The sequence below is a fragment of the Pinus tabuliformis genome, chromosome 7, assembly GCF_031772625.1.
Source record: "Pinus tabuliformis cultivar Carrire ecotype Pingquan chromosome 7, CPIR1, whole genome shotgun sequence".
Lineage (NCBI taxonomy): Eukaryota > Viridiplantae > Streptophyta > Pinopsida > Pinales > Pinaceae > Pinus > Pinus tabuliformis.
In genome coordinates this window covers 1754381429-1754525607 of record NC_142293.1, presented here as the reverse complement: position 1 = coordinate 1754525607, position 144179 = coordinate 1754381429, and the positions used below count along the sequence as shown (strand labels likewise).

The following is a 144179-nucleotide window of genomic DNA, read 5'->3' as shown; positions in this document are numbered from 1 at the left end:
ATGATGTATTGCTTGATCTGAGCTAAGGAGAGATCTCATCGGTTGATGGAGAACAAGATCTAAGGAGAGATCGGGATCAAATGGTTTGAAATGAACTATCTTTATATAGTTGATTATGCGTATTTCTAGATCCGCATGACTGACGCAATATTATGTTCTGGGTATAACTGATGTCTGGTACAGCTGCAAGTTATGAATAATTATTTTTAGATCTGTACGCAGGTTGTCTTCGGTAAAACCGCGTGTATACGCGGGTTGCCTTCATTGAAGTAGCGTATATCTTTTGGAGCTTGATTTTTTGGGTTGCAGCTGGGTCTGACGGTTATTGTAGAGTTCTGTAGTCTGCTCTGTGTTCTGGTAACTGGGTTTGACAGGGTTTCAGTGGTTCAGTGATTCAAAGATTGTTGATGTGAGTATTGGTTGTTTTGTAATCTGCTATGAAGGTTGAATGAATTGTGGTCTTCAGATTGTAATATTGTGCTTCAGGAATATCCAGTCTGAAAATGTATGAAAAGTGGTACCTGAAGGAAAGAAGATTGTAGGCCTGCACCTACGTACTAGTATCTTAGCTAGTACAAGAGCAAAGGGGGTTGAAGCTCCCTTCCAAGGAAGTTTGGAGAACGAGAGAAGGTTGAAGCCTTCTGCAGGTTGTAGCCTGCGTACTGGTATAAGGCTGCACCAGTACAAAAGATTGTAAACTGAAGTTCTTATTAAAGAAAGATAGAGACGACTTGCAGCAGGTGGTTTTCACCCACATTGGGTTTCCACCTTATATCATGGTGTTCATGTGTGTGGCTTTTGTGTGATGATCTGTTCTGTTATACTGTTTACTCTTAATATGGTGAATAATGACCTGATGCACTTAACTGAAGATAAACTAACTGAATTATAAGTTTTCTGGTTATACGTTGTTTTCTTTAGACACAGTAGCGTGTACACGTTGGTTCACTTAACTGAAGTAGCGTATATGTTTCTGAGAATTGAAAAAGTTTTATTGATCTGATAATACTGATTCACCCCCCCTCTTAGTATTATTTCCAACAGCACATACCTATCAAATATCATTTTCTACTGGAACAAGTACTTGAACAAAAAGTCAAATTGGAGTATGTTCCCTCCAAGGAATAGGTTGCTGATATATTCACTAAACCATTGCCCAGAGAGACATTTGAATACCTTAGATAGAAGCTGGGGGTAGTTGATGCACCATCTTGCTGTTCACACTTATCTGTTTCAGAGAACAGTGGTTGTACGCGAGTTTCATGAAGCGTATCCACGTACATACGCTAGTTTCTGTGGATACACTCACGTATATGTTGGTTTGAAGAATATCAGTAGGCTCGACTCAGAATGAAAAGAGTCTGATATGAGTCTGACAGTGATCATATGGCACAGCTTCAGGGGGAGCATATACTTCTAATAATGCATTATTGTCATTATCTTAGAAGATCTTGGTACAATTTCACAATTGTTTTTTATTCAGGTGGAACAGGTGCAAAGGAAGATCATGGTTGTTGGTCTGGATGGTGATTGACAAATGCTGTTGTTGATAGTCGTTGATGACTATCATAGTCTTATCTTAGATATTTGGTCTCTATGTCATGTATTTCTTTTATGATCAAGGTCATGTAACGACCTATCTTGTTTCCCCACTATGCCTGGGATGGATGATGTAATATCATGTGTAAACTTTTGTTGTATCCCCACTTGGTTGGGTGCATGAGTCAAACTTGGTATTTCCCCACTTGGTTGGGAGATGGGTATATGTATGAGTCTTTGGTGATAGGAAGGTCATTTATGATGTATAGAGTCATGTTCTTCTTGTCGAAAATCATTTTGTAGACCTTGCTTACAGTCAGGGGGAGCACACTTCAGCAGAGCAGAGATTTCAGCATGTACTCAGGGGGAGCATAATTCTTTGCCCTTGATGAAAAAGGGGGAGAGTGACTTGGGGTTGCCAGCAAGTCCAAAGGGGGAGATTGTTGGCATTATGACACAGGCTTGGCACTATGGCACAGGTATTGTCCTTGATGGCAACTCACTCAGCAAATCACTCAGATGACAGTTCAGGCTCACAGGCTCTTAGAATAAAGGAAAAGGAGGTATATGCAGGTTCTCATTGATCAAGCAGCGTATACACGCGGATTCACAGACCAAAATATGCATATGCATATACACGCACTTTCACGTACAGAAAAGCGTGTACAGTTTGGTTTTTGGTCCTTGGTATTTGGACCATGGTATCTTGTCCAAAGTGTTGAACCTACGTATTTGTTCTAAGTGATTTTGGACCATGGTATTGAGTATGGCCTAAGACTATTAAAGGGGAGGGAGATCATTAGGCAAAGGCACTCAAGGATTGAATATCTTATGAAGAATAAGATCTAGAATACTGGTCACTAGGTTATGGTGCATAGCTGGATCTGAATCAAGGAGGAACCTGAGCGCTAGAAGAAGGATAAGTTCTATTGATGGTTCAAGAACTTAAGGCTTGAAGAGAAGTATCTTTGTGTGATTTTGGCCTTTTATATTTGGCGCATGTCTTGATCTATAAATCTGATGATATGGGTATAACTGATGTCTCAATAGTTGAAAAGGATAAATTATCTTTTACAAATCTGTACGCATTTTCAACATAGCAAAGGTGCGTATACACGCTGGTTCGGTAATTCAAAATGGTGTATATGCAGGTTTGCCTTAATATAGAAATGTATGCACCCAGGTTCTACTTATTGAAGTAGCATACGTCTCATAAGATATGTTTTAGCTACTTCTATTTATTGTTGCAATGTTCTGGATTCAGGATTGGTTTCTGGTTACTATTACTGTATTCTGGTTACAACATTCAAAGAAGTGAGTGGTTGATTCAGTTTTTGGTTAGTGAAAAGGAGATTGGTTGATGCAGATATATTTGATGTTTGATTGGTGTTATTGATGGATCCAGTCTGAAAATTTATGAAATTTGGTCCCTAGAAGAAAAGAGAAGGTTGTAGACTTCTGTAGGTCAGCACCTACGTACTAGTACATTAGCTAGTACAAGATCTAAGGGGGTAGTAGCTCCCTTCCAGGAGAATCTGGAGAACAAGAGAAGGTGGTAGCCTTCTGCAGGTAGAAACCTGCGTACTAGTATAATACTGCACCAGTACAAGATCATTCTAAGCTATGAAGGATATGATTAGGTAAAACATGCAAAACTACAATCTCCCATAATTCAATATGAAATTCTTAGAATCCACAATGATGAATGTGTGGCTAATTATTTCTTACGTATAGATGAGATTTTTAATCGCATGAAAAACTTGGGTGAAGAAATAAAAGAAGTCACTTTAGTTGAAAAGGTTCTAAGATCTTTGTCTTCTAAGTTTGAATCAAAAGTTTCTACCATAGAAGAAAAGCAGAATCTTCAGAGTATTACCATGTCACAGCTGCATGGAATCCTAACTACTTTCGAAATGAGAAAAGGGGGTCCATCAGACATGAGAGAAGCCGCATTCAAAGCTTCAGGAAAAGGAGAATACAATGAGTCAAGACATACGTCAGAAGGAGAGGAAGAATCAAACTTTGTCAAGAACCTTCAACGAGGTTCTGGAAGATTCAGAGGTAAGCTACCTTTCAAATGCTTTGCTTGTGGGAGAGTCGGTCACTATGCAGCCAAATGTCCTCATAAAGATAAGCTTGATAAAGGTAAGGAACTAGTTAAATGGAATAGAAAACAGAACATAAGTAAGAAGAGCTATTATACACATGAAGACAGCGATGGACTTTCAAATAGTGATGAAGATGAACATGGTAATGATTATAAAATTTTGATGGCTTTTGAAGATGATGATTTCTTGGATGCTATAGATGAAGATGATCTCTATGAAGAAATTTCTAAACTTAAAATTTGTTTAGAAGAAAAGTGTATGATTATAGATACTCTGACACTCCAACTTGCTGAAAGGGAAAAACACAATGAAAAGTTAGAATGTGAAATTGTGGGACTTAGAAAAGATATTGAGAAAACAAAAGCTCTTAATCTTAGATTTTCTAAAGGATCTGAAACTTTAGATGAGATTATCAAAGTGCAGCGTTCTTCTCTAATCAATACAGGTCTTGGATATACTAAAGAAGCATCTCAAGCACAAAAGCCATCCACCTCCAAAAGTTATCTTGATGCAGCAAAGAGAAGTGAACAGGTCGACAATCGTCAGCAAAGGCATAAAGTGGATCACCAGGTAAATCGGGGTCAATCTAGTTCAAGGATGAACAGAAGATACAACCAACCACAGGTAAATCATTCTCAATTTGCCTCAAGAATGAATGTCAATGGAAACTACAATCACCTGGTCGGTAGATTTGATAATCGCAAGAATTTCTTTAATGACCAATGTTTCTCATGTCATAACTTTGGACACAAAGCTGCTCAATGTGTTGCCTACAAGACCATCATGACTAGAGAAGCACGAAATCAAAGGAGTGTGACTGGGATCATGAAGAGGACCTACAATAACTTTTCTGCGCTTGAAAATGAAATAGAATGCTCTATTTGTAACAACTTCGGTCATGAAGATTCTGAATGCAAGAGTAAATTTCGGCAAACATCTCAGAAGGAGCAAGCTTCATTGGGTCCCAAAACATGGAGAAAGAAGGAACCACAACCAGAAAGATGTGGTATAACCTTATATGCGGAAGGATAGGAAAATCAGTGGTACATCGATAGTGGATGCTCGAAACATATGACAGGTGATAAAGAAAAACTTCAGTCATATAGTGCCTTAGAAAAGGAGAGGAAGGTCTCATTTGGAAATGACACACCTACACTCATAAAAGGTAAAGGCTCTGTTCTTCTAAAAGAAAAGGTCAAAGCTAGAAATGTTATGTATGTTGATGGCTTAAAGCATAATCTATTGAGTGTAGGTCAAATGTGTGATCAAGGAAATGAGGTAGTATTTCAATCAAATGGATGTATTGTTCGTGAGCTTGATACAGGAGAAACAGTGATCAAAGGCATGAGAACTCCAAATAATCTATACATACTCGAGGGAGGACAGCAATAATGTTATCTAAGCAAAAATTATGAACATTGGCTATGGCACAGAAGATTGGGGCATCTAAGCTTCCCTCAGATAAGGAAAGCATGCAAATATCAGGTTGTTCACGATCTTCCTGACATCAACATTCCAGACAATACAATATGCAAATCATGTCAGTTTGGTAAACAAACCAGAACACACTTCCCTGAGAAGGAAGGATCAGCTAATAAGCTACTTGAACTTGTCCATATTGATTTTTGTGGTCCATCAAGGAAAAAGTCACCTCGTGGAGAAGAATACTTTATATTGTTCATTGACGACTTTTCCAGGATGTGTTGGATAGGACTTCTGAAGCATAAAGACGAAGCTTTTGAAAAGTTCAAAGCTTTCAAAGCCTTGGTTGAAAACAAATTAGATCGCAAAATCAAATGCCTCAGGTACGATCGAGGAGGGGAATTTACCTCGGATGAATTTTTTTACTTTTGTGAAGAACATGGAATAAGAAGGGAATTCTCTACTGCAAGGACTCCTCAGCAAAATGGAGTGGTAGAAAGGATGAACAAAATGGTTCAACAAATGGCTTGTGCTATGCTTGATGAGTCTAGAACTCCTGCAACCTTCTGGGGTGAAGCTGCATTTGCTGTCGTTACTATTCTCAACAAAACAAATGTTCGGGTAAACAGCACTCAAACTCCTCATGAACTTTGGTATGGTAAGACTCCTACGGTAAAATACTTCAAATTTTTTGGAAGCAAATGTTACATCAAAAGGACTGATGAAAAGCTTGGCAAGTTTTAACCTAGAGCAAATGAAGGCATTCTCCTTGGTTACTCTTCCCAAATTAAAAGATATAAGTGTTACAATAAAAGACTTGGAAAAATTGTTGAAAGTATTGATGTGGTGGTTGATGAAGCGGGCTACAATCCAAAGCAAATAAAAACCGAAGATTATGAAGATGAAGAGGACTATCCTTCAACATCAGATCAGACTATTGCTGAAGAAAAAAATTATGAGGCACCAGAAGAACAGATAAGAGTAGAAGAAAAGACTCCATCCAGGTATGTCTAGAAGAACCATCCAGAGACTCAAATTTTGGGGCAAAAAAGAGGCAGGTGTACAAACAAGAAGAACTATTACAGAAGCTTCAAGCTATCTAGCATTGCTTTCCTCCATTGAACCACGAAATATAAGTGAAGCATGCAAAGATGAATGTTGGGTCAAGGCCATGAATGAAGAAATTGAGCAGAATGAAAAGAATGACACTTGGGAATTGGTTCCTAGAACTAATGATAAGAATGTCATGGGGACCAAATGGATATTCAAAAACAAGCTGAAGGAAAATGGAGATGTTATTAGAAACAAGGCCAAACTTGTTTGTAAAGGGTATGCTCAACAAGAAGGTATAGACTTTGAAGAAACTTTTGCACCGGTTGCCAGACTTGAAGCCATAAGAATGTTCCTTGCTCTTTCTAGCTTTCAGAAGTTCAAAGTATATCAAATGGATGTGAAATCTACCTTTCTAAATGGAGACTTAGAAGAAGAAGTATATATTGAGCAACCAGATGGATTTATCCTTGGAAATGATCCAAAACTTGTATGCAGACTCAGAAAAGCTCTCTATGGTCTTAAACAGGCTCCAAGGGCTTGGTATTATCGTCTGGACAAATACCTCCATCAACAAGGTTTTTCAAAAGGATCAACAGATAGCAATCTATATATAAAAATTGACAATGATAAATTGCTAATACTTGTTGTGTATGTTGATGATATCATCTTTGGTAGCAATGAAGAAGCCATGAGTCAAAACTTTGCTTTGGTGATGCAGAAAGAATTTGAAATGTCCCTGCTTGGTGAGCTCACATACTTTCTTGGGTTACAAGTCCAACAAAACAAAGACGGTATCTTTCTATCACAAACCAAGTACCTCAAGCAGATCTTGAAGAAATATGGCATGGAGGATTCAAAACCAGTATGTACCCCTATGGTAACAAGATGCAGCCTCAGCACAAATGATGAATCAGCAGCAGTACATCAACCAACCTATAGATCCATGATTGGTAGTCTACTCTATCTGACAAGTACCTGACCCGACATCATGCATGCGGTGGGGATAGTTGGAAGATCCCAGGCAAATCCAAAAGAAGCACACCTTCAGGCAGTTAAAAGGATTTTCAAATATCTTCAAGGAACACAAAACTATGGCTTATGGTATCCCAGAGATACAGATCTCACACTTCATGCATATATAGATGTAGATTGGGCAGGAAGTGTGGATGAGAGAAAAAGCACTAGTGGTGGTGCATTCTTTATGGATCCCAGATTAGTATCTTGGTTCAGCAAGAAACAAATTTCAATTGCTTTATCTACAGCTAAAGTAGAATATGTGGTTGCTGCATCTCGTTGCACACAACTCCTTTGGATGATGTAAACATTGCAAGATATTCAAATCACTTGTACTCCACCTATCTCCATTTTATGTGATAATGCAAGTGCAATCAGTATCTCAAAGAATCTAGTCATGCATTCAAATACCAAGCACATACCTATCAAATATCATTTCTCCAGGAACAAGTACTTGAACAAAAGGTCAAATTGGAGTATGTTCCCTCCAAGGAACAGATTTCTGATATATTCACCAAACCACTGCCCAGAGAGACATTTGAATACCTCAAACAGAAGCTGGGGGTAGTGGATGCATCATCTTGTTGTTGACACTTATCTGTTTCAGAGAACAGTGGTTGTACGCGAGTTTCATGAAGCGTTTCCGTGTACATACGCCGGTTTCTATGGATACAGTCACGTATATGTTGGTTTGAAGAATATCAGTAGGTCAGAATCAAGATGAAAAGAGTCTAATATGGGTCTGACAGTGATCATCTAGCACAAGTTCTGGGGGAGCATATACTTCTAATAATGCATTGTTGGCATTATTTTAGAAGATCTTGGTACAATTTCATAGTTTTTTTTTATTTAGGTGGAACAGGTGCAGAGGAAGATCATGGTTGTTGGTCTGGATGGTGATTGACAGATGCTGTTGATGATAGTTGCTGATGACTATCATAGTCTTGTCTTAGATATTTGGTCTCTATGTCATGTATTTATTTTATTATCAAGGTCATGTAACGACCTATATTGTTTTCCCACTATGCCTGGGATGGATGATGTAATGTTCTTGTCTTATCATGTGTAAACTCTTGGTATATCCCCACTTGGTTGGGAGATGGATGTATGTATGAGTCTGTGGTGATAGGAAGGTCATTTATGATGTATAGAGTCATGTTCTTCTTGTAGAACATCTTTTTACAGACACTGCCTACAGTCAGGGGGAGCATGGACAGCACAACAGAGCAGAGATTTCAGCATGTACTCAGGGGGAGCATAACCCTTTGCCCTTGATGACAAAGGGGGAGAGTGATTTGGGGTTGCCATCAAGTCCAAAGGGGGAGATTGTTGGCATTATGACATGGGCTTGGCACTATGGCACAGGTATTGTCCTTGATGGCAACTCACTCGAAAAATCACTCAGATGATAGTTCAGGCTCACAGGCTCTCAGAATAAAAGAAAATGAGGTATACGCACGTTCCCGTTGCCCAAGCCGCGTATACACGTGTATTCACAAACCAAAAGGCGCGTATGCGTATACACGCACTTTCATGCACAGAAAAGCACGTACAGTTTGGAAAACTTGATTTTTGGTCCTTGGTATTTGGACCTATGGTTTTGGACCATGGTATCTCGTCCAAAGTGTTGAACCCAGGTATTTGGACCCAGGTATTGGTTCTAAGTGGTTTTGGACCATGGTATTGAGTATGGCCTAAGACTATAAAAGGGGAAGGAGATCATTAGGCAAAGGCACTCAAGGATTGAATATCTAATGAAGAGCAAGATCTAGAATACTGGTGATTGGGTTATGGTGCATAGCTGGATCTGAATCAAGGAGGAACCTGAGCACTCGAAGAAGGATAAGGTCTATTGATGGGTCAAGATATTAAGGCTTGAAGAGAAGTATCTTTTTGTGATTTTGATCTGTTGTATTTGGCGCATAAGTTGATCTATAATATTGATGATCTGGGTACAACTGATGTCTGAATAGTTGAAAAGGGTAAATTATCTTTTATAGATCTGTACGCAAGTTCAGCATAGAAAAGGTGCGTATACACGCCGGTTCGGTAATTCAAACCCGTGTATACACAGGTTTGCCTTAATATAACAGCGTATGCACGTAGGTTCTACATATTGAAGTAGCGTACTTCTCATAAAATATGTTTTAGCTACTTCTATTTACTGGGTTCTGGTTGGGTTCTGGTACTAATACTGTATTCTGGTTACAACATTCAGAGAAGTGATTGTTTGATTCAGTTTTCGGTTGATGCAAAGGAGATTGGTTGATGTAGATATATTTGATGTTTGATTGATGCTATTGATGGATCCAGTCTAAAAATTTATGAAACGTGGTCCCTGGAAGAAAAGAGAAGGTTGTAGCCTGCTGTAGGTCAGCACCTACGTACTAGTACATCAGCTAGTACAAGAGCTAAGGGGGTTGTAGCTTCCTTCTAGGAAAAGCTGGAGAACGAGAGAAGGTTGTAGACTTCTGCAGGTAGAAACCTATGTACTGGTATAAGACTACACCAGTACAGAAATATTGTAAAAAGAAGTTTCTTATTAAAGGAAGATAAAGATGAATTGCAGCAGGTGATTTTCACCCACATTGGGTTTCCACCTTATATCTTGTGTTCATATGTGTGATTGCCTGTATTGTTTACTGCACTTGATTACTGTTTTATGGTTTTGATACACAGATTAAGATCAGCTAACTAAATTAGAAGTCTGCAAGATATACACGGTTTTCTCTAAACATAGATGCATATATACACATGTTTAATTAATAGAAGTAGCGTACATCAATTTGTTTATGGAAATGAAAAATTGTTAAATTGCTAATACTGATTCACCCCCCCTCTCAGTATTACTTCCAACAATACTGAGACGGGGGGGGGACGAGGTATTACTTCCAACAATACTGAGATGGGGGGGACGAGGTATTACTTCCAACAATACTGAGATGGGGGGGGGGGGACGGGGGGGTGAATCAGTATTAGCAATTTAACAATTTTTCATTTCCATAAAAAAATTGATATATTCTACTTCTGTTAATTAAACCTGCGTATATACGCAATTATGTGTAGAGAAAACCGCATATATCTTGTAGACTTCTAATTTAGTTAGTTGATCTTAATCTGTGTATCATAACCATAAAATAGTAATCAAGTACAGTAAACAGTACAGTCAATCACACACATGAACACAAGATATAAGGTGGAAACCCAATGATGGTGAAAACCACCTACTGCAATTCGTCTCTATCTTATTTTAATAAGAAACTTCTTTTTACAATATTTCTGTATTGGTGCAATCTTATACCAGTACACAGGTTTCTACCTGCAGAAGGCTACCACCTTCTCTCATTCTCCAGCGTCTCCTAGAAGGGAGCTACTACCCCCTTAGATCTTGTACTAGCTAATGTACTAGTACGTAGGTGTTTTCTTCCCGGGACCACGTTTCATAAATTTTCAAACTAGATCCATCAATAAAATTAATCAAACATCAAATATATCTGCATCAACCAATCTCCTTTGCACTAACCAAAAACTGAATCAACCACTCACTTCTCTGAATGTTGTAACCAGAATACAGTAACAGTAACCAGAAACCAATCCTGAACCCAGAACATTATAGTAATAAACAGAAGTAGCTAAAACATATCTTATGAGACGTACGCTACTTCAATAAGTAGAACCTGTGTGCATACGTTGCTATATTAAGGAAAACCTGCATATATTCTGTTTTGAATTACCGAACCAGCGTGTATACATGCCTTTGCTATGTTGAACCTGCGTACAAATCTATAAAAGATAATTTATCCTTTTCAACTATTCAGACATTAGTTATACCCAGATCATCAGATTTACAGATCAAGACATGCGCCAAATATAAAAGATCAAAATCACACAAAGATACTTCTCTTCAAGCCTTAAGATCTTGACCCATCAATAGAACTTATCCTTCTTCTAGCGCTCAAGTTCCTCCTTGATTCAGATCCAGCTATGCACCATAACCCAATGACCAGTATTCTAGATCTTGTTCTTCATAAGATATTCAATCCTTGAGTGCCTTTGCCTAATGATCTCCTTCCCCTTTTATAGTCTTAGGCCATAATCAATAACATGGTCCAAAACCACTTAGAACCAATACCTGGGTTCAACACTTTGGACAAGATACCATGGTCCAAAACCATAGGTCCAAATACCAAGGACCAAAAACCAAACTGTACGCGCTTTTCTGTGCATGAAAGTGTGTGTATACGCATATGCGTCTTTTGGTCTGTGAATCCGCATGTATACGTGGCTTGATTAATGGGAACCTGCATATACCTCCTTTTCCTTTATTCTAAGAACTTGTGAGCCTGAACTATCATCTGAGTGATTTTCCGAGTGAGTTTCCATCAAGGACAATACCTGTGCCATAGTGCCAAGCCTGTGTCATAATGCCAACAATCTCCCCCTTTGGACTTGATGGCAACCCCAAGTCACTCTCCCCCTTTGTCATCAAGGGCAAAGGATTATGCTCCCCCTGAGCACATGCTGAAATCTTTGCTCTGCTGAAGTGTGGTCCCCCTGACTGTAAGCAAGGTCTGCAAAAAGATTTTCTACAAGAAGAACATGACTCTATATATCATAAATGACCTTCCTATCACCAAAGACTCGTACATATATCCATCTCCCAACCAAGTGGGGATATACCAAGTTTTACTCATGCACCCAACCATGTGGGGATACACCAAAAGTTTACACATGATATTACATCATCCATCCCAGACATAGTGGGGAAACAAGATAGGTCGTTACATGACCTTGATAATAAAAGAAATACATGACATAGAGACCAAATATCTAAGACAAGACTATGATAGTCATCAGTAACTATCATCAGCAGCATCTGTCAATCACCATCTAGACTAGCAACCATGATCTTCCTCTGCACCTGTTCCACCTGAATCAAAAACAACTGTGAAATTGTACCAAGATCTTCTAAGATAATGCCAACAATGCATTATTAGAAGTATATGCTCCCCCTGAACCTGTGCTAGATGATCACTATCAGACTCATATCAAACTCTTTTCATTCTAAGTCTAGCCTAAAAATATTCTTCAAACCAACATATACACGACTGTATCCACAGAAACTGGCGTATGTATGTGGATACGCTTCATGAAACTCGCATACAACCACTATTCTCTAAAACAGATAAGTGTCAACAGCAAGATGATGCATCAACTACCCCCAACTTCTGTCTGAGGTATTCAAATGTCTCTCTGGGCAGTGGTTTGGTGAATATATCAGCAACCTATTCCTTGGAGGGAACATACTTCAATTTGACCTTTTTTTCAAGTACTTGTTCCCAGAGAAAATGATATTTGATAGGTATGTGCTTGGTCTTTGAATGCATGACTGGATTCTTTGAGATACTGATTGCACTTGTATTATCACATAAAATGGAGATAGGTGGAGTACAAGTGATTTGAATGTCTTGCAATGTTTGCATCATCCAAAGGAGTTGTGTGCAGCAAGAGCAACGGCCACATATTCTGCTTCAGTTGTAGATAAAGCAATTGAACTTCATTTCTTCCTGAACCAAGATACTAATCTGGGACCCATAAAGAATGCACCACCACTAGTGATTTTTCTGTCATCCACACTTCCTGCCCAATCTGCATCTGTATATGCATGAAGTGTGAGATCTATATCTCTAGGATACCATAAGCCATAGTTTTGTGTTCCTTGAAGATATTTGAAAATCCTTTTAATTGCCTGAAGGTGTGCTTCTTTTGGATTTTCCTGGAATCTTACAACTATCCCCACTGCATGCATGATGTCTGGTCGGGTACCTGTCAGATAGAGCAAACTACCAATCATGGATCTATAGGTTGGTTGATGTACTGCTGTTGATTCATCATTTGTGCTAAGGCTGCATCCTGTTACCATAGGGGTACATACTGGTTTTGAATCCTCCATGCCATATTTCTTCAAGATCTACTTGAGGTACTTGGTTTATGATAGAAAGATATCGTCTTTGTTTTGTTGGACTTGTAACTCAAGAAAGTATGTGAGCTCACCAAGCAGAGACATTTCAAATTCTTTCTGCATCACGAAAGCAAAGTTTTGACTCATGGCTTCTTCATTGCTACCAAAGATGATATCATCAACATACACAACAACTATTAGCAATTTCTCATTGTCAATTTTTATATATAGATTGTTATCTGCTGATCCTTTTGAAAAACCTTGTTGACGTAGGTATTTGTCTGGATGATAATACCAAGCCCTTGGAGCCTGTTTAAGATCATATAGTGCTTTTCTGAGTCTGCATACAATTTTTGGATCATTTCCAAGGATAAATCCATCTGGTTGCTCAATATACACTTCTTCTTCTAAGTCCCCATTTAGAAAGGCAGATTTCACATCCATTTGATATACTTTGAACTTCTGAAAGCTATAAAGAGCAAGGAACATTCTTATGGCTTCAAGTCTGGCAACCGGTTCAAAAGTTTCTTCAAAGTCTATACCTTCTTGTTGAGCATACCCTTTACAAACAAGTCTGGCCTTGTTTCTAATAACATCTCCATTTTCATTCAGCTTGTTTTTGAACATCCATTTGGTCCCTATGACATTCTTATCATTGGGTCTAGGAACCAATTCACAAGTGTTATTCTTTTCAATCTGCTCAAGTTCTTCATTCATGGCATTGACCCAGCATTCATCTTTGCATGCTTCACTTATATTTCGTGGTTCGACAGAGGAGAGAAATGCTAGATAGCTTGAAGCTTCTGTAATAGTTCTTCTTGTTTGTACACCTGCCTCTTTCTGCCCCAAAATTTGAGTCTCTAGATGGTTCTTTGGAAATACCTAGATGGAGTCTTTTCTTCTACTCTTATCTATTCTTCTGGTGCCTCATAAGTTTCTTCTTCAGCATTAGTGTGATCTGATGTTGAACGATAGTCTTCTTCACCTTCATAATCTTCGGTTTTTATCTGCTTTGGATTATCGCCTGCTTCATCAACCACCACATCAATACTTTCAATAATTTTTCCAAGTCTTTTATTGTAACACTTATATCCTTTACTTCGGGAAGAGTAACCAAGGAGAATGCCTTCATCTGCTCTAGGTTCAAACTTGTCAAGCTTTTCATCAATCCTTTTGATGTCACATTTGCTTCCAAAAACTTTGAAGTATTTTACCAAAGGAGTCTTACCATACAAAGTTCATGAGGAGTTTGAGTGCTGTTTACCTGGACGTTTGTTTCGTTGAGAATGGTAACGGAAGCAAATGCAGCTTCACCCCAGAAAGTTGCAGGAGTTCCAGACTCATCAAGCATAGCACGAGCCATTTGTTGAATCGTTATGTTCATCCTTTCTACCACTCCGTTTTTCTGAGGAGTCCTTGCAGTAGAGAATTCCCTTCTTATTCCATGTTCTTCACAAAAGTCGAAAAATTCATCCGAGGTAAATTCCCCTCCTCAATCAGACCTGAGGCATTTGATTTTGCGATCTGATTCATTTTCAACCAATGCTTTGAAAGCTTTGAACTTTTCGAAAGCTTCGTCTTTATGCTTCAGAAGTCCTATCCAACACATCCTGGAAAAGTCATCAATGAACAATATAAAGTATTCTTCTCCACGAGGTGACTTTTTCCTTGATGGACCACATAAATCAGTATGGACAAGTTCAAGTGGCTTACTAGCTGATCCTTCCTTCTCAGGGAAGTGTGTTCTGGTTTGTTTACCAAACTGACATGATTTGCATATTGTATTGTCTGGAATTTTGATGTTAGGAAGATCGCAAACAGCCTGATATTTGCATGCTTTCCTTATCTGAGGGAAGCTTAGATGCCCCAATCTTTTGTGCCATAGCTAGTGTTCATCATTTTTGCTTAGATAGCATTATTGTTGTCCTCCCTTGAGTATGTATAGATTATTTGGAGTTCTTATGCCTTTGATCACTGTTTCTCTTGTATCAAGCTCACAAACAATACATCCATTTGATCGAAATACTACCTCATTTCCTTGATCACACATTTGACTAACACTCAATAGATTATGCTTTAAGCCATCAACATACATAACATTTCTAGCTTTGACCTTTTCTTTTAAAAGAACAGAGCCTTTACCTTTTATGAGTGTAGGGGTGTCATTTCCAAATGAGACCTTTCTCTCCTTTTCTAAGGCACTATATGACTGAAGTTTTTCTTTATCACCTGTCATATGTTTCGAGCATCCACTGTCGATGTACCACTGATTTTCCTATCCTTCCACATATAAGGCTATACCACATCTTTCTGGTTGCGGTTCCTTCTTTCTCCATGTTTTGGGACCCAATGAAGCTTGCTCCTTCTAAGATGTTTGTTGAAACTTACTCTTGCATTCAGAATCTTCATGACCGAAGTTGTTACAAATAGAGCATTCTATTTCATTTTCAAGCGCAGAAAATTTATTATAGGTCCTCTTCATGATCCTAGTCACACTCCTTTGATTTCGTGGTTCTCTAGTCATGATGGTCTTGTAGGCAACACATTGAGCAGCTTTGTGTCCAAAGTTATGACATGAGAAACATTGGCCATTAAAGAAATTCTTGCGATTATCAAATCTACCGACTAGGTGATTGTAGTTTCCATTAACATTCATTCTTGAGGCAAATTAAGAATGATTTACCTATGGTTGGTTGTAGCTTCTGTTCATCCTTGAAGTAGATTGACCCTGATTTACCTGGTGATCTGCTTTAAGCCTTTGCTGATGATTGTCGACCTGTTCACTTCTCCTTGCTGCATCAAGATAACTTTTGGAGGTGGATGGCTTCTGTGCTTGAGATGCTTCTTCAGTATATCCAAGACCTGTCTTGATTAGAGGAGAACGTTGCACTTTGATAATCCCATCTTAAGTTTCAAATCCTTTAGCAAATCTAAGATTAAGAGCTTTTGTTTTCTCAATATCTTTTCTAAGTCCCATAATTTCACATTCTAACTTTTCATTGTGTTTTTCCCTTTCAGCAAGTTGGAATGTCAGAGTATCTATAATCATACTCTTTTCTTCTAAAAAAAATTCAAGTTTAGAAATTTCTTCATAGAGATCATCTTCATCTATAGCATCCAGGAAATCATCATCTTCAAAAGCCATCAAAAGTCTATAATCATTTCCATGTTCATCTTCATCACTATTTGAAAGTCCATCGTTGTCTTCATGTGTATAATAGCTCTTCTTACTTACGTTCTATTTTCTGTTCCATTTAACTGGTTCCTTACCTTTATCAAGCTTATCTTTATGAGGACATTTGGCTGCATAGTGACGACTCTCCCACAAGCAAAGCATTTGAAAGGTAGCTTACCTTTGAATCTTCTAGAGCCCCGTTGAAGGTTCTTGACAAAGTTTGATTCTTCCTCTCCTTCTGACGTATGTCCTGACTCATTGTATTCTCCTTTTGAAGTTTTGAATGCGGCTTCTCTAATGTCTGATGGACCCCCTTTTCTCATTTCGAAAGCAGTTAGGATTCCGTGCAGTTGTGACATGGTAATACTCTGAAGATTCTGCTTTTCTTCTATGGCAAAAACTTTTGATTCAAACTTAGAAGACAAAGATCTTAAAACCTTTTCAACTAAAGTAACTTCTTTTATCTCTTCACCCAAGTTTTTCATGCGATTAACAATCTCATCTATACGTAAGAAATAATTAGCCACACTTTCATCATTGTGCATTTTGAGAGTTTCATATCGAATTCTAAGATATTGTAGTTTTGCACATTTTACCCGATCGTCTCCTTCATAGCTTAGAATGATCTTGTCCCATATTTCTTTGGCGGTTCTGAGATGCATAACCTTGACGAATTCTGATTGAGATAGACTCCCCAATATATTATTGACAACTTTTGCATTTGTTTCATACTGCTTTTTACCAGCCATATCTATAGGAGTTGTTGATGGGAATGTGTATCCTCCTTCTACGATATCCCAAACTTCTGTACCAAGATATTGAAGATAGGATGTGGTTCTTACCTTCCAATAGACGAAGTTGCTCCCATCAAAGATTGGTTGCCTGATGGATGCCTCTTTTTGTACTTGCTCATGATGATAGATCTTCCTTCAAGCGATCAAGCTTCTTTCAAAGGACCTAATCTGATTCCAATTGTTGGAAATAATACTGAGAGGGGGGGTGAATCAGTATTAGCAATTTAACAATTTTTCATTTCCATAACCAAATTGATATACGCTACTTCTGTTAATTAAACCTGCGTATATACGCAACTGTGTTTAGAGAAAACCGTGTATATCTTGCAAACTTCTAATTTAGTTAGATGATCTTAATCTGTGTATTAGAACCATAAAATAGTAATCAAGTGCAGTAAACAGTACAGGCAATCACACACACGAACACAAGATATAAGGTGGAAACCCAATGTGGGTGAAAACCACCTGCTGCAATTCGTCTCTATCTTCTTTTAATAATAAACTTCCTTTTACAATATTTCTTTACTGGTGCAGTCTTATACTAGTACGCAGGCTTCTACCTGCAGAAGGCTACCATCTTCTCTCATTCTCCAACTTCTCCTGGAAGGGAGCGACTACCCCCTTAGATCTTGTACCAGCTGATGTACTAGTACGTAGGTGCTAACCTACAGAAGGCTACAACCTTCTCTTTTCTTCCAGGGACCACGTTTCATAAATTTTCAGACTGGATCCATCAATAACATCAATCAAACATCAAATATATCTGCATCAACCAATCTCCTTTGCACCAACCAAAAACTGAATCAACCACTCACTTCTCTGAATGTTGTAACCAGAATACAGTAACAGTAACCAGAAACCAATCCTGAACCCAGAACATTGTAGCAATAAACAGAAGTAGCTAAAACATATCTTATGAGACATACGCTACTTCAATAAGTAGAACCTGCATGCATACGTTGCTATATTAAGGCAAACCTACTTATATGCCATTTTGAATTACCGAACCAGTGTGTATATGCACCTTTTCTATGTTGAACCTACGTACAGATCTGTAAAAGATAATTTATCCTTTTCAACTATTCAGACATCAGTTATACCTAGATCATCATATTTATAAATCAAAACATGTGCCAAATATAAAAGATCAAAATCACACAAAGATACTTCTCTTCAAGCCTTAAGATCTTGACCCATCAATAGAACTTATCCTTCTTCTAGCGCTCAAGTTCCTCCTTGATTCAGATCTAGCTATGCACCATAACCTAATGACCAGTATTCTAGATCTTGTTCTTCATAAGATATTCAATCCTTGAGTGCCTTTGCCTAATGATCTCCTTCCCCTTTTATAGTCTTAGGCCATACTCAATACCATGGTCCAAAACAACTTAGAACCAATACCTGGGTCCAAATAGCTGGGTTCAACACTTTGGACAAGATACCATGGTCTAAAACCATAGGTCCAAATACCAAGGACCAAAAACCAAACTGTACGCGCTTTTCTGTGCATGAAAGTGTGTGTATACGCATACGCATCTTTTGGTCTGTGAATCTGCGTGTATACATGGCTTGATCAACGGGAACCTACGTATACCTCCTTTTCCTTTATTCTAAGAGCCTGTGAGCCTGAACTGTCATCTGAGTGATTTGCCGAGTGATGCCATCAAGGACAATACCTGTGCCATAGTGCCAAGCCTATGTCATAATGCCAACAATACACACTTTTATCATAGGGAAAAGTATCATATAGGAAATAAAACATTGTTTTTTAGATTTTGGACCAAGTCTAGAAAGGAAGGGTTTCCCTTGGCCATAACCAGAGCATCAGATCTACCAAGAGTGGTAAATGGTGCTATAATAGATGCCCCCTAACATATGAGGTCAGAAGGGGTACATGATGGCCGAAATGTATTAAGTGTATAGAAGGAATCATGGCGAGATCGAGGATTTCACTGAAATTCAGCCTGCCAAGCCAGTGAAAGAGATTAGAAAGAAATTGTTGTCTGAGGTGGGCATATCCGTGCCAAGAGATGGTAAAGCATGTCCACATGTCAAGTAAAAAATCAGATCCAATATGCATACAAGTATACACGAACTAAAAATACATAATGGATCATACGATCATATCCAAATAAGTACATGTCTGAATATCACGTATAAAGAACTGATCAATGATGTTGAAGTACAAAGCTGATCATTGAAGTCATAAAGATGATCCAAAAAGTACCAAGTCAAATGGTGGAATAAATGGTACTACATTTCAACTCAGGTGCCAACATATAGGATGTCATTGTAAGGAACTGCAACATATAAGGTGGATGGTGTCAACTAGCAGAAACAAGAGCAACTAACAAGTGAACCAAGAAATGTTGATGCAAACCCGAGGTCTTCACCAACCATCATGGTACATTTCTACACAATGGGAATAAATGATCTAAAGTGACCATGTGAGAAATCGTTTGATTACCAGTCATTGATGTATACCGTTAACAAACGCGAGACTACTCACTGATAATGATGATGAGAGCCAAGGTACCCAGTACAAACTCACAAGTGCAAATAAATGAGCTGTAGTCGAACACTTTGAAGAACCTATCAATCAGGAGACAATGATGTTTTGCCACTGCCAATAGTGAAGGAATCTCCCACTGATGACTACAAGCCCTAAGGTACTGCAAAATGGACTCTAGATCTATTTCCCAGAGCAATGAACTGAAGTCAGTGAGAAAAGATCCACTAGAAGGAAGGCATTAAGGCATCATTCATCAATCTAATGCGAGTGTAACTCGTAGGCCAATAATGTAGAAGGAATCAAACGAATAAAGATGTAGTAACCCAACTAAAGCACATTTTCAGTGTACACAAGATGTGGTTAGCGCACGATAGAAACCCCCTAAACCAACCAATAATGAAAGTTGACATAGAGGCGAGGAATCCACCAATATGATCAAATGGAAACCAAGGCACTACACGAATCCTAGTGTGTGATAATGAAAGCTGATGTTAAACACAAGGGAAACCACTTAGTCAAAGACCCATAACATTGATCAATGTTGAGCGTAAGGTGACCTATCAATAATGAAAATAGGGCCAGGGTGCGGCTCTAGATCTGCTTCTCAAAGCAATTTGTTGTAGTCGATAAGAGCAAGACCCACGAGTAAGAAGTCAATGGAAACCTTCTCAAACCAGCATGAGCAAAGGACCAAATAGTTGATGTGATAACGAACATGACTCTAACAACTATAGATGGCCAACTGAAAAATAGGTCAAGAGACACCGCAGAGAGGCTGACTCAGGTTTTGAACAAAACCATGACTCAACTGTGACTACATGGAAGCATATGATAACTTTGTATAAGTTTGTTATGCAGGAGGCATATGAAAACTCTCCATATGATTGCAAGAGATAACCAATCGGAGGAGTACTGACTCAATAACAAGGTTAAGGCTCTCCTAAGTCAAACTAAAGCCCATCCCAATGGAGGAAAGACTTATTTGAGTGCTTTATTCAAGGGCAACACAACTGACTCTAACTGCCATCAAATATGGAAATAATGTCTTGTTCCTGCTCTTTTTTGGGATATATATTTATTTTGTATTTTTCATATTTATGAAGCCTGAAAAAGAATAAAAGAATGCTATAGTACAGTGGAAAGAATGAGTGTCAAAAAAGCAAATGCTCTAGTTCCTAGAAGGGGAACATTCCTATGCTCAATGCAAGTTGGAAAACTGGTCAATGACACTCAAAGGAATGTTCTTTCCATGGGTAAAAGGGTGTGTCAAGTTGCAGAGGCTAAGTGATTTCAAGGTTGATTTTGTAGAAGACATGGTCAAAAAGTGGCTTAAACACGAGTCCAAGTGAAGCCGACTCAAGGCCAAAAGGTGCAAATAGTCAATATGCAATGCAGCAGTACAACTCAACACAAAGGAGCCTCTAGGGTATAAAGCCAAAAAATAGCGAAGCAGAAAGAGAATGAGTCTCCAACGCACAAGTCATGGCGAGACTAAAGAGGACTCCCGAGCCTACTCAATATAGCAGCATGGGCAACAAATGTTAGTGAGGATCTAACTAAGATTCCCATGTAAAGGTTGGCTCTACCATCATGTCATGATTTTAAAATTTGGCGAGTGAAAATGGTTTGTGAATTCAGACATGCTGGGATCGACCCTAAGGCAAAAATATCGCAGTATGGATGCTAGTATGCAAAATGCAACGGAAAGTGATATTCCCTAACCTATATGCATGTAAGAAAGCGATACCTGCCATGATGGGTCTGCAGTCATGGTACCGAAGCAATTTCTCAAAAAAGTCTCCAAAATATCCTGTGAAAACAACCCATTCCCAATACTCCAAGCCAAAAGGTCAAAAATTCCATGAAATAAAAATCAACTTTAGAAAAAATAATTTTCATTTTTCAACTTATATAAGGACTTTTGGACTCACATTTTTTCCATTTGTGTTATGAGCAAGGAGTTGTGGAGAAAAACTCATACAAACTTCCTCCGTCAAATTCAACTGTTCAAATTGATTCAAATCTTCCAGGTAACCCTCTAATCATACTCTTTATCATTTTTTATGCTTTCTAGATGTTTTTTCATGATTTTGACCGTAAGAAATTATTTTAAAATTTTCAGCTCTGCGTACACACGGGTTGGATACAAGCAACTCAAGTATACAAAGGCCCTATACACGACTATGTAAAAAACAAACCCGTGTGTGCACGAGTAAAAAATTTCAATCATTGATATAATTATATGAAACATATTTTTTGGCAGGATGACAATTACCTGGTGTGAAAGAGAGCACAATGCCATTGATAACCAAGTGATGGAGGATCAAAACACGTTAGATTATTTGAGAGGATGTGGTTTGTTAAAATTCTTCAAAATGTCAAACCTGAAGGCAAATACTCGATTGCTTGAGTTGTTGATTCACTACTGGAGTGCAGAATATGACGCATTCGTGATTGATCAGATGCCCCTAAGGATCGAGGTAGAAGACATTTATTTCATTACAGGTCTTTCCCAAAGGGGGGAGAGAGTGCACTCAAGTGGCAGGACAAGAGGTAGTCCCAATGTAGAAGACTACGTCTACATATACTATCCTGGTAACCCCAAAAAGGTTGGAAGTCAGATTCCAATCAAGTATGTAGAGAGTTTATCATTGAAAATCCTACTATTTACCATATCCAGGGTAAATGGTTCTACTGCTTTACATCAGGCTTCATGTGTTTCCATGAGCCTACACCTCTGCTAACCAACATGAAGAAACAACTCACTTCCATTCAGAAGGGTCAAACGAAGAATTTCAGATACGTAACTATCTTATGTTCATTCTTTTTAGAGAGAGTACCTGGGCTTCGTCCCAAGGTATTATCTACCATTAGTAGCCTGAGAGATCCATGGATGGGTAGGTGGGTTGACAGGATGAAACGCCTAGGGGCGGTGAGGTCCCTAGGACGACTTTTGATGATGAGTTTTTCTTTTGGTGGGATCAACAAGTCACTGCAGTCGGGTGGGATCAACAAGTCATTGTAGTCGAAGACTCCTTGTATGTCGGCATGGATTTCCGAGGAGATCTGGATCTAGTATTGCCACGAGACATAGAATGGGGTGCCATTGGTATAAATGATTTTTTAATTTTTGAAATTTAAGATTTTTTGAATTTTCAATATAAATGAATTAAAAATCTTTTTGTTGAGACAAGACACTTACAAAATTTATTGATCTTGTTTTAGATGTGGGACTAGTGAGACCTGATGGACTTCCTCGACATAGGGGTCGTGGAAGAGATGTCGAAGGGGCTGCAACTGAGACTGAGAGATTCCTCCATGCAGTCCAAAGAAACTTAGTGAGATTGACTCACCAAGTACCCATGGTGGCCATAGAGGACTTACCAGAGAAGATGCAATGACGCATGGTAGGAGTACCATGGGACTGGGTGCAACTATTTCGACGTCTGGCTAATGTCATCGTTTTATTTCTAGTTGTTCATCTTGAGCAAGATCGTTAGATAGATGATCAGATCCTTTTGTGATTTAGACATGATGATGGACATAAGTCCAAATTTTGTAGGGCATTTTGTCCCAATTTTTGTATATTATTTTGGACACAAACACTCTATCTATATATAGACGATTTTATGATGATCATATATACAGATGATACTTCAATTATTTTTGATGTTTTAATGTGATGAATGATTTATATGCCAATTCAATGCTTCATTTGCAATAGAATCTGCTAAGGAATTTTCTGATCGTGGAATGTGAACAAATGTGATGTAAACAAATGATCTTTGCAACAAGTGCACTCTTAGAAATTGGTGATACAAATAGGGATCTTGTACCTGATAGATGTTATTCAGTTGAGATACCACCAGTTGTGAATCCAAATAAACTACTAACGAATTAATATCAAGAGATATCGCTTCAAACAATAAATTAATAATAGTAGTATATTGGAAATATTATTTGAAGCAGGATCGATACATACTCCTCTCGAAACCATCAACTGGCCAGATGGATAATAAATCACCCAAGCCATGGAAGCAAGGTTCTAGGTGTGTCTACTAGCACCATCGATGAACCCTAGATATATCAAATCGTCCATCAATACTTGCCAAATCAGATCAAAAATATCAACATCACTAAAACTGATAGATAGATATGTACAATCATACAATATATACAAACAAGTAAATGCTCAATCGAAGCCTAAGCAAAGTACTTCTTAAGGTAGAGCCCATTTCTGGGCTTCGCCAACTTGTTTCCTTCAAAATCAATCAATTCATAGGAAACCTTTTTCAAAACTCGCTTGACAATGAAGGGACCGTACCACATAGACTTAAACTTCCCTACCCCCAAGGCATCTTTGTCTTGATCATAGACCAAGACAAGGTCACCTTTAGAAAAATTTCTAGGATGGACAACTTTATCGTATTGAGTTTTTACCCTCTTTTTATGGGCTTCGTTTATTGTGGCAGCATCTCGACGTTGCTCATCAAGATGCTCCAAATGAACGAGGCGATCTTTGAGACTAGATGTCTCTGGAAGAAATTAAATAACCAATTTAAGGAAAGGAATTTCACATTCTACAGGAAAAATAGATTTCAACCCGTAAACTAGTTGAAAGGGAGCAAAAATAGTGGTAGTCTTAATTGATGTTCGGTATGCCCAAAGCGCCAGATATAACATGATGTGCCAATTGGATCTAGCTTTGTTAATCATTCTTTGTAGGATGACTTTAAGGGATTTGTTTACGGCTTTGACCTGTCCATTGGCATGAGGATAATACGAAGATGAATGCTCCTACCAGAAACCCAACTTGAGAGCCAATTCAGACATTAGTTGATTTTGGAAATGACTGCCATGGTCAGTGACAATCTCTTTAGGAATACCGAACCGGGAAATAACTTGATTGAAGAGAAACAAAGCTGTTGTTTCACTGTTATTCTTGAAAGTAGGCATGGCCTTAGCCCACTTAGTAAAGTAGTCCATGGCCACAATGATATACTTGTGATTTCCTACTGAAGGTGGATTACAAATAGTAAAATCAATGCCCCACTTTGTGAAAGGACCAACGATGATCACAGGGAAAAGTAGAGCTGGATGTGCACGCATTTTCTGAGTATAGACCTAACAAGGATGGGATCTCTTGAATGTTTCAATACAATATTTGAATATCGAAGGCCAAAAGTAGCCTGCTCCCAAATTTTTTTGGGCTATACCAAGCCCAGATAGATAACCACCACAAGCTCCACTTTGACAATCATTAAGCACTAACTCAGCCTCTTCCAAGGTTAAACAACATCTAAGGATTGAATCAACCCTGCGATGATATAAGGTGTCACCTATAATAACATAATTCTTAGTGAGGTGACACAATTTTCTACTCTCATCTTTGGAAAAAGGAGGTGGAAAATTTGAAGTTTGGAGATATATAATGATATCTCCATACCAAGGATATTGAGAGGAAATAAGAAATAAATGTTCATCAGGAAAAATTTCTTCGTGAATAATTTCTTCCTCACAAGGCAGCTCTGATATCAACTCTGCAAATACTAAATATTTCTTAGATTTAGCCGACATGAATTCGAGATAGAATTCTTGTAGAATGACAATCCATCTATTATATCTTCCCCCAATCACTCGCCTATTGAGAACAAACTGAAATGGATTGACGACTGCTAAGACGAATGTTTTTCGAAGCAGAATATAATGTCGAAGCCGCTGGACAGCATGAACAACTGCTAAAGCTAATTTCTCGATTGGAGAATAGTGCAGTTCAGGACCTACCAAGCCTCGGCTCAGATAGTAGATTACATGCTCACATAAGGCATCATCTTCCTGAACCAGAACCATACCAATGGTTGATTCTGCTACAACGAGATACAAGAGGAAATCTCTGCTATAATCAGGTGGACTCAACAAAGGAGTAGAGGTTAATGCTTTTTTCAAAGCATCAAAAGATCGTTGCATGAAATCATCCCATAAAAATGGGACCCCTTTCTTAAGCAATCGCATAAATCCTTTTGTGATCTCAGCATAATTGGCTATAAATCTCCTCAAGAAATTTGTTTTTCCTTGGAGACTCTCAAGTTGACGTATGGAAGACAAGGGAGCCAACTAAAGTACTACGTCAACCTTGAAGGGATCTACATGTTGGCTTATATGGGCCTGACCCAAGTTCCGAAGAGTTATTTAGCCAAACAAATCCCACAGCTACCGGCCCTTTCAGCAAAAGCCCACGAAGCGCGGACTGAGGTCTCACCTGAGGTAGCAGGGGAGGGTGCTGGAACTAGGTTTCCGCACCCTTGAGATGTCTTGATGTGGTGTGGAAAGTTCACACACCATTCTGTGGCTTCGCGCCACTCATCCTTGCATAGATCCGGATCCAGGAAAATCCTTACTACTTATTAATGCAATGTTTATAGATTAGATCTACTTTTTATGGTCCTTAAGCAAACATTTAACAGAATAACCAGTTCGCGCACCCAGAAAAGATACAAATTCACATAGACTCATAACATAGCATACATGCATAGATCAAACAATTATATCAACCATAAATTAGCCAGATCCACAATAATTCAGATTTAAAACGGAATTTCATAATCAACTTATCTTTATTCACTTTCTTCACCAATACATCCAGATCCACCCTGCGCACTCAGCTGCAGGGGTCTGCGCACAAAGCTGCGGACTCTACTATGCTTATGTGCACACAGCTGCAGAGCCTCTATCTATCTACCAGCCCCCTTGGCTCGAACTTACAGACGCTTCAAGACTTCGTTCTTCAAAAATCCATTACATTCTAGATCCAAAAGTACATAGCAAACAACTAACTTCTATCCATAGAGCCTCGCTCTATTTATATATTCCCATGGTTCGTGGACCATGGGAAAGCCAACTTACTTCCTATTATTTTACATTATTTTTGGGTGGACAATCCTTTGACTAGACTCATTTACAATTCGCGCTCTGTGCACTTCACGGAGTCCTTACCCTACCTTTCCCAAAATTGCGGGCTTTGAGCCCTAGCACTGTTACGCGGGCCCTTTTCTACTCAACAGTCCCCCAACACAATCATCTTGACTCGTCCCAAGTCACTCGGCTGGTGCGATAATCTTCACGCAGAGGTCGTTCAACAATTTTTTCTCGTCACTTGTGCTTGCAACACACTTGGCTGCTAGCTTCTATACCTGTTCTACACGAGCAGCTGTGTATCCGTATCACTTGGAGTTACCTGTCTAGGATCACATATTGCCTGCATGTGTGTTATCTTTCCTTCTATGGCTGTGGAGACTGTGAATGCTTCATCAATCCAAGGCTGGATGCGTTCCTTAAGCATTGCCTCCTTTTGCCACGCGACGTCAACTTGTGCCTTGAGAGCCTAGGCCTCCTTCATTTTAGCCAACCGCTGCATGATAGCGACCATCTGCACAGTCCCTCGGACTGTGTCATAAGCCTGCTACAACTCTCGTGCCTCGGTTTCTACCTATTGTATGGTTGGGTCTTCTTGGAGGGCGGTGAGCGTAAAGAGGGACTGATCTAACAATCTCGAGCAATCTCGTACAACGCACTTTATCATTTCCAATCCTGCTTGAATTTCACCGCGGCGCTGCTCCTAGATTTCTGGCGGTGTGGCCAGCTGTGCCTTCAGTCTTAGTTCTGCAATTTGTAGATTTAATTCCCATTGAGCCTTCGCGGCCTCCTCCTGGGCTGTACGGAATCTTGTGGCTATGCAAAGAATCTTGTTAGTGGTTGGAAGTTTGTCTAGGATAGCTAACTCCAGGACCTTGCTGCAAGCGGCCATCATGGCTTGTTCCACTTCCTGGGTGTGTGAGATCAAATCATCTCATTGGAGACTGACCTGCTCCAAATTTTCCTTGTGCTCCATCACTGTTTGGAGGGCGCGGCCTTCCCGAGCACGAAGCTCAATGGTTACCCCATCCTGTAGTTGGTATAAGGTTTCTCTAGGAAGAGCGACCAGATTCAATCCCCAACTTTGCACATCCCCCTCTACTTCGGCCAAGATAGTGCCTACTGACAACACTAAGGTGTTCATTGTATTGGTACGCACCATCAGGTCGGCTGCGGTTGTGCCCTTAGTTAATTGTAGGCTTGCCCCGCCCAAGGATCGCACCTGTAGCGCCTGCAACTGCACTCGGATCTCCCCCAACACAGTTATCTGCTCGGTGATTAGTTCCATCAATGCATCGGTAGGGACATTACTCGGTGGTTTGTTGCTGTCAAGAAACTCCTTCTCCAGAGCTTTAGTTGTCTTTGACTTTTTGCGTGTGTGCGGTGATTCTGTGTTGCGCGGTTGCTTGATGGGGTTTGATTCGGTAAGATGGTTTGTGCGTTCCTGTACCTCCTTCTCCTATTGCATGTTGTGGTTCGAGGCCATTTCTTGATCTGTCATAGTTCCTTCAGTTAGCCCTTCCTTGGGTACTTCCTTCTGCGAAGCTGCTTGTTGTCCCTGACGGGCCTTTTCTACCAAGTTAGTGAGTCGTTGCTGGAGGTCCTTTTTACGCTGCTGCGTTGCCATTTTTTCTCGTACAGCCTTGGCGGGGGCGCGCCATTCTGTGGCCCATGTTGCTAACACCACATAAATAGAATCATTTGTTGCCATGAAAGGAAGCGTGACCCATGCTCGCTTCAGATCCTTCCACGCCCGGATATATAAGTTATGCATGTCCGCTTTGAACTCGGTCATGCTTTGGAAAGTGTTGTAGATTGTTGGAGACATGCGTGGTCTACAAGCGATCTATGTCCAGATAGTACCCTCCATGAAGGTCCAAAAAACCCTGATGTCAGAAGCCCTCGTTGCGTCCTTTGTATCCCATAGCAAAGTATACCGCACTGCTTCCGGTAGGTTGTCTTCAATGCTGGGAAATTGGCTACCCTGCGGCAGTTCTCCTGCAACCAGAAGGATTGATAGTAGCAACCATGCATAATAAAATGTCTTACCTTTGTCCTGTGCTTCCTGACAATTTTTCAAAAATTCGTCGCATAAGAACTGTGCCCAGTTAAACTGAACCCCTGTCGCGCACTGTTCCACAAGCGCAATGACAGGAGCTGGCACCTCATCTGCACAACATTTCCTCATTAGTTTATCGGCTAGTAACTGGGTAGCAATTCGCACCCCTCGGTCTTTGATGCTTGCTATTGCATACCCCCGCTTCTGCTTCTCCAACTTATATTTAGCCTTCATTGTTTCGGCGCGACCTGCATCACTACTTGTCCTGGCTATGTTTGTGGGGTCATTCCCTTTTACCGGCAAGTGGGTAATCCGATGTACTAAATCAGTTGTGATCGGAATTAGCTCCTCCAACCAGAGAAACCCATCATGTACCAGACATAGTAACTGTCGGATAACACAGATGGTGAGGATTGTGCAGTGATAGTTAGGTATCCACCTTAGACTGAGTAACCCCGCCTTTTCCACACCTAGTAACCACTTCCACGGCAGTAATTTGTCTTCAGCCAATTCGGAGAACTTTTCGCTGTCTGCAAGGTCCCAGTCTTCGAACTTGATACTCGGGACTCAGCCTAGTGGCAACCCATCAAACCTTAACTCATTTGGAAGAAGTAGGGTTTGGAGCGTATTCTTTGCAACGTCCATGTCCTTAGGTAGCTTAACCATGCCAATCCATGGGGGAATATGTGGGGGTCGTGGTAGAATTTGGAAAGCATCCTCTTCATCCTCATCTTGTGCGTCAATCTGATCAATCAAAGCTTACAAAGCTTCATCGTCCTCCTCAGGTTCAGTGGTGATTGCTTTGCCCTTTTCAGCTCCTGATAGCTTATTGAACCTCAACGATATCCTGACTGGCCCCATCAGCTGCTTATTTTTCCGAGACCGCAGTGTGCATGGGGATTTTGGGACTCCGGGGACCATGACAGCTTCATCTAGCACCTCCTGGGTTGAGAATAGTTCTTCCGCGAATCGTGCTCGAGTTCTCGCCATGGTACTCATGGAAACCTTAGTATCCGAGTGTTTGCTAGTCGTTACAGGTTCCAATCTCAAATATCTCGGTGTTGTCCAGAGGTTATTAGATGAACATGTAAATTTGAATGAATCTCGTCCCTGCACTTCCAGCTTATTAACACTGTTTAGGCAGCAGATCTTTTCGTATCTAGCTCAAAACTTTCATCCTAATGGACGGCCGCCCTCTCCTCCCTAACCTAACTTGACATTCTTGTCAGGAATAGTGATGTTAACGGTCAATTATTGAGTTTTCCACATGGCAACGCCATCACCCAGGCGCCATTGCGATGTAGTGGTCCACATGACTCTGTAGAGAACCTTTTTGCCGCATCGGCCTCCCGTAGACTCATTTATTGTCTCGCACCCTCTTTCAAATGCTTGGGGTGTTGGGACTGTGCTTCCTACAGCTAGTCAGGTGGTCGCACCCCTGGTGCGATTTCGGAACTTCCCTGCTAGCTCGGGCTGCGAGCACCTTCCGAGTGTCTTTGTAGCTGTTATCTCTTCATGCGTCGCTATGTGGGGTGTATCCTTCCGTAGGTGTGGGCGCAGCCATGATAGCAGGGTCGTGGCACTTTCATGTTCTGTGAGATACCTAACCTGGCATGATTTCCTTATGCGCAGACTCACGCAGCCTTCGTGGGCGTCGCTACCTTTCATTTTGCTGCTTCCTTCCCCAACTAGCGTGCTTTTCTTCCGGAGCCATGCCCATAGGTTCTCGATTTCGCGAGGCCTGCTGCTACCCCGCTTAGTTTGGGCTCCTATCCATTTACTTCTTGACACTGTCATCTGTGCCTCCCTTCTGGTATAGGCCCATTGAACCTGTGGTATCCGCAATTTCTTGGTGGGTCATTTTCTCGAGTGAACGCTGAGCGAACTTCCCCCTGTTCCCCTGCTGACTTTGTCACGGGCTGCTGGCGAACGGGATTGCCCCCTAACCCTTGCACATACCTGCTTCTGATATCTGTGCCACTTTCACCGAATCTTTGGGCATGGGCTCCATTTGTGGACAATCGTTGCGCATGGTGTCTCTGCAGGGTCATCCTGCGACCTTTGTCTCAGAATTTTCGTTTCACACTAGTCAACCGCCTACATGGCATCCTCATCCGTTGGCCTGTCCCTTGCTTCCATGGTTGCACGGCGTAGTGATCTAACCATCATATTACAATTTAGTGTCGTTACCTCATGCAATCAGTTCTGCCACCACTCAATCTCTTCATCTGAATCCAATGTGCAAGAACTGTCACGGTCCCATGAGATTCATCCGTCTGCGGTCGGATTCACTCGATCCTAATCTTGTGCAGTGATCTGGTAAATACAATCCAGTTCATCGTCACTATCCTCGTTGCGAACTAGCTCAGTATAACGTGCTCCTTCGGTTGGGTCTAGCGGAACCACCACGCGGAGATATTTTTTCTCGAATATCATTTTTCGTTTCTTTAGGTTGATGACTCCATTCATATCCGTTGCCCAGTCTATCCCTAATAATGTAGGATATGGGTTACTGTCATCCACAATCTCTATGACCTCAAAATCGGTTAGTGTGCTTACACCATCGATGTCTACTATAACTCCCTGCAGTCTTCCCATAGGCAAGATCTTCTGTTGGTTCGCCATCCGCAGCTGGATAGGGGACCATTGTAGTGCGAGCCTGCCCATGCACTCCCAGGTTTGTTTAGGTAGGACATTTGCGTCTGACCCCAAGTCCAGAACAACCTGGTCCATCTCATAGTCCCCAATCTAGGCAGTCAACTGCATTTCCCACCCTGTTCGCAACGCATGCTTGCCCAACTTCCGTACCATTCGAGGTTCATCCGATCCTGCACACCTAGTTATTAACTCTTGCAATCCCTTCACTGCTTTGGTATCCCGGAGTAGCTTCATGCATGTCTCTAAGAAGGTAGTTAGCATAGAAGTATCCCTCTTCGACTCTGTTTGATCCGTGCTACCCGAAGTGGAAGCTTCCGCGAAGTTCTTCTTGGCCTCCATAAATGTTTCCTTCACGTGCTCCAAGTCAAACTCTGGTTGTTTCGCGGGAGCCTTGTGAACCCATGCATCCTCCTCTGGTCACTTCCCTTTATCTTCTCCCATAGTTGCACCACTTCTAAGCATCATATTCACGTTAGGGTCTTCCGCATGCGGTTCAACCTTCATCATTTGGACGTTCTGAGTGGGGGTAGCCGGAAGCACTCCTTTTTCCCGCATCTGAGCAATTAGTGTGGGGCAATCGACTGCTTCATGGTCGAATTGGTAACAGTATGGGCAACAGGTTCTGGTCGGGTTCATACAATCACGTGCGTAGTGCCCTGGTCCTCCACAATTATAGCAGATCAATTGTCCTCGTCAGCGTCCGGGTGCCATTCCCCCCAGCCCTACCCGCATCCTTAGAATCCACCCCGCGTTATTATTGTGGTAGGATCTTGCCCACACGCCTCCATATGCATCCTATAAGCAAGTGTTCGATCCATCAACATCTCGTAACTTCAGCAGTTTCTTTCATCGTGGCCCACCGTCCTACAAAAGTTGCAAAATAACCACTTAGGGGGGTTGTCTCAGATTTTGTAATAGATGACAGTTGTCCGTGGCATGCTTTCCTCCTTCTTGGCATATCGCGCACCAGAGTGCGGGTGCTGCGGTTGGCCCTGCTTGTACCTCTGGTCGCAATGGTATTGGTCCCCTCGCCACCACATAGTTGGCAAAGACTAGACAGTGTTCCTTGTCGTGGCCCTGGCTCTTACATCTGATACACCATACTTCTTCATGCCCTTTTGACCGTGGAGCTTGTCCTTGTTTCAAACTTCGCATCTCTAAGCATAGATTTTGCAATTGCGTGTGGATTTGCTGGACTCCCAACCCTGGATCCTGTATTGGGGTTTCGTGCAATCTCATCGCAGTTTCTAATGCTTCGGCTTGGGTTGAGATCTTTTGTTGTGATAGCGTCGTCCTTAGATGTGGTGTCAAGGATGCCACAAACCACGTGCAGTGCTGCGCATCCATCAATGTCATGTTAGCCTTGCGGATTGTTCTTTTTAACCTTTGATCTTGATCCCACGGGGTTTCACCCGGTAGCATCGCTATCTCTTTGAACCTAATGACCGACTGTGTCTCTAATTTTGGCCGACCAAATTCTTTGTTCAATGCATCCTGGATCGCCATTATTCCCACGTTCGGATGATCGCTTGAGTAATTTATATACCATGACAACGCAGCACGCTCACCAGGGTATCCTTTTTGATGTTATCGTCCGTTATGCCTTGGGCTTCCTATACAGCCCTTACCACAAACCAAAACTGACCCAGTTCCTCATTTCCTGCACTCTTAAATACCAGCAACTTAAGTGCGCTTGCCATCCCAACCTTCGATGGTGGCGGAGGTGGAGGTGGAGTGGGTGAAGATGGATTTGATGTTGGTGAAGTAGGTGATGGCGTAGACAGAGGTGGTATCAGTGGAAAGCGCTGCTTAGTCTACCAGGCTGCGCTTCTTGGGGAGAACCTCACGAGCTCCTCCTCGCTTTCCCTTGAAATAGAAATTAGTGGACTATTCTCTAATCCTTTGGTTCCTCAATAGCCTCTTCCACTCCGCGTTACACCAGACATCAATAAATGTGCATAATCTGTTTTTCACACAACAACGTCTTAATCCAAGTATTCAATGATTTGATGTACCTACCCTGCAGTTCTTGGAGAAAGCACCTTTCTGCTTCATTATAACTCACGTTTGTGTCTATTGCAAACTCAGTGATAAACCCTCCTATTACCCGATCCAACCAGTGATCTACTGCACGTGCAATTTTATCTTCGGATGCTTCTAGCATGCGCACCAATTCTGGAGTCCACACAATAGGTTGATCTAGTCTGCACCTTCCCACACTATCAGCTAACCTCGCGATCCACTCGTACAACTCTATTGGGAATTTTACGAAGAAGATTTCGTGGATATCTGTGTATATGTAACGATCCAACCACCCTTCCTCCGATATCCGCGGGTTTCTGTTTTCCTAAACCACGAACTTGTGAAGCTTCTGATCCAGCCAATCTTCAAGCTCTTTCTTTGTAGGATTCTAGTGTTTCAACATCAGACATCCCTTAGGTAGATCCTGGTCCCAGCAATGGAACCATTTGTTGGCTTATATGGGCTTGACCCAGGTTCAGAAGAGTTATTTAGCCAAACAAATCCCACAGCTACCAGCCCTTTTGACAACAGCCCGCGGAGTGCGAACTGAGGTCTCACCTGAGGTAGCAGGGGAGGGTGCTGGAACCAGGTTTCCGCACCCTTGGGATGTCTTGATGTGGTGTGGAAGGTTTGCACATCGTTCTGTGGCTTCGCGCCACTCGGCCTCACGTAGATCCGGATCCAGGAAAATCCTTACTACTTATTAATGCGTTGTTTATAGATTAGATCTACTTTTTATGGTCTTTAAGCAAACATTTAACAGAAATAACTAGTTCGCGCACCCAGAAAAGATACAGATTCACATAGACTCATAACATAAGCATATGCGCATAGATCAAACAGTTATATCAACCATAAATTAGCCAGATCCGCAATAATTCAGATTTAACACAGAATTTCATAATCAACTTATCTTTATTCACTTCCTTCACCAATACATCCAGATCCACCCTACGCACTCAGCTATAGGGGTCCGCACACATAGTTGTAGAATCTACTAGGCCTCTGCACACACAGCTGCAGAGCCTCTATCTATTTACCAACCCCCTTGACTCGAACTTACAGACGCTTCAAGACTTCGTTCTTCAAAAACCCATTACATTCCAAATCCAAAAGTACATACCAAACAACTAACTTCTATCCATAGAGCCTCGCTCTATTTATACATTCCCATGGTCTGCGGACCATGGGAAAGCCGACTTACTTCCTATTATTTTACATTATTTTTGGGCGAACAACCCTTTAACTAGACTCATTTACAATTCGCGCTCCGTGCACTTTGTGAAGTCCTTACCCTACCTTTCCCAAAATTGCGGGTTTTGAGCCCTAGCACTATTACACGGGCCCTCTGCTACCCAACACTACACCCCTTCTATTGACACGATGAATCCCAACAAGCGACTGAATGTGATTACAAAAACACACTTATTCGAATTCAACCATATTTTATAGAAACAACACCACTCAAAAATCAACCGAAGATGTTTAGGACGATCAATTCTCTTTCGAGAACGAGCAACTAAATCATCCAAATATGCTTCGATAATGTGCTTGATGTCGTGAAAAGCGTAAGACATGGCCCGCTGAAAAGTAGCTCCAGCATTTTTGAAGCCAAAAGGCATCTTTTTGTACGCAAACGTACCCCAGGGACAAATAATAGTTGTATTGTGCTGATCTTCTGGATGAATAGTAATTTGATTATAACCAGAGAATCCATCCATAAACGAAAAAATCCCATTACCCGCACATTCATCAATAATTTGATCAATAAAGGGTGTGGGGTAATTGTCCTTAGGACAAGCCTTATTTAGGTCCCTAAAGTCAATGCATACTCGAATCGTTCCTTGTTTTTTGTCTACGAGGACTCGATTAGAGACCCACTTAGTTAAAGGAAAGGGGTATATGAAACCTGCCTTAAGCAGCTTCTCGACTTCAACTTTGATAGCTGCTACTTTTCTAGGATTGACTGGTCGAAGTTTTTGACGAATAGGTTTGGCATTTTTGTACGTCTTGATCTCATGCTGGACTATAGATGGATCTATTCCAAGAATGTCCTCATAAGACCAAGCGAACACATCACGAAACTCTTTGAAGAGATCGGTATAAGTTTGAATTTCTTCAGGGGAACAGTCAGCTCCAATGAAGACATTTTCAATAATGTTGGGATTCCTAGAGATGTTCACTGGTACAGTTTGTGAGATAACAGACATGTTACCTTCGACAGAAAATTATGTTGGGGCCAAAGGGTTTAAAACTGCATGAACATCACTAGTAAAAGGACTGGACAAACTTGACTCAACTTCCCACAAATGAGGGAAGAAATACAAACGATGATGCAAATCATCCCAAGGTCTATCAATACCCATCATTGCTTATTCAGATGGCAAGACAGTATCTAAGCAATCCTCAGCAAAAGTCGAATTGAGGGTCGAGGCCGGAGCCACATCTCCATCCAACTCCTCTGGTGAAAAAGGAGTAGGATCGGAGTCTGCAGAGTTAACAATAGAATGATAAGCAATTTCTACTATAGACATAGGACATGCCATTCCACCTACCTGCCCTTCATCTAATGTGGTGGTAGATGAGGGTAAAGGCCAAGGGTCCGAAAAATAATGAGTTCTAAAAAGCTCTCTTTGAAAAGGTCCCTTGGAGGATGAAATAACATTAATTCTAGCTATAGGAGAAGGAAGAGCAAAATTACCCATTAAGGAAGAGTACATTTCAACTCCTAAATTCTCTATAGGATGTTTGGGATTGTCCACTAATGGAATAATAGACTCAGAAGATGCGAGGGAGTCACCCGGAGAATAATCCATTTGATCAACCTTTACAATTCTCCCTTCATGAGGAAGTCAAAGGATGTGAAATAACGACGATACAATGGAATCCATCTCATAAATCCAATTCCTTCCTAAAAGGAGGTTGTAATCCAAATTCACATTGACTATTTCTACTTCAATATTTACCACCTTTCCCCCAACACAGATAGGAAAGGCTAGAATAATATTGTGCAACCTATGTGGATTACCATCAAATGTTGTCAACAAAGTTGGTGAAGGAACAACTTGAGGCGATCCAATAGCCTTCCAACATGACATGGATATTACACATGTGGAACCTCCCTCATCAATCACAGTTCGAAATATATTGGTCTTTCGATATGTAGAATTTATCTGGAAAGCCATATGATGTGGGAGTCTTTTCTTGGTGTTTGACATATCAAATGTAAGCATAAGATAATTTTTTGGATCAACTGCTCCGATCGCAGTGAGTAATGCACTCCTTTGCGCAAGGCATGACTGGAGTACCTCTAACACTGACATAGCACAAGGACTTTGAGCCAGATCTTCTACAATCAAGTAGTTCTGGGCTGCCATAGCATTAGGTTTAATGGTCAAGTGTTTTCGGAGCCTTTCGGTATCTAAGGTATATACTCAACAGAGGGCCTCTCAATATGGAGTGGCTCTATAGCATCAGAAGAAAACTTGGCCTTAGATGACTTTGATTCACCATAATCACGCGATCGCATAGCAACTTTGATATGTGAACTCATCATGTAGACATTTGACGTATTATCCCCTTCTTGGTTGCCCCCTGTGGGGGTACCAGTACTAGAGTTCGCGCCAGCAAGTGATTGCTGCCCTTAGGGAAAAGGGTTAGTGAGGACAGCCTGGGAGCTAGAAGACCCTTGTTGAACTAATAAGCATTGAGCATCTTGGATCTTAAGGCAAAGATGAGTCGGATGATCTCCATTGCACAACTTGCATGGAAATTTTACTTTTTCTTAGACTCTTTCCTACCCCCTCCAGCATCATTGCTAGATTTGTTTGTGTTACCCTTCCCATATTGGTTCTTTTTCTTACCTCTTCCTTTCTTCTTCCCATCAGATTTTTGGTTTCCTTTGAGGTTAGAAGTTTGGACGACATTTATAGACGTAGGTTGAGAAGGGGTAGGTACCAACGATGATGCCTGCATAGGGGAAGCAGTTTGTAAAGAAAACTATTGCAATTGATTTAGCAGGTTAGTCGTGTTAGCATCGATCGATATGACTAGCCCGTCGGCATGGGGACCTGGCTTTGGCTTGGCTATATCAACCTTGGACCTAGGAGCATCAGGCATAATTTTTTGAAGAACCCCAGATTGAGAATATATAAGTTCTAACGGATGGGCCCTAAAATAGCATGTTCTTTAGTGAACACATCAAAGAGAAACACATTCTTAGAGATCTCGGGTTGTAAAGATTTAAGAAACCATTCAAGAAGGAATTATTGTGGAATATCGACTTTAATGAGCCTCTTCCTTCTCCTCCATTCCTGGATGTGATCTGAAATGTGGGTTGCCTTATCATGGTGAAAATTAGCCAAAATCTCAGTTCCAGCATCATAGCGGATAGGCAACTAAAAATTGTTCAAAAATATTGTAGCCAAAATCATTTATCAGGGAGTTTGACGAGCACCATAAGTGGAAAGTGGTTACATGGTCACCCGGATCTTCACCAGTCTTCCCTTCAAATTTAGGTATATCTGAGGGAAGTTTGGTTGGGACCGAGGCTAAACCAAGTTATATATAATTGCATCATTAGTCAATTTAGAAAGATCTAGCAAGTTTAACATTGCCAAGAAAAGTAGTTGCGGAGGACCCTGAGGATTCCACTAGTTGTGGGCAGAATTCCCAACGTTCTGAAAAGAATGCCCTGGATTTGTGAAGGCACCAAGTTACCTAAAGTAACTCGTAGACCCAACTGAACCATAAGGAGCTCCTTATGGTCCAGAAAAAATTGGAGTTTGACCAACTCCTGCCGAAAAATTTTCGTATCCCGTAAAATTGCCCCCTAGAGAGGTGTTAAAAGGAGCAAAAAACCCTTGGTAAGGGTTCCATGCATTAGCATAGGGAGAAAAGTTCTGGAATGAACTGAAAGAAGAATACGACATATTCCCCTATTGGCTGAAATAATATTGATTCCCGTCTCCATGCCCACTAACCGTAGGGTTTGTTCAACCTTGAAAAGGATTATAACTTTGACCCATAGAGGGAAAAGGTATTGATCCCAAAGATGGGTTGGAATGTGGTATATGACCACCCCGAAATGAGAAACCTTGAAAAGAAGCTGATCCACTTGCCATGAAAGCCACGAATGTGGAGGCAGTCGATGGAATACTTAACAGAACTGAAGGAATCGCACTAGTCGACATTCCAAAAGGGAAAAAAGCCAATACCAGAGGCAAAAGCTTGGGTGCTCTCACTCAAAGATGGAATGGAAGTAGAGCCAAATATAGAAGTGCTAGGAGTAACAGAAGGTATGGAAATCGTTCCTCCTCCTTGTACAGATATAGGAGTTTGCATACTAGTAGCACTCATGGTGGACGCCATGCTTCCAGCAGTGGTCATCGAAGGAAAAGATCGATATAAACCTGGGCTCGAAGGCCTGTTGGTCGGAGTCCCAACATACAATAAAACATTTGGGTGATCAGGAGGAAGAGGAGAATTAGGAGTCAAAAGAGACTCTTGAAGCTCTTTGACCTCAATAACGTCTTCCGATTGGAAGAGGACTCTAGAAGAATTGGAGTGTTCCTCTCCAACTCTGTACTTATACCAAGTCTATCTTGTAAATCAATAAATCCAATCAGAGGATTAATCTTCGATGCATCTACTGCCACTAATTAAAAATCACTAGCAGAATTTCTCCTACGCCTTCGAGGAGAAGGCTCGGGACTCGTAGGTGAAAGCCCACGAAGTCTCCTAGACCAACGAACTGGTTGATCAACCACTTTGAATTATTTTTGAGAAATCTAATTAAAGACTCAAAAAATTTGTAAAGTTAGGCCAACTAGGAGCAAAGAGCACTCATTAAAAATCCTTAAAGATACAGTCAATCAAACTACTTCCAAGTATTTCCGCTCCGGGTGATTAGGTTCGGACACCAAAATACAAGAAAGCAAAAATCAAGGGCCTTCCGAAAATAGTTAGGGGTAATGACACCCCAGGCCTACTAGCGAAGGTATCAGAAGTAGTTATGCTGAACTCTAGACAACAACCTTTGTTGGTGCAAGCACCCAAGCTTCGCAAGGGTACCCTCCATAAGCACTGAAGAATGTGATGCAACGTCTGCCTTAGGTGCCACAGGATTCCCTTCCGCAACCACCTATGAGATCCCTAGGAAAGGCAACTATGGGCACCAATTCATATCAAAAGTCGAGCGGAACAGTCATGAGGCGGGATCCAACAAGTAGGAGAGGGGGTATCTCTCTTCCTTGTCTTCACTCTCCCTCGTGCTTAACTCCCAGTCACGAAGCTTTCCCAGTCTTTCTAACGATATTGAATTTTGCTCGTTATTCAACTTCTATGTTTGATAATTAGAGCAGCCTTGGAGAGTTAACTCTCCACTCACCTATTCCAAGGCCCTAATGAATTGAAACTTGTTGGTGTCTATTAATGACAAAAATAAAAATTTCTAGTTCATTTTATTAAATCACTTGATTTTAGAGGGTTGTTCTTTAAGTCAAGGGTATAACAAGAGTGAAACTAATGATGTTTATGATGCAAAAGAAACCAATAGAAACTTAACTATATGCATGCAGTTATTTTCTTTCGATGAAGAGGGATTTTTACTTGGGTTCTACGAAAAACTTATATAAGCCAAAATATATTTTTTCTTTTCTTTTCAGAAACATTCCACGCACACTCAAAATCTAAAAATACCAAGAATGCTTACGATGCAAACTAACCTAATGCAAATTTAAATGATGATGCAAGATCCTACAAACACTCATACTATAAGCAAATGTGGTTATTTATAGGGTCAATAAGCCAACCTTGATAATGAAGAGGAAAAAAATTTTAAAAACAAATTTCCCTCAAAAAGCAAGCAAAACAAATTGAAAAAGATCACAATTGCTCAACAAACAAAACAAAAGAAACCAAAAGCCAAAATCTTGGAAAAAAGAAAAGCAAAAGCAATGTTTTTGCGTTTTTCTTTTAAGGAAACTAAAGAAACTTTTGAGGTCACAAAAAGAACTACTAAATTCCAAATATCAAGAAACACACACAAGGAGTCTTATACCTTGCAAGTTATAAAACTCATTAATAAATGAAACTTGAAACAAGAAGGACTACAAACTTGCACAAATTGATCCGAACAACAATAAAAGACTTCAGCAAACCAACAAAATGTCAAGAAAGAAAAACTTTCAAAATTGCCAAAGAGACACTCAAAAAGCACGAAAAGCAACAAGGCCAATCAAAAGGAAAGCAAAGCACGACAACTTGAAATCTGGGTTATAAACGAAATCAAATCCAATTTATTGTTCTGGAAAACCAGAACATCCAAGAACTTCAAACTGAAGCCTTGAACCCAAGACACAAACCAAAATCTTACTCAACAAGCAATCCTAGGTCAACTAGACTTTTCACCAAGAAGGAGATTTGAAAAAGAGAACTTGCAAGAGAACATAGTTCTTCAAACAATGGATGACAAGAAAACAACAGAATTCACCAGGAAAACAAACCTAACTAGGCAAAAAGATTTGAAAAAACAATTCAAAAATTTGTATATGCGACTATGTAAAGACATAGAGGCGTGCACACGCGTTTCAAACACAGGAAACTCGTGTATACATGAGTCTATTTGAGGAAACTAGCGTGTATACGCGACTGTACTCCAAGAAAAAAGCATATAAAAGACTCAATCAAGAAAAATAAAAATCAAGGTCTGATCCAGAAGATCAGACTTGATGCCTAGGAAGCTAATAAGTCAAATAACACTGTAAAAGCAAGCAATCAAGAAAACAAACCCTGATCGAGAACAAACAACCCAAACTAGGAATAACAAGAATGTTATCCCCAGCGGAGTCACCAATTTTGTTGCGGGTGGGAACACCCTAGGGTCTTGGGTTGAAAACCCCAACAGAGCAGAGGGCAAACAACAACAAGAAATGCTTAGACAACCAATCTAAATGCTTATTCTATTGAACTGGGAAGAAGTGTTCTTACCTAGAAGTCCTACATTTAGGTAGATCCCGCAGGGTGCAAACCCTCTACTTCTCTCGATGCCTTTGAAACCTGTATATTATCCAAGAAAAGCATATATAACAGTAGAAAGGGAAAGCATATTCATGATATATACATTAGATGATATAAATAAATGAAAGATTACGCATTAATAAAAGATTTATAAACAAATCACAATATGGATCAATGCATAAACATGATTAATATCAAGAACATAACATCATTTATTTATTGATGTAAGCTACAAGAAAGATGGAAAACTACAACCTGAGTCTTCCTCCAGCTCCAAGCGGAACCGTCCTCCAGATCCGTCCTTTCCCGACCTCAGCAATCTTCCTCCATCATCATACACAAGGATATCACAAGAGGGATGAAGGATATCTCAAAAGAGGAAACAAGGGTTTCCTAAAGCTTTGGGGAGTGCAAGAGGCACAGGGATTTTGTCAGACTCGATCAGGGATCAATCAACTATAATATCAATATCTCATCTCTTCTCCCTTAAGGCCTTCCCATGGAGGTTTATATATATATATATATATATATAGATATATATTTATTTTATTTATTTATTTATTATTATTATTATTATTTTTATTTATTTTATTTTATTTTACATATACATATATATATATATATATATTTATTTTTATTTTTCTTTTTTTTCTTGGGCCACGGGCTATAGGAGGTGAGTAACAGGTAAAACCCGTAAACTCTGCCCGAAATTAAGGAAATATCTTTATTTATTTATTATTATTATTTATTTATTATTATTATTATTATTATATAAAGATATATATATATATATATATATATATATATATATATATATATTTATTTATTTATTTATTTATTTTCAGTTGGGCCACGGGCTATAGGAGGTGAGTAATAGGTAAAACCCGTAAACTCCGCCCGAAATTAAGGAAATTTATTATTTTTAAGTGTTTTAACACATATACGCGGGTTGGGTATATACTAACCCGCGTGTACACGCTTTTATCACATGGCAAAGTAGCGTATAGGAAATAAAACATTGTTTTTTAGATTTTGGACCAAATCTGGAAAGGAAGGGTTTCCCTAGGCCATAACCAGAGCATTAGATCTACCAAGAGTGGTAAATGGTGTTATAACACCTTAGGTTCCAAGCCCATAATTCTCTATTGTGGTGCTCCAACCTCTAAATCCCAAACCCTAGGGCTTGGAGTACCTCCCAAGCTATCAAAGATCAACACTGACATGAATTTTGGAGGGCTCATGTAAGTCAAACCATTGCCACAGACTTGACATCATATGATCCTTACCCATAATTATTTTAGACCCAAGAATCTCTCCCAAAACCAAACCAAGACCCAAAACGAACAAGAGCTTATACACCTCAACGGAAAAGAGACAAACATAGTCTAGATAGATACAACAAATCAAATTATGAAAATTTACAAGGAGAGAATGGGGGGGTGATACTAACAATCCAATGGTTGTGAGAATGTTTCAAATCTAATGTTGACCTCCAACTTCGAGCCTAGGAGCCTCCAGGTGGATTTCCTCGCTACACATAAATGTCTTCCCACTTCTCATATTGTTTGGCTTCCACTATGAATTGAACACAACCAACTTGTCATTCGACTATCAGATTAGAAAATCTCCCACCACACCTAAATTCAAGCTACTCAATACCAACTTGAGCAACCAAGTCATTTTTCTTCCACCTAAGAAACCCACCCCCTTCCACTTCTCAATGTTAAACATAGCACATACCTCACAGAGTGCAAGCTATGAGCCAAACTAAACCAGAATGCATCCACACTAGAACCGAGGAAGGATCTACTAGCAAGTAGGTTAACACCTCAACCTCACACTTGTAGTAGCCCTTCACCTTCACCACTAAAACGCAAGCCAAAAAAAATGAACAAATACCCATATTTATTACCCTTTGGGTGGCTACATGCAACATCATTCCCAGGACATGTCACATCGATTTCATTAATCACGTTTAGTTGGAAGAGGTGGTGGGCACACTCCCCCATGCCCCTCCTCGTATTGTACGCTCACCCCCATCAAGGAGTAAATCATATCATATCATTTTCTCATACAATTTATATATTTACTATGCTTATGGATATCTTTATGTACCAAAACTTTTGGATATTTTATTGGCAAGCCATATTTAGTTGTTACAATTAGTATCAATGCAAGTTTGATCCTAGCCTTTGGCCATTAGAACTTTGGTTACAAGTTTTTTCATTACCTTTAGCAATATCATTGTATGCCATTAACCACTCATAGTTTTCCATAGTTTCTTTATTTACCTAGTCTTTGACCATAATTAGGCATTTGGCCATTTATTAGAACTCTGTTGTGAATTTGAAAAACATAACCAAAAGAAAATTGAGGAGGAAATTTAAGTATACTCTAACATAGATCCATTGTATAGTCACCCCCCATAACCATTGTATTAGCTCATACTTTCTCATACATGTTGTACACTGCTATAATTTTGATAGTAGTACCATCCACTACCACTTGTAGCTATCACCATTGCTACCCTATAATTGTATCTTTCCATTGCCTCTCATCCTTCATACAACCATTTGATATGAACTATCAATACTAACCACCTTCAAATCATTCATACATCATTGTTCAATCTATCATACAACCAACTGCCATTCATAATCATACAAATTAAATTCACTGACCACTGCATCCATTCATTGTAGAACCAACTACCATACACAATCATACAAATTAATTATTTTACAATGCCATTTTCCATACCTTTTAATTGACCATATCATTGTTCTATAGTCACATTTTTCTCATCATCACTTAATTGAAGTGTATAGAACACTTATTAACACTTGGTATATAATTTAAGAAAAAAATATTCAATATTATTAAAGTACATAAAAGAAAGTTCAATTAAAAGGTTAAATAATGAATGAGGATCTCAAATCAAATTATGTTGGGTAAAAGTTAAAATGGTTAATAATGAACCCTTTTGTACAAGCAAGAATATGGTATTATAAAAATAATACCTAAACTCATAAAGTACCCCAATACCTAATTGAAGTGAAATTTTACAATTTTTTTTGACAAAAGTAAAATGGAGATTAGCAACAAAAGATTTTCTAAAACTAAAAAAAAAAAATCGTACTATTTAGATTCAATGGAACACTTGCATGAAAGGATATTATTATATATGTTGTTCCAATTAAGGATATTTATTTTGTTATTATTGAATATGCTAACCAATTACATGTTCTTTAAATATGATCGAAATAATAGATTTAAAGGATGAAAAACAATGTGACATAAACAATTTGCATTTGAGAATTAGAGACTCTACTTTTGTCTTTTGATTCATTATTAAAACATTATTTTGTGGTGATAGTGATAGTTCTATGATCACCCTAGATGGAAGCACTAGGGACTTTAATCTTAAACACAATAAGTGTAGAAATTCCTGCAAGTTATCTACAAATCTATCTCTGAGATCTATGTAGAAAATCTGACTGTAGATTAACTCGATAATGCAATATACCAAAGCAAAATATAATAATCTACTTCTACTATCAAACTTGCAGAAGCTTAATAGATTTGAGCAAAATCAAGCAGAACACATATAACCAGAAGAAGAATCAATACACATGAAACACAGAAGAATACTCTGGGGAAATCCTCAGCTCAAAACCCCGCTATCTGTATTATCATACGAGGTGGAAATATATCAAAATTACATAAAGCCTTAGCTCTCATAGCTAGCCAGCTCTCAGTACAATCCTCGTGAATGCTCACAAGCAAACAAGGCTTCTCCTAAACCTTCTCCTCTGCCCTCCAAGCCTCCTATTTCCTTGCACTGTTTCTCTTGGGTGATCCTACTGTTACCAAGTGTAACACTGATCACTCACATTGATCTCACACCCTGTAAAACTGCACAATCCTCAAGGAACTTTATTCCTTCTACATGGATGAGTTTCCTTTATAGGAAAACTCATGCAACTGATAGTACAATGTCCTTGTCTTTAATCTCAACTAGGCCTTTGTCTGAACTGACATGCATGAGTTATTTATGAGAGAATCTTTAGTTATCTGGAGTACACTAGTTTGATGCATGCATGCATTAACTTACTGAACTCACAATTAGTTCCTCAAACCATTTGCAACTAATTTAACTGGACATAACTCAGTTAACTGAGATAACTAATTACAACTTAAATATTGTACAAATTTCCACCTGTAGATCACCTGATAATGCAATAGACTAAAGCAAAATACTTGATCTACTTCTACAACCAATTTAGCAGAAGCTTAATCGAACATGAGCAACATCAATAAGAACACATATAACTAATAAGAAGGAATCAATCACACATAACACAGAAGATATAACCTGGGGAAAGCCTCAGCCTAAAACCCCAACTCTGTATTATCATACAAGTGGAAATATAGCCAGTATTACAAAAAGAATCAGCTCAAAAGCTATCCTGCTCTCTCTGCAATACCTCTGCTACTCATAGGCAGTCAAAGTCCTCTCTCAAACCTGTGGTCTATCCTCCAAGCCTCCTATTTCTTTGTGCAATTTTGATTGGGGTCCAGTGCAGCCACTTGTGTGAATTGGCCTCTTCACACACTCACTAACCTATGATCCAACTACACAGTCCTAAAGGAGATAAATTCTCATCATGGATGAGCTTCCTTTATAGGAAAAATATCCATCCAACTGATAGTACACTGTCCCTTCTCTGATCTCAATTGGGTCTCTGTCTGAACTGACATGCATGAGTTATTCATGAGAGAATCTTCAATTATCTAAAGTGCAGCAGTTATATGCAAGCATGCATTAACTAACTGAACTCACATTAATTTAAACAAACTGTTTAAATCAATCTAACTGGACTTGACTCTGTTAACTGAGCCAATTAATTACAACTCAAATTAGCACTCATCCTTATCTCTTTAACTGATGGATAAATTCCTCAATTAATAGAGAAACTATTGCATGTCCTCACATAGACTTCATGTTTGATTTTTCACAACTAATTAACTCATGGAGAATTAATTTATTTATTTTCAAACAGCTATTAAGTTCAAATTCGAATTTTACTTCCTATTTTTAGTCCAGGGACTGACTAAAATAGGAATCCATCCCGAACTGCTAAAAATAGCAATTCTATTTTTAACACTTCCATTTTTCATTCCCTGTTTCTCAATCCAGCACTGGTACCCAAACTGCTATTTATAGCAGTGATATTTTTAGCACTTCTATTTTTAGCATTTCTTGTTGCTATTTTCAACACTCCCTCTCAACAAGAAAGGCATTCAACTCAAACCCGATCCTGTACCTTTGGAATGTTCTGCATGCAACACTTCTCCCAAGTGTGGTTGCTCCAACAACTCTAGAAACAAAAACAAAAAAAAACTCCCAAATGACCTCTCTGTTGGGCTAGAAACATACTCTGATGCTGAAGCTCTATCTGCTGCTAACAAGTGCTCCCTCTCTGACCTCTGAGCTGCTGCAACATCTCCATGCATCTCACACCATTGCACACCTCTCTGTGCCATCCTGCACTAGTGCAACACACTTGTGCCTCTCGCATTATTGCAACCTACTAGCTCTGCGTTGTCTTGGGATTCCTGCAATGTAGCTCTCTTTGCCGCTCCATCCACATCTATCTCTACCTAATCAGTCAGTCCTGCTACTCCTCATCGGGGCTCCTGTAGTAAAGTCAAATCAAAGAGGTTGGGTACCTCAAGGATCCTGCCCCTCCTCCTTGGGACGATCACTCCACATCGCCCACCTCCTACCTGGAGGTATGGTTGCATGTGATCCCTCAGCCCACCTAGCTCGAAGTTTCCCCCTACTAGAGGTCTCTGCATGAGTAGATGTCTCTACTCGATCTCCACTCAGCTTCCCCTGTTATGGCTGCTCCACAACCTCCTGAAGCTGCTGCACCAATCGTGGCTCCTCCATAATCGCCTGAGACTTCTTCTGGCGTTGCATGTTGAGAGGTAATATACTCTCCCTCTCAACCACCAAGTCTCCATCAGCTGCCTTGTTGCTTGAGGCTTTGCATGCATCTTGAACCTCAAGAGCATACAGGTTCTTGACCCGTGAACCGATCTGCTTCACCTATCTAGTGATGATGTGTCTAAGGAAAAACTTTCCCTTACTGAAGACTACATCATAGCCTCTGTCTTCTAGCATCGCAATCGACACCAAGTTTCTCTTCAGTCCTGGTACATACTTGACATCGGTCAAGGTAAGGCAAGCTCCATGCTCCCTCTAAAAAATAACCGTGCCTACACCTGAGACACTATACTTTCATCATTACCCATCACTATGAGTATTTGGCGATCTTTCTCCTCCAAAGTACTGAACAAACTCTTATCGCCGATCATGTGGAAAGAAGCTCCACTGTCAAGAAACCAACCACTTCCCACCATGGATGAAACCATGCATGCGAAGAGTGTGAAATCCAACTTGAATTGTGAAGCAAGTGCCTCACCTTCAGATCCTTCCCCGGATCCCTTCTTGGATTTCTTCTGTGGACAATTTGTAGCAAAATAGTCCACCTCATGACAATGAAAGAATCACACTTTCGATTTGTCAAACTTCTTCCCACCATGGGAAGAACTGGATTCAGAAAGAGAAACCTTCTCCTTCCCCTTCTTCACCTTACTCGCTAAGGCACAATTTTCTTCATCCTCCATGGATGAAGAACCATCTTTGGTGCTTCTTCTTATCTCCTCCTGCATCAAATCCGCCCAAAGTCGTTCCCAATATGGTAGTTTCTCTCTTCCATTAACCGAGTCCTGGTAGCTATGCAAGCTCTTAGGAAGACCGAGGAGTGCAAGACTCACCATGTCATCATCAGCTGTCACAATCCCTACACTTCCAAGCTCATCCCTGCATGTGGTGAGCTTATTCAGATACATAGAGATTGTGTCACCCTTTTCACACTTGATCTTTCGAAGTTTGTCCTTCAGTGTCAGCTTCCTCTGATCACTGCTATTCTGATATAGATCTTTCAATGTTTTCCACATTAAAAATGGTGTCTCCTTCCCATGGAGACTCGAGACTATGTGATCTCGAACTCCCTCCAGAATGATTCTCCTTGCTCTAGCCACACATTTCTTCCATTCCGCTAACTCAGCAGCACCGGTTGGCTTGAGGAATTCTTGATCAATGAAGTCCTTTAGATCGTTATCCTCTAGTACTACTTCCATGTGATCCTTCCAGGCTATATAATTCGAACTGCCATCAAGGGCATATTCGAGTCTCAAACCAGAGAACGCCATAGGTGAAATAGAGATGTGATAAGAACTCGATTTTTATATTCAGGAATCACAAACTTCAACTTCTCCCTTCTTGTATATTGTTCTTCCTTGATCACCTGTGCTTCGATACCATGTACAAATTCCCACCTGTAGATCACCTGATAATGCAATAGACTAAAGCAAAATATTTGATCTACTTCTACAACCAATTTAGTGGAAGCTTAATCGAACATGAGCAACATCAATAAGAACACATATAACTGATAAGAAGGAATCAATCACACATAACACAGAAGATATAACCTGGGGAAAGCCTTAGCCTAAAACCCCAACTTTGTATTATCATACAAGTGGAAATATAGTCAGTATTACAAAAGGAATCAGCTCAAAAGCTATCCTGCTCTCTCTGCAATACCTTTGCTGCTCATAGACAGTCAAAGGCCTCTCTCAAACCTCTGGTCTGTCCTCCATGCCTCCTATTTCTTTGTGCAATTTTGATTGGGGTCCAGTGCAGCCACTTGTGTGAATTGACCTCTTCACACACTCACTAACCTTTGATCCAACTACGCAGTCCTGAAGGAGATAAATCCTCATCATGGATGAGATTCCTTTATAGGAAAGATATTCATCCAACTGATAGTACACTGTCCCTTCTCTAATATCAATTGGGTCTCTGTCTGAACTGACATGCATGAGTTATTCATGAGAGAATCTTCAATTATCTGAAGTGCAGCAGTTATATGCAAGCATGCATTAACTAACTGAACTCACATTAATTTAAACAAACTATTCAAATCAATCTAACTGGACTTGACTCTGTTAACTGAGCCAACTAATTACAACTCAAATTAGAACTCATCCTTATCTCTTTAACTGATAGATAAATTCCTCAATTAATAGAGAAATCGTTGCATGTCCTCACATAGACTTCATGTTTGATTTTTCACAACTAATTAACTCATGGAGAATTAATTAATTTATTTTCAAACAACTGTTAAGTTCAAATTCGAATTTTACTTCCTTTTTAGTCCAGGGACTGACTAAAATAGGAATCCATCATGAACTGCTAAAAATAGCAATTCTATTTTTAGCACTTCCATTTTTCATTCTCTGTTGCTCAATCCAACACTGGTATCCAAACTGCTATTTGTAAAAGTGCTATTTTTAGCATTTCTTGTTGCTATTTTCAACAAATATAACTCAATCTTATCTCCTCAATTAAGGGATAATCTCCTCAATCAAAGGTATAATTGTTGCATGTATTCACAAAGACTTCATGTTTGAATTTCTTCAACTAATTAACTCAAAATGAATTAATTAATTATTTTTCAAACAACTGGTGAGACTAAATTCAAATTTTAATTCTCGATTTTAATTCAAGGATAAATTAAAATTGGAATATATCCTGAAATGCTATTTATAGCAATGCTATTTTTAGCATTTCTTGTTGCTATTTTCAACAATAAGAAGTTTTTAACATTTTCTATAAGAAGAAAAGGATAATATTATAGAGAATTGCATTGAAGCCAAATTTAGTAACACCATAAGGCCTTAACGATATTTCAAAGGTAATTCTTTAAGAAAATCAAAATTCAGTGCAAAAAAAGTTGACAAAATTATCATAGATAAAAACAAATAAATTTATTATTTCAAGGACCACACTAAAAAATTAATTACACAAACTAAGAAGCTTTGGAAGAATAAGAAGTCATTGGAAAACAAAGTACAACAACTTATTGATAAGGAACGATAAAAAATTTTAAATGTGAAAATATAAGTCACAAGTACAGATCCATCTAGTATCACAACTTAAGAAAATGCCAAACTAGTTGAAACAAATATATCCTCGGATGTCAAAGTATAAATGATAGAAATTTTGAGTGTACTTATAATGAAAGCTCAACAATGAATAATGCAACACAATGCATGAAGACACACAACTCCAAAAACAAACAAAGAAACACTATAAGGACACGTTATTGATATCTTCACTGCAAGAGCAAGTACATTAACTAGTTAGTGTATTAACATCACTAAGAAGAGGAACAATTAGCTTATCTTTCAAACAATACTAATACAAGTATCAATAAATCACACGATAACACTTAATCTTGTGAGGCCTATAAGTGCAATGTTCATTAGAGGATTCAATTAGGATGGTCAAACATGTTACAGTTCAACAATTTTGTGCAATGATTAGAAGTTTCATACCATCTCATATTATCAACCACGACAACATCAAAAAATAATTTAAAAAATCACATAAAGATACTTCAAACAAAAGTAAAAGACATAACACCTTTTTATCAATATGTTCTGAGGACAAGCATTTGTAAAAGGAAGACAATGTTATGAACTTAAATATAAATAATAACTCATAATTAAATAAAAACTTATAATTAATGAAGAGACATACAAAAAGAAATGTTTGAACTAAGAGACATGACTTTTAATGCAAGATCACTCTGGCCTAGCTATATACATGGGGTTCTCATTTGTAAATCATATCATATCATATCATTTTCAAATACAATTTATATATTCACTATCTTTATGAATATTTTTATATATCAAATATTTTGAATATTTTATTGGTAAATCATATTTAATTGTCACATAATCCCACAACTTAGTTCAATAAAGACACATGAATAGACATATTCACAAATCATTATAGATTGAAGGTAAAGATCACATCAAAGCATTATCTTTTTCAATCTCTCTTAAATTGTCTTGACACTTGTACACTTCAAAAAGGAAAAATAAACAAGATAAACTTTGTCTAGAAATCTTCGACAAAATCACATAATCAGTCTTTTGTCCGAAGATTTCTAGACAATGTTATGGATCACAGAAGTCTAAATTCCTTAAAGATAAACTTTATATTTCATTAGACTTGATTTGTTTATTTATTTATTATGTGCTTCATGGTTTTCGAAGATAATGCTACATCCACAAAATATTTGTACCAGAGAAATCTACCAAAAATGATCACTTTCTACCGACTCAACCACAAAGCCCGACCTTGAAAATGTCAAGAGAATTGAACCCATAGCCTCTCAATAACAAAGGTGCTTTAACAATGGGAGCTCAACCAACTAAACTAACTCTAGAAGCTATATTTAATTCAACTTTTATTTACAACCTATCTATAAAGATGATAATTGTTTTTGTAAATTAATACTTATGTTTTAAGTTTCAAAGTACAATAATTTATTCATTCTCAATGAAGAATTATGAGCTAAGGTTTTATCCATAAGGTTTTATCCATAATATTATGATAGTGGTGGATGATATATATATATATATATATATATATATATATATATATATATATATATATATATATATATATAGATATATATATATATATATTTATATATATATATATATATATATATATATATATATATTTTTCACAAGGTATAAATTTGGATAAACAGATTTGGTAATCCATTCATGGTGAGCATACATTGAAATATATAACATAAAAATATGCATTATACCTAAGAGATGCATATTGAATATTTACAAGATATCTAAATAAAAACATTACAATCTGAGAAAAACTTATAAGATATAACAAATATTTTATAATTACAAATATTATTCCAAAATACAACTCAATAAACCTATCCAAATTACCCACCCATGTATATACAAACTACAAAGAAAAAAACTTACAAAGGTGAACACAATCATCCCTGCAACTCCTTTGCAGCCTTAAAAAAGGATATTGCAACGTATTTTCAGTAGGGTGAAGTCCTTCTAGTGGATGATTTCAATGCTAGGACTGCAAGTGAACAAGCTAGCATTTTTTGTTGTAAAGAAGATTGCAATCTTATCTGGCTTATAAAAGAGAGTAATCATCAGAGGACAAGAATTTCAAAAGACAACAAAGATTGCAATATTTTTGGGGAGGAAATGCTTACTCTATGAAGGACATTTGATTTAGTCATTTGCAATGGTTTAGCTAGATGGGAAAAGTCTAGCAATTTTAACGATACTACATACAATGGAACAAGTGTAGTAGATTATGTAATTTGCTCGCATGGTCTGTGTGATCAAATGGATGAATTTTTAATAGGGGAACAATTTTGTGATTTAAAATATGATCTTAAACCAATTAACTTAAGTTTCTCTTAGATTGGAAAGAAGCAACTTGGGACAAAAACTTAGTGTATTCAACAAACTCCTTCAAAGGACAGGGTTCTTTTGGCTCCAAAAAACTATAATACCTTCAAAATAACGCTAGAGAGGGTTTTTGAAAAGGATAAAATGCCATTCATGGTATTTAGAGCCATGAACTAACACATTTAATTCAAAGTGCACTTGCAAAGTGCAAAAAAGCAAAAAATAGTAAGTTTGAAACAAATTACTTTCCCATTAATGATTGGTTTGATGAGGAATGCAAAAAGGCAAGGAGAACATTGAAAAAAACTGATTTCATGGTCTCAAGGAGGGTAGAACTAATCTTCCTAGGGAAAACAACCCCAAGTTATTTGAGAAAGAGCTCCAACCAAGAAAAAAGCAAAATGAAAATAATATTACAACCTCTCAATGGTTTGATTATGGAAGGTAGCTTTATGGGTAGGATCCCAAGTTTGACGCTCCCCCTTGGTCAACACTACTACTAAACTTTTCATTATGCAAGCGGTTGAGACGGACATCAAGAAGTTGGGCGTTGGAAAAACAAAAGACTTAGTTAGACTTCAAGCAAAGTATCTAAAGTGAGGTTTGAAAATTCTTGTACCTCACATCACAAAATTTTTCAATAACATCATGCAACATGGGTTCCCCACAAATTGGACAACTAGTCTAGCAATACCTCTTTTCAAGAGTGGTGACATCAATAATCCTTCCAATTATAAGACCATAATGATAAACCCCTTGTTTGCAAAGCTATTTGGGGACATGTTAGAAAATAAAGTTAGCAAGTGGGCGGAAGAAAGAAATAAACATGCTAAAGGGAAAGCAAGTTTCAGACCTATACATTCCACGATTGATCATAATATAACTTTAAGGCTCATCCTTGAAAAAGTTTGGGAAGAAAAGGAGAAAGTCTTTTGTTGCTTTGTTGATTTCAAGAAATCTTTTGACACGGTTCTTAGGGATAAAATTTGGCACAAAATGGAGGAAGTTGGGGTTCATAGGCATCTTAGAGCAGTTGTTCATAAGCTGTATGAAGAGGTGAAAGTCAAAATTAGAACTTCATATGACATCTCTGAAAGTTTTAGGAGTGATATTGGGGTCAAGCATGGGTGCCCCTTGTCCCCTACCCTTTTTGGTTTATATATTGGCAAACTTGAAGATTGGATAAACTCACAAGGTGGTGATAGTGTCAACTTGGGCAAGTTTATTATAAGGTTTCTTTTGTTTGCATATGACCTTGTTTTGATTGCTAAGTTTGCTCTTGGCTTGCAAGAACACTTACTTTCCCTTGAGCATTTTTGTAGAAGGGTGGGATGCAAGTCAATATTAGTAAGATGAAAGTGGTGCTTTTCTTTAACAAAAGAAAACATAATCAACATAAGTTTTACTTTGAAGGCAACACTCTTGACGAAGTTGCAGATTACAAATACCTCAAAATTGACTTCAATAGAAATCTAAGTTGGGAAGGCTACATAAAGAAAAGAACTTTGGGAGGTTGGAAAACATTCTATGCTTTTCAAAAAGGTGCGGAGACACAAAGTTATGGGATTGGAAGACCGCTCAAACTCTTTTTTGGCTTTTAGTGGTTCCGATGGTTCTTTATGGATGTGAACTGTGAGCTGACAACACATCTAAGTTACAATGGAAACAAATTGAAAAAATCCAGAAACGCTTGATTACAAACAAGTTCAAAATCAAAAGTTCAGTTTCCTATGATATCTTGCTAAGTGAAGTGGGGGCTACTCTTATTGAAGCAATTGTTATGGTGTGACTCATAAGATATTTAAAAAAAATGAGCACATGGAAGAAGACAGATGACCTAAAGTTGCCTTCAATGACATATTGTGCAAAAGAGAAAAGACTTGGATGCATCAATAATTCAAAACAAATGGTTTAGTAAACGGGTATTCACTTGAACATGTGCCCCACAACTAATAAAGAGATAAAGACTTTTGATATGGATAAGTTCCATAAACATACTTGGGATAAAGAGCTAGGGAGGAAGAGAAAGTACTATATTGAAGAGTTTAATCCCACTCATAATCATCATCAAAAAACGTGCATAGGGGTCAATATGTCATGGGAAGCCAAAATTCTTATTTCTTAGTTAAGAACTAACTCTCAACTTTTTTGTCAAATAGGTGTTGGAAAAGACCATAAAAAGTTTGGAGAGAAAGAGTGTATATATATTTGCACTGTGTGAAAAGTGGAAACAAAAAAACATTTCATTTTGGAATGTAAAACCTTCAAAAATAACAAAGACACTTACGTAAATATCGTGATAGCTATCTCTAAATAATTTATTGAACCACAAAATTAAAATGACTGAAGAAGTGAGAGCTCCTATTATCACTATGATAAGAAAATGATTGAATGCAAAAATCAAATGGCATACCGAATCTTTACCCGTTAAAATTCCTCCCTCTTCTTCTCCTCGGAATTAAAATTTGTGAATTTTTTTTGTCCTCGGACACGTCAGAAAAGTTTGACTATTAAGATATGCCACATCGGAGATTGCGAATTTAAGTACACGACCACGAAGGCGCTGACTGCCATTCCACAGGGTACGGCAAGAGATAGCGGAAGGAATTCTTGTTCTTCCTATTCCTCGTAGTTTTGGCCTGCACATACTCTACTCTTCAGGGCAGGTTTTGATTTTGGACAATGGCGATCCCAACGGTGCCGTTTTCGCTGATGTCGCTGGTGCGGTTAGCAGGCATTCTGGCAGTCGTGCTGGTGCTCACTTGGGTTCTGCACTTCCGCGGAGGGATGGCGCTCATCTCAGAGGACAAAAACCTCATTTTTAATGTAAACTCATACTCCCTTTTTTTTTGACACCCTTTTCTTCATTGTCTTCTGTGAGTTGGGCTAAATCTAATTTTACCACGATGTAGACAAGTGGAAATGTATTCATTGTGAGTTGGGCTAAATCTAATTTTACCACGATGTAGACAAGTGGAAATGTATTTATTATTAATGAATTGCTGATCATTTTCTTCAAATTTTCTCTAAATTTTCAACCCGTTGTCAGTCTGAGGGATATGCCACTGTAAAGATAGCCTGCACATTATATACAGCTACAACCCAAAGACGATCCATGAGGCATACTGTTCGAAATTGTGGAAGACGATCCATGAGGCATACTGTTTGAAATTGTGGATGATGTTAGCAGTAAACCTAATGTGGATGCTGTCACATCAATCTGTGGACGTGCACCTCAAAGTCAGCTTTTGGATTGGCTAAGTTTTCAGCCGATGGGTAATGCCTTAAAACCCAATTGGTATATTACATTATATTTGTTGGGCAATGCCTTACAAACCCAATTGGCTATTATGCTATTATATATTATATTGGTTAACCATATATTTTTTATTTTTTATTTTTATAAGGAAATTATCCTCTCACTCAGTTGATAGAGTCAGGTTCCTTACAATATTATTCATAGGCACGTAGTCATTATAACAATATTTTTCATCATCATGTGAAAATTGAACCTTGGTGGGCAGATAACAATCATTCTGCCCAACCACCCAAAACAATCCCAATTAACCAAATTCTCTTAACTTATATACCGATTTTTCTTAACTTATATATATATATATATAAAAGTGGTTTCTATAAGATCTCAGGCATTGTTTTCATACCATGGATTCCAGTCACGGTTGAGGATGGCACCTTATCAGTTCACCATTGCACTTAACCTTATGTAGGCTAACTAATCCATGAGGTGTAGACCAATTGGTTTGTGTGGGGTTTAGTCCCTACTAGGTCATAGGTTCAAATTTCATGGGGAGGGGTTGAAGATGGGAGCCACCTTTGGGGAATTAAACTATCACAAAAGGCATCCAAACTCGACCAAGCTTTGCACAATCCTGGTGATAGCATCCCACTGGAGGGCAGATGTTCTTCCATCCGACATTTGCGGTGGCCCTGGCTCAGCCTAGTTTGGAAAAAAGTAAAATTAAAAAACACTTTATATAGGCTAATTATCTATTTAATCTACATTTATGGTGAATGATAAAGAATTGCAAACCATTCTTAAAACCTAAAGAGCCAATGCAGAGGTTGTATCTAAAATGCAATCTATGAAGCAGTGAGATTTTGGCACTTGTTTTTCCATACTTCTATAGGTAACAGTAGACTACTGTCCAGTGATCATCTCCTGCTATTGTCTGGATCAAAGTCACAGCAACCAGCAAACCCAAAATGGAGAGTCAACTCAGGGACTTGGCAAATTTGGCAACAACAAAGGCTACGACAAAGCAGGGAACATACACTCAAAAAATTGAGAAACTTAAACTACGTAAACTTATTGATCAAAATCCAGTCTGACTGATTTTTACCAGGAGTTCTGACTTGGATTGCCAGCTTGGAGAGCAAAGTCAACTTGGGAGTACTCACAGAATTACAAAGAGTCCTGTTTCTATGGTTAGGATGTCACAAGCACAAGTTACATGCCTGTAGAAAACCCTCCAGCTTTTTTGAGGTGTCCGAATCTTCTGTCACGCTTGACATATGAGATACCTCATGTTTGAATGCATATTATATGTTTTATGCCAACAAACTGAAAGATACCTCATCTCATCAATGAGATGGACCTCCTGCCATACATTTTGATATTTTCTGCATTTGCAAGGTTTTGAGATTGTGAAAGATATCAATGAGTGCAAACCTTAGATTTCTTCGGTGTTACTCTACAAACCTTCAATTTGCTAGGCAACGCTAGTTATTGCATTAGATCCGTATGCTACTTCTTTTGGGCTTCGCTCTAAGATAAAACAAGTAAAACAACGTGACTCAAAGGCTAGCTACATCTGATTTGAGCAGAGTTCACGTCTTGTTCCATGCACATTCATGGTAGGTTTGAGGTGCACTGTTTTTGGGCAGCAACATTGTGGCGAGGTGTAACAATAATCGATATGTAGGCAATGTTAGAAGACACATGCATGTACCAACCTTGGTTTTATTCCATTTTTAACCGCTGTCATTAATTTAGATCAACACATCTTTTTTTTTCCTTTATCAAATTCCAATTTTATCATTAAGTAGAGTCTTGTTTGATTTTGGTTAGGGCATTTTGAATGTGGAAATTTTCCAAGAATAGCAGGGGTGCAAATCCATAGATGAGAGAGATGCATGCATGCACACTAGCACTCTCTTCTAGTTGGTTCACTTTCCTAGGAGTCGTTCTCTCATGTAGATTAAGGCACACTTGTCTAGGACAGATTTGAGCCACATGGATGGGTTATTGTTGCATACCCTTAGCCTTTCATACTCTATAAAAGAAATGCCTAGTCTAACGAGGCAGAGGAGTTGCCCAGAAAGTTATGGAAATTCCGGTTATATTTAGAGAAAATTGGGCAAGGATTTTTGTAAATCCAAGTTATAGTTATTAAGCTGCAAAATTTTAGGTGTCCTAGACGTTTTTGATCACTGTTGATAATATCGGCGATATATCGGCGATATTCGGAAATATCGCGATATTTTCGGCAAAACGATATATCGCCGAGAAAATATCGCGATATTTTCTGTTTTGAAAATATCGGCAAATATCGGCAAATATCGGAAAATATCGGCAAAATATCGCGATATTTTGAAAATATCGGCAAAATATCGGCTATATTTAAAAATTTGAAAAAATTATTTTTTATGCTTGCCGATATTTGCCGATATTTTGCCGATATTTTTGCCGATATTGCCGATAAGATATTTTCTGGACCCTCGCCGATATTTTCCCGATACCGATATTATCAACACTGTTTTTGATGGTGCTGAATCCATTTCCACCATCAAAAACACGATTCAAACACTGCCTCTACAAGATCTTTTGAAATTTTTTTGCCCGGATTCCGACCACTTTTGGCCGTCCGGGCAATTCCTCCGCCTCGTTAGACGAGGCCTAAAAGAAAAGTAGGGTGCAGTAGTTATTCATTCAATGTGTGAGCATAATTGAGTTTTAAACTAGTGTAGTGTAATTCTTCTTTCAATTTTCAACAGAAGATAGATGTAGTATTGAGATTTCAGTTCTGTGTATTTGTAGTTTATATTTCCAGTAGTATGTGTTTGTAGATAAACGTATTCAGAAGTCGTTGTTTTGGTTGGAGTTTTTAATTTTTTAGCTACCTAATTTTCAGTTTTGAGTGCAGAATCTGCTTATCATGGTCCGGAAATTAACAAAGGTTTCTTTATTCTAGGCAGGGCACACTTCTCTAGAGGAAGTTGGGTTATGGTTGGACATAGTGAACATAAGTGCCTTACTTTGACAACCTGCATGCATTATAAACCCTAGAACTCTCCTATTCTATAAAGAAGAAAATCGAGATACGGCAATCCCTTCGACATATGTCTTAGAGACTTGGCTGGGCACGCTTCTATAGAGGAGGTTGGGTCAAGGTTTGACGTAGTGAACCTAGGTGCTTTACTTAGACAATATGCATGTATTGTAAACCCTAGTCTCATCTATATTATAAATAAAAGATAGGGCAAACCATTTAAGATATGTCTTCGAGATTTGGTGAGCTAGTTGCTATGCAATTTTTTGGTTTCTATAATATTATCTCGTTGAAAATAATTTTCAGTATGGTGTGTTTGTAGATCTAGTTTTCCTGACTTATTATTTTGATAGGTTCTTTGAGTTTAAGTAAACTAAGGCTTGTAGAAGTGCAGAGGTGCTTATCATGAAGTCAAAATTTCATGCAAGAGGCTTTTGAAGAATAAGCTTACAAGGATGCACACGAGTGAGACAGATATAGTGGCTAGATACTTAATGAAGATCATTGAATTGAGAGATTAACTTGCTGTTATGGTGATGAAGGTTGAGAACGAGGAGTTGGTGGCCATAATGCTAAATGTGTTCTCTTCATTCTGGAATCTTTTCTTTGGGGTGTCTATATTCGTTAGAAGCTGCCCACCTTTGAGAAGCCTTGGAATGATCTCATCCAAGAGAAGACAAGGCTAGAGGTAATTGCATCTAGAGTGGGGAGATCTAGAAACTGTCCCTCATTATGAAGGTGAGGGGAGGAGGTAAGAAAGGAGGGCTTGAGAGTTGTCAAAAAGGGGAAGAGGAAGATTCAGGTTTTTCCAACTAGGGGAAGAAAAGACTTGAATAATGTGAAATATTTCAAGTGCCACAAGATGGGCTACTATACACATCAGTGCCCCTCGAAGAATAAGGGAAAGGAAAAGAAACAACAGTGGTAGCAATTTGCAAGGAGTGTAGAAGCTTTTATTGTAGTGGATGAGTTAGCATCCAAGCTTGAGACAAACTTCTCCATGGTTTCATTCTTTTCCACCAACATTGTCTCTAGTGTAGGGCGGTATGTGGAAAGTGGAACATCCATACACATGACTTCAATAAGAAGTCTTTCAATAGACGTCTTGTTGAACGTTGGCACACAAGTGGGATTGGACGATGATGCTACAAATCTAGTGATAGGAATGGGATCCATCTCTTTCCACATGCAACCAAGTGATGTTCTTGAACTAGATGATGTCTTGCATGTTTTTAGTTTAACAAGGAATCTTCGTTCAATTTAAACCGTGATTGATATTAGGTGTGTGACTGAGTTTGATGATCAACAAGTTATTATTAAGGGGCACGACTAGGATCCTAGTCAAGTTTTGAAAGGTATACAAGACGGTGGCCTTTACAAGTTGTTTAATGATCCTATCAAACATGGAGCTTTAGTGCATGATAGTGAAAAATTGTGTGAACTTTGAACTTCGGCAAAAGAGATTTGGTTCCCTACACTATGGAACACTACCTTTCTTGAAGGATATGGTATAGGGATTTTTGGACTTTAAGATTGAGAAGATAGGAGTGCGCACTCAATGAGCATGCCAAACTACACTCCCAAGCTGTGAGAATAGATTAGGAGGGATTCTTGGTCTGATCCATTCAAATGTATGTGGACCAATAACTTCAACTTCATTGATAGGTAACATTTACGATGTTTCTTTTGTTGATGATTCCTTTATAAAAACATGGGTTTACTTTATGAACACCAAGGATGAACCTCTAATGGAGACTCAAACAAGTAAGAAGATTAAGGTGCCATGGTCTGACAATTGAGGAGAACACACCTCCAAGAAATTTGATGTATTTTACAGGGAAACTAGGATTTAGGGGGATTTGATAGTACTTTACAATCCTTAAATATTGGGATTGCAGAGAGGGAACATAGGTTCACCATAGAGATACTGAAGGCCATGATTCCTTATCTAGATTTGTTGATGTGCCTTTTGGGCAGGATCATGCAATGCAACTGCGTACATTGCAAACAAGTGTGCTGAGGTTTCACAATGGAGGAGAGCACACCTCCAAGGAATTCAATGTATTTTGCAGGGAAGCAAGGATCCAAAGGGATTTGATAGTACTTTTACACTCCTCAAATAATGGTATCACAGAGAGGGAAAACAGGTTTAACATAGAGATAATGAAGACTATGATTCATGATCTAGATTTGTTGATGTGTCTTTTGGGCAGAAGCATGCAATGCAACTGTCTACATTCTAAACAAGTCTCCTCATAAGGTTTTGAAGGACAATACACTAGAAGAAGCTTTTACGAGTGACAAACCTCAAGTATTACACTTTTGTGTGTTTAGTTGTCTTGTGTATATTCATTTTCCCGAGGAGAAGAGATTTAAACTTGAACCTTCTATAATGAAGGGTATTTTTGATGGTTATAGTGATTCCTTCAAGTATTATTGAATCTGTTTTCCATCATGCTGAAAGACATTGTGAGTTGAGAAGTGGAATTTGATGAGGTAAATCTTGGGAGCCTTCTATAGAGGTTGAGGAGTGAGGAAAGCTTCCTGTCTAAACTGCTGATCTGAAGATTTCAGGAAAATCAGATTCAGATCAGCAAGGTTCTAGTTAAGGAATAGAGAATACTATATCTTCTAGTTCACCGAGGAAGCCGAGGTGGTTTATCCAGACTTTGCAAGAGGCATAGGAGCACCGAAGACTTCCTTTTGGGTGAGTCACCTATTGAAGAAATTTCCTAATTATGTTCCATTGATGTCTTCTATCATTGATACAAAGCTTTTTAGTTATGAGGAGGAAATTGCAGAGAAAGTATGGTAGGATGCTGTGACATAGGAGTATAAATCCATTCTGATGAATGGTGTTTGGGAATTTGTTTCAATACTCGATGGGAAATTTGTGATAGATTCTAGGTGGTTGTAGAAGGTAAAACATATGATTAATGATAACATACAGAAGTATGTGACCGTATTCATAACAAAAGGATTTTCCTAGAAAGAGGAAGCTGACTATGAGGAGACTTGCTCCAATTACTAGGTATACTTTCATTAAAGCCATTATGTCTCTTGCATCAATGTTTGGTTGGTGTTTATACTAAATGGATGTTAAGACTGCTTTTTGAATGGTCTTTTTGAGGAGGAAGTATACATTAATTAACTAAAGGGTTTTGAGGTGCATGGGTGAGATACCCATGTGAGCAAAATAAAGAAGGCCCTTTATGGAATAAGTAGGTGCAACATGCATGAACTTGAGGATTGATGGGTACTTTCTAAGTTTGGGCTTTGCCAAGATTGCAACAAATCCAAATCTTTATTATTTGTCTGATAAATTTAATCTACTTGTCTTGGTATTGTATGTAGATGATTTGATTGTTATAATCAGTTCTAAGGAGCTCATTTCATGGTGCAAGAAGAAGCTAGCTAGTGAATTTGATATGGACGACATTGACTTTATGCGTTACTCTTTGGGTCTAGAGTGTTGGTGGTGTATAGGTGAGGTCTTCCTTGAACATGTTAAATATAGAATGAATATTTTAGGGAGATTTCAGATGTTGGATTGTAAACCGTTGGCCACTCCTACGGTTTCAAATTAGAATTTATATGCTGATTTAGATTTATTTTTGGTAGATCCTTTTGTGTATAGGCAATTGATTGGTCCCCTTATGTACTTGGTGAATACCCAACTTGATATATGTTTTGCAATGAATACAATGATCCAGTTCATGGTTGAAGCCAAGTTGATTCATTGGATTGTTGCAAAGTATGTACTCTGATACTTGAATGGTACAATTTATTATGGATAAAGGTATATGGGAGATGGTGAGTTGATGCTGTATGGTTTTGTTCATTCTAATTGGCTAGGGGATGCTACCTCTAGGAAGAGCATCTCAGGTTTTTGTTTAAGCTTGGGGTCAAACATGGTATCCTAGTTTAGTAGGAAATAGGCAACAATGGCATTGAGTTCAATAGTGACAAAGTATATGGTAGCCAACATCGCTAGTTTTGAAGCCATATGGCTTTGCAAGATGATAATAGAGTTGATCATATGGCTTCACAAGATGATAGGAGATTTGTTCAATAAGATGTTGGAGCCCACTATGGTATATTATGACAATTAGCGCTGTATTAGACTTGTTACCCACCCAAGTGGGTAACCACTAGGAGAAAAATTTTCATCTATTTGTTTAGCTTCCCAACCAGCAACCCTAATGATTGATATATATCTATGACTCATATCTCTCCACATATGCCCCAATTAGTGCTTTCTGTCATGTAGCTTACTTCTTGAAGGAAGTTGGGTCATCTATTATAAGGTACACTAACCATTTTTGTAATCATGTGCTTTCATTTAATGTTAAGGGCAGTATGAATCACAAGTTGAGGTGGATGACTGACAACTGTTGATTGTATTATTCCCACACTTCACCTTGGTGGTTATCCCTTGCCTCTAGTCTAGTGTGACCTTCCTTGAGGCTTCCTTTCCATTTTAGAGGAGGGGCACAAATAGGAGGCACTGATTGATGTAGCATGCCCATGGTCGTCCATGCTTATCATGTTCCATCTATCCCTTTATCCACTCCGTTTTTTGGATTAATACTCATTTGTCACTGGTATTGGAACCCTTTACCCTCATCCTTGAGTAAGGGCATGGAAACTTTTCCCTTAAGAGGTTGATGCGACCGAAAGAATGTTAAAAGTGTATTTATCCACAAAAGAAAGAAAAGTAAAATGCAAAAGATGGTTGGGACAATTGACAGTGTGTGGAAAAAAGTTTAGCTGCAATTCTAGCCACCTCATTAGCCCTCGCCCAATATTTGGCATATCATGATCTATTTAAATGAAAGGAACTAATGATTGTCCCAACCTTAATGAGCAAGAAACCGCTACATCTTAAAGGTTTATTGGAATACATCAAGCAAGTTGGTAACTCGAGCTATGCAAGAAAGAAAAAAAAGAGTCATTGAAGTAAAAGGTGCACCAAAGGGAAGGTAAAAATAGGCTGAGGAAAGGAGTAACTCAGGTCCCACAATTGCTCCTTCTTCACATCATTGCACCCTTGGACCTCCCTTCGTTGGTATCAAGACAATGGCATCTTCCATGATGTTCATCCCCTCCATGTCCACTATGCTCACATGCACCTATTGATTGATGGGTCAATGTAGGAATTGTTCCTCCCTTAAGGTTGGAAATACCTAATAGGGCCTTGGGATATCCCTCCCACACTTAAATGTGTGACCTGTTTACAAATCATCATCTAGAAAGATGTTTTTAGGCAATGCTTATGCGGAGTACTTTTGTGCCTTTAGCATTAGGTATGGTCCATTATGATACTTTATGGTTTCTTTACTCTAATGATGATGATATCACTTGATTTTGAGGGTATGTCTTAGATGTTTCTTCCTAAGTACATTTGATGTCCCTTGAGGATGGCTTGACACTTCTCCAACACCTTGATGAGGATGCCTAGCCTAGCATGAGAGCACTTATGGACTTTGAAGCCACAATGTTGACCACATTCAGATGAGCATTGACTATTGAGGAGGCTCAACATTGATGTATGACACCTTCCACACCTCTAGAAGTTGAAACGTTGCACAAAGAAGCCAAGACATTGCTAGGATTGACTATGTACCATAGAGGACCTAGGACGCCCCCATGCTGGCTTTACACCTTCTTAATGGGCGTTGCCTTATTCTAGGACCCTATTGAGAATAATGATGACTTGTGATCCTTTTAGAGGGATAGTACACTCTTGGATGATGACATCACGTCCTAGGGTTGCAACGTAATTATTGCATACCCTAGGGTGATGATGTGTGGTTGAGGAGTTGTGACTTGAGGGTGCACCTTGTCATGTTGACAAGATGACTTAGGATGAGGAGCACTCTTGGACCCCTTCTAGCACATTGCTTGATTGAGATACTCTCCTTTAGAAGATGACGTCATGCTTGGAGAGCCTTTTCTCTCACACAGGTGGAGTAAAAGAAGGTGTTTGCTTATATTTTATCATTTTGAGAGCTATCTTCTAGGTCATCTTTTGACCTATTGAACTTGTGAACACTTAAAGTCATGTTTTTAGGGCTTTTACAGTAAATTAATTGAAATTCAACTTGGTTACCCTCTTATAAATAAAGGGGAGTCAGATTCCTTGGCTCATTTTCACACACACTCATATCTTTCCCTTGCAAAGAATGCATACTAGGTTTCTCTCTTTCTCTTGGACGTAATGGAATCTGGATCACTATGGTAACGAATTGTCTTGGGGAGGATATTTATTGCATGGAGAGATGTTGTTTGATTGATGAAGTGATGCTTGGATGAATGGTTTAAGTTTATTGTTATTTTCTTCCATTTTGCTATAATTGTTGGATTAAGGTTTCATTGATCCTTCTTAATAAATCACTATATCTTTTATGAACTTTAATTCTTTCATATGCAGAATTTGTCATCAAGTATCCATCACTGAAACTACATTGCATTCCCTGTTTTTAAATCTCCTCTTAGTGAAAGTTGCTAGGGTTTGGTGGAGAACTAGTTTTGTCTCCCTCCCTCTCCATCCAAGGTTTTCTACCTTTGATTTTGTCCATTTGACTACATATACCTAATTGATTGAAGGCACTAGCCTATGTGTGTAGATCATAATAATTTTTTTTCTCTTTCTTATTTTATGGTAAACTAGTGTTACGGTTTGGAAAAATATGCATTTAGTTTCTTATATTAACCTATATGTTATTGTCCTAAAATTATGGCTTGAATATATTAATTTTAAAAGGGCAAAAATTATCAGTGTTGATAATATCGGTATCGGGAAAATATCGGCGAGGGTCCAGAAAATATCTTATCGGCAATATCGGCAAAAATATCGGCAAAATATCGGCAAATATCGGCAAGCATAAAAAATAATTTTTTCAAATTTTTAAATATAGCCGATATTTTGCCGATATTTTCAAAATATCGCGATATTTTGCCGATATTTTCCGATATTTGCCGATATTTGCCGATATTTTCAAAACAGAAAATATCGCGATATTTTCTCGGCGATATATCGTTTTGCCGAAAATATCGCGATATTTCCGAATATCGCCGATATATCGCCGATATTATCAACAGTGAAAATTATTATTTCATGCTTTTTCACCCATTATTCTAGGGTTGATGTCTAGGGTTTCCTAGCGGTTTTTTGCATTTTCAACCTGTTACCCACCACTTTGGGGTGATATCCCTAGGAGAATTTTTTCCTCCAAGATGGTCCTCAGCCGACAGCCAACAACCCCTTGCAGTCACCAAATAGCTCGATGTTCCATTTTCTTTGCCACTCGAGGTAGCCTTGTGGTCCCTCACCCATCTATTATGATCGTATGTTTGAAGGTGGGCCTCTCGATCGCAAAGGTATGCATCTTCATTGGTTTAGTTGAGTAATTTTGTTTACTTATATGGACACTTTTGGGCATGGACTGGTGGGGGGATTCGACGAAAAGAGTGGGCTAGGTTTGTATTCATGTTTCCTTTGCCTGATTTCGTAGTTAGCCTTGTATCCTAGTCCCGTGGGATCTCCTTTACTGGCCATTAGCTTTAGAGATGGAACTACATGGGAAATCCCGAGTATGGTTGCGTGGTCCCACTTCCCGACACCATATACATCACTCCCCTTCGCTCATTTTAACCTCATTCATCAGTTTTCCCATTTGGTCCACATATGGTTAGCCTCCCCTTCCCCTTGTCCACACTTTGGGTTGGGCCTAGAACGATACCCGGAGGTTGATGCAACTAAAAAGAAAGGAAAAAGGATAATTTGTCCACTTAGAACAAGAACTGTACCACAAAATGCAAAAGATGGCCGGGACATACAAATATAGCACGTGGGAAAAAGCCAAACATGAGCTCTACCCCTCATTCATGGCCATCACCCTAGTTCCTATGGGCCCTAGATGAGCCCCCTCGACATGAAGGAACCCATGATTGTCCCAACCCTTGGTGGGCAATGAGCTGCCCCACCTTGAGGGGGTTATCTACTGCTATATTCCACACATCATGCTCTCATCCCTTGGAGCCCTGCATAGTTATGAAGAAAAGTCAATCAAAGGAAAATGGCATATGAAGAAGGGTGGAAAAACAAAGGACGGGGTAACACATGTACCATGATTTCCCCCTCCTACACTCATATACCCAAGTGTTGGCTTCCCTCATCATAGCTAACCTTGTACCATGACATGTGGCTTGGACCCTGCCCTTGATCCCTACTCTGTTCCATCACTACATCACATGCCACCTACCCATTGATGGATGTACCATGGACATGTCATCCCCTTTAAAGGCTGAAACCACCTAATAGGGTCCTTGGTTAACCCCCTTATTGAGCTTGGAGACACTTGTACATGCCAAAGCCCACTATGGAAGGGCATGCCACCATGAATTGCCCACTTGATTCCATGATTTGTAAGCTCTTTTATTTGACTACTCTAACGATTTGTTGTATTGGAGGGAAAGGGGATGCATTGGATCTTATGCAGGATTGCAAGTGGGTCTCCATTTTGAGGTTTGGTCTCCCTATACGGGGTCGAAGCCCTCCAGAGGGCCACATTGGCACTTGTAGGGTGAGCATTGAGAGTCGTGGGCCTCCACCATAGTAGAGAGTACTTCATGGATTCCCAACACCATTCAGTGATTGCTTGTGTTCCACCTTTTTGGATGAGGATGATCACTGGCATGGAAAATTTTAGGGGCTAGTATTCGCAGGTGGGCTAATTTTCCATGATTTTTCCACAAAAAAGATTAGCCAGTTTCCATTTTTAATAAAAAAGATTCACCCAAATTTTACAATATAAAATTATTTTACCTTAAAAATCGCCAACATTATATAGAGACTATATATAAAATCATTATAAATTTAAATAATTTTACAAATATATCAATAAACATTTTATAGTTTGCATATTAGGGACTAGTGAGATTCACTAATGTTTTTAAACTTCAAGATAAATTTCCATCCTTAAAATTTTCCTTGGGATGATGCACCTGGACCACCATGCCCAGCTGGCTCCACACATGTACCACACACTTGGCAGAGGTTCCAGGATTCAGATGAGGATGTGTCTCACTGCAGGAGACATAAGGAGGGTTATGTCATCATCCTTTCCCTTATAGATGGTTTACAAACATTATCAATCCACTTGGAGAGCTATGAGGATGTCATTGTGGCCCCGCACCCACTTGGGAGCACCACATGTGACTTGTTTGGAAAACATGGTGCCAACGCTTTGTCCACTATGTTTGGAGCCTTTTCACTCAACTTGGCACATTTGGACTCCATTAGGCCTCCTCAATGGCTCAACGACTCATCATATTCATCATTTTGCCCTCTTGAGAGGCTATTCTTTGTATTATTGAGCTATCTTGGTGGGCTTGTCACCAAGTCATGTCATTATTATGTATTATTTTATTATTTGGTGCTAAATTAGGCCAATTAGGCGAATCGAATCCCCTTTAGAGTTGTATAAATATGAGAGAGACTTATTCTAACCTCTCATTATCACTTGGATTGGATTTGTATCTCTTGAGAGATTTTCACACTTTTTGCTGGGTTGAACTTTTTGGAGTTTCTTGATGCAATATGATGTTTGGATTTTCGTTCTTGTCATGGGAGCTTCTTTCTAATGCAAAATTGATGAGTGGATATACACTCTCTCTCATGTAAGTTGAAATTTTTGATGCTATTCTTTTTATCTTACTTGTCAAATGCATGTATCTTGTTATCATTATTCTTGTATGGGTTAATGTAATGTGAAATTCTTCTGGGACCTTGAATAAGTGATTAAATGCATGCGTTGAGATTTGAGGGATTGGGTGAATGTTCCTAGAGGCACCTCTTAGGTTGAAAACCTCGAAACTTTATCTCCTTCACAAATTTGAAGTATAAATCCCTATTGACCTAGTTGCTTCCCTTGGAGAGGCTAGCGAAGATCAATTAGGGCTCCTTAGCTCATGAAAATTCTCAATCTATGTGTATCTTGACTCCATTAAGCCCAAGCAATAAGGCACTGATCCTCGTATCCCTTTGGTGGTCAAATTTACCTCTCTTTTCTTCACTTTTCCAAATTCTAGGCCTAACCCTAGAGGGTCACCTAGGGCATCCAACGAATTTTATTGTAGCCATTCAAACCCCTCGATTTTTGGTCCACTACTGCGCTGGGCTTTCCTCTAGGGGTCCTCCAAGTTTCAAGCAAATCCGACGGTGGAATCCTGAGATATAGCAAGCCCTAGCCATAAGACCAATTCTTGCCCTAGGTTGATGTGGGTTAGTGTCCTCACTTGGATCATTGCATTCAAATCTCAAAAGAAAACTTGTCCTTTGATCCTATTCTTTCCCCTAATTAGGTCAAGTCCCTCCTTGGTTGATCAACTCCATACCCTTGACCTAGTCTGGGTCCACTTGGGTTCTTTGTGGTCCCACAACTCTACAACTCAAATTCGACAAGGATCACATAAAATCCATTTCTCCTTAAGGATCCTTAAGTGTAGGGAGTCCTTTGTCAAGGCATATCCTTTAAACCTAGGCTCAAGCATCCTCTTGGCCCTTCCTAAAGAGTCCATCACCTTGCTTTTTAGGCAAGCAAGCCATATAATTGAGTCTCTCTTGTGAACAGGCTTTAAGAATCACCCTGTTGTTGCACAAAGTGTCTAGGCACCGCGACAATGCTCAGAGTAAGCACTGTCACTCTAATCCTTACTCACTCCGTTTAGACTCTCTCCTAGACAAGTCAATGGGGGTAGTCCCTAGGGTGAATGAATGAGGGTAGCCTGTGGAACACAGACTCTAGGAGACTTAAAGATGGACAACTTGACGAATGTAGAACAAGTCTTGGTTAACTGAGATGAATAGATCAAACAATTAATACGAAAAATACACAACCACAAGATAGAAATGATTTCCAGACCAGTGCCTTATGTTCAATTAACCAAAGACTAAATAAAAACAAGTTACCCAAAGCAATTTATAATGTGGCGAAAGTGACGATCATGAATGATTAAAAGTAGACGCCCAAAACTTTATCATGCAAGATTTTCTGGCAATTAAATCCTGTGAAGAATTATGAAATTTAAATGCGAAGAAATGATTCCAGATTTTAAATGATTTTCATTTATAACCCAGATCTAGAATTATTTATCATTCTCCAATAGTCAATGATTTTAAAACATTAATCGCACCTGACAATAGAGAAATCACTACCACGAAAGGGCACCAAGGAACTTTAGATTAATAACTTAATTATTCATTAGACAATTAATTTAATTTGGTAAATGAAGAAATTAAATTTTTAATGTGACTAAAAATCAAAAGGCCTTAGTCAAATTAAATTTTTTTTATGGGCCGTAGGCCACATAAAAAAATTAAAATTTTTTAAATATGAAAGCTGAAGTTCTGCTTTTGATTTAATTCCTTAGCCATTCTAAAGTCACAAAAATGATTTTTTTTTTTTAACTTTTTAGATTTTTAAATGTTTTTAAAATTTTATTTTATTTTTTTAGATTTTTTAATTTTTTTAAACAAAATCAAAATAATGAAAAAAAAAATCAAAACATAAAAACCAAAGTCATAAAAAACAAATAAAAGGAAAAGGAGAACCACCAAAACAAAAAATCAAAGTTAAAATAAAAAATGAATCTAGAAGTTAACAAAAGGTAAAAAAATCAAATTAAAACAAAATAAAAAAGAAACTAACTAAACCCTAACGCATACACTAGAATAAAACAAATGAAACAAAAGAAAAAATTTGAATTGTTTGAGTGTGTTATGCAGGTCGAAGAGGAATAGCGGCGGCAGGAGAGCAACTCGACGACAACGTTTGGCAGAGGAGCATGCGGATGGAGATGCAGGCTTCGATGGGTGAGGGAGGAAAGAGTCGTGGGTAGTAGGAGGGATGAGGAAGGTCGCAGATGGGAGATGCAACAGGACGAGGAGCGATGAGGAGGGAGAATGCTGCGGGCAAGGGTTTTTGCAGGCAGACAGGAGGAAAAGAGAGCCGCGGAGAGGGGTTTGGACGCGAGTTATGGCAGCGGATTTCAAGAGGAAAAGGGCTTCAAGGGATGGAGCGATGACAACGAGGGAGAGTCTGGGCAGCAAGGTTTTTTGCAGGTGCAACAAAGATGGTAGAGGAACTAGAATGGGTGAGGAAAGCTGGGAAAAAAGGGCTGTGCAGGTGATGAGGCAGCATGAAGAATAGAGGGAGTGATGGCAAATGGAGGGGCAATGAAACCTGCAGATCGATGGAGGAAGGAGGGTCACAGAGAGGGAAAGATGAGGGTTTTGAGGCTGCAACTATGCAGGGATGAGCTGCAACAATGGAGAAATAAGGGTTTTCTAATTTTTTTTCAAAATTTTGCAGCGAATCAAAGAACCTAGTCAGCAGATCAGAAAACTCAGTCAACAGATAAATGGTAGCCAGAAAACCCTTTAGAACATTTCCAGAAATTCTGATTAAAATGTTGAATCTTTTTGCTTCAGATTTCCTTGAAACCATTATAAAAATTTCTAGATCTAAAATTTTCAAACCCATGGACTGCAAAAAATTTGAATAATATCCCTGGAAAATTATGTCGATAATCCCTAAAGATCCAGATTTTACCCTCCAGGGCCTAGATCTGGACTCTACACAAATTTCTTCCTCAGATTTGTAGCTGCACAACAACAAAAAAACACCCAAATGATATATACAATGATAAAAACTAAACCCCAGAAAAACCCATGTTAGAAAAATAATTACAAAATTTATAAACTGCAAGCTCTAATCAACCAGATCTACCATTATGCTGCACATAAATTAAAATATTTTTAAATTTTAAAGGTGCTAACTCGAAACCCTTGTTGGAAATAACACTGACAGGGGGGGTGAATCAGTATTATCAAACAATTTTCAAAATATCTTCCAGATTTATACTTTAAGTTATTCTTCAGATATTGATCATTAGTTTGTATGTCAGTACCATATAATAATGAGCAAGAACAGGAAAAACAGATAATCACACCAAAGAACACCAGATATAAGGTGGAAACCCAATGTGGGTGAAAACCACCTGTTGCAATATGTCTCTATCTTCTTTCAATTAGAAACTTCTTTTACAATGATTTTGTACTGGTGCAGTCCTTTACCAGTACGCAGGTTGCAACCTGCAGAGAGCTACAACCCTCTCTCGTTTTCCAGTCTCTCCTGGAAGGGAGCTACAACCCCCTACTTCTTTTCTTCCAAGGACCACTTTTCATAAATTTTCAAACTGGATCCATGAACATCAAATAATCATCAAGTACATGTGAATAACTCAATCAACTTTTTCAATCAACCAATGAATCAACCAATAACTTCTCAGAATGCAGTAACCAGATCAGCAATACCAGTAATCTAAACCCAGAACTCTTTAGCAATAGATAAAAGACAGCCAACAAATGTTTCAAGAAAGGTCCGCAACTTCACCAATAGAGGCCTGCGAATATCCGCAACTCTTCTGTGTCTAAACTGCGCAAATCCGCACCTGGTCCTTCTTCTGCTCTGCGTACCTCCGCACCTACTCCTTTTGCTGCCCTGCGTACCTCTGCTCAGATCCGCACCTGCACTGTCTGCCTGACAGCGTACCTCCGCACCTGGTCCTTCTGTTCCCCTGCGTACCTCCGCACTATGCCTTCTTCTGCGCTGCGTACCTCGCACCTGCGCCTTCTGCTGCGCTACGGATCCCCGCACCTGCGCCTTCTGTTGCGCTGCGGATCCCCGCACCTGCGCCTTCTGCTGCGCTGCGGACCCCCGCACCTGCGCTGTGGATCGCCTGCGGACCTCTGAATAGAGCCAAATTAACAGTCCTCCAATGTGCCACAGACAGTTAGATCCACAGATCTGATCATGCGCCCGAGAGATCACGACCTATCAATAGATTTGCCTTAAAATTCACCTTGATTTAGATCTAGCTTTTAAAACCGATCACCCAAAATTTCAGATCTTAAGATATTCAATTTTCACAAGTGTCTAGCCAAGTGATCTCCTTTCCTTTTTATAGGCAAGCCCTTATTCACATCATGGGACAAAACCATCGAAACCAATATAAGGGATCCAAACCGGGGTTCAATACTTTAGATCCTATACCACGGACCAAAACCATAGGATCATGATCGATGGGCTAATTACCAAGGGCCAAACATAAGAAACCCCACGTGTGCGCGCTTCTCTGCATTGGAGTGAGTGAACTGGGGTCCACACCTTCTGAACGGAGCACCTGCAGATATGTCCGCACTTCTTGGTCGGTGTACCTGCGGGTCCGCAACTTCTCTTAGGATCACCTGCGGGTGGTGGGCTCCAGTATTGTAGCAATAATGCTACAACTCCTGGAGCTTCCTATCTCTAATTTTATCAACCCGGTAGTTCGTACAAACTTGGAAGCGACGGTGCTGTATGCACAAGTACTAGCTCTTGTCGCAGCTGTCACTTGGTCAGCTGGCACAAGTCCGCTAGGGCTCAAGCCAACTTCTATAGGCTCACAGAAGAAGCTTTATGAATGATGGACGAAAGCTAACTGAAAGAAGACTAATCTAGTTGCAGAAAGGAATTGAAAGTCAACAAAGCATGAAAACCCTAGTAAACCCTAATTTGCCTAGCTAGACCCTAACTTTGCAAAACTATGAATGAAACTACTACCACTAATGCCATTACTTGCTGTGAACTGAAATACATGCATCTAGGCTACTTGCATCTGGAAAGACATGTTTTTGTATTTTTTCATTAAGTGGTTGGATTTATTGTGATGATGCTTTTGATTAGGGTTTGGTTGTGCAGGAGCGGTTGGAATGGAAGGAAAGCATGGGCGAGGTCAGGATGGCTAGGGGAGGTCCCAGAGGGTCTCTAGCATCGATCCACAGAAGTCTACCACGTTCGGATGCTCAGCAACCGAGTTTGCAGGCTTCTACAGGAAGTCTGCAGGGGATCCTACAGGAAACTCAGGGGTTTCTACAGGAAGTCTGTGCAATTCTACAGGATGTTTGGCCGTGGAAGTTTTGGGGGATGGTGAAGTGTTGGAGTGGTGTGGGAGGATAGGTGAGATGGAGATGGAGCTGGTGATGGCTCTGGAGCAGAGAAATCAAATGGAGGAAGAGTGCATCTAGTGGGTTGATGGTTGGAAGGATGGGATCAACGAAAGTGTAAGTAAATGGAGCTAAGTGATTAATGAATGAGTTGGAGGGTAGATGAGTTGGACAAAGGCTGAGTAGGTGGATTGAGGAGAGATCAAGAAGAAGAAGAAGGAAGTGGAATGATAAGGAGCAGCGTAAATGAAACAAATGACTTATGCACCCAAAAACGAGAAATTCATTAACCTATGATAACTGTGCTATGAAACCTATGAACAGCAATGGAAAACCAAGAAATGAAACTCGTGCATGGAAGTGAAATGTAGAAGTATGGTTCGATGTCAACAGTGCATGGATGGATCTTCAACGAAAATGTCTATGTTGCAGCTTGCATGGAAGTGAGAAGAACTGCGTTTATTTTTGGTGGTTGGTTATGGGCTGCACCCCAATCCCTAAGAGAGATGGCAGTGAGCCTTAACAACCTTTTGCTGGAGCTCCAATAATTTATAACTATCCTCCTATCGAATCTAAGCAACTGAAACAAATTCACCATAAACTAATCCTATCTAAGCTCATGAAAAAGACTAAATTAACAAACTGTAAATTCGAATTGCATGTTAAAGTAAAAACTCAAAGTGCTGAAACGAAATGCAACAACATTACAATACTGAGGAGATCTATTGCTCTCAGGTTGGGCCAGTGTTTTACAACCAGGCCGAGTTGACTCGGAAACGGCCTGGTCAAACCGAGCCGATAAAAAAAATTACGACCAGGCCAAGTAACCGGCTAGGTTGGCCGAGTCAGCTATGACTCGGCCTAGTCATCCAATGACCAGGCCGAGTCATAGCTGACTCGGTCAACCAGGCCGAGTCCGTATTGACCAGGCCGGGTCAATAAAAAGCGGCTGGGCAGCGTAAATCATGTTTTTTTTTTCACTTTTTTGGTGTTTTTTGGTAAAGTTAATAGGGTTTGTGGATTCCAAAGGGTAATGGTAAATTGTTAAATGCTTTTGGGGTCCATTTCCCCCTCCCAAACTCTATTTAAGACAGCCAAATGCTCTCATTTCACTCACAGCAGTCTTATGCATTTGAGTGAGAGTCTTCTTTGAGAGTTAGTGAGCAGTTCTTGAGCTTGTTTTGGAGCAGCAGTGAGGAGTCTTGGAGGAGCATTGTAGCTGGAGTGAGGAGCTTCTTGGGCAGCCATTTGGAGCAGCATTGAGGAGCTGATTCTTGGAGCAAGCTTGAGGAGGCAGTTTGTGCCTAGAGGTATTTTTTTCCACCCTTACAAATCTGTTTTTGCTTAGTAAATTTTAGGTGCATATCAAGAAAGCTTAGAGAGTGTTTTTTGTCAAATAAATGAACATTGAATCAATTTTATTTTATTTTTTTCATTTTCAGATTGTTTTCCTAGTCAAAAAATGGCACCTAGAGCAAAAGATCCTGCTTGGGCATATGTTGAAATGGTTGATAGTCAAATGCAATGCAAATTTTGCCATAAGAAAATTAAGGCAGGTCCTGGGGGGATTCATAGGCTGAAACAACACTTGGCAGGGATTAAAGGCCAAATTACCGCATGTCCCTCTGATCAAATTGGGGAGATTAGAAAGAATTTGGTGGAAAGCTTTGAAAAATTTAAAGAAGATAAGGCTAGGCAAAAAGAGATACAGGATGAAATTGGGAGGAAGAGGGAGATACAAAGAATGATGGCTACCAACCCCCACTATGATTTTGAGGGTTCTTCCTCTATCCCTCAAACTGAGGCATCCAACCCTTTCCGTTATGTTCCTCCCTCTTTTGGTTCAGTTCAAGATAAGGGAAAGGGTAGAATGAAGGGTAATGTGACTATCAAAAGTTATTTCACTCCCTCCTCTCCATCAGATGCACATGGTCCTGAAGTTAGTAAAGGTCAAATTCAGCCCACTTTAGATGACCATTGGAAGAAAGAATTGAGGGAGACTGCTTGTGACTACATAGCTAGATGGTGGTATGATGCTGATATCCCCTTTAATGCTGCTCGTTCACCATATTATGAGCCTATGTTTGATGCCATACATGCTGCTGGAAAAGGCTTCAAAGGCCCTACTATGCAAGAGCTAAGGGGGGTTCGTTTGCAGAAAGAAATTCAATCCATTAATGAGTATTTGCAAGAGTTCAAAGACTCATGGGCAAGAACAGGGTGTACCATCATGTCAGATGGATGGACTGATCAAAGAAACCGTACCATCATAAACTTTCTTGTCTTCTGCCCACAGGGAACCATGTTTTTAAAATCAGTTGATGCATCTGATAAGGTAAAAGATGGCCACTTGTTGTTTCAGCTATTGGATGAGGTTATTGAGGATGTGGGGGTGGCTAATGTTGTTCAAATCATCACTGACAATGCCTCTAACTATGTTCTTGCTGGTAAACTGTTAGAGGAAAAACACAAGACCATCTTTTGGACCCCATGCGCTGCACATTGCATAGACCTCATGCTTGAGGATATTGGAAAATTAGATTGGGTCAGAAACACTGTAGATAATGCCAAAAGCATAACAAAATTTATCTACAATCATACACTGGTTTTGAGTCTCATGAGGAAACACACTGGAGGCAAGGATATTATTAGGCCTGCCATCACTAGATTTGCTACACATTTTTTGACATTGCAATCTATGCTTTCCCAACATAGAAACTTGCAAAAGATGTTTTCCAGTGATGAATGGAATCGAACCAATTGGTCTAACAAACCAGAAGGCAGAGAATTGAAAAGGAAAGTCCATGATGAAACTTTTTGGAGAAAGGCAGTAGAGATTGTGAAGCTTGCTGAGCCACTGGTTAAGGTGTTGCGGTTGGTGGATGGGGAAAGGTTGGCTATGGGCTTCATTTATGAGGCTATGGATCAAGCAAAGGAGCAAATAAAGACAGCATACAAGGATAGAGTGGCAAAGTATGGGCCCATTTGGGCAATCATTGATGAAAGATGGAACAATCAACTCAATCGCCCTATACATGTAGCTGGGTATTTTTTGAACCCACGGTATCATTATAGAGCTAAGGAGTCAGGAGCTTTGAGCGGGGAGGTCAGAGATGGACTGGTTGATTGCATTGAACGCATGATCCCATCGGAGTCTGATCAGCTGCAGATACATCAACAGGTCACATCCTTCAGCAATGCAACAAGTACCTTTGGGAAGAACCTAGCAAAGATTGCAAGAGAAGCAGATGAGCCAGGTAAACAAAAATTTCAATTTTCAATTTCTTAACGGTTTTACAGTTTTACTTTTTTTATTAAAGACTAAAGTTTGTTAAATCATTTATAATTTGAAAGTTAGATATAATTTGTAATTTTGTTGAGCTTCAGCCTTCATCTAACTCATAATTCATTACACTCCTATGTTTTTTGCAGCACAATGGTGGGAGGCCTTTGGTGGCCAGTGCCCTCAATTGCAAAAGTTTGCAATTCGTATTTTGAGTCAAACTTGCAGTGCATCTGGGTGTGAGCGCAATTGGTCTGTCTTTGAGAGGATTCACACAAAGAAGAGAAACCGTTTGGAGCAAAAACGGTTGAATGATCTAGTTTTTGTCCAATACAACCTTCGGCTCAGACGGAACCAATTGCTGAACAAAAGACCTGATTCAGATCCCATTGTGTTGGAAGACATTGATCCAACATCAGATTGGGTAGTGGAGAGTCGTGCACCAGAGTTTGATCCTGATGAGGATCTTGATGAACTTGACCTGGGTCTGGAACATCAACTTCAGCCTGTTCAGTTGAATGCAGATCCCGATCCACCAGCCTCAGTCTCACAGCCAGCAAGGACTCCGAGGAGTAGGACTCCAGTTGTAGGTGCTTCCTCTGCTCAGCCACGACAGAAGCGCAGCCGCATATCTACTCTATCTCAGCTTGCATCTGCTAGTGGTACTGGCACCACTTCTACAGTTGCAGTTGGAGACGATGATGATGAGGAGGCATGGGGCCCCTTGTCTGACTCTGATGATGATGATGAGTCTGATCCAGAGATTGGTCGATATGATCTTGGCTCCTCTGGCAGTAGCCAGTAGTACTAGTATTGGAGTCTGGTCAGCATCACAGTAATACAAAAGTTCAAAAAGCTTCTATCCAAGGCTACGGCCTCAGTATTTATGCAAAATGATCATCCAACAGGTGTCCTTGATTTGTGGAGCTCGGCTGTCCAACTGAAGGTTAAACTGCTGATCCTGTAGGGCAGTTATAACTGCTGTTCCTGTAGAACAGTTATAACTGCTGTTCCTGTAGAACAGTTGGCTGCTTCTAAGCTCGGTGGGGAGATGGATTGGAGCTCGGAGCTATGGTGGGAATCACGAGGAAGGTCCCCAAGACCGTGGACATCCTCTCCTAAAAACCAGCAGTGCCACCTCATTGTCTCCTTGTCTCCTTTCTCGTGGTCTTTTCTCCCTTTTAATGCCAAAAACCTGAAAGCATCATGCATTAGTCACGTAGATAGAATGCCTACCCTTCTTCCTACAAACAACACGAATAAACCAAGAAATGAATGCATAAGCAATAAAAAATGAATGGTTTGAGCAGAGCAAGTAGGCCAAATGAGCCCAAATTGTACCAAAAATTGGGGCTCATCATCACCCCCCAGCTAAACTATTTGCTCATCCTTGAGCAACTTTGCCCTGGCTCCTCGTCTTTGGCCGAGAACTAGAGCCCGGAGCATGCTTTTCCCTTCCTGTTTTTGGTGGCCTTGCCTTTTCTACCGAGGGTGGCGCTTCTTCCTTTCCCGTTTTTGGCGGCCCTGCCTTCGCTGCCCCTGGTGGTGACGAAGGTGATGCTTCTTCCCCCTTTCCTATTTCCTTGAGCCGGGCTTCGGAAGGCGATTGGCCTATTTTTCGTGTCCAGGAAGTTATTTTTGGGCTCCCCTTCTCGGGGGTGGCTGATGTTTTAGAGGGGGTTCTTGCACTGGGTGAAGTAGGGACATCCCCTAAAGTGGTTTGGCTGCCGGGTGGAGGCTGTGGTTTGCCCGTGGTTATCCGTTTGCTCCTCCTGGCCTCAGATGGTAGAGGGGTCTCCCTCTCTCTCTTTTCCTTCGGCTTTGGAGGCGTGCTGAGGGCGGCCAGCGCCGCTGCTGCCTCCTTTTCCAGAATACCAGCCTTCTCTTTCTTGCGTTTTGCTCTCTCAGAGCTCCTTGTAGAGGGCCCCTCCTTTTCAGATTTCGGGCTTCCTGTAGAAGACCCTGCTTTGCCCCCTTCCGGGCCTCCTGTAGAAGATTCTTTCTTTCCCGCTTTTGGGCTTCCTGTAGAAGACCCGGCTTTAGCCACTCCCGGGCTTCCTGTAGAAGGCCCTCTCTCTGTCTTCAGACTTCCTGTAGGAGGTTGTTTCTCGATGACTTTCGGGCTTCTTGTAGAAGCCCCTTTTTCCAATTTCGGGCTTCCTGTAGAAGCCCTTGTCTCTGTCTTCGGGCTTCCTGTAGAAGCCTGTTTTTGCAATTTCGGGCTCCCTGTAGAAGCCTTTGTCTCCGTTTTTGGGCTTCCTGTAGAAGCCTGTTCTCCAACGATTTTCGGGCTTCCTGTAGAAGCCTGCTTCTCAATGATCTTCGGGCTTCCTGTAGAAGCCTTTGTTTTTGTTTTTGGGCTTCCTGTAGAAGCCTGTTTTTGCTTTCCTGTAGAGACAGGTGTCTCCACCTCTGCTTGCTTGCCTGCCTGAGTTTTGCTTTTTGCTTTGGTTGCAGGTGCTGTTGAGGTACTTGGGCTGACGTGGACCACCTCAGCTTTGTCCATTCTGCTCTTCATCCTCTTTTCCCTTGCTGACAGGATAGGTGTGCCACCTTTTTCTTTGTCCTCCTTTCCCTCATGCTTCTTCCTTTGTTCTCTCTTCTGAACTGATGTCGGGGTCTCTTGGCCTTCTTCCCTCTGTTCCTCGGCCACTACTTCGTGTTCCTCACTGCTGGAGGAACCCGTTTCTTCGATCAACATCTTAATGTCCCCATCTTTTGTCAAATTCCGGAAGGATTCCCATGAGAGGGGTACCTTATATGAATGCAATGCATCCTCCACCAGAAGCTTGATCAACCCATGGTGGGCTATCTGATCTGGTATTCCCTCCTTCAGCTTTGTAGCACACTCCATTAGAGACTGCAGGAGGTAATAAGGGATGCTCAGTTTTTGTTCTACAGGAAGGTCAATTCGGTGCCTCAATTCAGTGAGCAGCCGAAAGTGATATGCATACACGATGCTGAAACGACCTTCACAAGTAATATATTTTATGATTTGCAAACTGAGTTCATTCCAAGGTGGCAACAGGCTCGTTCTTCGCACCCCATTTTTGTCCTCCGAGAATTCTTCCTCAGGTGGAAAGAATTCTTTCTTTGCCTGCTGACTCAGCTTTCTCTCCTCTTTATCCCACGGCAGACCCATAGGAAGTTCTGTGATCCGACTGATATGTTCTGGGGTGAGCTTGAGGCTTAGACCTCTGAAGTTCACTGTGGCCAGTGTCTGGGATTTAGGCTTCAGAGCCTGCAAGAATTCTTCGGCCACTTCATCATCGTAGCCCTGCAGCTTATCACAAAAAGGCATCCATTGTGCTCTGGTGAAGAGCTCTACCACTGCCGGGTTTTCCCTTAGTTTAGTTGAATCAGTGGGTTCCCGTCTTATAAACCCACCCGGCATGATGAACACGGTCGTTTTAATTAAAGGTGGCAAATGCAAAAGAGATTTGGTCTATTAAGGCAGAGCATGCATATAATCCACAAAATTCAACACAGTCTACCTAAACTGACATCCTGTAGAACGACAGCATAGGCACAGCAAACAACAATTCCACCAATATCTTTATGACCCGACTGTGGACGATGGTCTTGCCACTTCTACTAACCAGTTGCATGAAGAGTTCAGGGTTACCTCTTTAATTGGCCACCTTTTTCGTGAGGCACCCGCTTCCCTGTAGAAGACTGCGTTCCTGTAGACTGCGTTCCTGTAGAACTGCGTTCCTGTAGAAGCAGTGCGCAATTCTCGGGGAGGACTGTAGTTGGCCCGCGCTCGAGGTGTGCTTTACCGGCGTTCTGGTAGCCAACAGCTCGGCGTATCAAAGTGCAGAGGAGATCAGAATAGCCACCCGAGTTTGAAGTGTTGGATGATAAATGCATGCGCATGATCTAGCCGATTAGATTTTGAATCGGCGCAATCCGTGGCGCGGGGGATGAGCTGTCCCTGCCGGACCGTTGGGCGACGTCATCCATCATCCGCCTGCGTATTCACTTGCTGCCGCATCCATTCCCACAGATTTGCCGCCGCCTTTCCTGTTAAACTCATGCTCTGACGAGAGTGTTCTCACGTGCGTGCCGTTCATTCTCTTTGTCATGGCCGCCACCCAAACACCCAATTACACTTTAACTAGCCGACGTGGCCAGTCGACTGGCCATACGGCCGCTCAACCATTCAATTTTACGCTATGCAAACGATTTCAAAGTAAAATTCATGCGATTTGATGGAAGGAAGGGTTGAGACACTTACCTGCGTGGCTGCACACGATTTTTCCAGTTCTTGGACGATGGTGAGTGGATCTACCTACTGCATGCGACTTACACAGACCCGGAGGCTCGTGGTTACAGGCTGCCAACGATGGAGTGGATGTTTTGCTTGCATGCGCCCGCGTTTTATTTCAGATGGCGGTGATGTGAATGGTATCCACTCGAGCAGGTTGAACTGTTACAGGATTCCTGCGAGGTGTCTCGTAACAGTCCTTTCTCCTTGGGTGCATGCTGCACGACGGAGGTGCTGGCCTTTCAATCACGTTCCCGGAGCTCTTGACGCCTGCGGTATGAGATCCCAGCATTTGTTTAACTTTGAAAATGGCTTTTCTCGCGAGAACTCATCGATCTTCTTTGTTTGTGCAGGGAACTTGGTCGCATGTCGACAAGGATGGTGGAGCAAGGTGATAGCAATGTGCAAGGGTGCCAACAGAGGCTTGCATGCATCCAAACCAATCCATAGTCACTAATTCTCTTTTTAAGATGAATTCTGGCCATCCAAAACTCCTACAGGAAGTTTCCTGTAGAACACAGAGCTTCCTGTAGAAAGTTCGGCCTTCCTGTAGAAAGTCTGTACTTTCCTGTAGAAAATCCGCGCCTTCCTGTAGAAAGACTGCATCTTCCTGTAGAAAGACAGCATCTTCCTGTAGAAGATTCAAACCATGATAAAATTGCACATACCTTGAAAAAAAACATGGGTACCCTTGGAGGAGGTGCTGGTGAGGTTCCTTGACAGCATGGTAAGGACCCTTGGCTTTGAGTTGAAGGCTTCCTCTCCTCCATAGAACATCTGCAACCTGCATGCAATTTTACCATATTTTGCTTATTGTTTTTTTTTTTTTTGAAAGATAACAGGGGCGCCTCAAAGAGGTTTTCACCCGTGCCATCTGCCCTGAGCGCCTCAGAGAGGTTTTCACTCAAGGATCTTTTCACCTTTTCTCTTTTTTTTTTGAAAGATAACAGGGGCGCCTCGATGAGGTTTTCACCCCTACTACTTGCCTTGGGCGCCTCAGAGAGGTTTTCACCCAAGGATCTTTATTTATTTATTTATTTATTTTTTTTCTTTTTTCTCTTTTTTCTCTTTTTTTTCTTCAGGGTATGCCAGAGGCAGAGGCAGAACCCTTCTCTATGACCAATACAGATTTCTCTATAGTTTTGATGAACTCTTGTCTTGAGAGAGGTCTCCTGTAGATCTTCAAACGATGCCCATTGACAAGCATGGGAATGGCTTCCTCATCAATGGTTCGAATGATGACAGATCCATTGTCATGGCATTTCTCCACTGCATATGGTCCTAGCCATCTGGTTCTCAGCTTCCCCTTGAAATCTTTGTATCTGGAGTCATACAACAAAGCCCAATCTCCCGGCTGAAATTGCTTGTCATGGAGATGTTGGTCATGCCACACCTTTCTCTGAAGTTGAACCACTTCTGAGTGAAGGAGGGCCTGCATTCGGTGCTCATCTAGGCCATTCAGCTGTAGTAGCCTTTCTTGTTGTGCATGGCTGAGATCTAGGTCCAGCTGAGCTGCCATCCTCAATGTGTTGTACTCAAACTCAATGGACAGCAAAGCTTTCTTCCCATAGACCAGCTCATACGGTGTGAAGCCGATGGTGGTCTTCCAGGTGGTGTTGTAAGCCCATGTGGCTTCAACCAGGCGATCTGCCCAGTCCTTTCTGTTGCTGCTCACCACTTTAGTCAAGATCCCTTCTAGTGCTCTATTGGTGACTTCCACCTGCCCATTTGCTTGAGGGTGATAAGGGGTGGAAGTCCTATGCTTGATCTTGTGATGAGCCAGGAGATCTTCAACCAGGTTGGAGGTGAACTGGCTCCCTTGATCAGTGACCAGCTCTCTTGGATAGCCAAACTTATAGAAGATGTTTTCTCTTAGGAACTCGGCCACCTTTTCTTCTGTTGCTGCTTTGATTGCTTTGGTCTCGGCCCACTTTGTCAAATAGCCAGTACACACAATGATGTAAGTCCTTTGCCTCGAAGAGGGGTTGATTGGGCCCACAAAGTCCATGCCCCACTTCTCAAATGGCTCAAGAGTCACTTGAGGTTGGAGAGACATCTCATCCCTTTGGGTCGGTTTCCCCATTCTTTGGCATTGGTCACACTGACTGACATATCTTCTGACATCTTGATGAAGTGTGGGCCAATAGTAGCCTGCCTGCAAGATCTTGAAGGCAGTTCTCTTTGCTGCAAAATGTCCTCCACAAGGCCCATCATGACAAGTGAGGAGGATATCAAAGACTTCCTCCTCCCTTACACAACGCCTTAAGATCTGATCGGGGCCAAGCTTGAACAGATTGCCCCTGATCCAAGTAAATGAGGCACTTTTTCTGATGATTCTGCTCTTCTCTCTGGAAGATAGGTGTGGAGGGAACTGTGCTGAAACAAGATAGTTTGCTATATCAGCAAACCATGGAGAGAGTACTGAAATAGCAAACAGATGTTCATCAGGCATCTGGTCGTCCACTGTTCCATCCTCATCTGCAGACAAATCCAATCTAGATAAAAAGTCAGCAACAACATTTTCTCTACCTGGTTTGTCAACAATGGTCAAATCAAACTGCTGCAATAAAAGTAACCATCTAATAATACGAGCATTCACATCTGGTTTATTCATTAAATATCTAATAGCAGCATGGTCAGTATGTACAAAGGTCTGGTAACCAGTAATATAATGTCGGAACTTGTTCAATGCATGGACCACAGCCAAGAATTCTTTCTCGGTTACAGTGTAATTCAGCTCAGCTTTGGACAAGTTTTTGCTAACAAAGTAAATGGCATATGGAAGTTTCTGCTCAACTTGTCCTAAAGCTGCACCTATGGCTTTGTTCGAGGCATCAGTGTGGATGTGGAAAGGTAGGGCCCAGTTTGGACCTCTCAGGATTGGGGCTGACACCAACTTGTCCTTTAATTCATTTAAAGCCCTCTGACAATCGTCAGTCCAATTAAACTCCACATCTTTTGCCAACAAGCCAAACAATGGCGAGGCTAGCTTGCTGAAATCTTTAATGAATCTCCGGTAGTATCCTGCTAATCCCAAGAAACTCCGGACATCCCTGACCTTTTGAGGAGGTGGAACCCTCTTGATGAGAGCAATTTTGTTAGGATCCACCTGCAATCCTTGGCAAGAAATGGTATGGCCTAGCACGGTCCCTTCAGTCGTTAGGAATTCACATTTTTCAGGACTAAGGGACAAGTTCATCTCGGTGCATTTGGTTAGGACTTTTCCCAGGTTGGACAATGCTTCCTGGAAGTTGGCCCCATAAGGAGTAAAGTCATCCATATAGATTTCTACTGCATCATGGACCAGCTCCGAGAAGATGCTCAGGACAGCTCTCTGAAAGGTAGCAGGAGCATTGCATAGCCCAAAGGGAAGGACTCGATAAGCAAAGGTACCCCAAGGACAAGTGAAGGTGGTCTTATCTTGGTCTTCCGGGCTGATTTGGATTTGGTTGTACCCGCTAAACCCATCCAGGAAAGAGAAGAACTTCTTTCCTGCCAGTCCATCCAACACTTGATCTATGAAAGGTAGAGGGAAATGGTCCTTCTTGGTAGCTTTGTTCAGTTCTCGGTAGTCCACACAGATTCTCCATTTCCCATTTTTCTTGGGAACCAACACTAGAGGGGACACCCATTCACTATCTGAGATGGGGTAGATGAATCCGGCATCCAACAGTTTTTGCAATTCTTCCTTGACAATGTCCTTAAGGGCTGGATTCATTCTCCTCTGAGGTTGCCTAACCGGTTTACAATCCTCTTTTATGTATATATGATGGGTGCAGACCGAAGGATGGACTCCTTTCATTTCCTTATAGCTCCAAGCAAAAGCATCTAGGTGATTGGCCAACAGACTACACAGCTCCTTTTCCTGGGAAGGAGATAGGGAGGAGCTGATCTTCAATGCTTTCTCAGGGCCGAACTCCACATTCTTGACTCTGGGAGTAACAGGGTTGGTTGTACACAGATCCACTAGGGTGCTAGCTTGGGCATCCTCCACCAATTTCTCTAAGGGTAGTGCACTGGAAGGTGGATTCTGGATCAAGGTCTCGATCAAGTCATCCTCGGTTGGGGGGTCTCTTCTAGTGGTATCTAAGGTGCACAGAGGTGCTGAGTACACCTCGTCTTCCTCTCCTTCTTCCAACTAGAGTGGTAAGTCATGCTCTAAGGAGGGTTGGGCAGGAGGGTATAGGACTAGCTGCTTGGACATGGGACCATTTTTGATGGTCATTTTTCCTGCACGACAACTTATGTAAGCATCTGCAGTAGCTAACCAAGGCCTTCCCAAAATGAGAGGATATCCAGTAAGCTTGGCCTTTGGTTGCAGAACCAGGAAGTCTGCAGGGTATTCCCAAGAGTCAATAGAGACCAAGACATCCTCCACAATCCCTTCGGGAGTCACGGTGGAGCGATCTGCTAATTGCAGTACTGTCGAGGTCTTCCTCAAGGAACCCTGAAGATTAAGCTTAAGCATGGTATCCCTGGTCATCACATTAATGGCAGCCCCCAGATCGATCAAGGTGTGAGGTATAATGGTGCCATTGATGTGAACATCTACTACAGGACTTCCAGGATCTAGGTACTTTGGGCAGATGACTTGTCCTAACATAAGGTCAGACAGTTGTCCTATGACATTGATAGTTGAGGCATCTTTCTTCCGTCTGCCTGGGTGTTTGAAACACTTCTCCTTAACCAGCTTGTTGTATATTGGCACATCCTTGATGGCTTGGAGAAGTGGTATTTTTACACACAACTGCTTGAGCTCACCCAAAAGCTCATCCTCCTCTGGGTTGGGTTGTGTGGTGGCTGTTAGTCTCTCAGGAAAGGGTGGAATAGTCTTTGGTTCACTTTCCTGTTTATCTTCCTCATCCTCTGGGGGAGGAGGTTGGCGATCTGGTAGAGTCTTTCCAGATCGAAGATTGATCTCCTGGATCTCCACAGCATAGGTAGGGCATGAGGTTTCCCCAGTGTATACCTGCTGGGCCTGTCTATTGTTGGGGTTCGGGTTCGGTTGAGCAGGCATTTGAGGCTGCCTTGGAGGAGCAGGAGGTAATGGCTGAGGTTGAACTGGTGGTGGAGGCAAGATGGCAGGAGGAGTGTTGTATTGGGGCCTCCACCCCGACTGAGGTGCATTCCATTGAGGCTGTGGCTGGGCATGTGAGTGATATGAATGAGAAGTAGGTTGAGTGGGGTACTGAGGTGGATAAGACCATGGAGGAGGCATGGACCATGCAGGATGAGCAGGGGGACCCCAGGAAGGCATAGGAGTCGATTGGTTGGGGCTGTAATAAGCTTGGGATGCCCCTTGCATCCCCTGCTGATAAGGTCTAGATCCCTGTGGCCTCCTTTGGTTGAGGTAATAGAGAGGCTCTGTGGGAGCTTCTGTCCCTTGATACATGGCTTTAAACCCAGGTAAGGTTGGACACTGATTTGTGGGATGGTCCTCCTCACAAACGAAACACACTTCAACTGAATGCAATGGACATTCGTTCTTAGTGTGCCTCCTTGTGCACCTGGGGCAGAAGACAGCCAAGGCTCTCTCAGCCTCTTCTTTCTTTTGCTGAATCCTGAATGTGTCAAGCTGCATGGCAATGGTTTGTCTCACCTCACTCTTAAGATCTTCTAATTGATTTGCAAGCTCATGTTTGGAGAAAGGGACACTAGTTGAGAGGTGGTTTCCTCTACCTCGTTTCCGAGCTGCCCTGGAGTGGTTTCCAAACACAGTCTTGATGTCCTCATAAGGCAGTTGGTAAATGTCCCCCCCAGCTAACATGTGAAGGGTATCTAAGAGGTCTTCAAGGACTCCTCGGAGCAAGACCAACTTGAGGGATTCAGGGTCAAGTGTGCACCTGGCCCGCTTATAGCTTAGTTGGAACCTCTCCTCATAATCCTCTAAGGACTCATCATTTCCCATGGACATCCGAAAGATTTCCCCCTTTGTTTCCTTGGACCTACAGTAATCCCGGTACTTGGTATTGAAAGCTTGCTGCATCTAAGCCCAAGTAGTGATACTATTCCCGGGTAAGCCCATGAACCAGCGTAGTGCTGCATCCTTAAGAGTGGAAGGGAAAAGTTTCAACTTTTGCTCGTCTTCAGTATAGTCATAGGTTCTACAAAGGACATCAAACTCAAACAGGAAGGTATCTGGATTTTCAGTGGTCAGCCCATGGAAGTGAGGTAAGGCGGAGGGGCTAATGTTCTTCATTTTCATCTCTCCATTGGTCTCTCGGATGGGGAAGGCACCTTCTATTCTCTCATCTTCTCTTCTATTGTCAGCCATAGCTTCAGATGGAGTGGTCTCTAACTCTTCTTCTACTATAGGGTCTTTGGATATCTCAGGATGTTCACCTATAGGTTCTTCTGGGTCACTGTCACCAAAGAAGAGAGAAGGGTGACTCAGTGATGTGGTGGGGGTGTTTGGTAGGAATTTGCCTGATCTATCTCGGTTCCTACGAGGCATGAAATGGAAAAGACTTTCTTTTTCTTTCGATTGCTTTTGCTTTGCTTTTCTTTTGGTACCTACAAAACTGAGACAGATTGATCTACAACTAACTATGAAAGATGCAAAATTAAACTGAAAGCAGGAAAGAACTAATCTACTTTGCTCAAAGGAAATTGCAAGAATGGAAATGCTAGTCTACGCTTGCAGAAAGGAAATTCTAATCTAGGAAAGCAGGAAATGCTAATCTATGAAAGCAGGAAATGTCTATGCTACTTTTGCAGAATGGAAATGAAGCAAACTATTTAGCAGAAGGCAAGAGCAAGAAAATAGAAGAAAAGAAACAATTACTAATACTCTGACGCTTCCCCGGCAACGGCGCCAAAAAGATGGTGGGCTCCAGTATTGTAGCAATAATGCTACAACTCCTGGAGCTTCCTATCTCTAATTTTATCAACCCGGTAGTTCGTACAAACTTGGAAGCGACGGTGCTGTATGCACAAGTACTAGCTCTTGTCGCAGCTGTCACTTGGTCAGCTGGCACAAGTCCGCTAGGGCTCAAGCCAACTTCTATAGGCTCACAGAAGAAGCTTTATGAATGATGGACGAAAGCTAACTGAAAGAAGACTAATCTAGTTGCAGAAAGGAACTGAAAGTCAACAAAGCATGAAAACCCTAGTAAACCCTAATTTGCCTAGCTAGACCCTAACTTTGCAAAACTATGAATGAAACTACTACCACTAATGCCATTACTTGCTGTGAACTGAAATACATGCATCTAGGCTACTTGCATCTGGAAAGACATGTTTTTGTATTTTTTCATTGAGTGGTTGGATTTATTGTGATGATGCTTTTGATTAGGGTTTGGTTGTGCAGGAGCGGTTGGAATGGAAGGAAAGCATGGGCGAGGTCAGGATGGCTAGGGGAGGTCCCAGAGGGTCTCTAGCATCGATCCACAGAAGTCTACCACGTTCGGATGCTCAGCAACCGAGTTTGCAGGCTTCTACAGGAAGTCTGCAGGGGATCCTACAGGAAACTCAGGGGTTTCTACAGGAAGTCTATGCAATTCTACAGGATGTTTGGCCGTGGAAGTTTTGGGGGATGGTGAAGTGTTGGAGTGGTGTGGGAGGATAGGTGAGATGGAGATGGCGCTGGTGATGGCTCTGGAGCAGAGAAATCAAATGGAGGAAGAGTGCATCTAGTGGGTTGATGGTTGGAAGGATGGGATCAATGAAAGTGTAAGTAAATGGAGCTAAGTGATTAATGGATGAGTTGGAGGGTAGATGAGTTGGACAGAGGCTGAGTAGGTGGATTGAGGAGAGATCAAGAAGAAGAAGAAGGAAGTGGAATGATAAGGGGCAGCGTAAATGAAACAAATGACTTATGCACCCAAAAACGAGAAATTCATTAACCTATGATAACTGTGCTATGAAACCTATGAACAGCAATGGAAAACCAAGAAATGAAACTCGTGCATGGAAGTGAAATGTAGAAGTATGGTTCGATGTCAACAGTGCATGGATGGATCTTCAACGAAAATGTTTATGTTGCAGCTTGCATGGAAGTGAGAAGAACTGCGTTTATTTTTGGTGGTTGGTTATGGGCTGCACCCCAATCCCTAAGAGAGATGGCAGTGAGCCTTAACAACCTTTTGCTGGAGCTCCAATAATTTATAACTATCCTCCTATCGAATCTAAGCAACTGAAACAAATTCACCATAAACTAATCCTATCTAAGCTCATGAAAAAGACTAAATTAACAAACTGTAAATTCGAATTGCATGTTAAAGTAAAAACTCAAAGTGCTGGAACGAAATGCAACAACATTACAATACTGAGGAGATCTATTGCTCTCAGGTTGGGCCCTAACCTGAGAGCTATAGCTCCCTTAGAAACTCAGAATGAGATCAAAATCTGCCTGCCTTTATTCATAAACGAAAGTCTGATGACATGCCAAAATTGGCTTACAAAAGGAACAAAAAACCGAGCTGTAGCTCGTACTTCCCAATTACAAGAGTAATACAAAAGTTCAAAAAGCTTCTATCCAAGGCTACGGCCTCAGTATTTATGCAAAATGATCATCCAACAGGTGTCCTTGATTTGTGGAGCTCGGCTGTCCAACTGAAGGTTAAACTGCTGATCCTGTAGGGCAGTTATAACTGCTGTTCCTGTAGAACAGTTATAATTGCTGTTCCTGTAGAACAGTTGGCTGCTTCTAAGCTCGGTGGGGAGATGGATTGGAGCTCGGAGCTATGGTGGGAATCACGAGGAAGGTCCCCAAGACCGTGGACATCCTCTCCTAAAAACCAGCAGTGCCACCTCATTGTCTCCTTGTCTCCTTTCTCGTGGTCTTTTCTCCCTTTTAATGCCAAAAACCTGAAAGCATCATGCATTAGTCACGTAGATAGAATGCCTACCCTTCTTCCTACAAACAACACGAATAAACCAAGAAATGAATGCATAAGCAATAAAAAATTGAATGGTTTGAGCAGAGCAAGTAGGCCAAATGAGCCCAAATTGTACCAAAAATTGGGGCTCATCAGCGGGTATCTCATTTTCTATGATTTTGAGAGCCTGAACAGAGATTTGCCACTTGAGTGAGTTGCCATCAAGTACAACACCTGTGCCATAGCGCCAAACCTGAATCATAATGCCAACAATCTCCCCCTTTGGACTTGATGGCAACCCCAAGATCCTCAAAGTCATTCTCCCCCTTTGACATCAAGGGCAAAGGGCGGACCAAGATATTCTCTTCCTTTGCTGTCCATACTCCCCCTGAGTGCCTGCTGAAATTTCTGAATGAGCTCCCCCTGACTATAGACCAGATCTGCAAAAGAAAAATTCTTCAAGAAGAACCATAAACTACCATACACCATACATGACTTTGACAAAAGAGATAGAGACATATTAGCAGCAATATTCAGATCAGCATCCATGTTCTCCTTCTGTACTTTCTCCTCCAAGATCTTCTACCATAATGCCAACAATGCATTATTAGAAGAATATATGCTCCCCCTGAACCTGTGCCATTCGATCTTCGACCAATCCATAACCCAGCAAATGTACGCGTATACCCCATATGAAACTCGCGTACAACCAACAATCTCTGAAACAGATGAGATTCAACAACAAGATGATGCATCAACTACCCCTAGCTTTTTCCTGAGGTATTCAAAGGTATCCCTGGGCAATGGTTTGGTGAGTATATCTGCAACTTGTTCCTTAGAAGGAACATACTCCAACTTGACCTTTTGTTCAAGCAGTTGTTCCCAAAGAAAATGATATTTGATAGGTATATGCTTGGTCTTTGAATGCATGACTGGGTTCTTTGAAATGCTGATAACACTTGTATTATCACATAGGATGGAGATAGGTGGTGTACAAGTGATTTGAAAATCCTGCAAGGTCTGCATCATCCAAAGGAGTTGAGTGCAGCAAGATGCAGCAGCCACATATTCCGCTTCAGCTGTAGATAAAGCAATCGAACTCTGTTTCTTGCTGAACCAAGATACTAATCTGGAACCCATAAAGAATGCACCACCACTTGTGCTCTTTCTGTCATCCACGCTTCCAGCCCAATCTGCATCTGTATAAGCATGAAGAGTGAGATCTGTATTTCTAGGATACCATAAGCCATAGTTTTGAGTTCCTTGAAGGTACTTGAAAATTCTCTTCACTGCCTGAAGATGAGTTTCCTTTGGGTTTGCCTGAAATCTTCCAACTATTCCCACTGCATGCATAATGTCTGGTCGGGTACTTGTCAAATAAAGTAGACTTCCAATCATAGATCTATAGGTTGGCTGATGTACTGCTGCTGATTCATCATTTGCACTGAGGCTGCATCCTGTAACCATGGGGGTACATACTGGTTTTGCATCTCCCATGCCATATTTTTTCAAGATCTGTTTGAGATACTTGGTTTGAGACAAAAAGGTACCATCTTCATTTTGTTGGATTTGCAAACGAAGAAAGTATGTCAGTTCTCCAAGCAAAGACATTTCGAATTCTTTCTGCATCACCAAGGCAAAGCTTTGACTCATAGCTTCTTCATTGCTGCCAAAAATAATATCATCTACATACACAACGAGTATTAGCAATTTGTCATTTTCAATTTTTATATAAAGATGCTATCTGCTGATCCTTTTGAAAAACCTTGTTGATGAAGGTATTTGTCCAAACGGTAGTACCAAGCCCTTGGAGCCTGTTTAAGACCATAGAGAGCCTTTTTCAGTCTGCATACAAGATTTGGATCATTCCCAAGAATGAAACCATCTGGCTGCTCAATGTATACTTCTTCTTCTAAGTCTCCATTTAGAAATGCTGATTTCACGTCCATTTGAAATACTTTGAACTTCTGAAAGCTTGAGAGAGCAAGGAACATTCGGATGGCCTCAATTCTTGCAACAGGAGCAAAAGTTTCTTCAAAGTCTATTCCTTCTTGTGAGCATACCCTTTACAAACAAGTCTGGCCTTGTTTCTAATTACTTCCCCATTTTCATTCAACTTATTTTTGAAGACCCATTTTGTCCCTATGACATTCTTATCTTTTGGTCTAGGAACCAACTCCCAAGTATTGTTCTTTTCGATCTACTCAAGTTCTTCATCCATTGCCTTGACCCAACATTCATCTTTGCATGCCTCTCTTACATTTTGTGGTTCAGTGGAGGAGAGTAATGCCAAATAGCTTGAAGCTTCTGCAATTGTTCTTCTTGTTTGTACGCCTGCCTTCTTTTGCCCCAAGATTTGAGATTCTGGATGATTCTTTTGAACATAGCTGGATGGAGTCTTCTCTTCTATCCTTGTCTGTTCCTCTGGTGCCTCTTGAGGTTCTTCTTCATCTTCAGTCTGATTTGGAGGGTAGTCTTCATCCTCTTCGATATTTTCATGATTTACTTGCCTATGAATGTTTCCTTTTTCATCAACCACCACATCAATGCTGTCAACAATTCTTCCAAGTCTTTTATTGTAACACTTATATGCTTTGCTGTGAGGAGAATAACCAAGGAGAATGTCTTCATCTGCTCTAGGTTCAAGTTTGCCAAGCTGTTCATCATTATTCTTAATATAGCATTTGCTTCCAAAAATTTTGAAATGCTTTACCGAAGGAGTCTCACCATACCAGAGCTCATGAGGAGTTTGAGTGCTGTTTACTCGGACATTTGTTTTGTTGAGAATAACAACCGCATCAAATGCAGCTTCACCCCAGAAGGTTGTGGGAGTTCCAGACTCATCAAGCATAGCACGAGCCATTTGTTGAACCGTTCTATTCATCCTTTCCACCACTCCATTTTGTTGAGGAGTCCTAGCTGTAGAGAATTCCCTTCTTATTCCATGTTCTTCACAGAAATCGAAAAATTCATTTGAGGTAAACTCCCCACCTCTGTCAGACCCGAGGCACTTAATTTTGCGATCTGATTCGTTTTCAGCCAAGGCTTTGAAAGATTTGAATTTTTCGAATGCTTCGTCCTTGTGTTTCATAAGTCCTAACCAAACCATCCTGGAGAAGTCGTCAATGAATAATATAAAGTATTCTTCTCCTCGAGGTGACCTTGTCCTATATGGACCACATACATCTGTATGGACTAGTTCAAGAGGCCTGCTCGCTGATCCTTCCTTCTCTGGGAAGTTAGTTCTGGTTTGCTTACCAAACTGACATGATTTGCATATGGTGTTGTCTGGAATTTTGATATCTGGAAGACCACGAACTGCCTGGTACTTGCATGCGTTCCTTATTTGTGAAAAGCTTAGATGCCCCAACCTCCGGTGCCATAACCAGTGTTCATCATCCTTGCTCAAATAGCATTGTTGTTGTCCTTCTTCAAATATGTATAAGTTATTTGGAGTTCTTCTGCCTTTGATCACTGTTTTTCCTGTATCAAGATCATGAACACTACATCCATTTGATCGAAATATTACCTCGGTTCCTTGATTGCACATCTGACTGACAATTAGAAATGTTGTCGCGCAGATTGGCACGACAACGCTCGAACCGGGGGCTGTCACTCTGATCCCCGATCCCTCCGTTTAAGCCTGTCTCCCGCGGCTAAGGGGGGTAGACCCTGCGAGATAATGAAGACCAACTGCCAAACAGTTGGGTGGGAGACACGATACACGATATGATAAGCACTAGATGGATTTAGAGATTTAATAGACCAGTGCCTTGTGGAGTTAATGTTGAAATGATTACTTTTTAAATGATATAGAAACATGGACCATGAACAACAACCATCTATCATCAGCCAAATCACATGACCAAAATGATATCCAGCAATTGAAAACTTCGAAAAGATAAATGCTTAAAACCACCACGAGAATCAACCAGATATCATATTTCGTATCTCAAACTTGAAATTTAGCATCTCAGCATAAAACATATAACGCGAAAGCTCCTGAGACTTGCAAAAATAATTTCCCACAAAATTTTTATTTTTTCAAAGTTTTTTTTTTTTTTTTTTTAAATCTTTTTTCAAATATTTTTTTTTTTTTTTTTTTTTTAAAAAGAAAAATTAAAAAATCTAAAAGATTTAAAAAATTTTAAATTCTATTCTAAAACTAAACTATATAAATAAAACAAAGCCTAAAAAACTAATCAAAATATAAACATTTTTTTTTTATTTTTTATAAAATAAAAATATAAAAAATAAAAACAATTAAAATCTAAGAATTTTTGAAATCGTAACTATGCCAAACCCTAAACTAAAACAAAAAGATTGAAATCTAATAAACAAAACTTATGCAATACAAAATAAAAACGCGTATCTAATGTGAATACATACAACCCAAAACGCATTAAGAAAACTCGACTTACCTGTTCTGCGTAAGGAAAAAGGCCTGATGCCCACGCGAATGACAGAGAAATCGGAATATGGTTTCAGGATATCACCTGTGCAATACGTTACCTGATCTGATGGGTTGCCTCAATACATCATCAACAGCGCTCAGACAACAAACTCCCACAGTCGACGGCAGTGGTGTGACAAAACACGTTGCGTTTTTCTCTGGACGTTTTGGTAGCAGATGCGTTGAGAAAAAAACGTGTGGATAGCTGGCCAGCAATCGTGAGTATGAGTGATACGCTGCGGTGATTTTTCGATGCCTGGACAAAACCGTGGCTCCTCTGGAAATCTCAACGATTTTATTTATATTTTTTATCTTTTGCTTGTTTGTTTGAACGAATGCAGGGATCGTGGAACTTGCGTCTGGATCCGGTGCTGAATGATACGGCAGGCAAAATCTTGAGCTGTGAATCGTTGAAGCTGAGCGGGATCATGCAGAAAACGTTTCCTGGCCTTCAAATCAATGTACTGATGAGATCAAGGGAATACGCAGATGCTGAAGACTGTTGTTCGTCACCGGCTTGTAAATGCTGAGACGTGGAAAAGACCAGGACTGAATAAGACCAAATTTCGATGCCTTATTCTTGGATTTTATCCAGCCGACAACCCTTACGGCTACGAAATCAGACAGGCGAACAGAACTTGCAAATACAGTCCAAATCAATAATGCTAAACGGAAATTTATGATCTGAAGCGTATTGCGTAAAAAAATATATCTGAAAACGCATGTTTCTTAAATCCGCAGGCTCAGCGAATTTGGACACCCGACAGCGTATTGATAGTTTCATTCACCAGGCGGTGGTGTTTTGGCATTTGTCAATCATCTGGCCTGTAAAGAAATGCATATCCCGAAACTTCCTGATGATGGCAGCGAAAACTCGAGCGTGAGAGAACTGCATTTGCTGATAAAATAGAGTGAGGGGCTTTGGAAAACTTCAGCAATCTTGCAACCTGAACCTGAAATCGAGCAGATCGTCCAAAAATAATGTATTCATAAAACCAAAACTGAAAAACCCTAATGAAGAATGCCAGAAGATAAACTACAAACCCTAAACCCTAAATGAAGACTGCATAAAACAAAATATGAAACCCTAGACCAGCTAATTTGATGTACAGATTTAGCCCCTTCACAGCCAGATTTAACAATAAGAACAGGAAAATTTTAAAGAAAAGAAATTTCAGATTGTCACTGTAAAAAAAAAAAACTTCAGAAATTCTCTCATGCAGATCAGAAAAATAAAACCGAATGATAGACCCAGGATCAAATCCACTGGGCTCAGCAGAAAATGCTTGTGGGAGTTGGCTGGTTCAGCCGAGAACTTCCCCTAACGCCCACCAAATCTTCTTCAGCAAGGGTTTTTCTGCACAGCTCAGAAACAACCATCAGTAAAGAGGGCAAGAATGCTGCTAGATCTCAGGAAGTAATGGAGATACCTGCCATTACTTCAGAAACCCTAACAGCACCCAAACCCTAGCAAGTGAGCAAGATACCTGTACCCACAATACTCTACAAAAGCTATTATTAACAGCTGAAAATAACATATGCAGAAAATTAAAACAATCTCACAGCATTTCAAGAGAGTAACACCAGCAAGATATGGACCCCAAAGTCTTCTTTATTAACCAGAAACAAATTTACAAGAGAGCTTCTTCAGTCTTTGACTCACAGATCAGATGCCTTGAAATGACCCCCTAAGACCCTATATAAAGGAAATGATCCTAACGGCTAGTTCGAGTGATCCATGTAGAAATGATCTCGACCGTTGATGAGGATCAAGACATCTCTTGATCTCATCCGTCGATTTATTAACTTAAAATATTATTATTTTATTAGTTAGGGTTTTTTGCTTCATTTTTTAATTTTTTTATTATTTTTTATTATTTTATTAATTCATTTAACATGGATCACTGAACTAAGCTTTCGGAAACATCACCTAGGACCTAGGACTTAGGACATCATGAGGGGATTTAAAACATTTCTCGACCCTCAGGACTCATTACATCATGACTTTTACAAAATTACATCTTAAGGGACAAGCCCATTTAATACAGACCCTCACAAAACACCCAGTTTTGCGACACAACTATAATCTAGCAGATTAACATATAAGATTCTCCTAAAGTTCTGATGACGAAATCCATCCCGGCTTTGGGGTCAGGTTTGAAGGAAAACTCTGCCGATCGTAGATCGGTGAGACGAAAAACCTCCCGGGACGCAGATCATCATTAGAAAGTTAGGTCCACCTAGGCAACTTTACATACATGACTCTGATCTGCTTAGATTATTTACAACTTATACATGCAGACTGGGTTTACAACAAAAATGATCAAGCTGCTGATGATGGCAGGATGGCACGGACAAGCTGATCAGGTGCTGCTTCTTTCTGTCAAGAAAAACGGGATGCACTGCATGGGTAGTTGACCAGTAGAGGTCAACAAGAAGATTATGCTTCAAGCCATCAACATACAAAACATTTCCAGCTTTGACCTTTTCTTTCAACTGAGCAGTGCCTCTTCCTTTTATGACTGCAGGGGTATCATTTCCAAAAGAAACTTTCTTTCCCTTTTCTAAAACACTATATGATTCAAGTTTTTCTTTATCACCTGTCATATGTTTCGAACATCCGCTGTCGATGTACCATTGATTTTCCTGTCCTTCTGCATAAAAGGCTATCCCACATCTTTCTGGTTGTGGTTCCTTTATTCTCCATGTTCTGGTACTTGAGGCTTGTTCCTTTGTCTGCCAAAACCTGCTCCTGCATTCAGAATCTTCATGACCAAAGTTATTACAAATAGAACATTCAATTTCATTTTCAAGGGCCGAAAAGTTGTTATAGGTCCTTTTCGTGATCCCAGTCATACTTCTTTGTTTTTGAGCTTCTCTAGTCATGATTGTTTTATAGGCAACACATTGAGCTGCTTTGTGGCCAAAGTTATGGCAAGAGAAACATTGGCCATTGAAGAAACTTCTGCGATTATCAAATCTACCTGCCAAATGATTGTAGTTTCTATTGTCATCCATTCTTGAGGCAAATTGAGAAGATTTAACCTGTGGCTGGTTGTAGCTTTTGTTCATCCTTAAGGTGGATTGCCCCTGATTTACCTGGTAGTCCTTGTTTATTCTTGATGTAATTCGTCCCTGTTTTACCTGGTGATCTCCATTGGGCTTTTGCTCATCCCTCCTTACTGCATTGAGATAACTCTTTGAGGTGGATGCTTGAGATGCTTCTCCATTATACCCCAGACTTGTCTTGGTTAGTGGAGAATGCTGTACATTGATAATCTCATCCAGAGTTTCAAATCCTTTAACAAATTTAAGATTAAGAGCCTTTGTTTTCTGAATTTCTTTTCTAAGGCCAACAATTTCACATTCTAACTTCTCAAGAAATTTTTCTTTTTCATCAAGTTGGAATTGCAGAGTATCAATGATCGCATTTTTTTCTTCTAAACATGTTTTGAGTCTAGAAATCTCTTCATAAAATCCATCCACATCTATAGCATCCATGTAATCATCATCTTCAAAAGCCATTAAAAGTTTATAGTTATTACCTCGTTCATCTTCATCACTATTTGAAAGACCATCACTATCTTCATGAGTATAGTAACTTTTCTTAGTTACATTCTGTTTCTTGTTCCATCTAACAGGTTCCTTCCCTTTGTCAGTTTTATCCTTATGAGGACATTTGGCAGCATAGTGACCGACTCTCCCACAAGCAAAACATTTGAAAGGTAACTTACCTCTGAATCTTCCAGTACCCCGTTGAAGGTTTTTGACAAAATTTGATTCTTCTTCCTCTTCTGACGCATGTCCTAACTCATAGTAGTCTCCTTTGCCTGAAGCCTTGAAAGCTGCTTCTCTCCTGTCTGATGGTCCTCCCTTCCTCATTTCATAAGCAGTTAGAATCCCGTGTAGCTGTGACATGGTAAGGTTTCGTAGATTCTCCTTTTCTTCTATTGCAGAAACTTTAGATTCAAACCTAGGGGACAAAGATCTTAGAACCTTTTCAACCACAACAGCCTCTTTTATTTCTTCACCCAAAATTTTCATACAATTAACAATCTCATCTACACGAAGGAAATAGTTAGCCACACTTTCATCATTGTGCATTCTGAGATTTTCATACTGAATCCTGAGGGTTTGAAGTTTTGCTCGTTTTACCTGTTCATCTCCTTCATAGCTCAAAACAATCTTGTCCCATATTTCTTTTGCGGATTTATACTGCATTACCTTGACAAATTCTGATTGAGATAGGCATCCTAATAGAGTATTGATTTCTTTTGCATTTGTTTCATATTTCTTCTTCTCAGCCGGATCTGTAGGAGTTGCTGAAGGAAAAGTGTACCCTGTATCTATGATATCCCAGACTTCTGTACCAAGTGATTGAAGATAGGCAGTAACTCTTACCTTCCAATATACAAAGTTTGTCCCATCAAAAATCGGTGGCCTGATAGATGCTTCTCTCTCGTAGTTGCTCATGATGATGGATCTTCCTCCAAGCGATCAAGCTTCTTCAGAAGGACCTGCTCTGATACCAATTGTTGGAAATAATACTGAGAGGAGGGGTTGAATCAGTATTATCAAACAATTTGCAAAATATCTTCCAGATTTATACTTTAAGTTATTCTTCAGATATTGATCATTAGTTTGTATGTCAGTACCATATAATAATGAGCAAGAACAGGAAAAACAGATAATCACACCAAAGAACACCAGATATAAGGTGGAAACCCAATGTGGGTGAAAACCACCTGCTGCAATATGTCTCTATCTTCTTTCAATTAGAAACTTCTTTTACAATGATTTTGTACTGGTGCAGTCCTTTACCAGTACGCAGGCTGCAACCTGCAGAGAGCTACAACCCTCTCTCGTTTTCCAGTCTCTCCTGGAAAGGAGCTACAACCCCCTACTTCTTTTCTTCCAAGGACCACTTTTCATAAATTTTCAAACTGGATCCATGAATATCAAATAATCATCAAGTACATGTGAATCACCCAATCAACTTTTTCAATCAACCAATGAATCAACCAATAACTTCTCAGAATGCAGTAACCAGATCAGCAATACCAGTAATCTAAACCCAGAACTCTTTAGCAATAGATAAAAGACAGCCAACAAATGTTTCAAGAAAGGTCCGCAACTTCACCAATAGAGGCCTGCAAATATCCGCAGCTCTTCTGTGTCTAAACTGCGCAGATCCGCACCTAGTCCTTCTTCTGCTCTGCGTACCTCCGCACCTACTCCTTCTGCTGCCCTGCGTACCTCTGCTCAGATCCGCACCTGCACTGTCTGCCTGACAGCGTACCTCCGCACCTGGTCCTTCTGTTCCCCTGCGTACCTCCGCACTGTGCCTTCTTCTGCGCTGCGTACCTCGCACCTGCGCCTTCTGCTGCGCTGCGGATCCCCGCACCTGCGCCTTCTGCTGCGCTGCGGACCCCCGCACCTGCGCTGTGGATCGCCTGCGGACCTCTGAATAGAGCCAAATTAACAGTCCTCCAATGTGCCACAGACAGTCAGATCCACAGATCTGATCATGCGCCCGAGAGATCACGACCTATCAATAGATTCGCCTTAAAATTCACCTTGATTTAGATCTAGCTTTTAAAACTGATCACCCAAAATTTCAGATCTTAAGATATTCAATTTTCACAAGTGTCTAGCCAAGTGATCTCCTTTCCTTTTTATAGGCAAGCCCTTATTCCAACCATGGGACAAAACCATCGAAACCAATACAAGGGATCCAAACCGGGGTTCAATACTTTAGATCCTATACCACGGACCAAAACCATAAGATCATGATCGACGGGCTAAATACCAAGGGCCAAACATAAGAAACCCCACGTGTGCGCGCTTCTTTGCATTGGAGTGAGTGAACTGGGGTCCGCACTTTCTGAACGGAGCACCTGCGGATATGTCCGCACTTTTTGGTCGGCGTACTTGCGGGTCCGCAGCTTCTCTTAGGATCACCTGTGGGTATCTCATTTTCTATGATTTTGAGAGCCTGAACAGAGATCTATCACTTGAGTGAGTTGCCATCAAGTACAACACCTGTGCCATAGCGCCAAACCTGAATCATAATGCCAACAACCCTCATGCATCAAAATAAAAATAAAAAATCTTATGATAACTCAGGATTAATTTTGCTAGGCTCTATCGGGAACACAGATCGGGAGTTGGCTGGTCCAACTGAAAACTTCACCTAACGCCCGAGGATCTGAAATCAAGATTTCCCTGCAAAACTTGATCTAGCCATTAAAAATAGAGCGAGAAAATACTAATAAAACTCATACAAATAGAGATACTTTTTATTGCGTTCAAAATTTATATTATTATTCAAACCCCAATGACTGAGCAAGATACCTGTACTCAAATCACTCTTTAGAAACTATCATCAATGGCTTTAGAAAAAATAATGCATGAAAGCAACACATCTTACATTATTCCCATGAAGAGTAACACCAGCAGAACTTAACCCCAAAGTCTTTTTTTATTATCCAAAAAAAGGTTACACAAGAGTTTCTTGCTAAGCACACGACTCAAAAGTCGCATAGATCGACTGACAAATGACTTCCTATTTAAAGATAAATCTTCCAATGGTTAGTTCAAGTGATCCTCACCAAAGCAATCTTGACTGTTGATGAAGATTAAAATTTCTTTTAATCTTATCCGTCGAAATATTTAAATATTTGGGGAAATTTGAAATTTTTCATTAAATGCATTTTAATTAACTCAAAAATAAAAATTTTGAGCTATTTTTCCAAAAAATTTGACTTTGACTTAACCCCCAGGGATCACAGGTTTAAAATTTAGCAAAATAAATAATTTACCTTAGTCTCGAGACCTTTTAAAATTTAATTTTAAGAGTCGACGAATTTTGCCTTTGGAGAATTTAAATTTACCTAGGACATAGAATTAATTAAATTCTTGGCTTAGGATTTTAATTAATTTTTGGCAAAAAAATTTAATAAATTAACCTATGAGGGGATAAATTATTTTTCCAACTCTCAAGACACTTTACATCATGATTTTCATATTTTTTTATATCATAAGGGGAAAAACCCATTTGTAAAAGACCCTCATAGACCACCTATTTCTGCTACACAAATATAATTTAGCAGACCAAACAATTTGTAATAAAATAACCTAACCAAATAGTTAGGATTATTCCCAAATCAATTTTACATAGACTCGATCTAGAACACCAGGACTTGCCTAAGATCCTAGCGACAATATTCATTCTAGCTTTGGGGTAAGACTGGAGGAAAACTCTGCCAACCATCTGATAATGGATCGGTGAGACAAAAAACCTCCTAGAATGGAGATCATCACTAAAAAAGTAGGTTCACCTAGGTTGTTACATACATGACATGGATTTGCTGAGATTATTTACATTATACACATGCAGAGAGGGTTTACATAACATCTTGGAAGTCAAGCTGATGATGATAACTGGACGACATAGACACATCGATCAAGTGCTATCCCTTTTGCAAAAAAAGGGGTGTATTTCTATGGATCGTTGACACGTAGTGGTCAACACACCCCATATCTTATTATTGATCCATCTATCCTTGTGATTCCTCTCATACCGAGACTCCTCCCATAGGTGACAGTGGGCTATCGCTCCATTGTTGCCCTTTGACCTAGTAGTTGCTCTATAGGATCCCTTCGTAGGACCCCTGCTAGTTTAAGCAGTAACATTTCGTTGTTGGTGACACGAGACATGTGTCTTGTTTCCCTTACAACATTTTGTATATCATTCTTGGCAACTCCATTGGAAGAACAAAGCCTTAGTTCTTCATTGAAATTTAAGGCCAATGCTTGCAGGGTGGAGCAAGCATCTGTCTAGGCATCTTTAAATTCACCTTAGCGACTCCTACATAATTTATATGTATATCTCAATAGGATGTCTTTCTTTGATGATTTTCCCGCTTTGGACATCACTAACATCCCTGGGCACTCTAATCATGTCACAGGAAAGATGGTACGTGGGGTGCCCGTGTTTGATGGTGATCCACTCCATAATTGATCATGTTGAAAGATTTAATGCGCATGCTTCAAAGGAGAAAGTGGTCCACTAGGATGTCCTTGTGTTGTTCATGAGATCTCCCTATGGTCATAACTCATGGTTGCAAAATCATGAACCTAGAAGCATCTCATCTATTGAAGAATTCTTTGATGTCTTTCCTAGACATTTTCAAGCACGCCTCACATTAAACATTCAAGAGGAAGCTTTCATTGACCATCATCATTATGAGCAAGAAAGGGGGTCCTCCCTGGGTCCTTGTGTGATAGGGAGGGTGAGTTTGTAGAGAGTGGAGTTAGGGTTAGCCCTATCTTTCCCAAGGATACTATCTCTGATGATCTCCCCTTTGAAAACCTTGGAGAAGGTGATCCTGTAGTCCCTTCATATTAAAGAAGGAAAATGGGAGGTTCATGGAAATCGTTTCGACAAGGACCCTATCTATGACATTGATGACAATGATATCGATAGGACCCTTGTCTTTCCTCACAATCCTGGGGTTGTAGTTGAGTCTTGTGTGGACCCTTCATTCAACCCTTGTTACATTATTACTAATAATGAGGAATCCTCTATCCCTCCAAAGTGTGATCATTGTGGGAAACTTACTTGTGTTTCTCCATCTCATCAGTCTCTCTTTCCTACTAATCATGACCCTTTGGTGGACTTAAAACATGACATAAATGATAAGCACCATGATGGAAGTGATGTGCCTGAGGTTGCCATCTATCAAAGGTTTATGAGCCTGATTGTTGACATCTCTATCTTTTGGTTAAAAGAGAGGATCTTGTGGAGTAGATTACATCCCTTTGTTCCCTCCTCCCGTGATCCCCCATGCATGGGCATTCTGTTTTCCCACCTCCCGCCCTGGTGACCTTCCATATGATTGTTCCTATCCTTGCTCTTGGGTTTGCTACATAAGTAATCATTGGACAAAATGTTTTTATATTGACCTAGTGATGTCCTGGTTGCATTGACTCTATGATTACACTTAGTACTTGTATGATGTAATATGCATGTTGGACAGGATGCATTGCATGCTCATTTTTCTCATTAAAACTAACATCATATGATATTATCATGCTAGATTATCTACATTTAGATTAAGATTGCATTTGAAATTTTATTTAAACTTTATTTACTAATTGATATTTAGTGGACTAATATAAGCATGTGTGATCATGAGACGCTGCGAAAGCATGCTGACCTACTTGTTTGATTTGTGATATGTGCAGGCGATAGGTCTGCAGACCCAAGAGATTGCTAGAGTTCTCATGACCTCCTCGTTCGAGTACATTTGTGCACTCTCCAGAGAGATCATGTCCCAGTTGGAGCCAAATGTTACCGACCACTTTGTGGGTGATATCCCTAGGAGAAATTTTTTCTCCAAGATGCTCCTCAGTTGACAGCCAACAACCCCTTGCAACCACCAGATAGATTGATGTGCCATTTTCTCCACCACCCGAGCCAACCTTGTGGTCCCTTGCCCATCTGTTATGATCGCATGTTTGAAGGTGGGCCTCCCAACCTCAAAGGTATGACTCTTCACTGGCTTAGTTGAGTAATTTTGTTTACTTATCATGGACACTTTTGGGCATGGATTGATGGGGGAATTCGGTAGAAAGAGTGGGCTAGGTTTGTACTCTTGTCTCCTCTTCTTGATTCGGTAGTTAGCCTTGTATCCTAGTCCCGTGGGATCTCCTTTATTGGCCATTAGCTTTAGGGATGACACTACATGGGAAATCCCGATTTTGGTTGTGTGGTCCCGCTTCCCGACACCATATACATCACTCCCCTCCGCTCATTTTAACCTCATTAATCACTTTTCCCATCCGAGTCCACATGTGTCCATTGGGTCCACATAGGGTTAGCCTGGGTTAGCCATCCCCTCCCCTTGTCCACATTTTGGGTCGGGTCTGGAACAATGCCCGAAGGTTGATGCAACTAAAAAGAAAGGAAAAAGCATAATTTGGCCACTTACAACAAGAAATGTACCACAAAATGCAAAAGATGGTCGGGACATACAAATTTAGCATGTGGGAAAAAGCCAAACATGAGCTCTACCCCTCAGCCATAGATGAGCCCCCTCCATAGTAAGGAACCCATGATTGTCCCAACCGTTGGTGGGCAATGAGCTGCCCCACCTTAAGGGGGGTCTCTACTTCTATATACCACATATCATGCTCTCATCCCCTGGAGCCCCGAGCAGTTATGAAAAATGTCAATCAAAGGCAAAAGGCATATGAAGAAGGGTGGAAAAACAAAGGTCGGGGTAACTCATGTACCACGATTTGCTCCCTCCTACACTCATATACCCAAGTGTGGGCTTCCCTCATCATAGCTACCCTTGTACCATGACATGTGGCTTGGAGCCTTCCTCTGATCCCCACTCTGTTCCATCACTATATCACATGCCACCTACCCATTGATGGATGTACCATGGACATGCCACCCCCTTTAAAGGCTGAAACCACCTAATAGGGTCTTTGGTTAACCCCCTTATTGAGCTTGGAGACACTTGTACATGCCAAAGCCCACTATGGAAGGGCATGCCACCATGAATTGCCCACTTGATTCCATGATTTGTAAGCTCTTTTACTTGATTACTCTAATGATTTGTTATATTGGAGGGCAAGGGGATGCATTGGATCTTATGCAGGATTGCAAGTGGGTCTCCAATTTGGGGTTTGGTCTCCCTATACGGGGTCGAAGCCCTCCAGAGGGCCACATTGGCACTTGTAGGGTGAGCGTTGGGAGCCATGGGCCTTTACCATAGTAGAGATTACTTCATGGATTCCCAACACTAGTCAGTGATTGCTCGTGTTCCCCTTTTTGGATGAGGATGATGCACCTGAATCACCATGACGAGCTGGCTCCATACATGTACCACACACTTGGCAGAGGTTCTAGGGTCCAGATGAGGATGTGTCTCGCTGCAAGAGTCATCATTCATGCCCTTACAGATGGTTTATAGGCTAAGTCATAGGACACGTCCCTCAGGGTCTTGTGTTCCGTATTTTACGTGTCAGACATGTAATGTGCCCTAAAACGTGTAAAAAATGTTTTTTTTTCATGTCCTCCAATTGAGACACATGTTTTGGATGGGGAAAAAATGTCCCCTAACATTTTTGGTTCTTAGGACACGTGTTGAATGAAAAGTGACATTTAAAACTCGAGACATGGTTTATTTTTGGGTTTTTTTTGTCATTGTTCGCTGTTGAAGTCGAGTTTGCTCGCCGCCAAAATCGAATTTGTTGTGCAGTGTGAGGAATTCCACCAGATTCGAGTGCAGTGCTCACAACTTCACATTGAGAGTGCAATGCTCACAACTTCACATTGAGAGTGCAGTTCACAAGTTCTTCTAAATTTCTAGTTTTATTTTATTAATCATGATATTTCTAAATTTCTAGTTAGTAGTTTCTTATGTGCTTGAACAATTGTTAATAACATGAACAACGAACATTGAATTGTGAACATCATTGATGTAGTAAATAAATAAATTAACTAGTAAATTACTAAATTCTAAATAGATATCATCATGATTCATATTTGTAGATGTTCTAATTTCTAAAAAATATGGATCAAGCACTATCTTTCAGTATTATATATATATATATATATAAAACGTGTCCCTCGTGTCCTGTTTTTGGGGTGCGCTGTGTCTCGTGTCAAATACTCGTATTTACGTGTCCTTTGTGTCTCGTGTTCTCGTGTCATGTCACTTAGTTTACAGGCATTATCAATCCAGTTAGAGACCTTGAGGATGTCATTGTGCTCCCACACCCACTTGGGAGCAACACATGTAACTTGCTTGGAAAACAAGGGGCCAACCCCTTGCCCACTATGTTTGGAGCTTTTCACTCAACTTGGCACATTTGGACTCCATTAGGCCCCCTAAATGGCCCAACGACTCATCATATTCATCATTTTGTCCTCTTGAGAGGCTATTCTTTGTATTATTGAGCTATCTTGGTAGGCTTGTCACCAAGTCATGTTATTATTATATATTATTTTATTATTTGGGGCTAAATTGGGCCAATTAGGCAAATTGAATCCTCTTTAGAGTTGTATAAATATGAGAGGCTCATTCTAACCTCTCATCACACTTGGATTGGATTAGTATCTCTTGAGAGGTTTTTGCATTTTTTGCTGGGGTGAACTTTTTGGAGTTTCTTTATGCACTATGATGTTTGGATTTTTGCGAGCTTCTTTCTATTGCGAAATTGATGAATGGATATATTCTCTCTCTCATGTAAGTCAAATTTTTTGATGCTATTCTTGTTATCTTGTCAAATGCATGTATCTTGTTATCATTATTCTTGTATGGGTTAATATAATCCGAAATTCTTCTGGGACCTTGAATAAATGATTAAATGCATGCGTTGAGCTTTGAGGGATTGGGTGAATGTTCCTAGAGGAACCTCTTAGGTTGAAGACCTTGAAATTGTCTCCTTTGCAAATTTGAAGTATAAATACCTATTGACCTAGTTGCTGCCCTTGGAAAGGCTAGCGAAGATCAATTAGGTCTCCTTAGCTTATGAAAATTCTCAATCTATGTATCTTGAATCCATTAAGCCCAAGCAATAAGGCACTGATCCTTGTATCCCTTTGGTGGTCAAATTTACCTCTCTTTTCTTCACTTTTCCAAATTCTAGGCCTAACCCTAGAGGGTCACCTAGGGCATCCAACGAATTTTATTATAGCCATTCAAACCCCTCGATTTTTGGTCCACTACTGCTTTGGGCTTCCCTCTAAGCGTCCTCCAAGTTTCAAGCAAATTCGATGGTGGAATCCTGAGATATAGCAAGCCCTAACCATAAGACCAATTCTTGCCCTAGGTTGATGTGGGTTAGTGTCCTCACTTGGATCATTGCATTCAAATCTCAAAAGAAAACTTGTCCTTTGATCCTATTCTTTCCTCTAATTAGGTCAAGTCCCTCCTTGGTTGATCAACTCCATACCCTTGACCTAGTTTGGGTCCACTTGGGTTCTTTGTGGTCTGACAACTCTACAACTCAAATTCCACAAGGATTGCATAGAATCCATTTCTCCTTAAGGATCCTTAAGTCTAGGGAGCCCCTTGTCAAGGCATATCCTCTAAACCTAGGCTCAAGCATCCTCTTGGCCCTTCCTAGAGAGCCCATCACCTTGCTTTTTAGACAAGCAAGCCATATAATTGAGTCACTCTTGTGAATAGGCTTTAGGAATTACCCCATATCTTATCTTTGATCCATCTATCCTTGTGATTCCTCTCATACTGGGACTCCTCCCATTAGTGAAAGTCCGTAAAGAGCAGGGAGCCTTAACTGAGGTGACAGTGGGCTATCACTCCATTGTTGCCCTTTAACCTAGTAGTTGCTCTATAGAATCCCTTCCTAGGACCCCTGCTAGTTTGAGCGGTAACACAACCATTAAAAACTGTGTTAACTTATCTCTTGTTTACATCTTTAATAACATTGGATATTTTGTTGATATCATCATTAATAGGCTATTTTTCGTTAGCTGTTACAAATTTTGCAGGCTGTAAAGTGTACATACCTCAAACTCTAATTCATAACAACAATCTTTTAGTTGACGGTGGCATGTAAGAAAACTATCTTGAAAATCTTTAAGACTTATATCATCCTCGTAGGCTATAGCCAGTGGTTTCCTCTTACCCATGATCTCATTTTCAGCTTGAGCCTTTCTTTATTGATAGCTTTTCTTGGGTGTGTAAATTAAGACGCTCCTTAGAGGTCATTTGGCTTAGGAATCCTTTATTTATTTACCTTTGAGTCTTGTTAGGGAAGCCTCTCTTGTGGAGATAACATCCGATCACAAACAGCAGGGTAGAAGCCTCTGAGGTGACAATGGTGGCTGATCTTATTGTTTCCCTAGACCTAGAGTGCCTAGTGAGGCTTTGCATTAGGCTGCTAGATTTTGCAGTAACAAAACTCATTTAAGAATCGATCTTTTCATAAGACAGAATTCAAACATAGAGTTCAGAAGGGAATATTGGTTCTTGAGCATCTTCCTTAAGATTTGTTGGTGGTAGACATTTTGACCAAACTCTCAGCTAAGGAGAAGTTTGACATGTTGAGGGAGAGACTTGGCTTGGTGGAGAGCACTAAATAGGGAATGTTAGGATTTACCCAGTTGCTAGGTTATTGTTCCTTTAGTAGGCATGGTGTATGTTGCAGATCCACATTGCAGTATGGATGAGGGTGCAGCAGCAGCATAGAGAGTCTCTTGAAGAGGTGCAGTTATATAGATAGTGGTAGAAGGCATGCTTGTGCCTGCCTTAGATTCGAGACTTAGCCTTTTCTAGATTTAGTAGTTGCTGTTTTATGTTTAGACATGAACAATCCAGATTTAGATTGGATGCTTTGTTTAGAAGTTATCTCCAGTTTTATGAGAACGCCTTGCATGTGAGGTTGCTCTATACTAGGTAGGCATCTATACAAGGCTGGGTGCACTTTTCCAGAAGAGTCGCATTAGGTCTGACACAGTGAACCTATGTTCTTTACCTAGACAAAGTACTTCCATTGTAAACCCTAGATCTCTTTTATTCTATAAATAAATGATAGGGCAGACCATCTAGGACAAATCTTGGAGATTTGGAGAGTTATTTGTTATGTAATTTTCTGTTTTGAGTCAATATCAGTGTTGATAATATCGGTATCGGGAAAATATCGGCGAGGGTCCGGAAAATATCTTATCGGCAATATCGGCGAAAATATCGGCAAAATATCGGCAAGCATAAAAAATGCATAATATATTCATTTTTTTCAGATTTCTAAACATATAAAGCAATAACAGCATGAACTAAACACATTGGCACATAAATATGAAGAAGGCATTGATATATATATGTCAAATAGAAATGATACATCAAACTTCAAAGGCGATACCAAATCCTGCTGATCCCTGATAATTGTCCAATCAAGGACTCAAACAAAATAACATCACATATCCTACTGATCCCTGATAGTGATAAATTGATAATTGTCCAATCAAGGACTCAAACAAAATAACATCACATATCCTGTTGATCCCTGATAGTGATAATTGTCCAATCAAGGACTCAAACAAAACAACATCACATATATAAAACTTTAAAAGTATTTCATCATCATGAGTTATAAACTTATATGTAGCAAAAGTTGCAAAACAAATAAAACTAGCAGCTATCTATCTGAGACCATTGGCCTCTCCCTAGTAGCTTTCTTTCTGTCTTGTTCAGCAATTGCTTCACGAGCTTTTTGTATAACCTCTGCACTAGAAGCCATACAAGGCATCACATCTGCATCATATGCAGAGAGTTTAGCCAGATGGTATTTCAATCGTGTAATCCCTCCTGACATCTTGGTCCCACACAAGTTGCATGATATATATGCCTGATTTGCCCCACCAACAGCCTCCCCATACTCCCAAAATGGGTCCAAGGCTTTTGGCATATTTGACATTTGTAGTGAACTAATTCAAACCTAGGGCACAAAAAAAAAAAATTTGGCATTAAACCCCCCAACACAAAATGAAAAAATAATAAGTAATAACAACCTCATTCAAAAAAAATTACTACATTATTTGCATTTTGCAATGTGAATGAAAAATGGCAATAAGAGGGTGCATAAGAAAGTTGAAAAAAAAAAAAATGAAGCTTGCTGTCCAAATATGGATAAAACCCTTGCATTGGTTCATGGGCATGAAAATCATAGCAAATGGAAAAAAACAAAGAAACAAAATGTTGGTAGGCAAAGAGGCAAGCAAGCATAACCCTAAATCTATGAAAAAATCATTAACATAGAGGTTTTTAAGAACATACCTGCCAATGGAAGAAATGAAGTTTGTCTCACTACTCTTCAATCTTTGATCCACAAAAAAATCTTAATTGGTGGTGATAATCGTCGTTTGATCTTCAAACCCTCCTTGACAAGCACCACAAAACTCTTTCCCTTTCTTCTCCAACACTCAGAAACAGAAATGAAGAAAAAAAAAACCAATTTTCGTCTTTTATAGCCGCGGAAAAACACGCCCGGCGATATTTTAGATCGTCGCGCGATATTTTCGAAAATATTGCCGATATTTCGTAAATCTCGCGATATTTTAAGGACCCGAAAATATCGCGATATTTTCGGCGAGCCGAGCGATATATCGGCTCGCCGAAAATATCGCGATATTTCCGATATTCGGCGATATATCGCCGATATTATCAACAGTGGTCAATATACAGAGGAGTGATTGTTTGCTGCATTATCAGCTCACAATAAATATTTTCCAGACTCCAGTGTGGTGTGTTTGCAGATGTATCATGTAACATTCCTTACAGCTTTTGTAGGTGCTTTAAATTTTCAGTGAAATAGGGTTTGTAGGAGTGCAAGTCCGGTTACCATGAAGTGAAAATTTAACACTTTGCCTATGAATACTATATGAAGCTATTGCATTTCAATTTCCAACAGCCCTTGATTTGATTCAGCATCCATCTATGACTTGTGAGGTTGCTGTTTATTATGTTCTCCATATGCATTGACCACCTATGGAATCAATGTTGCATATATTTTATTATACTTACTGTACCGGGTTAACTTAACATCAATTGATGGTTATTGAAGTTATGTGTCCCCAACCCTTGGGTGCATGTTCTGGATGAGGGCCTTGTGTTGGAGATGCTGGGTATGTACTGAGTATGATCCACAAGTACTCGGCATGTTGGGTACCTCAAGGTGTGCTATTGTACTGAATTTGTTTCCCCTATAGTTGGGTATGCATACAGGTACTCTGTGCCCTCGAGGGATGTGAAGAAGCACCCACCTGTGGCACCTTCTTTTTAGGATAATAAAAAAAACTATAAAACCTGTTTGCTAGTTTCCCACCCTTTTCTGCTTGTCACAGTAACCTTCCACATTTTTTTTCATGAAAAAGGCTTTATATTTGATCTTGCAGAGCTGAAATCAGAATATACATCGTCTTGTCTTGCCAACACTAACATAGAACTAGAACTCACTGTGTTTCAAGCAAGTAAAACACAGGTAAAATTCTAAAAATGTTTTCCTTACATCATCCTGAGGCTTGAGAGTCTCCACAACCCTCCTGCATTCTATAAACCCAAAACACACAAAAAGAAATCACAATAACCATTTGCTAGTGTCAGGCCATCATCTTACTGTCACTGGGTAGTGGTTTGGTCACTGAAAATTGAAAACTTGTAACATTGGATCTACGGTGTATTTTCATTGGATTCAACACTGAATGTTTCTCTCGAAGAAAGAGATCTTGTTTCTCTCCAAGAAAGAGAGCCTCTGGGCAAGACAACTTTGAAGTTCAAGAGTTTGATCCATTTCTTCATATGATGTACAAGCTCTTTTCTGCAAGCCATACATTCTGTTTCCTGTTTGTTAAACTCGATGCAACATTTCATCAAACTAGAGTCGCAGAAAGCAGCCTGTACAAATTACCTTTGCCCACCCTCTGTACGACCATTGAGGGTTGGGCATTATGGAAAATACATGCCTCATTGTTGAATACTACTATCCTAGAGTTCAAATTCCCGCTGATGGGAACAAGTGTATTGTTCAACGTAGGTACACAGCACATTGTTGATTATTTGATAGCTTCTGTCGGAGAGCCACACCCTTATAGAACCTTGTCCAACAACCTTGCTACCTGTCATCCCCATAGAAGAAACTCTTATTGTGGGGAGGTTGTCAATATGTCACGAACCACTCCCTAGATGGAGTCATTCGACTTATTGCACCCAAATCCAGATACAATGCTACCTTTTCTCTCACTGAAGGTGACTCATCCACCATGAATGGTGTTTCTTCTTCATCATACACCACCACACTGACTTGTGGGTGTATTGTATTCCCTTTATTCCTTCCATAGAAGATTCTTTTTTTTGCAATATTTTATGTGATGACCAAATCTTTTATAGTAGCAGCTGACATCCTTTTCCTGTATCATTACATCACAATTGGTTTTGATCTAAAAATTATCATCCCTGTTCCCAGCAATCAAGACTACGTTTGGATTACAATGCAACTCTTTTCTCCTTGTTTCTTCTCTCGTAAGTACAGTTGTGACCCAATTGAGTACTAATCTCCCAATCTGATTGCTTAGGGTGAAAACAAGACTATTAATTGTAATCATTTTTGTCATGGGTGCAAAGGTTTCTTCATAATCAATACCCACTTTTTGCGTATCCCTTGCTGGTAAGTCTCACTTTGTAATTATTAATCAACCCATAAATCTTAAATTTAGTCCTGTAAACCGACTAGTAAGCCCACTTGAAGCTACTTAAAATTATCATCCCTGTTCCCAACAATCAAGGCTAAGGACATCTATTCTACATGGAAATAAATCAATGGGCACCTCTGCTCTATTTTTCATTAATGCATCTTATTCAACATTCATAGTATCTATATTCAGATTTGTTCTTTATTCACCTCTTGAAATAATCTAGATCATGGAATTTTTACAACGACACTAATTAGTGCAAGAGTACCTGGTGGTGACTTTGGAGACCTTCTCCTTTTTTATCCCTTTGCTAGAATCCATTGAGTTTAATGTCTTGAACGGTTCTATGGTCATGTTGGTGTTTTTAATGTATCATCGTGTTCACTTGGTCATTCAATTTCCAATTGTACTTCTTCTGAAAGTGGTGTATTGCCAACCACTAGAGCCCAAGGTGGAGTTGTAAATTGCCATGCATATGATTGCAACTGGACTGGGTTCCCACCAAAAGCATCTTTACTAAAAAATTATGTGTTAGTAGGATCAAACAACCTATAATTATTTGATTCGGTTTATCCAACAAATTTCTTATAAAGCTTATGTCTGGTCGTGTCAGAGCCCTTGGTGGAGTTACTAATTCTTCTAAAATTTTTCATTCGACATGATTTTCCTTCAAATTTTTGTAAAATGCCATGCATCTGATTGCAACTTCCCTGGGTTCTCATCAAAAACATCGATACCAAAAAGGTATTTGTGTTAGTAGGACCATAAAACTTATAACTGTTTTTTATGTCCAACAAATTTCGTATAAAGATTTGTCTAATATTATCAGGTATATTGACTTATACAGTGTAGCCAAAAACTTCGAATTGCTGTTGGTTTTTAAACAATACAAACACATTAATGATAAAAGCAAGATAGTGGACAGAATATGACAATATCATTTAATGTTGCAAGGAATATACAATAAATCGCTAACCCAAGATAGGCAATGAATTTTTTTTTTTGTAGAAAATCTGAAAGTAGTATTTATATTATACAGAAAAAATATAGAACAAATAGTGAAGTAATTACCTTAGTGCAGCCAGTGCTGCAATAAGGTCCGATTATCCAGACATACATTTTAGCATCTTGGACAAGCAAATAGCCTTTGGCTTTGATCTGGGTACATACCCCAGCTAACCAAAGCTTTTGGAAAGCATAAGCAGAACTAATAGAAGATAAGAGGAGTATTAAATGAAATCCCAACATAGGGATATGCCACTGTAGAAATAGAACCATCAAAGATACACTTCACATTTCCAAAGAGAGAACAATTCTACAATTTATATGCAACGCCACATGGCAACATATAGACTGGGAGTGAATTGGGGTATTGCATTTCCAAAGAGAGAACAATGCTACAATTTGTATGCAATGCCACATGCAAACGTATAGATTGGGAATGAGTGAGTTGCAGAATCCAATCAAAGCTACTCTCCAGTAAATACCACCTTGAAACATGTATGGGAACTTCTGCTGAACATAAATTCAACATTGGTTCACAAATTGGTGCTCCCATAAAATAAGTGTGTGACTCAGTTTTGGAGCAGGTAGGGCCCTTGTCATTGGTGAAACCAGTTTTGACAAGTCTTGCCTTATATATCACAAACCAAAGAAAACACTATGAGTTTGTAAGAAACTTGTAGTACCAAACCTTTCTATAAGTGAGTAATCAAAATTTAGCACCTAGCAAGGACCAATACACATTCAATGTAGGGGGCAAGGGAATCTCTTAGTGCAAAAGAATATACAACTTTATGATGTGTACCCATAAACAGGCCTTGTCATCAGCCCACTGCCAGTCATGCCAAATAGGGCCCTGCAAGTTGTTGTTCATTTTGTTGAGAAATATAGGGTCAGCGAGATTATATGATTTCTTTTACTTTGATAACTGCTCGTGATATATTTTTACTTAACTTGATTATCTTCTTCTTTCTTTTGATCATAGTTAGAGTTTTGATCATCAAATAGCTACCAAATAACAAAGAACAATGAGACAAGAGGATAAAAGAAATAGGTGATCAGCTAGGGCCAAAACCTCTCCTTCTTGAGAGGAAAACCCACAAGATTTCTTCTCTTCTAATAGAATCTTCAAATGATGAATTCCAAGAACTAAGACCCTTGACCAAGACCCCTCCAAGACCAAGTCAAACCTTTCTTCCTTGATGAGCTTTCCTTCCAGCAACTTCGACCTCAGCAACTTCTGTAATTTCGACCCCCAGCGGATTCTTCTAGAACTTCAACCCCCCAACAGAGTCTTTTGCAACTTTGACCTCGAGCAGTTTCTTCTGCAGAAACCCTAAGTGGCACTTGTGAGAGAACAATAGTGATTTTGTCCTCCTTTCTCCTTCACTTGAGATGAATCGTTCTCCTTATCAACTCGGCTTGCAAGGGAGACTTCCTTTGACCCAAAACTCGACTCCTTTTGAGTGACTGCAATTCAGTACTTGCTGCTGCAGAAGGATGCCCTAATACACTTCGAACGTGTGAGAAAGATGGCCCAAAAACAATCCCAAAAACTCGATTTCTTCTGCTAGCTTTCACTTCTTCATCAACTCATGGAGCCCTTGTTTATGTGTACACATACAAGGTGAAGTGGAGGTTATTTCTCATCCATTGTGCAACATTCATCTTGGAGGAGAGCTTGTTGGAGAGGTTATCTCTGTGCCCTAGCCACAGCAAAAGAAGGGTGGACACCAGCAAAGGTTTAGGTCTGTGTCAAGGGTTTTTGCAGGTAACCAAGGGCTGGTTGGAAGCCAAGTTTTGCTGGAGGAAGGGCCGCCCTGTGCTTGAAGGCCGCACCAAAAGACTGGACAACGAGGTGATTTTGAGGACTGTTTCAGGGCTAGTTTTGGAGGCCAAGATTGCAGGAAGGGAGCTGAGGGCAGAGGTAAGGTTTGTATGCTGTTTAAGGGCTGCGTTGAGGGCTGGAACCTCTGCCTCAGCAGGCCATGGAAGGAGGATAGACCTGTGGTAAGGCCGCAGGCCCTTACCCACACAGGAAGGCTATGTGTAAGGCTGTTGTGGGGTTAATTGAAATCCTAATCTAGCAGCGTGGAGGCAGAAAGATAGCAGGTCTGTTTGGAGGCCTTGTATGGGGTTAAATCTGTGTTTGGAGGGTGCTTTGTGCTACAACAAGACTGAGTGCTAGGCCGCAGGCCATAGCATCTCAGTGAGGGCAAGCATGGAGCTAGTTGAGGGTTGTTCTATGCCCTATCCTTTCAGCAAGGAGGAGGAGACCTATACTAGGAGAGGCCGCAGTCATTTAAGGGCTGTTTGTTGACTGTTCTAAGGGCTGTTGCAGCTTGTGGGTGCCCTAACCAGTCACTAACAGAAGCAGACTTGTTGCAGCAGTACAAACCAATTTGGAGTAGCGGTTGGAGGTGTGTTGGGTCACAGTTTGTTGACCAGATTGGATCAGATTGTTTGGGCAGCCTGTGGGAGCCAATTTGAAGGTGAGATTGGGTGATCGTGTGTCTTCATTGGAGCAGATCTTGCAGTGTAGTATTGGGTGCCATTGACCTGGTGGAGGGCAGTGTGTTGGCTACCCAAAGTAGCCCTAGACAAGCTATCTTGAAGTGACGAAGATGAGCTGAAGATTGGATGAAGTTTGCAGCCTTATGAGTAGCTCTTTGATGGACAAAAGAGGCTACTAGAAGGCAGATTGGAGCTTGGGAATTGGCCAACCTAGAGAGTAGATTTATGAGCCCATGTACGTGCAGCAGAAGTGACATGCAGCAGTGTTAGGTGGAAGCCCTCTTGGATTCTCGATGTGTAGTGGCCTTGATGGACTAAGGCACTACTAGTGAGCAGTACAGAAGCAAAGGACTGGCAGGACAAGATACGACATAGAAGCTGCAGCGAAGTTTGTCATTGTATCTTGTATACCATAGACTGTTGTATTACTCATATTTGGTTTAATATAACGAAGATTGGTGATTGTACAATTTTGTTAAAAAGTGTGTATATTTGTGCGTGTGTGATTTACTGCTTCATATTTCCGCTGTGCAAAGTAGTTCTTATTGAGATTCTTGGTTTGGTAGCATCAGAGATTTTAATATTCTAACCTAGACCCAAGATTGTGGAAATTCAACAGTATCACATAGAACCAAAGACACAAAAGGAATATAAAAGGATGCAAATTGATCAATCTTATAATTATTTTATTTTCATCATCCTTATTACATACCCAGATATTATTATTTAGATGGTTGTTAATGTGGAATATAAAAGGATGCAAATTGATCAATCTTATAATTATTTTATTTTCATCATCCTTATTACATACCCAGATATTGTTACTTGGATGGTTGTTAATGTGTAGGTAACTCCCTATGGCCTATGTGCACTCCTTGGAACTAAACCATGAGAACATTATTTCGAGGAGTGGATACGAGGCTACACTTCCAACAGTAAGCACACACTATTATGCGACACAAAGTGGAATACTATGCTATTTGCAGTGGATTGATGATAACTTGACACCAAAAGTGCAAGCTTCAACACTGTATATTTTGCAACTGACTTGAAAGTTGAAACTACTAGTAACAGTCAAACATAGCACATTTGACATAGGTTTCCGTAGGACAGCTATTAGTATCCTGTATTAGCTTGGTCAAAGTAGTGTTTGAGTTAGTGAATGACTCAGGCTCAGTGATCTTTCAGATTTGATGCCATGATGCAATGGGAATGGTGCTGATGCATATTCTTCTTTCGTGGAGTGATCATATACACTCTTAGCTTTCTCCTCATCTTCTGAAACACCTTTGTACTTCATTTATTGCAAAACTTGAATAGGAATGCTTGTAGACCGTTTCAGGTCGAAAACACTAGCTCTGGACTGGTAATTATGATTCTGCTTTCTGTCACATGTGTTGCTGGTATGCCTAGGATCACACCTTCACCCCAACTTGTGATGGTAGTGACTGCATCTCTGCTGCCCTAACATTTCATCATGCACTGCACAATAATATACATAAACAGTTATTTTTATTGTCAGATACAGAATTTCACTGCATGAACTAAATCTGCTTACTTTGTTTTCCATGTTTTTCTTGTAACTATTTGATTAATATCTAGTGTCCACCCAAGTAATTTCTGGAACGATGACTGTAGTTGACTGTTTATTTTGAATGGATAATAAATGCTGATAAAGTCACGATGTCCTGTAGGTTCACCCAACATTGATGCTTATTGGATTCATATTGCTAAGTGGCGAAGGTTCACCCAACATCCTTATTTGAATTTATTTACGAAAGCAATATATAAAAAAATGTCGGAGAACTTCATTTTCCGCATTTGGATTAGTAAGCATTATTATGTTGAGATACGAAATCATTGGTTTCCTTCTTATTCGTGCCTACATTACTGAATTGAAAGTAGGGCAGCTTCAGTGAAATTGTTTTTGTGTGCATTTCAGCCATGTTAGTATATAAGACAGTGCCTGGAACTAAAAATTACAAAAAGGCTGTTCATTTGGTGCTGCAAGGTCTTGCCTTTAGCCTGGCTATGATAGGCGTCTGGGCAGCTTACAAGTTTCATAATGATATGGGGATTGACAACTTTTACAGTCTACATTCATGGCTTGGGGTGACTTGCGTCTTACTATTTGGTATTCAGGTATGAGAATATTTCTAATATTTTTTGAGATTTTTCTTTCTTTATCAAGATTGTTTAATTGTCGATCATCTATTTGCCCTCAATGTAAAATCCTGCAGTTATTTGCATTGATGTTTTTTGTTGGATTGTCTGTTGCTATTTGACCATTACCTTTGCAGTGGGCTGTTGGCTTTGCTACATTTTGGTACCCAGGTGGTAGTAGAAATTCAAGAGTTAGTGTGTTACCATGGCATGTATTTTTGGGACTGTACATATATGGATTGGCTGTGGCAACTGCTGAAACTGGGCTTTTAGAGAAGCTTACTTTTCTGCAAGCAAGTAAAACAATTACAAGATATTCAACAGAATCCCTAGTGGTGAATTGCTTAGGCCTTGTACTGGCCCTGCTCAGCGGTTGTGTAATTTTATTTACAATATCACCGGCGAATGGTAAAGGTGATGCTTTCAAGCAAGGTGACGTTTTCAGGGCATCGGAGTAGTGCTTTTCAACTAGCTTTGTCAGAATCTGCCTCGTCAATCAGCTACTTTTACCTTTTGAAACTTTGGAACATATTTTCCTTATAAACCAATATACATGTACACAAAGATTGTCACATCTCGGAGAGAGCTGACATGCAAGGTTCCCCTTCCTACGCATGCAAAAAGAGTTAGCATGTTTGCTTTGGTTGCTATGTGAAGAGTATCTTTATTTTCTTTAAAAAGCTAGCATGTTTGCTTTGGCTGCTACTTAAAGAGTATCTTTAGCCCTTTTTTTAAATAGCATTTTAAGATCAAATTTAAATGCAGAAGCATCTCCTAGGTTGAAAAATGTATTATTCCGTTTAAATAGCATTTTAAGATCAAAGATCAAATTTAAATGCAGAAGCATCTCCTAGGTTGAAAACTGTATTATTCCGATGAGAAATCGCTGGAAAGCATCGTTGGATCCCACATGCTCTTCGCTGCGTGTTAGATATCTGTTTGTTGCCAAGCATGACCCTTCTCCATGGAAAAGGAGAAACAAAGAAAATACTATATATTCAAGAATAATACAGGGATAAAGTGTGTTTAAAAATAAATAAATCTAATATTACATATTTAACTATTTCAAGTATGCAGCAAACTACACCATTTTTTTTGTTTTCCTAGTTTATCTATGACATGGGATTAGATTTTGATTAAGAAATTTTGATTTAGGGTTATCTAGGCTGTCAAAATTAGTCAGAAAATAAAATCAGCCAGGAATCTTACTTGACTTGGGCCATACCAACTGTTAACATGGCTAGTTTTTTTGTACCTACAGGATTTCGAACTGATGACCTTTATATAAGGAGTGACTTAACAAAACACTATATTGCTGACTGTTCTACATCATATTCATAACAACCAGACTACATTCATTTATAAGGCTTGTGTGATATAGTTGGTTTTTTACCACTAACTTGTTATGATTCATGATAGACCAACTAGAAAAGTATGCTAGTTCCAAATGAAAACTGGGACTTTCATAGACCTTGATACCTCTTTGTCCATCTTGTTTTGTTATTTTGAAACACTTCTTTTCAAAATGATATGCTGTTAAGCAAGTTGGGAAAATCTTGGCATAAAACTCCTTTGTTTGATTGTTTTTAAGTGGATTCTTGAAAAATCATATTTAATGATTCCAAATTGAGCCATGAGCTTCCAAATTTAACTTAAGCATTTATTTAGTATAATTTAATAAAGTGCATTAAAAATAGACTAATTGTTAGCTTGAAGTCTTTGAGATCTATTAAGAGTTTTACATGATGTCCAATTCTAAAACCTTGTTTGGTATACCTAGTATATAATATTGTCCATGTGAAAGCATTGATGCTTTGTTTTGGTATATTCAAATAGTTGAAAGTCCAAGTTCATTGTTATAGGTTAAAATATATGCATCAAAGTAATGACATATAAAAGGACCTATGATATGATGCTGATGTAAAGAATAAAATGAAATTATAATAAAAAGAAACTGAACATGAAGACACTACAAAGATAAAAGAACTTGGAAGAGAGAAATACTTAGATTACTAAATAAAGAGAGCACACATTTCAATAATAATGGAATGACAAAATGACAAAAAATTTAAGTGGATAACCCTAAATGCATGAACCTTAAAATGATTTAAATATATGTCATTAACACAACACTAAAGTATTATTTAGACTGAGCTAAAAAGTGACTTTAGTAATATTCATAAATCTATAGTCTAGGTGACCATTATTAACTAAATAAGTCTTAACATCTTTCCTTGAATGTCACTCAAGAGGGTACACCAAGCTTGTCTCTATATTTTACAAATTTATTTGGGCCAAGAGACTTGGTGAAAATATATGTAGTTTGGTCCTAAGTTGGGTAATATTTCATCTCAACTTCTCCATCTTGAACAAGTGGTTGGAATAAATGACGATGCACATCAGCATGTTTGGTTTTCTCATGGAAGATGAGATTCTTTGCTAGTTTGAGAAATCCTTAGTTATTGTAAGTTTTAAATTTTTATGATAAAGCAATATACATAGATTCTTTATAAAATAGGAAAACAAACATTAACATTTACTCATAGCACTCATAAATTTACCATGGACATTTTAACCAAGAAAATCATCAAATGTTTAGGGCCACACTTCTAACTCTTATTGTATTAACAACACCATTTATAATACAATATATAAAATCTTGTGGCATCCAGAACCATAATTTTTTTACTCAGATCAAATTTTGTAACTGGAATTAGATTACAATTGGTTGGAAAACAACAAAAAATGGACTAAAAGCATTCAATTTTTTTAGGGCTGACATCTAGGTAGCAGGGGATTAATCGCTCCCTAGTGAACCCCTTGATGTGCATGACCAAATGCATCGTGTGTTCCTACTTGTGCCAAGAATATGACACATACCCAATGGTGGTCGCAAAAAATATCACAAACTCATTCCAATGAACTTGCAAATCTACCAACATTCTTCTAAGTCAAATTTCTTCACATGCTTCAACTCTTGCGTCGTGTTATGCTTTGGCAAAGGAAAGTGAAATTGCACATTTCTTGTTGGTCAAAAAAATTGTCCTTATCAAAGACTAAATGCATAACATGTTGTAGGCTCTTTGTCAATCATAAGTCCTGCCCAATTCGAGTTTGAATAGCCACACAACTAAGGCTCTTTGATTTTTCCATGTAGAATGTGAAAATCCAATGTTTTCTTTGCATATCATAGCAATCTTTTGTTGTTCACTAGGAGATATAACAAATGACATAACTCTTAGGTCTAGTGGTGGTAAGATAGATTAAGTTTCCCACTAGTTCCTTGTAGATTGATTCATTGATTTCCTTTGAATCAGTGTTGACTCCAAATTTCATCCATTTCTCCATATGTTTAGAGAAAATTTTGCAATTTGTGGTCTTGAACTTGTCCAATAAACCTTTCGCATATTTTGTTTGTGAAACAAAACTATGATTATTTGTTCACCAAACTTATACACATAAACAATAATGTAAGAGGCATAAATCGACCATTTCAAAAGCTAAACATAACTCAAATTTTACCTTTGCAAATGCTTTTCCCTCCCTACATGTGATGATGATGTTATTTGTTGAATTTTCTACAAGGTGAGCAATAGAAAAACATTTTTTTGATTTGATAATTACTACCTAATGATCTTCAATCAATTTATCTCATGTCACTGATATCACTGAGCAATTATACACAAAATATCATCAATAAATGCAATTGAAATAATAAAGATATATAGAAAGACATCCATGCACAATAGAGACAATATTTTTACCCTGGGAACCCAACCTTGGGAGAAAACCCAACAACTTTTCTTTAGTAGAAATCATTCTTCAATAAGGTTTACAAATCAACAATTTTTTCTAGAAATTTGTGCCAATATCCAAGTCAAAATACCAGTTAAACCTTGTCAAACTTCAGCTAGTCAACATTGATCAAATGCTGATCAAACCAATCAAATATATCAAAAATTAATGTTGGTCAACATTCTAGTCAAACAGAGTTGCAGTCGATGTAGTTTGCAGCCCTGCAACTTTGTAGCCCTATGGCTCTGCGACCCTCTCTATTGCTTAGTCAAAATAGTCCATTTTCCCTCCTATATCTTCACATGTCACTGCCCAAGAGAGATAAAAAATATGAAGAAGAAAATTTCTTGCTTGCTGGAGAAAATGAAATGTCACATCAATTATATATACTAGGCGAAGGGGGGTAAATTTACCCAAGGGACACACCCTATCCTTAGCTGGGTCGTCTTTTTGGGCCGATTTGGTGCCCCAAAAATAATTTTTTAATTTTAATTTCCTTAGGTCGACTTGGAGACCTCTTTGGCATGTAAGAATACATTTTGATGCTATGCAAAAATCAACACTCCCTCTTAGTGAAGGAGGTATTCTCCTTAGTTTCAAATAGATTTCCACTTACCTTAAATTTCTCCTTCCTAAGAAAAGTTCACAAGTTTGCTATGTGGATGCATGTCTATAGGTAACTCCATCTTGAAGTAGGCAATGTGACTCTTCACATGCACGTCTACAGATCACTCCATCTTGGCATAGACAATGTGAGTATCTTGGGCCATTTACCCTTGGCCAAATCAACATGGCCCAACTAAAGTCCTTTATGGCTTCTTAGGTAAATGTATCAATTGCCTTTGGTCAAATTAGCATGACCCAACCAAGGTCCTTTATGGCTTCTCAGGGGAGGATTTTCTCTTAGACCGTTCACCCCTGGTCAAATCAGCATGGCCTAGCCAAAGTCCTTTATGGCTTCTCAGGTGAATTTCATCTATCTCCTCTAGTCAAATCAACATGACCTAACCAAGCTCTTCTGGTTTCTATTGATGGGCAAAAATGACCTCATCAACATGTAAGGGAGACCACCCGGTCAGAGTCCCAACTAAGCCCTTATCCATTTGATTTGGTGGTTCTGACTGATTCTATTGGGTCTAGTTACCCCCTCTCTCTCTCCTCACTGAGTTGTGATATTTCAATTACTTATCAAATAAGGAGAGAGATATCAATATTATTCCCTTGCTATGCACGAGCAGGAAAGAAACCCTTAAGCTAAATTAATGGTTCAGCCAAGCCACACCTAGAGTTTGCCCCTTGCGTAAGGGGACTTCTAAAAATGCAATGGTTAAAATCTAACTACAAATCTATTCTAAGATGCAAGTGACAAAAATAAATCTATCTCGATTAGGAAGATGTAGATCTAATCATAGCCAAGAGCAATGTAATTAAAATGATTGGGATTTAACATGCAATATAATTAATACCTGGCTGTTTGAAAAAGTTCTAACAATTGATATTCTTAGTGTCATGCATGCTTTGTTTGGGGATCTACTAACAATGAATGATTAACTATCAAAACCCAAAAAAAATTCACATAATTTCAGTAGTTATTAAATCGATTTTAGATAGCTGATTTCTGAGTAAATAATTACTCAAAAATCTGATTTAAGCACTCGAATTAACAAGGAATTAAATAACATATCTCTAAAACATTAGATCAGATAGTTGATTTAGAATAAAATCACTTCATATCATACAAAAGTGCACAAATATGAAACATATTTGCTATTATAATAAAATTTGCATTTATAAATAGAAGTATTTGAATAAAAAATGATTAAAACCTGATTCTTTGCTCTGTTCCTTGATTCGATCTCCAACAATCTTTTCAAATCATAAGCTTTGCCACTAAAAGGAAAGAGCTACAAAAGTGCGGGCTCAGCCTCCAATACAAAGTTTATATTTCGAAAAAGAAAACCCCCCATAACCCATATCAAGGCCTTTCCTCCTTACCTACATCTCAAAATATAATTACTAAAGTGCTAAGAGCTCTTAAGTTGTAGAGGAGAGGAACATTTTCCCCATTTTCAAAACTGTGATTTATAATCTACAAAAATCTCCAAAAATGGAGAGCTGTTGAAAGTGGTTTTTCGGATCCTAGATTGGAGCTATAAATCCTTTATTCTTTTCCTTGCTGGTGCAATAGAGATGCTTCAATATGCTTTAGTTTGATCCTTTCCAACATATCTCTTCCAAAACCTATCAAAATTGAAATAAAATGAATTAATTTTGCACAATAAAATCAAAGTGCATAAAATGGGAAAACAACTTCTCCAATTAAAATAAAATAAAATAAATAAATAAATAAAAAATTTTGCTCTCGTTAATCAATGTCAAACCTTATATGGCTGAAGCGGTCTGTCATCAAACTAATTTGCAACATCAGAAATTTTGGTAGGTGAAATTATTTCAACAGATTTTCCAAATTATTCTTTTGCTACAATTTCGTAGCTCCATCTTCTGCTAATTTTTTGGCCTATTAAATGTGAAGCTTTGGTTGAATTAATGCTTCCATATTGATCACCTTGATTATAGATTTCTAACGAGCTATCTTGGACTTCATTTAGATAAATATGACTCAAGATATGTCTCTTCAAAATCAAGGTATCAAAACTTCTCGAATTCTGAAAAAATGCATATCTAAGCGAAAATTTGACATTTTTATTAAAAATTCTAATTTTAAACTAATAAATTAAAATTAAATAATTCATATACAACTATTAATACGTATAAAATAAATTACATATTAATTAAATTATAAATTATTTAACTAAATTATTAATTATATTAAAAATGATATTATTTAATTAAAAAGATAAAATAAAATATTAACAAAAATGAGTAAAGTGGCTTTTTGGGTAAGTCATTTAAGAGGCCCGAGAGTATTTAATAGAAGGTGAAAATCTTGGATGGAATTAAGAATGGGAGCCGGGGAGGTATAAGGTGCCAGGATGGAGTAATAAGGGGAGAGATGAATGGGTGGAGTGATAAGGAGGTGCGGGAAACGTGGAATCTCAGAGGGATAAGGAGTGGGAGGTGGAAAAAGAAGGCATACCCATTTTATATTATGATATTTAATGGAAGTCATAGTCACTTTATTTTATAATGGAGTTTTGGGAAAAAGTTTAGGAACCACATTTGTCGATCAAAAATTTGTTGTATGTGATTTCTATCGAAAGATTTTGTTTAAATGAATTAATTTATTTTTAATTTTAAATTATTTTAATACAATTTATTATATTATATAGTTTTAATTTTTATATAATTTTTCCTGATATTACAGTGAATAAATAATAATTAATCAAAAAATTAATAAAATAAATAAAAATTAATTATATACCAATTATTGTAAATAAGATATAATTAGCTTAATTAACTTATATTAGTAGTAGAACAATTCATAAATAATAATTAATAAAATAATAAAAATTAATTATTTACAAATTATTTTAAATGAAATATAATTAATTTAATTAACTTATATTAGATGAACTAATTTTAATTAGTGAAAATTAATTAATTAATTAATTAATATATAAAATTTAATAAAATACATTTTGTACATTTTAATTTTAGATGGTAAAAATTAATCGAACTTTGAATAAGTGCCATTTGTAAACCGTAAATACAAATAAGATGAAATGAGAACTAATAGAAAGCTATTGAGAAACCGAATATAATGAAACAATCATAATGCAAATATGAAGAAAATTAAAATTTCGTAAAAATATCGCACTATTAACCAAATGAAAGTATTAAAGGGCGATATGACCAAAATTTATGTAGAGGGTCCCCATTATTATTATGAAAATAATATTTACAAAAGAAATGGGGGGAGGAGCTTGTGATTTTGCCACAACAATGACGACACACAATGAAGAACCAATTATTTCTAGTTAAAATGTAATGAGCTTAATTTTACGTAAAGGTTGAAATGAAAAATTCTATTAGGCCATCAAACATTAAAACATTTTCCATGGGTCCCACATTAATAGATAAAGCGGTAAAAGTTCTAAAAGATAAGTACTTGAAATAAACCGAGTCTAAAAATGTGAATCTGTGTCAGGGAAATGTTTAATTTTGCATTTACCTCATGTGAGTGACAAAAGAGTTACATATGGGGAGTTTTAAGGAAAATATATATCCATTATTATAAATAATCTCCTTTAACCAACATCGCTTCGCTATCCGCGAGCATCCATAACCTTGACGAAGTTATCTTAGTACCACACAAGCATAGCCCTGTTGCCAGTGAACTTGTTCAATACCTCGACGGGTTTACAAACACATATGTGCTTTCAACTGTATTTTCCACCCTTTTGATAAACTTTATTTAGAGAATTACTTGTTGCAATTGGGTGAAGAGGACGAGGTGGTACAAAGGATTTTAAAGGTAATGGATATGATACTCATACAAGTTTGACTTAGAACTATCAATCTAGATATTTTTATGTGAAGTGGGGGAAATGGGCGAGATTCATTGAGCTAGATTCAAGCTAGTTCTTTCTTTGGAAAGATGGACTCTATCACTTGAATAAAATGAAAGTTCCTCGATGGGAAAATAATTAAAGAAAGAGGACTTTAGAATTCAATAAAGATGTCCCTTTGAGATAAATAAAAACCCATAAAATTGACAGAGTAAGAGTTTCCCATGCATGCTCAATGTCCAACGTTGAGTAAGAAAATCCTTCTATATAAATCTTGGTAATATCACCAAAACAAATCCAAAGAAAAAGTTAAATTAATACTCTAGAAATTTTCAAAATGAAGGAAGAAGATGTAAATAAAAAACAAAAAGTTTGAATAAAAAACCGAAATCAAAAGAAAACCTCAACAAGACGTTTTGTAAAAATATCTCAACAAAACGAACAAGTATGAAGGAGCAAAATATGTTTTTCTTAATTTGTTATCTTGTTAATATATTTCTTGTAGATTTATAATTGATTAGACGTTTACTCAAACAAAAATTCAAATTTTAAATAGTAGTTATGACAGAAAAATGAAGCCAAACAATGAATATCTCTCCTTGAAAATTTCTTCTTTCAAAACTAAGCCTGAATGGAAACATTGAAATAAAAATAAGGCTTGTGAAACAATTAGATGTTCAGAGACTCCCCAATTTAGTTGATTTGCAATTTTGCCGATATTATAACTGCTTTTCCAAAGCTCAAAAACAAGCAAAACGAGAAGAGTGAATTCCAAATTCGAGTAAGCAGAGGTGAAAAATTTGAAACAATTCTTGAAGACGTTTAAAAACAGAGCTTTAGATCAACAAACACTAAAAATGAAGCTTTAGAAAATGATGACAAATGAAAATAGGCATGCGAGACTTACCTTGAATAATTTCGCTAAAGTTTACCTAGAAGATGTTGAATTTCTCCAAAAAGGAAACTTCTTCTTTTGAATAAGATTAGAAGTATAAAGAAGTTGCATTCTATGAAGTTTTTATTTTCCCAACAATCATCACTTATTGAGTTTAGATTAGAGCAAGCGATAAGTTAGAAAAATAAAATCTCATGTTCAAAGAATCAAAGGTAAACAAGAAAATAATCAAAAATGAAAATGTGCTCTGCTTAGAATTGCAACAACAATTATCCTATTGGCCACTTTGGATTTTAAACCAACCCCAAAATTTTCATACAATTGCAAGAGATCAATCCAAAGTCCCCATAAATGCAACAATGATATATATATATATATATAAAAAGAGGACTCAGAGTAATGCATAATCATTGAAGTGGAGCGATATATTAAAAACAAGCAAACCACCAGAGAATTGACAATTAAACATCAATTGATCATGATCTATTACCTTTGCATATTCTGTGCTTGCATACCAATTTACCATGTTATCATAATGGATGCTTTGAAATGACAATTGCACATTTAAATTCAAAGAGAAATATGAATTGACAAAAATGATGTACATTCTCATCAACCAGATATGTGGGCATCTGAGCAAGAGGAAACAAGTGGAGCCTAAATCCCATAGATATGCACAAGTTGAAATGATGTCACTCAGGGGTCGGGTTCCCGGAAGGACTTCACAATTAGATTAAATAATGTTTGCGGGATTCTGAGTTGCCGAGACAATATAGCGAAAAAGAACAATTTGCAATAAAGCAAGAATGTGGGCCATATCAATTAAACGGGTGATGTGGAACTCAGATTCTCGGATCCTATAAGGTATAATTAATTGCAATTTAAAAAAGTGTTACGGGATTTCAGGATCGCGGGATTCCAGGACTCCAGGATGTTGAGAAGACGGAATTGCGAGATTGCTGAGATTGTAAGAAGTCGAGAACTCAGATTCCTAGATCCCATAAGAGCTACTTTAATTTACTTACAAAATAAAGTTTCCAAATCCAATTAATGAACACCTGGAAAAAGAAATATAAATAAGAAATAAAATATGACTGAAAGAGAAAACAAACACTGAAATGAAAACTAACAAAAGATGAACATGTTTATGCATACTTGGAAGAATTTGATAGTAATTTTACCTTATAAATCCTAACATTCTCCCATGCATTTTCCTTAGAATTAATATATGTTCAAAATAATCTACTTATTCAATCTAAATTAAGTGCTAGGTAATGAGCCACCGATTTATATCATCTACTTTGTATTGAGGAACAAGAGTGGTGAATGAGATCATTAGAAATGCTTAAGAAGTTGATATTTCAAAAGCGCCTAGCTGTAGTGGAGAAAAATAATCAAGTGCACCATAACCATGAATATGATCTGAAACTATTAGATGATAAATAAGCTCTGAATCACTCTTTACTAATAAATCAAGTGAATATTAAGGTAAAAGCTTGGTCTTCATTACTTGTTTATTGAAAAATATACAACAAAAAGAAAAACAAACAAAAAATCAATCTAAATTTAAACTATCCTATTCCTAATCTTAATCTGAAAAACATACTAAAATTAGGTGAAATCATACTTTTAATGTAACCATTCTCTCAATTTTATTTCTGCACAAACAAAAATATCACCAATTAGAAACAAAAATAAAATTGAAACTAGATTATCAAAATAAAAATTAAACATACTATACATATCTAACAAATTTAACAAAATGAGTTTATTCATACCATTCTTACCTTGAAATTCTTCCAAACATAGGCCCACGGGATCATGAAAATCATGATGTGTTTCAGTGAATTATTGAAATAAGTGCAAAGGAAAAGGAAATATTGAGCTAGGATTGGATATTATATCTTTAAATGTTGTAGCCTGGCCAACACTGTTAGTATTATGTACAAAAATGAATACATAATAAATCACCTGTGCAAATAATGTTTCCAAATACTTTTGAAATGGATTAATTAAGTACAGATGGAAATTAAATAAATAATTTAGAAGATTTTTTGAATGAAACCAACCACTGACCAAATTCTAATGCACTCTCAAGTGTCAGAAGTTGTGAAGAATTCTTTTGAAAACAAGACATAAATTGGCTACACACGAACACCAAATAAAATTGCAGAATAAGCAATTGTAGATGCTCATGCTTAAAGCCATGAAACTGATTTTCATATTTTCTCAATAATGCATTTAATGAGCATTGAGTGTCAAAGTGTTAGCACAATGAATTCAGAGATTTAAAAATGAATTTTGAAAGAAAAATAAACTAAAATGTAGGAAAATGAAGAAAAACCAATTTATAATTTACATTAATGTTACAAATAATAGTATAATACAGATGAGATTTGTTTGCAAAAATTTCATTCCCACAAGTATAAATAGAAATAATGAAATTAAAATTATTATTAGCATTCACTTGCGAGGATAGAAAAATTTCAGGCATGATCAGAAAAAAGAACATCATTATCATAAGAATCATAAATAAGAGTGGATTCTTGACTAATGAAATCATTAGGATGAATGGATGCTTCGAAATGAGACATTACTGGAGCACTTTCTAGATTTGTGTTTTCTTCATCTTCAATAATGGATTGGCTTAAATGATTAGGAAGATGGGAATCAAATAAAACCATTTTTGAAGAGTGAAGAGACTTAGTATTTTTAGTGCTCAAGTCATCATTATAAATGATTTCATTAGTGTTCTTTTCCTCTAAATAAGATAAATCAGAACAAAACAAAAAATTAGATGTATAATTAAGAAAAATTTCAGGGTTATTGAAATTATGGATAATTAAATCCTTTCTATCCCAATAAGAAATTATCAATAATTTATTACTAATTAAATTTATGACAACTCCTCTATTTTTTGATGTTAAATTAACAATTGAATTATTGTCGCTAAAAAGATCACGATATAGAAAATAATGAGAAGTTGAAGATATATACCTGAAAGTTTCTCTATTTGCGGAAGTTTGCTCATTTTCCAAGATGCACATTTGAGAGTCTTCCTTGTTTGCATTATTGCAAATTTTGGATTGTTGATCAATGCTTTCCCAAATGCAAAATTCACATTCACTATTCTTCGAACGAATCTTAAGAGAAGGATGTATCTGGCTATCCACATTTTGCTGAGAATTTATGCTTGGATGCAATTGCGATGGATAATCATTTTTCGCAGAAGAGCATTCAGAATCAATTACACTAGTTTGTGTGTTGCTAAAATTTTCGATTTGCATTTTTTTTAGTTGATTCGTTTGCTGCTGATTTCTTGTTGAACTTGAAACTTCTTGTTTTCCATTTGAGTAGAATTACCAAGATTTGGGGCAACAAAATTATCTTGATTTAGATCAGTTCTGAGATCAACATTTATAATTGCGGCAACATTTTCAAGATTGGTGCTGTAAAAATTTCTGTTTTCCCACCCCGGTTTTCAGTTTCTCCTTATTTCTCCCATGTAGTTAAATGCCCATTCCCATAACCATACATTTAACAGACTGAAAAAAATAAATATTGCTGAAAACACAAATTCTGGAAATTTTTCAGAATGCTGGAAATTGCAGAATTAAAAATCAGCAATTAAAAACAGCCATTAAAACACATTAAAACACTGATATTTTTGGTCAACTTGACCCTGGAAAAACCCCCTACAACTCTCGGGGAAAACCAGTTTGAGAGCTCTTCTTTATTTCTGAAAATTGTCTTTTTACAGTGAGAATTATTCAGCAAAAAATCAGCAAGCAAATTTACAACTTATCTCCTTTCCCGTGCCTCACAGCAATATGGAAATTACAACAAACAGGACAGCAATAAATGCTGTACGACCTCCGTTTTGTGTGCAGAAAAATCAGCAAACTGCTCCTCGATTTTTGTGCAAAAATCTGCCTTTCACTATGTGCTGAATCAGCTGTACAAATCTGCTCAACTGCTGCCTTGGAATGTGTGCCAAGCTGCTGTCTCCTTCTCCTTCCTGCTCAGAAATCTCTCTTGCTCTCTTGCTCTCCTTCTCCCAATCTGCTCATGAAAGAATGAATGACCTTTTCCTCCTTTAATATAACTCCAAGTGACTTTTGGGTGATCCAAGTGACTTTTGGGTGATCTCTAAATCCAATGGCTGAAATAGATTTAGATCAATGGTTGAGATTAAATGCTCATTTAAATCTCACTTTCTATTTTTTAATTCACCCCACTTTAATAAAGACCCACTTAGTCATTTATTTCCAAAGTCACTTTTCCTTTCTAATTTTTCATTGACTTTATAAAAGTCACTTTAAAATTAGACTTAATAACTTTATCACTTAAAGTCACTTTTAAATTAGATTTAACTTTATAAAATTATAAAGTCACTTTAGGAGAAAAATTAAATTCTTTTGGACACTTTTCCCTAGGCCAAAGATCAAAGCCTAAGGGAACCACCTGTCCTCCGGTACCAAATTTCAACACTCCCTCTTACCGAGGAAGGTGTTCCTCACCACACCCATCTTGTCTCTGAAGTAGACATGCTTGCCCCGTGGTAAGGCTTTGGTAAGGATATCTGCAACCTGCTCATCAGTGGAAATATACTCAAGCTTCACAGCTCCCTTCTGAACATAGTCTCTGATGAAATGATATCTGATCCCGATATGCTTTGACCTGTCATGAAATACTGGATTCTCCGTGAGTTTAATGCAACTCTGATTATCACAGTAAATCACTGAAGGTCTCAACGGTTGACCAAATAAGCCAAACAACATCTTGCGAAGCCAGATGGCCTCACAACTAGCTAGACTGGCTGCCATATACTCTGCTTCCACTGAACTCAGTGCTACTGACTGCTGCTTCCGGCTGAACCATGACACTACTGCTGAACCCAACCCAAAACAACACCCTGAAGTGCTCTTCCTATCAGAAGCACAACCTGCCCAATCAGAATCAGTGTATCCTGCCAATCTCACTCCATCTCCCTGCCTGTAGTCCAGACCATAATCCACTGTCCCCTGCAAGTACTGCAAAATGTGTTTTGCAGCCACCCAGTGAACCTTCCTAGGATCACACATAAACTGACTCATCGTGTTGACTGCAAAACAAATATCTGGTCTAGTGTTGACCAAATACATCAAGGAACCAATCAGCTGCCTGTACAATGTGGGATCCACCAACTCGGAATCCGAAGCATGAAGCTTCTTCCAGTTGGTGATCATCGGTGTCGACATGGGTCTACAATCCTCCATGTGGAATCTGCTAAGGATGTCCACAATATACTTCCCCTGCCCCAGGAAGAAATGCCCCTCCTCCTGCCACACCTCCAAACCCAAAAAGTAATGCATCAAGCCGATGTCCTTCATCTCAAACTCCGCCGCAAGATCTCTCTTGCAGTGCTCTATGAGTCTCTCTGCACCTGTAATGATCAAGTCATCCACATACAGCACCAGAATGAGAGGCTCCTCACCAATCACAATAAAGTAAAGGTTCGGATCTGCCTCACTCTTTGTGAAACCCATCCCCTGCAAGTATGCATCTATCCTGGAGTACCAAGCTCTGGGAGCTTGCTTCAGGCCATAAAGGGCCTTCTTCAATCTGCACACATGGGACTCCTTCCCATGCACCTCAAAGCCCTGTGGCTGCTCAATGTACACCTCCTCCTGTATGAAGCCATTGAGAAATGCGGTCTTCACATCCATCTGGTGGATCTTCCAACCCATCTCTGCTGCTATCGATATAATGGAGCGGATCGAAGTATATCGAGCCACGGGAGCGAAGGTCTCCTCATAATCAACTCCCTCTACCTGGGAGAACCCTCTAGCCACAAACCTCGCTTTGAATTTCTCAATGCTGCCATCTGCAGCATGCTTTACCTTGTAAAGCCATCTGGAAGTAACCACGGATTTGCCCTCAGGCCTCGGCACCACCTCCCAAACATCATTCTTCATGATAGAAGAATACTCCTCCTGCATGGCCTCTCTCCAGACCTGCTGGCTAGCTGCCTCCTCATAGCTAGAAGGCTCAGAGTCAAGGATGCTGGTAACCATCGCTATATAACTACAAAACCTCTCAGGTGGTCTACTCTCTCTGACCGGCCTCTTCGGCTCAGCAACAGATGTGGCATCTCTCAAGGTGTCCTGAAGCCACTTGGGCTTCCTCTTCCCTGAGCGCACTTCTTCCACCGGAGAATGAAACTCCTCCTCCTCATCATCATCAGTAGCCTGAACTCCTGACTGTCTGTCTGCTGTCCTCCTGCCTGCATCTGAACCTGTAGAAGCTGAGGTACCGTGTGAACTGTCCATCAGTGGACTCCCTAGTGAACTGCTCTGTGAACTGCTCTGCATGCTGCCCGGAGCACCACCCCTCTAGCTCGATGAGCCACTGCTCACTGATGGACCTGACATCCTCATAGATGTACCTCCGGATCCTCCTGATCCCTGCCCACTGGATCCCTGCGACTGACTCAACTGCTGCTGAGGGTCTGGCTGATCCAGATACTCTAACTCTCGTGACCTCCTAAAGGCCCTGTCCTCCTCGAACTTCACATCCCGTCTGACAACAACTCTCCTCTGTGCAGAAATGTAAATCCGAAAGGCCTTTGAGGTCTCACTGTAGCCCACAAAGATACCCTTCTCTGTGGTGGGCTCTAGTTTGGTCCTCTTCTCCTTGGGTATATAGGAGTATGTAATGCATCCAAAGATATGAAGATGACCAAGATCAGGCTTCTTCCCAGAGAAAGCCTCCTCCGGAGTCATGTGCCCCAAGGCACGATGCAGACTCCTGTTCTGCAAGTAAACAGCTGTGTTGCAGGCCTCTGCTCACAAGAACAATGGCAACCCCTGATCATGTAACATAGCTTTGGCAGCCTCTATGATGGATCTGTTCTTCCTCTCCGCAACCCCGTTCTGCTGGGGGTTGTAAGGAACAGTGAACTCCCTCCTAATGCCTGCCTCCGCACAATAGTCAACAAACTCTCCAAGGGTGTACTCTCCTCCATTGTCCGACCTCAAGGACTTGATCTTTCGGCCTGTCTGTGTCTCCACAAGAGCTCTGAACTCCTGAAACCGCTTGAAGACCTCACTCTTGGTATTCAAGAAATAAATCTAGGTCCTCCTGGAGTGATCATCAATGAATAAAACATAGTACTCATACCCACTCAAGGAAACATGAGACATCCGACCGCTCACATCGGAATGAATCAAATCAAGTATCCCCGTCGCTCTGCTGTCACTGCTGGGAAAAGGGGATTTGGCAAATTTGCCCATCGCACAACTTCTGCAAGTATCAAAGTGATCAGTACTGAAATCTGGCACACCTGTAGTGATCTCCCGCAATGTCCTCAAGGCTCCATGATACATATGTCCCATCCTGCGGTGCCAAATCTCACACAGCTCAGAACTGCTAGCTCTGCTGTCGGTACTACTGCTCAATGCCAAAAGGGGCTGAAATGCAAACTTGTACACCTTTGCATGGCGTACACCTATCACTCTAGCTGAATCAGCTGGAGTGTCCCTGGGATACATTAACACCTGTCCTCCCCTGAACAGTACGTCATATCCTCTGTCCTCCAAAGCTGAGACGGATATGAGGTTCTTCCTCATCCCTGGCACATAAAGAACCTCTGACACCTTCAAGGGAGGTTTGGACTCCCTCTGAAATGTCACTGTCCCCACCCCGACTGCTCTAACAACTCTGTCATCACCGAGTACTACCTCAATATCAGTGCCACTCTCTGAAAGCTTTGAGAAATACTCACGGACTCCTGTCATGTGACGTGAAACCCCACTGTCCACATACCAAATACCTGTAGATGCTCCGCTAATTGAGGGAAAAGCATGCTCCCTCTGAACCTGTGTGGCAGGTGATCCTGTACTAGAGGACTCACATGTAGTGAACGCAAACTCCCGGTCAAAACGACCTGCAAAGTCCTCAATCTCAGCTGAAGCTGCCACGTCCTGGTTCTTTCCCTTCTTCTTCTTCTTCTTCGGACACACAACTGCATAGTGTCCCATCTTTTGACAATTCCAACACTTCACCTTGGAATAGTCCTTCTGTGTGTTCCCCGGTTTACCTTTACCTTTGCCTTTGCCCCCACCACTGCTTGTGGAAGCCTGCTTCTTCCCTTTGCCTTTCTTGCCTCCTGCCACCAGTGCTACATCCTCATCCTGCTCAACTGGCTTGGCTGCCCCAAGCTGTCCTTTCCTGATCTCTGTCTGAATGCAATCATCCCAAAACCTCTCCCATGTGGGAAGGGTCTCACGTGCACAAACCCCATAAGCAAAGTTCAACCATGAACGGGGGAGGCCATTCACTGCAATACGCACCAACTCAGTGGATGGAATGGCCTCTCCAATCGCTGCCAACTCATCTCTCACATTGGTAATCTTTGTGAGATATCCAGCTGCACTATCATTACCCATCTTAATGTTCTTCAGCTTCTCCTTCAGGACCATCTTCCGGTTCTCATTGGTACTCTGGTAGAGATTGGACAATGCTGTCCACATCTCATGGGCATTGCTCTTTCCTCTCACATGAGGAATGCAATGGTCTTTGATTCCGTCTAGAATCAGCCTCTTACCCTTATTGTTCTTCTTTTTATACTCAGCCAACTGAGTAACATCAGTGGGCACAACAACAGGGTTCTGTGCGGTATGCACCATGATATCCCAAACTTCTGCCTCCTCAAAGATACTCTGCATTCTCTCCTTCCAAACGCTGTAATTTATATGCCCATCCAGCCTATCCTCCACCCTCAATCCCAATGACATCCTGTTGTCCTAAAACTGAAAAATAGCACTGCTGTAGTAAAGATAAAACCGCTGTTTATGAAAAAATCAGCTTGTTGGAATTTTCTGAGTGAAAAATCAGCAACTGTAATTTTTCCTTTTGCTGTCCCAAACTGCCCTTCAGCACTCAAGCTCTGATACCATGTAAAAATTTCTGTTTTCCCACCCCGGTTTTCAGTTTCTCCTTATTTCTCTCATGTAGTTAAATGCCCATTCCCATAACCATACATTTAATAGACTGAAAAAAATAAATATTGCTGAAAACACAAATTCTGGAAATTTTTCAGAAAGCTGGAACTTGCAGAATTAAAAATCAGCGATTAAAAACAGCCATTAAAACACATTAAAACACTGATATTTTTGGTCAACTTGACCCTGGAAAAACCCCCTACAACTCTTGGGGAAAACCAGTTTGAGAGCTCTTCTTTATTTCTGAAAATTGTCTTTTTACAGTGAGAATTATTCAGCAAAAAATCAGCAAGCAAATTTACAACTTATCTCCTTTCCCGTGCCTCACAGCAATCTGGAAATTACAGCAAACAGGACAACAATAAATGCTGTACGACCTCCGTTTTGTGTGCAGAAAAATCAGCAAACTGCTCCTCGATTTTTGTGCAAAAATCTGCCTTTCACTATGTGTTGAATCAGCTGTACAAATCTGCTCAACTGCTGCCTTGGAATGTGTGCCAAGCTGCTGTCTCCTTCTCCTTCCTGCTCAGAAATCTCTCTTGCTCTCTTGCTCTCCTTCTCCCAATCTGCTCATGAAAGAATGAATGACCTTTTCCTCCTTTTCCTCCTTTAATATAACTCCAAGTGACTTTTGGGTGATCCAAGTGACTTTTGGGTGATCTCTAAATCCAATGGCTGAAATAGATTTAGATCAATGGTTGAGATTAAATGCTCATTTAAATCTCACTTTCTATTTTTTAATTCACCCCACTTTAATAAAGACCCACTTAGTCATTTATTTCCAAAGTCACTTTTCCTTTCTAATTTTTCATTGACTTTATAAAAGTCACTTTAAAATTAGACTTAATAACTTTATCACTTAAAGTCACTTTTAAATTAGATTTAACTTTATAAAATTATAAAGTCACTTTAGGAGAAAAATTAAATTCTTTTGGACACTTTTCCCTAGGCCAAAGATCAAAGGCTAAGGGAACCACCTGTCCTCCGGTACCAAATTTCAACAGGTGCTATTTATTTTAGCCAAATCTATTTCTTGCTGAAATTATGGATTGACAACATTAGCATTTTCAATTTGTGTTAGATCCGCATTACTATTTTGAGCCATTCATTCTTTGGCAAAAATACACATGCTTACAAAAATTATATCTTCTGGTTCCTTATAATTGTTAGAATTACAGGGAAGAAACACTAAATGTATAAGCCATCCTAATAACGGAAACTCAGGAGGAAAATCTTTGGATCAAAAATGTAAGCAAACTAATTTAAATTGAAGTAGAAAATCATCAAAAGACTCACCGTCCATTCTTCGCAATGCTTCTAACTGGTCATAAACCTTTTCGTAATCATACTCAAAAGCGTGAAGGAATTTAAAAAAAAACTCATCTCAACAAAGTATAAAGGCAACTAGTAATGATTGACACCAATCTTTTTTCATTCCTATCAGAGTAGGAGTAAAGATCATGCAAATGACACCTTAAATCAATATCAAAATTATTACAATCTAAAATAAATCGAAGTAGATGATCAAAAGAAGAAGCCATACCATTATATTTTATTTTTTACAAGAGCCTTACTGCCTTTCTTGGAGTGGTCACTGGTTGAGGTCTAGTAAAACAACTCCAAATAGGTAATTTTGAAGGAACCATTGAAAATAAATAGAATTCAAAATGGAGAAACTCAAAAATACAACGAGTCATTGGCCCTCCTTCTAGCGCCAAAAATGTTGATGAGAAAAAATGACCTCATCAACATGTAAGGGAGACCACCTGGTCAGAGCCCCAACTAAGCCCTTATCCGTTTAATTTGGTGGTTCCAAATAATTCTATTGGGTCCAGTTACCACCTCTCTCTCCTCGCTGACTTGTGATATTTCAATTACTTATTGAATAAGGACATAGATATTGGTATTACTCCCTTGCTATGCACGAGTAAGAAAAAAAGCCTTGAAGTTGAATTAACGGCATAGCAAAACCACACCTAGAGTTTTCCCCTTGTGTAAGGGGACTTATAAAATGCAATGATTAGAATATAAATGCAAATCTACTCTCAAATGCAAGTGAAAAATATAAATCTATCTTGATTAGGAAGATGTAGATCGAATCCCAACCGAGAGTAATGTAATTAAAATGATTGGGGATTTAACATGCAATAGAATTAATACCAAACTATTTGAAAAAGTTCTAACAAACAATATTCTTACTGTCATGCATGCTTTGTTTGAGGTTCTACTAACAATGAATGATTAACTATCAAAATCAGGAAAAAGTTCACATAATTTCAATAGTAATTAAATCGATTTTAGATAACATATTTCTGAGTAAATAGTTAGTCAGAAATCTGATTTAAGCACTTGAGCTAACAAGGAATTAAACAACAGATCTTTAAAACATTAGATCAGATAGCTGATCTAGAATAAAACCACTTCATATAATACAAAAGTACACAACTATGAAACAATTATGCTATTAGAATAAAAATTGCATTTACAAATAGAAGTATTTGAATACAAATTGATTAAAACCTGGTTCCTTGCTTTGTTCCTTGATTCAATCTCCAACAATATTTTCAAATCATAAGCCTTGCCACTAAAAGGAAAGAGCTACAAAAGTGTAGGCTCAACCTCCAATACAAAGTTTACATTTTTAAAAAGAAAAACCCCAATAACCTAGATTTGACCTTTTCCTCCCTACCTACAACTCAAAATCTCATTACAAAAGTGCTAAGAGCTTTTAATTTGCAAGGAGAGTAACCTTTTCCTCATTTTCAAATCTGTAATTTATAATTTACAAAAAATTCCAAAAATGGAGAGCTATTGGAAATGATTTTTCACATTCCAAATTGGCGCTGTAAATCCTCTATTTTTTTTCCTTTTTGGTGCAATAGAAATGTTCCAAGATGTTTTAGTTTGATCCTTTCCTACATATCTCTTGCAAAAACCAATCAAAATTGAAATAAAATGAATTGATTTTGCACAATAAAATCAAAGTCCCTAAAATGGGAAAAGAACCTCTTCAATTAGAATTAAATTAAATAAATAAAGAAATAGAAAATTGTGCTCTAGTTGATCACTATCAAACCTTCTATGGCTGAAGGGGGCTGTCATCAAACCAATTTGCAACAACAGAAATTTTGGTAGGTGAAATTGTTTCAACAATTTTTCCAAATTAATTTTTTGTTACAATTTCATACCTCCACCTTTTACTATTTTTTTGGCATATTAAATGTGCATCTTTGATTAAGTTAATGCTCCCATATTGTTCTCCTTCATTCTAGATTTCTAACCAGCCATCTTGGGCCTCATTTAGATAAATATAACTCAAGGTATATCTCTCCAAAATCAAGGTATCAAAATTGTTAAAATTTTGAAAAAAAATACTTAGGCCAAAATTTGACATTTTTATTAAAAAATCCAATTTTAAAATAAATTTATAAATTTTAATATACAAATCAAAATTAAATAATTTATATACAAAATCATTAATATGTATAAAACAAATTAATTAAATAATAAATTATTTTGAATAAAATAATTATAATTATGAATTATATTATTTAATTTAAAAAATGATAAAATATTAACAAAAATAAGTGAAGCCGCTTTTTGGGTAACTCATTTAACAGGCCCAAGGGTATTTAATAGAAGGGGATATAGGGTGTAAGAAAGGGGAGTTATAAGGGAATGAAGGGAACTATAAGGAAATGTTGGGGATCCCAAGAAGGGAAAATCCCGGATGGAATTAAGAATGGGAGCGGAGATATGAGGTGTTGGGATGGAGTAATTGTTATATAATTTGGGGCGCAGTGCTTTCGTAGAACAATTAATTAAAATAATGACTAATCAAATAATTATTTACAAATTATTTAAAATACAGTGAGCCTAATTAACTTATATTAGATGAATTAGTCTTAATTAGTTAAAATTAATTAATTAATTAAATAATATATAGAATTTAATAAAATATATTTTGTTCATTTTAAATCGAGGTGGTAAAAATTAACCAAACTTTGAACAGGCATCATTTGCAAACTGTAAGTCCAAATAAGATGAAATGAGCACTGATGGAAAGCTATCGAGAAACCGAATGCACTAAAACAACCATAATGAAAATCTAATGAAAATAAAGATCTTGTAAAAATGTCACACAATTAACCAAATGAAAATAATATTTACAGAAGAAATGGGGGTTGTGATGTTTCCGCAACAATGTCTCAAGAGAAGATTTTTCCAATCCTACAATTGCCCCAAGCCATTCACCCCTGGTCAAAATGATCCAGCCAAGTCAATAGACTTCAAATTGAGTAGGTGAATGTATCCATCTCCCATAGTCAAATCAGCATGGCCCAATCAAGTTCTTTTGGCTTCTTAAATATGGTTTGATCGATCCAACAAAGACATCAACACTCCCTCTCAGCAAGGGAGACATTGCACATCACGCCAAACTTGTCTCTAAAGTATACAAACTTTGCTCTAGATAGAGACTTGGTGAGAATGTTCACAATCTCCTTGTTTTTGGATGTATACTGGAGCTAACTTGGTCCCTTCTAAACCATGTCTTGGATGAAGTAGTATTTGATCTTAATATGCTTTGACTTGTCATGGAAAATTGGATTCTTTGAAAGCTTAACACAAATTTGATTATCACAAAAATATCAGGGTTATCTCAAGTTCCTGATCAAATAGCTTAGTAGGTAGCTTCCAAAGCCACACTTCTCCCTAACTTGCAGCATCAACTATGATATGCTCTGCCTTTGCTATATTGAGTGTGACATACGTATGCTTCTTGTCAAACTAGGTTATCATAGTTGATCTCAAGCTGAAGCAACACCCCAAGATGCTCTTTTTGTCCTTTACACCCCCAGCCCTATTTGAACCTATATATCCCTGTGGCCTCACTTCATCACCTAAGACATCTTCAACCATATCCACCTATACCATGTAGGTACCTCAACACATGATTCACTTCATGCCTTGGCTCAACCATAAAATGGCTGACTTCCTTCACTGGATTCATCACCACAACTATCTTCTAGTCACCTTGATTGGGTGCTCCTTCTGACACTGAAGTAGACCCTCTTGTGGAAATACTGGTTGACCCTTTTTCCATTATTTCTCCCTCTGGCATTCAAGCATATCCTTGTATTTGGAATGGTCCAAATGTATAAGGCATACTGCTCCTAGATACCTCTCGTCTCTAAGAATCTAGTCTGACAATCTCAACCCATGGCATCCTCTTGGAAGGATCCTTCCTCGGAACTGGAAGCTCTTCCATTCATCTGGCACAGTCCTGGATGTCTTAACAATCTACGCAATCCTCATTTTTAAACATCAATCACTCCTGCTGAGACTGTGCTCAAGTTCTCATGCCATACAAGAACGTGCAGTTCTGGCTACTGGAGAAAAAGTCTATTGATAGTCCACTTCCTCTTTCTAGGAGAACCCTCTTTCCAAAAAATTCACTTGGTACTTTTCGATGCTGTCATTTGCTACATGAATCATTACCTTTGTAAACATCCACAATGGATGTATTCTTCCATTTTATGAACTCCATTCAGGAGGCCATGGAAAAAAATAGAACTAAGCAAAAAATACAAGGACAAGAGACTGACCAAATAATAATAATAATGATCAAGGGAGAAAAAAATATATGAATGGAAGTACTTATCTCTTGATTAAGGAAGGAATTGTGGAGGGTTGTTGGAAATTTCAACTCCCTCTTGATCATTTCCTCCTTGCAGAGAATCATTGAGGTCCTTGGAAGTATAATTTCCTCCATTATCTAACTTCAAAACTTTGATCTTCTTCCTTGTCAAGTTTTTATCAGAGCCCTAAATGCCTGGATCCCGTTGAAGGCCTCATCCTTCATCTTCATGAAGTAGATCCAAATCATCACATAATACAAGTAGCTGCCCAATATAGAAATGCCATTGGCCCACATACCTCTGAATGCACTAGATCCAAGATCCCCTTGGATCTACTATTACAACTTGGATAAGAACCCTTGGCATTCTTGCCAAGTGCTCGACCCCTGTAAACACCATCATGTTCTATCTGGAACTCTAGAAGACCAATGCATGTGCTAGTTGTCCCATAAGTCTATAGAGTCTTCCCTCTCTATCAAATCAAACAAAGAATCTTGAAAAACTGTTATGTGCCTAAAAGCACCACTGTCCACCAACCAAACATCACCACCAATAATGCTTGAAAGAGTAAAGACAAAGATATATTTCTTTGACTTCTTCTTATTCTTGGCTTTCTCCTTGGATACCTATAGCTCTAGAATGACTTCACATGATCCTGAAGCTGATCCAACCTATCTTATATTCTGAGATGACACCATTTTGATAAGAGGTAAAAAATCCAATCATGTTGTTGAATGCTCATCCCTTAAGTTGACTTCAATCATTTCTCTTTCAATAAGGCTTTGATACGATGTTGAATTTTCTACAAGGTTCCCCCTCTCACCTGTGGGGGATAATCTATTCATGGAGGATTTTGAATCCAAGGCCTTAGCCTCTTCTCATCTTCTGCCTAAGATGTGGAAGAGGTTTTTGGATGACACTTGTGTCATCTAGTCCCATGGTAAGGAAGAGTTGGAACTTTTTTTCCTTCATCTTAAAAATCAGTCTAGTTCCATAAAGTTCACCATGGAATTTGAAAGTAATGGTAGTCTACCCTTCCTTGATGCCCTCCTCTCAAGGAATGATGATGGCTCTTTTTCTGATCAAGTCTTTTGGAAGAAAAATCACATAGAGAAATATCTCCATGCTAATTCTCATCATTTCCCAACTCAAAAGCTTGGTGTTCTCAATACTTTAGCGGTTAAAGCTTTAAGAGTTTCTGATGACAATCATCTTAATGATGAGAAAGCACACCTCTTGAGTGTTTTCTTTCATAATGGGTACAATAGAAACTAATGTAATAAGGATTTCCTCAAAGCTGAAAAAGGTCCTAAGGCTAAAAAAGAACCTAGGGATCGATTTTCAGGTGTTCATCTCCATTTTATCCAAGGGACCACTGAAAAGATTGTGAAGATCCTAAGGAAGCATAAGGTTCGTTCAACCTTTAGGTCTCTAAATACCATCCAGATCTCCCTAAGATCTGTAAAAGACCTAATGGACCCAAAAAATATGAAAGGTGTTTACGTCGTCCCTTGCTCTTGTGTGACTCCCTACATAGGTGAGATTGTTCATTGGATTAATCAAAGGATTTGTGAGCATGCCATTGACATTAGGCCTGGTAGGATTTGATCCTCTGCCTTGGCAGAATATGCAGAAAAATCTAAGCATCACATCTGCATTGGGGAGGCCCAAGTCATTGC

The 144179-nt window shown here is 39.3% G+C and overlaps 1 protein-coding gene across 2 annotated transcripts; it reads left to right on the top strand.

The window, feature by feature from the left end:
• Positions 1-55203: 55203 nt before the first annotated feature.
• On the top strand, positions 55204-119627 carry LOC149255365 (transmembrane ascorbate ferrireductase 2-like). 2 transcript variants are annotated; one of them, XR_016267240.1, is made up of 5 exons: positions 55204-55472; positions 118250-118298; positions 118498-118697; positions 118856-119496; positions 119573-119627. XR_016267240.1 is itself a non-coding variant. In XM_089460467.1 (4 exons), exons 1-4 carry the CDS (start codon positions 55329-55331, stop codon positions 119174-119176), a joined length of 714 nt encoding a protein of 237 aa, XP_089316593.1. In that variant the 5' UTR covers positions 55204-55328; the 3' UTR covers positions 119177-119627. The 2 variants fall into 2 exon arrangements, 1 of the variants encoding a protein (XP_089316593.1); XM_089460467.1 differs by having other exon boundaries at positions 118856-119627.
• Positions 119628-144179: the final 24552 nt, after the last annotated feature.

Excerpts from the sequence above, each read along its gene's own strand:
- LOC149255365 (XM_089460467.1), top strand. The coding sequence starts at position 55,329 with ATGGCGATCCCAACGGTGCCGTTTTCGCTGATGTCGCTGGTGCGGTTA. Across the intron at positions 55,473-118,249 it reads ACAAAAACCTCATTTTTAAT|GTTCACCCAACATTGATGCT; the intron begins GTAAACTCATAC and ends GATGTCCTGTAG. Across the intron at positions 118,698-118,855 it reads TCTTACTATTTGGTATTCAG|TGGGCTGTTGGCTTTGCTAC; the intron begins GTATGAGAATAT and ends TTACCTTTGCAG.